General features: G+C 38.9%; 1 long non-coding RNA gene across 1 annotated transcript; it reads left to right on the plus strand.

The window, feature by feature from the left end:
• The first annotated feature begins 30755 nt into the window (after positions 1-30755).
• LOC140636235 (uncharacterized) lies at positions 30756-78559 on the plus strand. Its single transcript, XR_012033533.1, has 5 exons — positions 30756-30892; positions 33889-33970; positions 59623-59774; positions 62358-62411; positions 78287-78559. It is a non-coding gene; the product is annotated as an uncharacterized lncRNA (long non-coding RNA).
• Positions 78560-144179: the final 65620 nt, after the last annotated feature.

Consider the following 144179-nt stretch of genomic DNA (forward strand, 5'->3'; position numbering starts at 1 on the left):
CTATGTGCCAAACCCCACTGTATGCGCTCCATATGTATTAATTCATTTAATGCTTACACAACCCACGAGGTAGATATTATTATTCCCATAGTATGAGAGGAAACTGAGGCATATGAAGACCAGCAATTGGCTGAAGGTCACACAGACTTGTCATAGTAATTGACTGAGACAACATTTGGACCCATGCAATCTGGCTTCAGAATTATACTCTTAAACACTTCCTTATATTGCCTGAAGGAAGCAGTGGCAAGAAGAGTGAACTAAACCAATAATCTATATAATATCAGTACCAAGCCTTTTGGGTCCCTAATCCTTTGGGAAGATTCTAGGCTGCAGAAATATCCCACTAAAACCAGGCATTGGACCAAGGCCAGGTTAGGTTCTGGAGAAGACAAAGTCTTACCACACAAAGTCACAAGCGACTTTGGCAGTAGGAATATGGAAACTGAATCCTTTAATTTTTGAGTGTGAAACCAGGACTCTTCAACAAATAGGGATATTTTAAAAATCTCCAGATAGGGACTTAGGTAATTAGGAGATCTAGACCTGGAGGAAGACATAGTAAGAGGGTCCTTGACCATGGAAAGATAGTTCTATTCCTGGTCTGGCAAAATTGCTGCTGCTTAAATTGCACATGACAATCCAATGTGGAGCTGAAGAGTGAGTGGCAGGAATCCTTAGTGTGGGGCAGGGCTGGGCTTGGAGAGGTGTAGTAATTTTGTAGAGTCCTGGGGGGGAGCACTTCCCCGTACTGTATGCAGCTACAGCTTAGCCTCGGAGGGCCGGGCCGGCCAGACTAGGATTAGTGACTCCTATTTGTGTACAATTCCCTATGACAGAAGCAGTCAACCTGGAAACCTAAGGCTCTCTCCCTCCCTGATCCCCAAGCCTGAAATCTTCCAGCTAGAAGACTTCATTGCTTCATGCTGATAAGGATAAGGGAATGAGAGGCAGGACAGCTAATGGCTGATAGGAGATAATATCAACAGTTGATAACTCAAAGTGAGTTAGTTAGTGTCTAAATTACTTGAGTCTTAAATTAGGCCTGAGGTTTGTTCAGGAACAATTTCCCTTGAGGGTCATGAGGTGGTTGTGGGAGAAACTAAACTAATATATGATCATCAAAGGTTTCTTCCTCCTGGGCACACAACCAGACTAAAGCTCCCCTTCTGTTCCATGTGGCCATGTGACTTGAGTGCTGGCTGATGGGATGTATAGGGGAGTAGGGTACGTCCTTTCCAGACCAGGCCTTCAAATACCACCCTTACAACCCTCATCACTCCCTGCACTCTCTCTTTCCTGATCCGCTGGCCAGAGAGGATCCAACAGATGACCAAGGGATGGCATGGGCACAAGATGGAGGATGCCTGTGTCATTGAATCAACACAGCTGGACTTTGTGAAGGAACGAGATGAATTTCTATTTTGTTAAACCACTCAGATTTCAGTGTTGGCCTGTTGCAGTTGCTGCATCATCTCATTCAGTGCTGGTAATAACAGAAACAGCCAACATGGTTGTAGTGATTCTACATGCTGCATAGACTTTACTCGTATTAACTCAATTAATCCAAACTAAAAAATATATATTAGATAAGTGTTTTTATTACCTATGCTTAAAGAGGGGGCACAGGCAATGTTAACTTGCTCAAGATCACACAACTTGTAGAACACACTGTATTTGAATCTGGGCAGTGTTACTCCAGAGACTGTATTGTGATTTAGCATCTGAAGAGTTCCCTCTGATGCAAAGTTCTTTTATTATTTTTTTTTTTATTATTATTTATTTTTATTTTTATTTTTTTTATTGGTGTTCAATTTACTAACATACAGAATAATACCCAGTGCCCGTCACCCATTCACTCCCACCCCCCGCCCTCCTCCCCTTCTACCACCCCTAGTTCGTTTCCCAGAGTTAGCAGTCTTTACGTTCTGTCTCCCTTTCTGATATTTCCCACACATTTCTTCTCCCTTCCCTTATATTCCCTTTCACTATTATTTATATTCCCCAAATGAATGAGAACATATAATGTTTGTCCTTCTCCGACTGGCTTACTTCACTCAGCATAATACCCTCCAGTTCCATCCACGTTGAAGCAAATGGTGGGTATTTGTCATTTCTAATAGCTGAGTAATATTCCATTGTATACATAAACCACATCTTCTTTATCCATTCATCTTTCGTTGGACACCGAGGCTCCTTCCACAGTTCGGCTATAGTGGCCATTGCTGCTAGAAACATCGGGGTGCAGGTGTCCCGGCGTTTCATTGCATTTGTATCTTTGGGGTAAATCCCCAACAGTGCAATTGCTGGGTCGTAGGGCAGGTATATTTTTAACTGTTTGAGGAACCTCCACACAGTTTTCCAGAGTGGCTGCACCAGTTCACATTCCCACCAACAGTGTAAGAGGGTTCCCTTTTCTCCGCATCCTCTCCAACATTTGTTGTTTCCTGCCTTGTTAATTTTCCCCATTCTCACTGGTGTGAGGTGGTATCTCATTGTAGTTTTGATTTGTATTTCCCTGATGGCAAGTGATGCAGAGCATTTTCTCATATGCATGTTGGCCATGTCTATGTCTTCCTCTGTGAGATTTCTGTTCATGTCTTTTGCCCATTTCATGATTGGATTGTTTGTTTCTTTGGTGTTGAGTTTAATAAGTTCTTTATAGATCTTGGAAACTAGCCCTTTATCTGATATGTCATTTGCAAATATCTTCTCCCATTCTGTAGGTTGTCTTTGAGTTTTGTTGACTGTATCCTTTGCTGTGCAAAAGCTTCTTATCTTGATGAAGTCCCAATTGTTCATTTTTGCTTTTGTTTCTTTTGCCTTTGTGGATGTATCTTGCAAGAAGTTACTATGGCCGAGTTCAAAAAGGGTGTTGCCTGTGTTCTTCTCTAGGATTTTGATGGAATCTTGTCTCACATTTAGATCTTTCATCCATTTTGAGTTTATCTTTGTGTATGGTGCAAGAGAGTGGTCTAGTTTCATTCTTCTGCATGTGGATGTCCAATTTTCCCAGCACCATTTATTGAAGAGACTGTCTTTCTTCCAATGGATAGTCTTTCCTCCTTTATCGAATATTAGTTGCCCATAAAGTTCAGGGTCCACTTCTGGATTCTCTATTCTGTTCCACTGATCTATGTGTCTGTTTTTGTGCCAGTACCACACTGTCTTGATGACCACAGCTTTGTAGTACAACCTGAAATCTGGCATTGTGATGCCCCCAGATATGGTTTTCTTTTTTAAAATTCCCCTGGCTATTCGGGGTCTTTTCTGATTCCACACAAATCTTAAAATAATTTGTTCTAACTCTCTGAAGAAAGTCCATGGTATTTTGATAGGGATTGCATTAAACGTGTATATTGCCCTGGGTAACATTGACATTTTCACAATATTAATTCTGCCAATCCATGAGCATGGAATATTTTTCCATCTCTTTGTGTCTTCCTCAATTTCTTTCAGAAGTGTTCTATAGTTTTGAGGGTATAGATCCTTTACATCTTTGGTGAGGTTTATTCCTAGGTATCTTATGCTTTTGGGTGCAATTGTAAATGGGATTGACTCCTTAATTTCTCTTTCTTCAGTCTCATTGTTAGTGTATAGAAATGCCACTGACTTCTGGGCATTGATTTTGTATCCTGCCACGCTACCGAATTGCTGTATAAGTTCTAGCAATCTTGGGGTGGAGACTTTTGGGTTTTCTATGTAGAGTATCATGTCATCGGCGAAGAGAGAGAGTTTGACTTCTTCTTTGCCAATTTGAATGCCTTTAATGTCTTTTTGTTGTCTGATTGCTGAGGCTAGGACTTCCAGTACTATGTTGAATAGCAGTGGTGAGAGTGGACATCCCTGTCTTGTTCCTGATCTTAGGGGAAAGGCTCCCAGTGCTTCCCCATTGAGAATGATATTTGCTGTGGGCTTTTCATAGATGGCTTTTAAGATGTCGAGGAATGTTCCCTCTATCCCTACACTCTGAAGAGTTTTAATCAGGAATGGATGCTGTATTTTGTCAAATGCTTTCTCTGCATCCAATGAGAGGATCATATGGTTCTTGGTTTTTCTCTTGCTGATATGATGAATCACATTGATTGTTTTACGGGTGTTGAACCAGCCTTGTGTCCCAGGGATAAATCCTACTTGGTCATGGTGAATAATTTTCTTAATGTACTGTTGGATCCTATTGGCCAGTATCTTGTTGAGAATTTTTGCATCCATGTTCATCAGGGATATTGGTCTGTAATTCTCCTTTTTGGCGGGGTCTTTGTCTGGCTTTGGAATTAAGGTGATGCTGGCTTCATAGAACGAATTTGGAAGTACTCCATCTCTTTCTATCTTTCCAAACAGCTTTAGGAGAATAGGTATGATTTCTTCTTTAAACGTTTGATAAAATTCTCCTGGGAAGCCATCTGGCCCTGGACTCTTGTGTCTTGGGAGGTTTTTGATGACTGCTTCAATTTCCTCCCTGGTTATTGGCCTGTTCAGGTTTTCTATTTCTTCCTGTTCCAGTTTTGGTAGTTTGTGGCTTTCCAGGAATGTGTCCATTTCTTCTAGATTGCCTAATTTATTGGCGTATAGCTGTTCATAATATGTTTTTAAAATCGTTTGTATTTCCTTGGTGTTGGTAGTGATCTCTCCTTTCTCATTCATGATTTTATTAATTTGAGTCTTCTCTCTCTTCTTTTTAATAAGGCTGGCTAATGGTTTATCTATCTTATTAATTCTTTCAAAGAACCAACTCCTGGTTCTGTTGATCTGTTCCACAGTTCTTCTGGTCTCGATTTCGTTGAGTTCTGCTCGAATCTTTATTAACTCTCTTCTTCTCTTGGGTGTAGGATCTATTTGCTGTTTTTTCTCTAGCTCCTTTATGTGTAAGGTTAGCTTTTGTATTTGAGTTCTTTCCAGTTTTTGAATGGATGCTTGTATTGCGATGTATTTCCCCCTTAGGACTGCTTTTGCTGCATCCCAAAGATTTTGAACAGTTGTATCTTCATTCTCATTAGTTTCCATGAATCTTTTTAATTCTTCCTTAATTTCCTGGTTGACCCTTTTATCTTTTAGCAGGATGGTCCTTAACCTCCATGTGTTTGAGGTCCTTCCAAACTTCTTGTTGTGATTTAGTTCTAATTTCAAGGCATTATGGTCCGAGAATATGCAGGGGACAATCCCAATCTTTTGGTATCGGTTCAGACCCGATTTGTGACCCAATATGTGGTCTATTCTGGAGAAAGTTCCATGTGCGCTTGAGAAGAATGTGTATTCAGTTGAGTTTGGATGTAAAGTTCTGTAGATATCTGTGAAATCCATCTGGTCCAGTGTATCATTTAAAGCTCTCGTTTCTTTGGAGATGTTTTGCTTAGAAGACCTATCGAGTATAGAAAGAGCTAGATTGAAGTCACCAAGTATAAGTGTATTATTATCTAAGTATTTCTTCACTTTGCTTAATAATTGATTTATATATTTGGCAGCTCCCACATTCGGAGCATATATATTGAGGATTGTTAAGTCCTCTTGTTGAATAGATCCTTTAAGTATGATATAGTGTCCCTCTTCATCTCTCACTACAGTCTTTGGGGTAAATTTTAGTTTATCTGATATAAGGATGGCTACCCCTGCTTTCTTTTGAGGACCATTCGAATGGTAAATGGTTCTCCAACCTTTTATTTTCAGGCTGTAGGTGTCCTTCTGTCTAAAATGAGTCTCTTGTAGACAGCAAATAGATGGGTCCTGCTTTTTTATCCAGTCTGAAACCCTGCGCCTTTTGATGGGGTCATTAAGCCCGTTCACATTCAGAGTTACTATTGAGAGATATGAGTTTAGTGTCATCATGATATCTATTCAGTCTTTGTTTTTGTGGACTGTTCCACTGAACTTCTTCTTAAAGGGGAATTTTAAGAGGCCCCCTTAAAATTTCTTGCAGAGCTGGTTTGGAGGTCACATATTCTTTTAGTTGCTGCCTGTCTTGGAAGCTCTTTATCTCTCCTTCCATTTTGAATGAGAGCCTTGCTGGATAAAGTATTCTTGGCTGCATGTTCTTCTCATTTAGGACCCTGAATATATCCTGCCAGCCCTTTCTGGCCTGCCAGGTCTCTGTGGAGAGGTCTGCTGTTACCCTAATACTCCTCCCCATAAAAGTCAGGGATTTCTTGTCTCTTGCTGCTTTAAGGATCTTCTCCTTATCTTTGGAATTTGCAAGCTTCACAATTAAATGTCAAGGTGTTGAACGGTTTTTATTGATTTTAGGGGGGGATCTCTCTATTTCCTGGGTCTGAATGCCTGTTTCCCTTCCCAGATTAGGAAAGTTTTCAGCTAGAATTTGTTCAAATACATATTCTGGCCCTCTGTCCCTTTCGGCGCCCTCGGGAACCCCAATTAAACGTAGGTTTTTCTTCCTCAGGCTGTCGTTTATTTCCCTTAATCTATCTTCATGGTCTTTTAATTGTTTGTCTCTTTTTTCCTCAGTTTCCCTCTTTGCTATCAACTTGTCTTCTAGGTCACTCACTCGTTCTTCCACCTCGTTAACCCTCGTCGTTAGGACTTCTAGTTTGGATTGCATCTCATTCAATTGATTTTTAATTTCTGCCTGATTAGCTCTAAATTCTGCAGTCATGAAGTCTCTTGAGTCCTTTATACTTTTTTCTAGAGCCACCAGTAGCTGTATAATAGTGCTTCTGAATTGGCTTTCTGACATTGAATTGTAATCCAGATTTTGTAACTCTGTGGGAGAGAGGACTGTTTCTGATTCTTTCTTTTGAGGTGAGGTTTTCCTTCTAGTCATTTTGCTCAGTGCAGAGTGGCCAAAAGCAAGTTGTATTGGGAAAAAGAGAAAAAGAGAGGAGAGAAAGAAGGAAAGAAAAGAGAAAGAGGAAAAAAAAAGAAAAAAAAAGGGAAGAAAAAGAAAAAAAAATGAAAAAAAAAAAAAAGAAAAAGAGAAAGAAAAAGAAAGGAGAAAAAAAGGGGGTGGGGGAAGGAAACAAATCAAAAAGCAAAACAAAACAAAAACAAAAACAAAAACAAACAAACAAAAAAAGAACCACCGGGGAGTATCTTCTGATTCTGTGTACTTTAAGTCCCTTGGCTTCTCCTGGAAGTTGTCCGTCTAGCTGGTGTTCTGGGGGAGGGGCCTGTTGTGCTGATTTTCAGGTGTTAGCAGTTGGGGGAGCTGCTGTGCCCCTGCCTGGTGCAGGGCTCAGTGGGGGTTGTTTACCCCGTGAGGCCGCAGGAGCAACAGCCCCAGTGGCGGGGCAGCTCTGGAAACCTGGATTCAGCTCCGGCAGGAACTCCGTCTGCAGGGCCTGGAGGCTCCGGGGCGGGGCCGCTGATGTGCTCAGCTGGGGCAGGAGCGTCCTCGCTGTCCTGGGCCCTCCCGGCCTCTGCCTGTCCCGGGGGAGGCGGGATCCTGGGCTGTGTCCCGGCGCCCTGTGCTCCGGAGCCTGCGCTGGTGGATTCGCGCTCCCGGGCCACGCAACCCCCTCCGCGGAGCCGCCGCCCGAGCCCCTCCGAGCTGCTCCTGGAACCGCGCAGCCCCCTCCGCACGGAGCCTCTTCCTCTGCCCGAGCCCCTCCGAGCTGCTCCCGCCCCGCAGCCCCCTCCGCGGAGCCGCCGCCCGAGCCCCCCGAGCTGCTCCGGGTCCCGCCGGGTCCCGCCGTGCGCGCTGCAGCCCTTAGGGAGCTCGGCGCACTCTCCCGGGTGCGCAGTTGCTGTTACTGTCCCGGGGAGCCCGAGGGCATCCCCGCCCTCCTGGGTCCTGCTCCACCTCCCTGCGGGCCCCTTTCCGCCCAGGCAGGTCGGTGCAGCTCCTGCTCCTCCTGGACGGGGCTCTCCTGTCCTGGGGACACTCGCCCCGGCCTCAGCCCGGCTCCTCGCGGGGCCCCTCCCCCTTGGAGGCCTTTGTTTCTTTACTTCTTTTTCCCCGTCTTCCTACCTTGATAGAAGCGCGAACTCTTCTCCCTGTAGCATTCCAGCTGGTCTCTCTTTAAATCTCAGGCCGAATTCATAGATTTTCAGGATAATTTGAAGGTTTTCTAGGTAGTTTGGTGGAGACAGGTGATTTGGAGACCCTACTCTTCCGCCATCTTGCTCCTCCCCCCGCAAAGTTCTTTTAGAAGACAAAATATGTTCCCTTTGTTTTTTTTTAAAGATTGATTGATTGATTGATTTATGAGAGACACAGGGGGAGAGAGAGGCAGAGACATAGGCAGAGGGAGAAGCAGGCTCTATGCAGGGAGCCCAATGTGAGACTCGATCCCGGGATTCTGGGATCACACCCTGAGCCGAAGGCAGATGCTCAACCGAGGCATCCCAAATATGTTCCCTTTAATTAAGAGAGGATAGAGGAGGGTGACAGTATGGTTAAAAGAGAAAATGAATTAAGGTCTGAGTTTCTGGAGCTTTGAAAGAACAGGAAATGGGGGGACAGATGGGTTGAGTGAGTGGCGCTCAGTGCCCCAAATGAAGCCTGCTGGAAGAAGGGAAGAGGCTTTTGCACTTATAGGGTCACTGTGGCCCCAGACTGACCCCTCAGGGAGCCTGTCTTGCAGAGAAGAGCAAGCCGCAGAGGAGCAGGAGGCAGGGGCTGGACATTCATATTATCCAGCTGCTCTGAGTCCCTACTTATTCCTTACCTTAAAGATGCTGTAAGTGTGTCAGCATTGGTGTCAGGTGACCTAAGACCCCAGCTCACAAAAACCATTTTTGAAAAAGCCAAGGGAAAAAGAGCGTTTGTCCATCTCCTTTCTTTTCTGGCAACTATCAAGCACATATGGATATCAAGAATCCTGCCTGTATTGGTCCCTGATTCCAAGAGGACAATGTGTGACTATTGCCACTAAGGGATGCTTTGGAAGAACGTCCCAGGGCAATAACCAGTGATTGTAAGTTCAGCTTTTCATGCCATTCCATCGGAGCCTACTTGCTGTGGACCTGAAAGAATCTGACAGAAATTTTGACAAGGAATATCTGGATATTACTGAGTAAGTGTGTTGTGGGAAAGGCTCGTTTCCCTCCACTAACATTAAAAAAAAGAAAGAACACTCATTCTTGTAATGATCTAAATACAGGTTCTGTTAGAATCAAAGATATAAAATATAACTTTCTTCCTTTCCAGGCCTATGTCTTGGAATAAGTTTACTGGATTTGTTTAGGTAGCTCTTAATGGGAGCCTGTCACCTGGGTGCAACTAGCTCAGGAGAGCTTGGGTGGGTGTTGTCAGTTGAGGGCAGTGATGGAAAATAGTGGCTACGAAAGTAACAGGACAGGATTTCCTACTATTAACTTGGTGAGGAAGACACGCACAGTGGATGAAATGGAATGAATAACAAGAAGATGAAGGCAGGGAAGACGCTGAGTGTGAGCTAAGTACTACAGAAAGTTCTCTCTGGTTGTTCAAAATTGATATTTAGGGGGGCTTGTGTGTCAGGAGGCGCTGGGGACAGTGGGTCAGGTGGTTGTGACGAGTCATCTAGAAATCCTCCCCAGATGTAATCAGCGGGTCTGGGAAAGTGCACGAAGTGTACATGGTGAGCACACATCTCCCCCCACTGTGGAGAGTTCCTTGTGCAAGTTATTGTATCAACGCTTTGCATGAGGACCTCTCTCTTTTCCTTTTCCTTACATTGCATGAGACTGGAGTGCTGTGATTGACAGCAAGTTGTATATGTGGACACCCCGTTGTGGGAGGGGACACTGGAGAAGATATACAGTATGCTTTGTGACATTTCAAGGAGGCCTTGGTGTGAGTTACAGCTGGGCGCTCAATGGCTGCCACATTTGTTTACACCATCCCAGTGTCAGAATTCATTGTTTGTAAAGCTCTTTGGGATCATTTGTATACGAAGGATTCCATATAAAACCAAGGTTTACTCCTTTTTGTGTTATGCGTTTGGAGTGTTACACTTAAGTGCTTTTATATGCAGCATGCGGGAAAGTGAGCACTCAACTCTTATTAATGCCAATGGGCACCAGGCTCCCGTCGTCTGCTTGGTGGCAGTGGAAAGGGGCTCACAGGTATGCAAGTAAATGGAAACAAGACAGGGCAAAACTCAGATATTTATTCAGCTGTTGAAAGTTTTATGGGTGACCAGACTACAAATAATGTGAGTTATTTTACTGAGAGTTTGCTGGAGAAATGGAGCTTAGACTATACCCTTCACTTTATTTGTGAGTGGTGTGTGTGTGTGTGTGTGTGTGTGTGTGTGTGTGTGTGTACAGAGAGAGAGAGAGAGAGAGGAATAATAAAATGTCTATTCTCAGCATCTTGTTACCTGGAAATTTCCATTAATTGACATAATTGTGGTTCATTGAAGAAGCGATGCTATTAATCTATATTATAAGCCTGAGACACTGCAGAACCCTTAAATTGGGTCTCATTGAGACTTGATGTTTATTGCTTTTAAATTCTTCGAGGAGAGATAATGTCTGTGACATGTACAGTGACTTCTTAAACAAAATACAGAACTATTCAAAAATATTTCACATTTGGAACATGTTGAATAAAAGAGGTTATACTAAAAGGCACACAAACATATATCTTATGATAAAAGAATTTAACTATCCCATGTTCTTTAAAAACATGCAAACTAATGAATTATTCTTGTATTTATATATATAATATAATGTGATCTATATCACACACACCCTCCCCACACACACAGCTGACCACTGAACAACAGGAATTTGAACTGCACAGTTCCATTTATATGCAGATTTTTCTATAAATATAGTACATACTATAATGTATTTTCTCTTCCTTTGATTTTTTTCTAGCTTACCTTATGATAAAAATATAGTATATAATACTTATATAAGATATGTGTTAGTTAACTATGTTATTGGTAAGTCTTCTGGTCAATTACAGGCTTAGTAGTGAGTTTTTGGGAGAATCCAAGTTATAGTCAAATTTTCTACTTTGTGGGGTGGGAGGCAGGGCCCCTAATCCCCATTGTTCAAGGGTCAACTACATATGACAGTTTTGTGCTTCATTTATTAGACAGCAAATCAAAAGGGTTGAAGCTTGCAAATTGTGGTTGGTCTTTCTTACCTGTAGTCTGATTGTTAAGAAATCCTTTGGTTATAAAATAAAAAGATAATACAGCAGCTAGATGGTGTCAATGAACTGTTGATAAAGATCAAGGGTGATTTAAAGTTTGATATACATGTTGTGATTCCACAAAAGTCTTCCAGGGCACACTGCACCCACTGAGGTGGATACTGAAGTATGCACACAGTGTGAGGTTCCCCTTTCTCAGTGATTTTAAGATAATAGATTCTGATTTTCCCATGATGACCTTGGGAAGTTCTATTTAACTCATATAACCCAAAAGTTCACAGATCTCCTTGCACCTGGTTCAAATGAGGTCACTTATTGATATTATAGTCACAATACTGGTGTGACTTTGGGAAGTCACTTAACCTTTTTAAAGACCTGTTAGCTTATCTGTAAAATGAAGATGATAATAGGAACAAAATTATTTTGATTATGGATCAAACACGCTGATCCATGTATTTAGCAGAGTATCCAGCATATCAGAAGTTAAAAATAAATATTATAATATAGATATTATTTTAGATATTGATTGGTTTACATCCTATTTGTTAAAAATGATTTGAGGGTAAAGAAAAAGCAAAGGAAAAGTAGGGATTATACTAATTTTATTTTTTTCTAATGAAGTTTCTTCAGAACAAAATATCTAAAAAGAAAACAGGGGTCATTGGAAGGGCAAGAGTTGTCCGCATTTCAAAAACTCATTTCAAATACATCTTAAAAAGTTGAATCTTAAAAGGTGAACCATTTAATGCATCTTTAAAGTCAGTCAATTTCTATAATTTGAAGATAGATTCAGTTTCAGAGTTCTTTCTTGCCTGCAACACAGCTAAAATATAGAGTTTTCATTTTTTCTATCCGACTGAATTGCTATCAGATTTTTGTAAACCATTCACTCTGGAAGAATGCTTTGTTCTGGAAAAGGCAAGCGCTGGGAAAAACTCAGCAAGACTGCGTAGCTTATTCTTTGAAAACTAGCACTTGATAAGGGTGTTAACTCGACATGTAATTCCACTTAGTAAAGGGATCATTGAACAGAATGGATGCAATGATTAAACCATAATTATGCACTGTAGCTATAATTATTTTGCAAAGAAAAGGTACATATAACAAATAAAGGAAATATTTAAACATAGGCATAGAGAAGAAGAAAAATCCATTATTTAGGATGAGAAAGGGTAAATCTGTGTGAAAATCAATGGAAATAAAAGCAGGTTGGAAATGTTTGCATTGAAATAATTGGGAGAATAAAAAGCATCAGTTATGATTCCCTGATCACAGCAAAACTCTCTCAGAGGAGATATTTTATAATGCAAAAATTGAGAAAATGGAAGGGATAAATGTTTATTGAATAAATGAATCAATGAATGAATGAATCAGTGAATTGAAGAGGTTAGAGACCTCTGATAAAGTACTGTGGTATCAAGAGAAAATGACCAAATTAAGACATGAAGTGTAGTATAAAACTCATTTTACATTTTACCATATCGAGGGTGTTGAGCTAATTGCTTACATCTTTTCTTTAAGAACCCCAAATAGAGGCAATAGGAAGCAATATTGACACTTGGGGAAAAAATTAGCAATGAAGGCTTTGCAAAAATAGCTGTTAGATTGCAGTGAATAAGGGGAAAAGGTAGTTTTCTAGAAGTGGTGATTGCTGTCATTATCAGGCGTGGCAGACTTAATTGCAAGAGGCTGGGGCAGCCCTACAGAACTTGGGGACCAGTTAGGTACAGGGCTAGCGGGTGAGGGAGAAATAGAAGTGTCAACCATGGGAGTGCAATAAAGAGACTAATTGGGAGTCAGGAAGGCACAATATGGCATGGTGGGGTGTGTCTTTGGGGCTGGGACTCCACATGAGCGGCAGAGTAGAGAAGGATGAGCCCCTAATCAACTCATGGGTGGAAGGATGATCTGATTTGAACAAGGTCATGGTTTTTTAGAATCTTTAATGGTCCATTTCTATCATGACAGCAACCAAGAAATCCCAAATACTTTTCCAAATCTGGGAGAGGGGTGGGTCTCAATAGAGGTACAAAGTACATGTGACATTTCAGTACTTCCTAGTTTCATCACTAGGGCTTTATCCGCACTGAGTTTCATTTTTTTTTTTTTTTTAAACAAGGCATTTTTAAACTGGGACAGAATTTTGGTCTATAGGTGTGAAAGAGTTTTACCAACAGATGATTATCAGCTTCCAGGCACCTCCTGAGTCTTACCGGAGTATGCAGTTCCATTTAAACAGGCATCACTTTGCCTGATACAAGTCATAACCTTGTTCCAAAGGGAGCCATCTAGTCAACGGTGGGGGTCACTTCTGCAGACCCCGTTAATGTTCATAACATGCTGACAGTTACCACATTCAATAAAGCCAACAGGATTTTGTGTCCCTAAAGCAATGACAGAAATGAGTTTACAGATATCTCCACTGCCTTGTGCTCTGCAACCATCATCCTTTAACTCCCTCCGACCGAGACCATACAGCTAACCTCTCGTATCTCATGGTTTAAAAGGTCTGGCCACCCCGGAAAGAGGAAAAGCATCCCTGCTTGCCTGCATCTCCTCTTTTTTTGCTGAGGCTGGAGAGCCCGCAAAATTAGAGTTTCGCTGTGGCTCCTTCTGGTCGTTTTACAATTTGCCAATTTCTTGCAGTGCTTCGGATTGCTACAATCTTATCATTTTCAAAAACTCATCATTACTTGTTCTCTCCGTGTAGATCATTTGTAGTTATGAGGAAAACCTCCCTCTGCTTTTAATCTCACACTGGGGTAGGGTTTCACGTTTTACTTTTCAAGTGCACTTCCACAAAAGAGAAGTAAATAGGCATTCTGATTCTCTCAAGACCAGAATACCATCATAACTTTTTATCTTTGACTGCTCTACGCTCAAGGATGGGTAGAGAGGCGTTTTCTTGCTCTCACATGGAATTACTATTAAATATAAGTGTTAAATTTGGATTGACCAGGGAAAGAGGCAAAGAAGCTAAAAAGAGCTCCTGAATCGACTATGTCATTAATAACTGCTTGGGCTAAGCAGGAATATTTCTGAAAATCTAAAGTTACATTTTCAGAAATCATGTATATCATATATGTATCTCATATATATATGTATACCATGTAATCATACATATATGTCTGTGGGCACATATATGTTATATATATACATTACATATAATATATGTAATACATACATATATACACATAGATATATAATGAGTGTATATATATTATTTTGCAAAGGAAAAAATAGATATTATTCTTGTTAAACTGAAGGCTTCCTGAACAGACAGACATTGTGGATTAACTGTTAGGATTCCGGTAACAACAGTGGTAGAGATTAGGTAAGACAGCCACGAGGGACTTCAGATAGTTGGCACTCCGCTGGAAAAAAACTCACACCAGCAAAAACATAGCATCTAACCTGATGCATTCTTTAGTGGGCTTGCAAAAATTGGATTCTATTTGTGAGGTTATAACTACTGAGAACCTAAGTGATCTTTTCTTTCCTTGACTCGGACCACAAATGTTTGGCCCCACTCAAGAAAATTTGTTTTGGGATAGTCTAGGGGTATTCCGAGAAGTGTGTGTGTGTGTGTGTATGGAGAAAAGGGACGGGGGGAGCTTGAAGTGAGTGGGTTTAGAAGGAGCCACCTTGGTCTGTTATTTGGAATAATAAGGAAGAATGGTCAAGGATGTGAAAACCAATGGAACTGGAGGAAAAATTACTGTTCATCCTAGCAATTTAATATGATAAAGGGTTGGAAAACTGGCCACCATCAGATATAATTTAGACTTTGGGAAGGTAAATTTCTTTTTTTTTTTAAGATTTAATTTATTTATTCATGAGAGAGAGAGGGAGAGAGAGAGAGAGACAGAGACACAGGCAGAGGAAGAAGCAGGCTCCATTCCACGCAGGGAGCCTGATGTGGGACTCGATCCTGGCTCTTCAGGACCACACCCTGGGCTGAAGGCAGCGCTAAACCACTGAGCCACCCGGGCTGCCCGGGAAGGTAAATTTCTTAAAGCTCAGAGAAGATCTTGGTATGACTCTCTGACCAAAGACTACGAAAGGGTAGCAATTTAGGTAAGATGAGAGATTCTGTTAAGGAGAGTCTGATGTGATATTAAAAAATTATTTCAGTTGAATAAAGGGTGGAGGCAAAATAGCTAATGATGTGGCAGTAGTTGTCCAGGACCCCTCAGGTGAGCTCCAAATATGTACTAAAGTTGGAGAGGGGCCACATGACTTACGTAGTAGTGACATGGTCTTACACACTGGAGTGGTGATTTGTGGGAAACACAAAGCAGCCGCACAACACGCTTCAAGAATAATTGTTTATCTTTTTATAAACTTTTGGAGGAAGAATGAACAAAGGCAAAATTCTCTTTGCATCTTCCACTTTGCATCTCCATTCAGAGGAATAAGTTCCAAAGCAGAAAGGGTGGGAGGTGAGAAGTGGGTTTGGGAGACAGCCAATCGCCCTTGTGGATAGCTGGCAATTTGGTGTTTGTTAAATCAAGCACTGGTTGCTTTTGCCTGTACAACTCCTCTATCTTTCTGGTAATAAGTTGCATACATCTTTGTGTCTGTGTTGTTTAGTACATTTCTTTCAAACGGAGGGTTTTCTATTTTTGTTATCAACAGCCATTTTGTTCAAGCACATCCTACGATGGACGTGGTTTTGAAGACTCTGATTTTCCTTCTGTTCTCACTTCTGTTTGGACAGAAAAGTCTGAAGTTTAATCTTCAAGAATCTGAGATAAAAAGAATCTGAGACTGGCCATTGAATTGACTTTTTCATTGTAGATAAGAATTACCCAAGAAGCAAAGGAAACTTAGGAAATCTTGGTATCTTTCAATTTCTCAGTTTGATGGCTTATCAGCTAGGAAGATCTCCATGTCCAGTTAGTACACATGACTGTACAAAACAATGAATGAAACGGTCCAGAAAATCAGAGGTGATTGAACTTTATGTCCCTGCCCAACTGCGACATTATTCAGAATTTATGGTTATGCCAGTCTTTGCACCATCAAAACATTTTCCCAAGTATTTTAGGATCCTCGCATAAATAATGCTGCAGTAAGTATCATCAACATTTAGTAGCTGTTTTTCAAGAATAGCCAAGTGACGTTATTATGGTCTGCCATCAAACCAGGGGAGGTATGGACGAGGTCAAAGCTGATCATTGCAAGGAAAAAGACAATATTTATACAGATGCACAAAGCAGACTTTATGCCAAAGAATCTGTATTTATTTCCACATATTAGCAAGCATACTTGAGTTTTCTGTCTGCTTTTGGTACAGTGCTCCTCATATGTTTCCATCCAATTTTTTTTTTTTGAGAGAAAGAGTGATAGTGTTGGGGTGGAGGAGAGGGACAGGGGAAGAGAGAGAGAGAGAGAGAGAGAAAGAATCTTAAGCAGGCTCCATGCCCAGTGTGGAGCCTGACTCGGGGCTCAGTCTCATGACCCTGACTGAGATCATGACCTGAGCTGAAATCAAGAGTCAGATGCTTCACTGACTGAGCCATCCAGGTGCCCCTCCATCCAAATATTTTTAATGAGAGAAGAGAGTGAATGTGTATCTACTCACAGATACATTTTCTGAGGTCTTGTATGTATTTTTAAAAATGTGTGCGGATTTCAAGTTCAATTTAAAAGGATTATAAGATACTATTTTGCCCTTCTGCATTTCCTAACTGTCTTAGGAAGGCGATCAGTGGTTCTCACGCTGTTGTGTAAATAAGAATCACCTAGAATATTAAAAATGTGAATTCCTGGAGTCTACATTCATCTCCTGCCCCCCCCCCCCCAATCTTGATTAAGTGAGTGTAAGGTAGGCCTGGAAATAAGGGCCTCAGGAGACTGATTCTGTTTTGGTGACCCAGGTAGCACACTAAGAGAAATTTGGCTCTAGAAATAGCCTTGAGGTGACTTGTTACCTCACTTTGAGAAGCACATTTCTAAATGTTCTAGGAGTATGCACCATAGAAATGGATAATCCAGTCTCAGCTTTGTTGCCCATCCCTGTACTTCACTAATCCTGTGGTCAATTCATCTGAGCTCCTTCTAGCTTTCTTACAAGACCCACATATCTTTTTTTTAAAATTTTATTTATTTATGATAGTCACAGAGAGAGAGAGAGAGAGAGGCAGAGACATAGGCAGAGGGAGAAGCAGGCTCCATGCACCGGGAGCCCGACGTGGGGTCCGATCCCGGGTCTCCAGGATCGCGCCCTGGGCCAAAGGCAGGTGCTAAACCGCCGCGCCACCCAGGGATCCCAAGACCCACATATCTTATCTTTAGTAGGTTCACTAGAGGGATTCTCTTGGCCAGTCCATATGCCTGATTGGTACATCTTCAAATTTTGTTGATTTCTCCTGGCTCTCAAATGCTGCTTCCCTACAAAGAGTCCACCATCCTTCTCCACCCACTCAACGTGCCATGACTTATCTCCTGAGCTCTCTTCACTCCGTGTCTTACTATTTTTATATATACTTTATTCCTCCTGAGACTAGGTTCCAGAGAAGGAGTCCATGTCAGATACACCCCTGAGTCTCCACCATGGTCCTTTGAAAGCAGTAGATGCTCAATAAATATTGGATGACTGGGTGACTCGATGAGAAAAGGCTGATATATAGAGTTGAGAAGAACATAGAAACAGAAGAAACAGCAACTGCTCCTTAGCTCTCGTAATATGATGATCAATTAGAATACGTCCCCTTTTTTTGTATGGTTATTTCTCTTAATTACGTGGAAAGAAAATCCAAAAATCATTAGCAGCTATGCAATGAAAAAAATGGATCTTTGGACCCATAGAATGTACAACACAGAGTGAACTCTAATGTAAACTATGGAATTTAGTTAATAGTTATATATCACCTTTGCAACAAGTATACCACACCGATGTAAAATGTTAACAATAGGGAAAACTAAGCAGGAGGAGTTTGAGGTGACATATAAGTCTGTATTTTCTGGTCAGTTTTTCTGTAAACCTGAAACTACTCCCCAGATAAAGTCTGGCAATTTAAAAAATTTTTAAAATTGGTATTTGGTAATGAGAGGAAAAAAAAAAAAGACACTGAGTAAGGTGAAGTGATAAGAAATTAATCAGTAGAATTCACCCAATGTTTGTGGCATTTTTAGAGTAGGAAAACAAGGCCTGGCTTGCTATGGGTTGGGGACACTCCTTCATGGTTCTTTATACATAAGCTTTCTTTCTTTCTTTTTTTTTTTTTTTTAGACATAACATTTCTAAAGAATTTCTAAAGAATTCTTTGAACTCAGCTTTTTTGTTAGTGAAGTAATATTTTCACATTGAGAAACATTTGATAAAACAAAAGTGTCAATAAACAAGCATGAACTTGATAATAAACCCTGCCTAAAAATTCTCCTTGTTACAAATTAGAGTAGAATTGGTAAAGTAGGTGTTTTATAAGGGCAGAGATGGAACAGAGTTGTAGGGAGGATGCATTCTATCAAGGAGTTTAAAGAATACTTGCAGTGGATAAGAAGAATACTATAGCATCAGCCATTTATGGTTTGATATCAAGAGTGATAAGGGACAGAGAGAAAGAGAGAGAGAGAGAGAAAGCGAGTAAGCTTTATAGAGCTGGGCTTACACGTATTGAGCAGTTCATTTCAGAAGAAAAAAATAACAATTTTCAATTTACATACGGTGTAAGTATCTAAATGAGTCAATGTAAGAATATCATATTGCAAACTCCTTCAGAACAATATAGTCAGCACAACCTGCAAATTTGAATTGTTTTACCCTTTATCAGGGTTCTCCATCCTTCGTTTAGTGTTATAACAACCGAGGACCTGTCTCTATTTTGTTGCTAAGCCATTTTCATGTACATTAATATATAAAAAATTACATATACTTCATATGCATTTATCCATAAAGACAAAAGAGGTGTTCGCACCTAGTAAGTGTTTTTATTTGGCCTTCTCTTCCTCGGTTGATGTGAAAAACACCATTTGTAGTTTATGAGGGTGCTTTGTACCTCTAGCAGACAAGGTGGTTTGCTCTCAGAGAAAAGTTCTAGATGCAGTTGGCTCCAGCAAAATCTTTTCGGAAACATGTACCACAGAATAGTGCAGTGCAGTGCAGTGCTTCTCAATCTTTAATGTGTAAGCGAACCATCTGGAGATCTTGTCAAAATGCAGATTCTGAATTGGTAGGTGTGGGGAGGAGTCTGAGAGTCTGCACTGCTAGCAAATCTCCTGTGTAGCTGGGGTGCAGAGGAGCTGCCTCTTAGTCATATGATCCGTTCTTCTTTTCTTTTTTCTTCTACACTTTATCGTAAGCTGTGGACACTCCAGAGAGGAAGGAAGTCTGATATTTTTTTTCACTGATTCTTTTAGATGCCCTAAGGATTAATATGTTTTTTGTCTCTTTCCTTCTGTCTACAAGGCAGGTGGGTATAAGAAGTTTGCATGAACACCTCCAAATACCATACATGGATGGTATAGCATGTGGCGGTTGTAAAAGAAATTGTATGGAGTCAGATAATAAATGCAATCATCAGGGAAAAGGCTTCTTTCCTTTCTCCAAAAGGCAGATTAAGGGCAGCCAAACTGGTGTTTGGCTATTTTACACAGCAAAAGAAGTATTCTTTATAATCAGGTTTTTTTTTTTTTTTTTAAAGGTAAAGTGACGATGACTTGGCAATTAAAAATAGACATTTCCCTGAGTTTAGAGATGATTTCTCAGTGGCCTTTTCCCAGGGAAACTTCTGCCCTCTGCAAATTTTCACACGGTTTCATGACTAAGCTCTATACAGACAATACGGAACACCTCATCCCGGATTTCTTGGGTAAATATATTTAGCATAAACAGACTGATCAATGAACTCACAAAGACTGTCTGCAGCTCCAAATTTTCCTGCCAGATGAATGCTTTAACCTGCAGAAGGCACTTTGCAAAGCCGCTGAAGTCAGGGAAGGGGAGGGGTGGGCAGAGTGAGAATAATGGCAAGGAAGAGACAGCTTCAGCTGAGGGAATTCACTCCAGAGGAGGAAAATGTGTTCTGCTCCCCAACCTTGCAGGTAGCATGTTTGGCTGCCACAGGAGCACATTATTTGTTCTTTTTCCCTGACACTGAACTAAAGAATGCATTGTGGGAAAACCCATCGTGACATATGACACAGTGCAAAGGAAGATCACAGCGTGAGGCAGCATCAAGGGGTTGACATGGCCTTGATGCACTCGGGCACAGCACGGGGTCGCCGGGATGAGTGGCTCTTCCAACGGAAGCCCGGGTGCAATTTGCACAATTCTCCTGAGAGCTCCCGGTGAAGCCCCAAGCCCCTGTAAACTGGGCCAAAGAGGAGAGCAAAGACCCTGCCCCCCGCCTGGAGACACACAAAGGGAGGCATTTCAAAAGGAGCTTAGTTAAAAGGAGGAAAAATTATACACAAATATTAGAGGAAAATTGGAATGGATTAAAAAAAAAAGAATCTAACAGTAAGAAGGAGAGCAAAGGGGATGGGAAGAAGATGGAAAGTACAGGGAAATGGCAGGCAAAGCACATATCAAAGTGATGTGTTAAACTTTCTTCTTTTTCTTCTTCTTTTATTTTTGAGAGAAAGACTCTTGGGAAAGCTACAAGTGAACCTGATTTGTTTTGGTTAAAGAGTCTTCCCTCCCCTCACTCTCTCCTGAGTTTGCAGTGTTGTCTGTGTCCAGATGGAAGTTTGCACGGGGGAAAGAAAGGGAAACCCTTGCAAACCCAGTCAGGCAGGCCTGCTTCCTCTTCTGTTCTCCCAGCAAAAGACCCTCTGCTCCTTCTCCCTTGTTGCTCCTGCTTGTCATAATATGCCACTTTTTGTTCATCAGATTTACATTTCAAAATTTCTGTATTGCTGCCAAACATTAATTATTAATCTTCCCCCAGCCCCTTCTGTAGAAGTGTTTTAAATTTTGATTTTGCTATCCATTCTGAGGAGAATGAGCTTTAATCACGACCCCTTTCTACCGGGTATTTTCGTTTTCTTATCCTATGAAGAATTTACTGTCTTGCTAGATAAGTAGTAGGTACTTAGAAAAACCTCATGGATTTCTTTAATTGATTTTTTTTAATTAATTTTTTTAAAGGCTGGGAGTGGAGCCCATCGCGGGGCCAGAACTCAGGACCCTGCCATCAAGCTGAGCCCAAGAGTCGGAAGCTCAAAGACTGAGCCACCCAGGCACTCTCCTTGTGGATTTTTTTTTTTAAAGCAGCCTAAAAATGCTTGAGATTGAGTATAACCATTGTTTTCCAGAATCTTTGAAAGCTCTTTTGAACATTTCCAGGTTATTTTGCACATGAGGATTTTACTAAGGTCTAATTAGGGTGAAGGTAGTAAAAAATTAACTGATTTTGTTTTAACCAGCTGCTTACTGTTCAAGCTACCACAAACCGTCAGACCAACTATGTGGCCCTTTGATGGGGTCCTCGACCTCTGCTTGTAACCCTAGAGGTTGTCTTCGTGTTGCTTATTACTTTCATTTCACATTTAATCTAAGGAAGCAGACCAAACTTCCATTTCAAGTTATCTTTCAATATGACTTCTTGATAGTTATGATTTTTTTGGTAACCTTTGACTCTAAGATCGGCTTACTAGGCTATAATTGCTATTCTTAATATTTTGGGAGGATTGTTTACCTCTTAGAGTTTTATAAAAGCTATAAAGGTGAAGTATGTATATGTCAGTAAAATATATGTGTGTGTGTATATACACATATAGTTTTCTATAATATTTTTTCTTTTTTTAAGATTTTTAAAAATATATATTTATTTATTTATTCATGAGAGACACACAGAGAGAGGCAGAGACACAGGCAGAGAGGGAAGCAGGCTCCATGCAGGGAGCCCGACGTGGAACTCGATCCCAGGTCTCCAGGATCACGCCCTGAGCTGAAGGCAGGCGCTAAACTGCTGAGCCACCTTGGCTGCCCTATAATATTATTTCAACAGGTCGTTAGGGCCCTGAAAGATTATGCACAAAACCTTTAAGGTTCTTCGGCCTTAGATCAAGAATTCATGATCTGACATTTCCTGAGTTTTACTGCCCAACTTTCTGACCTCTACTCACCATGAATCCCAACGGGAGGCTGGGTTGTATTTAGTATCATATATAAATGGTCCTAACATTATGTCTGTGTCAGTTGCATGGTTTAGTGGTTGTGTAGGATTTTGGTTATCAGTGTTGTTGGTCTCTGGTGTTGCAGCTGGAGTTACTTGGTGCTATATTCTACTTGTGGTCCTCTTGATGTGGCTTTTGCTTTTGAGTGATGTTTTTGATGTTGCAAAATAACGGTTGAAGGATCGTGGCTCATGGAGGAACAGCCATGTGACAGGAGGCAGGTGAGATGGCTTTAGGGTTCTTGGTATGCTATAACTGTGTGACTCTGGGCAAGTTACCTCATTTTTCTGGGCTTTAGTTTCCTAACAATAGTTACCAATTATGGAGTACATGGTTTGTGTTGGCTAAATGGTTTACGTGTATTATGTTTCATACTCACAAGGACCATAAGAGACAACTTTTGTTAGCCTCAGTTGAGAGTTGAGAAAACAGAGGTTTGGAAAGGTGGAAAGGGCAGAGCCTAGATTTGAACCAAAAAGTCCATTGGAAGAGTCCAAGCCTACTGACTTTTGTACTCTCTGCTTTGCACACAGCTTACTGTGTAAAATGAGGCACTGGGAGTAAACCAGTTCAGATGTTGTGCAGTTCTAAAAGAGGCCACTGGGAACCATATTGACTAGTATATATTCTAGTCCTTTTTTTAAAAAAAAATTATTTATTTATTTATTTATTTATTTATTTATTCACTTGAGAGAGAGGGAGCTTGAGCTCAGGAGCGAGCGCACCAGCACGGGTCGGGGAGGGGCTGAGGGACAAGCAGACTCCTCACTGAGCATGGAGCCTGATGCAAGGCTGGATCCTATGACCCTGAGATCCAGACCTGAGCTGAAATCAAGAATTGGCTACTTAACCAATCGAGCCACCTAGGTGCCCCTCTAATCCTTAAAAAAATTTTTTATAAACAGCTTTATTAAAGGTATAACTGGCAAACAATAAACTGCTTATATTAAAGCTGTATCTTTTGTTGAGTTTTAACCTACATATCCATCTGTGAAATTTTCATCACAATCAAGATAAGGAACATATTCACTACTCCCTAAAGTTACCCTTGGTAATCTCTCTTTCCCAAACTTCCCTGCACTTCCTCCATAGGCAATCACTAATCTGTCTTCTGTCACTATAGATTAGTTTCCATTTTCTAGAATTTTTAAAAAATAAATACAAGTCTCTTGTGATTTAGTATTCATTTCCCCAGTGAGTAGTGATGCTCAGCATATTTTTTGTGCTTATTTGCCATTGTGTATTTTCCTTGGTGAAATGTCTGTTTGAATCTTTTGCCTAATTTTTTAATTGAATTGTTTCTTTAATTTTGAAAGATCTTTACATTTCTGGATATAAGTCCTCTATTAGCTCTATGATTTGAAAATATTTTATCCCAGTCTGGGTCTTAGATTCTTTTGTAGAGCAATGTTTTAAACTTTGATGAAATCTATTTATCAATTTATTCTTTTATGGGTCATGTTATAGTTATATCTAAGAACTCTCTAGTTAACCCAACTATAAAAGTTTTCTTCTAGGAGTTTTATCATTTTAGTTTTTATATTTAGGTCAATGATCCATTTTGAGTCAGTTTTTGTGTACGATGTAAGGTATGGATCAGATTTAGTTCTTTTTGCATATGGATATCAAATCTTTCCAACAATATTTGTCGAAGAGTCTATAATTTCTTTACTGAAATACCTTTATACACACTGTCAAAAAAATCAGTGGTATATAAATATGTAATGGTCTATTTCTGGAGTCTCTTATTTCACTAATCTATTTTTGTATTTTTAAACACATTGTCTTAAATATAGGAGCTATAAAACAAATTTTGAGATGAAGTAGTGTTGTCTCAATTGTTAAAAATAATAATAATAAATAAATAAGGAGAAATTATACCAACCTACATAAACTCTTCCAGAATATTGTAGAGGAGCAAATATTTCCCAACTTTTTCTTATTCAAGTTGTTTTGGCTATTTTTTAAGTCCATGGAATTTCCATATGAATTTTATAACCATTTCATCAATTTCTATAAAAATGCATGCTGAGATTTTGATTGGGAATGTATTGAATTCTTAGATCAATTTGGAAAAAATTGACTTAACAGTATTCCAACTCATGAACATGGTCTGTCTCTGCATTTATTTAGCCATTCCTTCCTTACTTTTTCTCAGCAATGTTTCATGTTTCATAATTTTAGTATGTAAAGTGTCACACATCTTTTGTGAAGTTTATCTCTATTTTCAAGCAATTTTTACTATTGTGTTACTGATTTTTAATTTTGATTTCTGATTGTTTAATACTAGTGTATAGAAACAATTGATTTTTCTATATTGATCTTGTATCTACAACCTTGCTAAACCCACTTATTAGTATTTATGTGTGTGTTTTTTTGGAAATTCCATAGCTTATTTAGACATCTCTTATGTAGGCAGTCATGCTGTATATGAATAAAGATGGTTTTATGACTTCCTTTTCAATATCATGTATTTATTTCTTTTTCTTACTTTATTGCACTGGGTGGACTCCACTAAAATTTTGAACACAAATGGTTAAGATCAAAGTTTTTCCTTGTTTCTGGCCTTAGGGGTTAGATCATTAAGTCTTTCATCATGGAGTATGATATTGCTGCAGGCTTTTTAAATATATGCTTTTTATCAGATTAAGAGAGTCTTTCAATAGATTTCTAGTTTGTTCTGAGTTTCTATAAAAAACTATATAGTGAGAGTTTTCAAATACCTCTTCTGTTGTTTTCTAATATTAAAAAACCTTTTCTGTGGGGCGCCTTGGTGGCTCAGTTGGTTGAGCATCCAACCTTTGATTTCCAACCTCAGGTCATGACCTCGGGGTCCTGGGATTGAGCCCCTAGTCTGGCTCCCCCTCAGTGGGGAGTCTGCTTGTCTCCCTCTGCCCTTCCCCACTCTCTAAAATAAATAAGCCCTTAAAAATCTTTATTGTTTTATAATATTAAAATGAAAGCCACTAAAAATAAGACTATTTTAAATAATATTAGTGTTATGTTTTGTTTTTTAATTGCATTAATTGTTGATTTTTAAAAAAATATTTTATTTATTTATTCATGAGAGACAGAGAGAGATAGGCAGAGACATAGGCAGAGGGAGAAGCAGGCTCCCTGCAGGAACTCAATCCCAGGATCCTGGGACCACACCCTGAGCTGAAGGCAGATGCTCAACCACTGAGCCACCCAATAATTTAACAATTGTTGATAGTTAAAGCAACCTGCATCCTAAGGAGAATTCCTTCTTGGTCATGAGGTATACGTTTTTTGTATATTGTTGGATTTGTTAAAATTTTGTTTAGAATTTTCGAATCGATGTTCATAAGGGATATTATTCTGTAGTTTGTTTTTTTATTGTGATATTTTTGGTTTTGTTGTCAGGGTATTAATGCTGGCTTTATAGAATGAGGAAGTATTTGCTGCACTGCTCCTTGTTAATATTCTGGAAGAATTTGTGTAGATTTGGTATAATTTCTCTTTATTTTGCCTATTAGTTTTAAAAATTGAGATATAATTGGCACATAGCGTGGTGTAAGTTTAAAGTGTCCAACGTATTGATTTGAAATATTTATATATTGTCATTTGATTCCCACCATTACATTAACCAATACCTCTATCACATCATGGTGACATTTAGAATACAGTCTCTTGACAACTTTGAAGTATATAAGATGGGATTGTTGACTATTATCACAGTGTTGTGTTTGAGGTCTCCAGAACTTATTCTCCTTCTAAGTGCAAGTTTATATTCTTTGACCAATATTTCCCGAACACCCTTCTCCCCTGACACACACCTAGTCACTATTCTATGCTCTGTTTCTGTGAGTTCAGCTTTTTTAGATTCCCACATTCAAGTGATATCATGTATTATTTTTCTTCCTTTGTATGGCTTATCTCACTTAGCATGATATCCTCAGCGGCCATGCACGTTGTGGCAAATGGCAGAATTTCTTTCTTTTCATGGCTGAATAATATTCCCTTGTATATGTATACACCATATCTTCTTTATCCATGCATCCATTTATGAACACTTCCAAGGTTTCCAGATCTTGGTCAATGTCACCATTTTTGAGTAATTTGCTTATCATACGTTTTGGTGAAATTGTTTTTATGTTTCTTGTGCTTGGGGGTTCTGTGAGTTGCCTTGATCTGTGGGCTTATAATTTTCATCAGTTTCAGAAAAAATTTGGCCATTATTTCTTTAAAATTTTTTTGTGCTCTCTTTCAATTATACTATGTATATAGTGCTCTGCTCATTATTTTTGCCCTCTTCATTTCATTTTGGATAGTTTTAATTATTATTTTTCAAATTCATATATCTTTTCTTCTGTAAGGTCTAATCCAGCTAATACTACTCCCAGTGCATTTTTTATTGAACACATAGTAGTTTTTATTTTCTCTGAGTTCAACTTAAATATTTTCATTTCTAATGTCTTTGTATATTAATCCTAATATCTATCAGATTTATTGATTTATAGGCCATATTTTTCTGTTTCTTGGCATAACTGCTGATTTTTGATTCAGTGTACAATCTTGCAAATTTAAACTTATTTAGTGCTAGATATTTTTCCATTCCCGAAAATAGTCTTATGTATATCTGGGATGCAGTTATATTATGTGGAAGTAGTTTGATCCTTTTGAATTTTGCTTTTTTTCTTTTTCATTTTATTAGATGGGTCTGGAGTAGTGTTCACTGCAGGTCTAATCATTCTCTACTACTGAGGTAAGACCTCTACCAAATATATACTCTCCCAAACACACTGTGAGCTGTAAGGTTTTCCAGGCTGGCTGTGGGAACAGGCATTATTCCTAGCCCTGTATGAGCTTTGGGCACTATTAATTCTAGTTGTTTCACGTCACTCTTTCCTAGACAGCATGTAGTTTGCTCATATACATTCATGGACAAGAACTCAGCTGAATATTCAAGGGGAGCCCCCTGCCCATCTCAGAAGCTCTCACTCTGCTTTGATTCAGAGGTTGTAATTACACAGGAAAGTGGGACTTGAAGGATAGGTATGCTCTCTGAGGGTTGAGAGGGTACTACAGAACATCCAGGCAGGAGAATTCTCAGAAGACAGGAATGTAGAGGCCTAATTGAACCACCTAAATGAAATTCTTGAGGAGGTAGTGAGAAGACTCATTCAGTTTAAACTGAAATTTCTTGTGTGAAAGAATACAGTCCTTTTGGAAAGGTGGGCCAATGCCTCTTTTAAGGACATTTAGTCTAAAGCCATGAAGGTGGAGGTCAAGTTTAACACTTTAACTACTATATCTCAAGGGCCTAAGTGTGCTGAAGAGTGCTAGATAGTGGCTAGACACTGAAACCTGTGTTTCTGTCCCAAGGAGCTCATCTCTCCTAAGGAGTATGGGTGCCATAGGTGGAGCAAAACCCAGATTCAGGAGTTTTTCCTCTATTTCTTAGAGCCTAAGGATCTAATGACCGACTTTGCAAAAGTCCTGATCAAATGAAAGCCATGTTTAGCAAGAATCTGGTGGTTGTGTGTTATGTGTACAAGGCGTGAAAGATCCTGGGAAAACCCACAAGAAGTTTTCACAATTGGATGCGAAAGGCTTAGATGGAGGCAGAGGGATTGAGCAAGGAAGGGACGATATGGAAAAAAATTGTTGGCGTTCAGAAACCAGCTTGTTATGCGAGGTAGGGGCAGGAGGCAGCCCAGGATGACTTGAAGGCTTTGAGGAGGCTTGATTGATAGAAGGCTGGTACCAGGAATAGAAGTAGGGATGACAGAAGAGGAACTTGTTTCAGAGTGAAAATGACAAATTTATTTTTAGGTGTTTGAATTTTGAGGTGACAGTGGGATACCAAAGTAGATATGTACAGCTTTTGGTTGAAAATATAGGACCATAAGGGGAGGTCAGGGCTCTGGATATAGATTTTGGGGAGGGGTCACCTGATAAGATTATAGTTCAGTTCCTTCACCTGCTTATTCGTTTACCAAGTGATTGGCATCAGCAGTTTGCCAGATGCTGAGCCTGGAATTGGGATGCAAAGACACAGAAGTGTGGTCTCTGTCCTTGAAGAGCAGGTAGGGAGATCATGCAATGCAGTTTGCTAAGGGCTAAAAGACTCATGTCTGTGGTAGGATGTCAGCAAGTAGGATGACAGTCAACTCAGAGTAGGGGTGATGGGAGAGCCTCCTGGAGGTGGTGTCACCTGGACTGTGTCTTAGAACAAGTAGAGGTTAATCAGGAAGAGAAAGAGGTAAAGGGTATGAAAGATCAAGGAAACAGCATGTGAAAATATTATATGGGGGGCAAAAGGGAGCATGGACTCTTTGAGATCTGGTTGGCATAATGGATACATGTGAGGGAGAAGAAAAGGTAAACTGGGAGAGGTGGGCAGAGGTTAAGCAAAGGAGGGCCTTGCAAGGCTCTTGGTGACTTTGAGCTGCTTCGTAGAACATCCAAATGGGATGCCCAAAAGCACCGGACTCCATCCTATGGGTTATGGGTTTCTCTGACTAATTTAAGCTTGGATGCAACATGATAAAATTAACAATTTCTGCACCTGGAAAACATTATGTGAGGTGAAACAAGCCAGGTACAGAAAGGAAAAAACCTGCATGACTTTACTTATCTGTGGAATCTGACAAAAAGTCAAATACACAGAAGTAGAGTAGACCAATGACTACAGGGTGGAGAGGTGGGGAAGATGGGGAGATACTGGGTACAAAGTTGCAGTTGTGTAGGATAAATAAATCTAGAGATTTAATGTACAAAATGATAACTATAGTTAATGATACTCTATTGAATAGTGGAAATATGCTAGGACGGTAGATTTCAGGTGCTCTCATGTGAGGAGAAGAGCTGTTAATCAGTTTGACTGTAATAACCATTTCACTATATTTGTGTATCAAATAATCAGGTTGTGTGTCTTAAATATATACAATTCTCATTTTAAAAATGAAAGGACTAGAAAGACTGCTCCGGCAGCAGTGTGATGAATCGAGTGGAAGGAGAAAAGGCTGAAATAAAGGCCTTTGGTGATATTACTATTTTAGTTTTGAAGGGGACATGAAGAGGGCCCATTTTAAGACAGTGTCAGTGGGAACCGGGGACAAAGGGATACTCAAAAAAGATTGAAGAGGTATAATAGGCAGGTTTTCATAACAGATTGGGGAGAAGAGTTTTGAATATGGGGTTTATCAGCCTGCAAGAGATATTTGAGGCATTTGAGAGGAAGCACTGCACCACAGAGTGTAGTGAAGAAAAAAGAAGAGTCTAGGTTGAAACCTCAGATACCCCCAAATCCCGGGATTCCTATGACTTGATGGGTTTTCTGAGGAAGAAGGAATGAAGAAAGGTCTGAAGATAGAAGAAGGAAGCTAGATGAATATCACCGGTTATGGGGACAGAAAGAGGAGGGGGAATTAGCAGAGGAAAGGGGAGAGAGGGGGTGAGGATGGTGTAACGTCAGAAGCTCAGTGAGAGTCTCAGGAGAGAAAGCGTGGTCAGGAGAGCCGTCAGGGGATGTAGGAGCCCTTTCTGGATGTTAGGAGGTCCCGGGTGACCTCAGGCAAAGCTCTTTCAGTAGAATGGTGAGGGAATACGTCAAATTAACTCCAAGTGGAACTGAGGAGATTTTGAGGAAGTGGATTTGGTAAGTGTAGATGACACCAGTTCCTGGAGATGCTAGGCCTCCAGCCTACCTCGTCATCTGAATTATAGCAGAATCTCACATTTTAAATTTAGTTCCGATAGTCTGTGAGAAATAGGCAAAATCTGAAATAGAACCAATTATGAGGACTCCAGTAGAAGATGAGCATAATGGTGTTTCCCGAAGTAGGTGTCTTCTGCAGTATTAAGCACATATGCCGAAACGTTTTTATGGGAAATAATCACAACAAGTAAGAATAAACTTCTTTGGGGAACTGAATATAAGTTTAACTCGGACTTTGCATCAGCAGCCTTATTTTCTGAACTATTGGTGGTCCACTGCTCCTGGTTTTTTTTTAATACTACATTTTAGCTTCTCGTCGCCTTTCCAACAGAGACTTTCCTAAACTGAAGAAAAAAAAAAAAAAAACCCTTCTGTGCTCTTTATCACTTTAGTTTATTTCCTGACTTGTTGGAAAGCCTGTTCCTTCTGTGTGAAGCAGCAGATGGCAGAGTCCCAGACTGGAGAGAGGCAGGTGGGGTGGGTGGCCATGTGGTGTCAAGGCTGTGCCCCCGGTTTGTAGCTGGGGGGACCTGCCAGCCATCCAGACTGTGCCAGCCCGAACACCTGAGGAAAAACTCTCTCTGTCCACCTTTAGGTCCAAGAAGTTTCTGCTCTGACATCTACTGTCATGTAGAAAATTGTTTTTTTTTTTTTCACTCTTCTTTCTTTCTTCCAATCTTATATTCTGAGATTTGCAGTGATATGAATTCACTGATGATATCGATGATAACAAAATTATGTACATGGACCATTTTGTAATTTAAAGTAGTCTCTGATGTTACTTGATCTCATTTGGTCTTCAAATAAAAGATAACCTGTCAAGAAATCACTCCGTGTTGCATAACAAGTGGAAAATACGTTTTTTTAAAGCTATTGTTTTTTTTTTTTTTTTTTTTTATCAAGACAATTCAGTAAGAAATATCTGACCAAGATGCATCATCTGATGCTGGGGCTGGAGATGAGAAAAGATACAGCACAAATTTTTACCCTGCAAACTCATGAGAAATTATTCTGGAAAAGTCAAGGCTTCGTGGCAAAAGGTAAACACACCGTTGACTGCTCTGAAGGCATTTTTTTTTTCCTGAAGGCATTTTTTATACTGTAAAAATATTTAAGAATTTAGACAAGGACAGGGGAAAAAAAGCAAATATTTCAAAACTTAATTTTTCTCACTCTGGTTTTTGGTTTAGAATTTAATTTTTTAGTGGTGGTGACAAGTTTAGATATTCACTCTTTCTCAGTCCTTCTTATAATCGGGACTAAATTTTCATACCTAAAATAAATTGGGATATATGTCTGGCAAGTTCAGACATCTACAGGAGTTGTGGAGCAGCTATTGGAAAGCACATTTGGAACACGATTTAAGTGGAGTGTATGGTTGGGGAACCCAGTTTTTCTTCTTGGACAAAATAAGCATAATGGGAACTGGGGTCTTGCTGGTGCTCTTAGTGAAAGGGCATTCTACTAACGGGGTAGAATGGCTTAAAGGATGGTGCTAAATTAGAAAAATTAGATCAAGGGACACCTGGGTGGCTCAGTGGTTGAACGTCTGCCTTTGGCTCAGGTTGTGATCCTGGGGTCCTGGGATTGAGTTCTGCGTCAGGCTCTCCACATGGAGCCTGCTTCTCCCTCTGTTTGTGTCCCTGCCTCTTTCTCTCTATGTCTCTTATGAATAAATAAATAAAATCCTTAAAAAATATTAGAATCAATGCATTATGACCCTTAAGAAGGAGAAAAGCAGCTGAACCAAAAGGTAAGATGCATTGGTGGATGATGCTTTTTTCTATCATCAAAATATCATCTATCTTTCTTAAAAAATCATCAGATCATTAGCTTGTCACTGTGATAATTTTAACCTCTACCCAACTGCAATGAATCTATGTTAAACAGATGTATTATTTCCTGTTTGTTTGTTTTCTTCTTTTTTGGTATTCCAAGTGTAGTCACAATTTGCTAATAGTTTAATGAGAATACCAAATTCGAATCCAACTTTACTGCTTTTCTGGTATAGATATCTTTGCCATTTTTTCCTCCAGATTTACAAAAATATAAGTGAGTTGTTTTTGACGCAGATTACAAACATACATAATATTCCTGGAATGTGTTTCAGTCTCTAGTTTATGTGCTCTTATAATTAACTAGATATCTTCAAAAGAACGAATTCTAGTTCAGGGCTCAAATTAAGAGCAAGTAACTATAAACAGAGTGCTCGATTCATAAAAATAAACAGCACATATGGGCTTCTGCTGCAGATGTTATACCCTGGAGTGTGCCCTGATTTCCTTCTAGCTAAGTAAGAATAGCAAAATCACATAGATGTGTAGTAATATATGAGTGTCGGTTACATTAGAATGCACTCCATATATAAAAAAGACAAGAGCGTTTGTAAGTAGACTTTTCTAACCACTGAAACTACAAAATGTTGGTCATATTACCTTTGGCTTTATAGAGAGCATCTCCCTCTAACCTGGCTGGCTCCCTTTCTCTCCCACCACTCAGTCCTCAGGGAGTTCTGTGCTTGTGCAGAGCACACACACTTGTATAAGCCTTTTTGGGCAGGAAAGATAAAAAACAAAACAAAACAAAACAAAACAAAAAAAACACAACATTTTATTGAATACCTAATTTGTGTTACTTTCTTTTTGCCTACATTCAATTACTGTTTACATTTTAAGAAACTCCTGGAAGCCCCAATATTTGCACCATTTCTGATATAGGCAGCTTTGCTTTTTCCAGATCTCAGTGACTAATTTGCAAAATTAATTTAATCCATACGATAGCCCTTCCTTCTGCAGACCCCCATTGAATGCCCACTCTGTCTGTGCTTGATGAGTATCATTACCTTTATTGTTCCAGAGGAGCAGAGCCCGAGAGACTGGTTGTTGTGCTTGGCAGCCCAGTGAAGATTTAAATCCAGGTCCGTCTTACACCCAAGCCTAATCTCTTCGCTGAGCACAAACGATGGGATAACCATATATACTGGGCAAGCTGTCCCGGCGGCACCACTGCTGTCCTCTCCTCCCATACTCCACCAGAAAGCAGAGGGTTAAAGGAGATCACGGGGAGTACAGTGATGCAGGGGGTCTGATCACAGACACTCTCTCTAATGTATGAAAGCCTCATAGACCTAATTCTCCATAGAAGTAGTCACACTTTAAAAAAGGAACTCTGTTAGCAATAAATGTGGGAGCTGGGGGGATACCTTTGTCCTTTAAAAGAAGGTTTTTTTTGAAAAAGGTTTCTTTGACCATTAGGGCCACGGGAGGATGGAAATGGACTCCTTCACTGTGGGTGCATGGGTCTAGATTCAGTGAGCACCCCGAGAACATCACAAACAGTCAGAGGCCCCGTAACGCACATCTAGCACTGGCCCTGGTACACACACTCTCAACATTTTTAGATAGTTCAGTTTGGCTGACGATTTGGTAGCTAGAGCCTACTGAATTTATTAAACATTGGACATTTTCCTACTTTAAAAAATTCTTGAAATAATTTACAGGTTAAACTTGGTATGATGTTTCAAAGGGCTAAAATCTACTCTCTGAAGGAAGGAGAAGACTTTAGGGGTTTCAGGCATTGCATAGACTCTGGTTTCTTTCTGTCTTTTTTTTTTTTTTTTTAAGATTTTTATTTATTTATTCATGAGAAACACAGAGCGAGAGGCAGAGACACAGGCAAAGGGAGAAGCAGGCTCCATGCAGGGAACCTGATGAGGGATTCGATCCTGGGACTCCAGAATCATGCCCTTGGCTGGAGGCAGGTGCTAAACCGCTGAGCCACCCAGGGATCCCCCTAGACTCTGGTTTCTAGAAGCAAAGGCAAACAAAGACATTGGTTTATAGAAATCTCGCTTTCTGACAACTCTCAATATGCACATTTATTCACAGAGATAATTAGTATGTGAAAAATATCTTCTTTTTTACAATTAGATTTAAGCAAGAATTTATGGAGTCCTGTGTGTAGAGCACACTACAAAGGTGCTGTTTAGAAATAGAATATTTAATCAGATCCTCCTAAATTTCTTTCCTCCTTGCAGATCTCCTTTTTCAACCTGCTTTGTAAAAGACACCTGGAGGATTCACAACTTGACTTTCTATGAGGGCAGAAGGCGTAACATGGTGAGTGACTTCCAGTTATCAGCTGCCTCAAATGAACATCTTTCATTCCATCCCTGATGATAATGCCTTCAACAAGCAATCTCAAGTGAGGGTGCAAATGAGAGTTTATAAACTCTGGATTGAGAAAACCTGGGGTATCATGAACTCTCCCTATTGCTCTGTTTTCTCAGATTCTTTGACTTACTTTTTGATATTTTGATATATGCTCTTTCTCAGGCTACTGGTTTAGACATTGGCTAAAGAAAATAAGGGTCACACCAGTGAGGCAACTTACTATTTTATAGTAACTGTCCCCTTTGGACTTTTTGTGTCCCTTGTCATAGAGGAGTTCCATAGGGCTCTTTCTTAGTATTCAGTGTGGAACTTGATATACTGTGAATTCTCTGGGGGGTTGAAAGGAGACCTTGGGGAAAACAGGTTTCTTCTGAGTCCAAGTTGGGACTGGGGACTGGTTTTGATGAAAGACAAATGCTTTACTTAGCCTTTTCTGTGTGATAAGCCATCCCCAAACTTAGTAGCTTGAAACAATGATTTATTATTACCTCTCATGGTTCTTTGGACCAACTGCAGTCAGTGTTTCATATAAGAAGAGTTGGACAGAGGCTGGGCCTGAGTCACCTGAAGGCTTTGGATGTCCAAGGTGGCATCTTCACTTACATGCCTGGCACCTCTGCTGGGAGGGCTGGAACAGCTAGGACTGGCTGGGCATGTCTCTCTCACCGTGGAGCTTCTCTATTTGGGTAGCTTGTGGTGATCTGAGGAGTCCGCTTTCTTACCAAGTGGCTGGCCTTTCTCAGAGTAAGAATTCCAAAGGACCCAGATGAAGCAGCATATCATTTTATGACCTGGTCCCTGAAGCCATGTGGCATAACTTCTGCTGCATTCTACTGGCCAAAATGAGCCACAGTGGCCATTCCAGATTCAAGGTGACGGGATTTACAGAGTATACATGGCAGGATGCACAGACCACTAACTGTCCCTGAAGTACCTGTAAAAAGGCAGGCAAAGAAGTCTGGTTCTGTGAAGAGAAAGATTGTTCTTTGTCAGATTTATTATTTTAAAACTGGCCAAAGCAATCATCTAGGGGCATGATCCCAGACATATTTAGAAGCCTGGGCTTATCAACAAGGGGATTGTGCTTCCAAGGTCCTACACCTGGATAAATTCCTGTCCTCACAAACACTATTACTTGGCCTTAGATAATAAAGCAAAGCAGAACACAGAGGACTGAGGGCCATTTCTCCCCAGAGGCCCTTTGTGACATTCACTTCTATCTCGACATAGAGGAGTTTATTTATGAAATCAGCTTGTTGGCACCTTGGATCACCCTTAGTGCTCTGAGTTTGTGGGGTGTCAGACAGCTGGGTCATGTGTGGGGCAGCGAGGAGTGAGGAAGGCCAGGGCCATGCAGTGCTGCCTGAGAGACTGTCTTCTCAACCCCCAATATTCACTAAATCTCATCTTTTCACAAGCCTCCTCCTCTTCCCCCCGCTCTTTCTTTTCTTCCTTTCTTCCTTTTTAAGATTTTATTTATTTATTTGACAGAGAGAGAAAGAGAGAGAGCATGAGCAGAGGAAGGGGTAGGGGCAGGCAGAGGGAAAGGGAGAAGCAGGATCCCCACTGAGCAAGGAACCTGATGCAGGGCTCCATCCAAGGACCTGAGCCGAAGGCAGACACTCAACTGACTGAGCCACCCAGGTGCCCCATCCCCTCCCTGTCTCAAATTCAATTATAATAATAAATTATTATAAGAAGAAAAGCAGACATAGGAACAATAGAGATAGAGGGAACGCAGCCACTCAGCAAGAATTCCAGGTTATAGGAAATGTACTTAAAGAAAGGATAGCCCTATACCTGTTCAGTTTCTGGATACCTTAACCCTGGCGGATTTCATGCCAGGAATGTAATTTCAAAATCAAAGAAGCAGACAATCTGGGATGGTCACAGGAAAGTGGGTAGAATAAAGATCAATTTAATGAATGCATTGTGTATACACTCTCTGAGGGTCATGATTTCAGGAGAGTGAAATAAGGCAAAGAGCAAGGAAGAGAGTGTGGCAGAGAAGATAATAAAGGGAGTAGAGGGGGAGGGAGCATCAGAAAAAAGAAGAGAGAAATCTAGGAAGAAAGAGGCCGCTCTTGGGGAAGAAAATACAATCGCTACCAAACATGTTCCTCTCCATTTAAATGTTGAACATAAAACGATACGTAAAGTTCACAATAGTAATTTTTCTGAGAGACAGAAGGAGAAGAAGATGTCAAAAGAGAGGATTGTGGGATAAATATGCATAGTCACAGTGATATAGGGAGAAGGTCAAGGGCAACTTATTGTCCCATGGTAGCTTAAAAGCAAAAATCTTACGGATCGGCCTCATCTCCCCACTTTTCCAACCAATAGTCTTGCTAATAGGTTTGCAGTAAATGCTCCTGCCCGAAGAGGAATTTATCAGTAAAAGAGATTCGTTTCTGGAAACTCCCTCCGAATGAAGATGTAACCAAGGACATAAGGGGGTAGTGATTCATTGCATGGTTTTGAGTCGCTCCTGGCTCTGCCCCTCAGCAGTTCTGTGACCTGAGGAGTTACTGATCCTCTTTCAGCTTCGGGTTCCTCATCTGTAAGATGGGGGCGAGCTGCAGAACACGCCTCGTAGGGTTGTGGGCAGCATTAGGTGGGATGTGTGTGCAAAGGCTGAGCACCCTGGCTGGCGTCATTATGACTCTCTTGCTCTTGGTGACAACAAAGCGTTTCAGGGGTCTCTCTTTGGGACTGTCTGAAGCCTCTCCCCAAGGATGTACTCTCTTGACTGTAAAATCAAAGCATATTTCTTTGCATGGTACACTGATGTTAGTGAAAAATGGAGAGGCCACAAATGAAAACGTGTTGGCAGAGGTGCGGTATTTCCTCAGATAGACTTGTTAAGCCACACAAAACTCTTCCATTTTGCTGCCTCTCAATTAGTTCTAATTCTTGACTCCGCTGCTCCTGCTTTCGGAGTCAAAGTGTTTTCCGATGGTCCACTGGGCCGCTGGATTAAGCTGTATTTAAGTTACTTATATGCAGAAATAAACTTGTCTTCTTTCCTCTTATCCTTCCGGTACAATGGCACCTTCCTACTAATTACATTATCCTCTGTGATTCTCCAGGGTCCTCCGGATAACAAGGAGAAGCGATGTTATAGGACATACACTTTTCCGCTTTATTGGCCTCTTGTTATCCATGGGCCTAACAGCGAAGCTCAGCAAACAGTCCAGACCCAAATGTGAAAACCCACTGATTGTCAATCGCACAAAGTCTGAATTCGATTAGAGTGCCAATTTCCTGCCCTTTCCCCTGTGCTCAGAGAGAAAGGAACAGCTCTGAAGTCCCTAAGAGATGCTGCTTGATTTAAGCCCTGTGAAATTCTAACCAAAAGGTAATAGAAAAGAGAAACCAAGCTTATCAAATTTTCCTTAGGAGCATCGGTCTGTTTCACCTGTGGTAATTGGCCGAGTTCAGGCCACCACTCTGACAAGCTACAGGAAGTTGCCAGAAAGAACTACCAATAAATAACCCAGTGCCTTGGAAAACCACTTTTATGCTCTCTGGTATGGGTTTAGAGGCCGTCTAAGAAAAGCGTCCAGGGAGGTACACAGGGCTGGCAAATGAACCAGGGGGGACTTTTGGGGTAAGTAATAGTTATTGGTTCATTGCGAGAAGAATTTTGATGTCATGCGGTGGCTAGTTGGATGAGGACACTGTATGTTTGGAGTGCAGGTTGGTTTCTTTTGCAGCAGCAAAAAGTGGAATGGTGGGATGAGAGCCAGGCGGTGTTTGCTTCTCCTTCAGATACAGATAATTTAACCTATTTATTGGAGCATTTCATAGGAAACAAAGGGAGTGGGGGGGGGAAGAACCTCACAGGTGTCCTTTTAATTTAATCAGTGGCGTTTGCTATCGTGACCAAAACTGCCCAGGCTGCAGTGCTTCCTGCTAACACGGCCCTGCAGAGAACCATCGTCTGGAAAGATTTCAGGAATGAGAGCGTTTATGGCATAAATAGGGAGATGAATCTTAAATAGCTTACTCGGGAAATCTGATATGAAAAATAAGAAAAGCCATCAGAGCGTTGCAGGTGGGCTTCAAGGGGCACAGCCCTGTCCGTGGCCTCTTTGCTGGGCCTGATGTGCACACGCACACGACAGTCCACTACGGCTCGATGCGTTCCGGTGAAATTGAAAATCGGGGTTGAGGATAACCGGATTGGTAGAGAGGCCTGGGAGATCAAAGTGTTTCTGTCTTCGGTGGCCAGGATGAACCTGACTGCTCTTGAGGACAGAGCAGAGAGTCGTGTGGGGAAGACACGAGCGGCCACATGTGTGACAGCCTGGCTGGCCCAGCCCGGGGAACCAGGCGGAGATTCGCACTGGTTCTTACCCTTCCATCATAGGCCAAACGTCTCTTTGGGGATCATCACCTCAGTTTTTCTTTTGGCTGTGTCTCATGTACGAGGTGGGCTTCACGTCAAAGAAAGAAATTCCACAAATGGGCTTTTTATTCAATGCTCCAGATGTTTTGCTGCCAGACACGGCTCCTGTCCCTGGGCACGTTGGCAGGCAGGGAGAGACGAAAAGCAGGGCCCAGTCTAGGGCAGACCCTCCCAGGCCTCTGGAAGGGAACATCCAAGGTCTGGACAACTCATTCCAAGTTGTTCTATGCCAGAGGCTGTCGTCTTGAAGGAGGCCTGACTTGAGAGGTGTTCACAAATGGAGCTGTTCCTCTGGCCTCGTGTTAATTGAGGCACAGCCGAGATGCCCCTTTGACAGCGGTTAGTACACGGGCGAGTCATTTCAATCTCAGGGAATATGAGGGGGAAATGATTTCCCTTTATTGCAGAAACATCCCTGGGAGGAGATGGAGGGAATAGAAAAGCAGCAGACATGTTATGAGGAGAGCCAGATCCTCCTGCTGTCCAAGGCTAAATCCTGGCAAGGGCCAGCCTCCGCAACCAGGAGCTCTGGCCGTTGTCAGCTGCAGTGACACTACAGTTCCTTTGAGGGCTGGGAGAACGTGCCCAGGATAACAAAGATACACATGTAAATAAGAAGCCACTGGGGTTTGCAGGGTTTTGACAGTTCACCAGTGTCCATTTGTTGAATTCTGCATTAGCGAAGCAATAAGAACAGTCTCTGACCTTTTGTTATGAGCAAGAGGACCAACTGGGGGCCTGAAATGTACATAATGACAAATTGGCAATAATATTAACAATAAAACTTTTGAGAAATGAGCTTTTTCTCGCCCCCCCCCCCTTTTGTCTCTCCCTGGCCTGTTTCCATCCTTAGCCTGGGCTAAGGATGGGGTTGGAAAAGCATGCATCCCAGTTTTCTCTCCCTTGGGAGCCACGTGGTGTGTGAGCTGCTGATTGGCCATCTTTCTTCTGGTTCTTTCTGCAGTTTGCCTGAGGAGTTGCTATAAATCCCCTGGGAAGGCACTGGGCCCAGTTCTTGGCTTCTGAGCGCTTTCCAATTGAATAGGGATAGCAGTCCTGAATGAGGAGAACTGCGTCAACATTTTAGCATTTTGAACACTGGAATCCAGAGAGCACAGGGGACCATGCCTCGGTTTCTTGAATTATGTCATTCATTTGACACTGAACCCGTAATTTGTACTGTTACTTGTCTGGGGACAGTTTTATTTTTTTATGATTATGAAAAGAATCCAGGCTTTCCGAAAAATCTTAGACCCTACGGAAAAAAAAAAGGAATAAATTGAAAACCACTAGTCATTTTATTACCCAGATGTAGCCATTGCTGATATTTTTGTATTTATTTTTTAAGAGTTAGCTCTGTGTTGCTACACACATATTCATTTTTAAAAAACTCAACAGTACTCTGCTAACTGTTTAGCAAACTCCTTTATTTTTTTCTGTATCAACAAATATAGATCTTAGTTACTTTCTTATGTCCTCATAGTATTCCATAATGTAAATGAAGCATAACTGACTCAAGCTATTTATTGCTGGGGACAATTTGGATTGTTTCTGATTTTTTTTAAAAAAATCTTTGGTCTTATATAAACACGGCTGCAGTGAACATCTATATACATTCTTTGGAAGTTTCCCATCGCCATTTTTGTAGATAGGAACTCTTTATATGTTGCACATTATTTGAAATATGGATACATATTTTTATTTTTTATATATATATTTTTATATTTTTTGTAAATTTATTTTTTATTGGTGTTCAATTTGCCAACATATAGAATAACACCCAGTGCTCATCCCATCAAGTGCCCCCGTCAGTGCCCGTCACCCAGTCACCCCCACCCCTGCCTACGTCCCCTTCCCCCACCCATAGTTCGTTTCTCAGAGTTAGGAGTCTCTCATGTTCTGTCTCCCTTTCTGATATTTCCCACTCATTTTTCTCCTTTCCCCTTTATTCCCTGTCACTATCTTTTATATTCCCCAAATGAATGAGACCATTAATGTTTGTCCTTCTCCGATTGACTTACTTCACTCAGCATAATACCCTCCAGTTCCATCCAAGTCAAAGCAAATGGTGGGTGTTTGTCATTTCTAGTGGCTGAGTAATATTACATTTGGATACATATTTTTAAATATTTTTTCTCAGGTTTTCAAATTACACAGCTTGAGTTTGAATCTTGCCTCTGCTGCTTATTACCTGCATGGTCTTGGGCACATTATTTACTTTATTTGTGTGTCAATTCTCTTACCTGTAATGTGGAGATGACAGTGGTACCTACCTCATGATGGATATCAAATAAGATGATACATGTAAAGAAAGATGCTCGATACAGCAGGTATGTGAATCAGTAAGTATTAGCAATTAGTTTTGCTATTATTTGAGAGTAATTATGGCAAAGAAAATTGCAAATAAGATACATTTGTAACTTCAAGTTCAAATAGCATTTTAGAAATCAGTAAAATCAACCATTTTGGGGGAAACAAGTTGTGCAAATTACCAAGCCCCAAAGTAATGGAAAAACAAGTTTGCTTAATACTATCTGTAAGCTGTAACAGAAAAGAAACCTCTGGTACTTTGAACATTCTTTTTTTTTCTAAAATATTTCATTTATTTATTCATGAGAGACACACAGAGAGAGGCAGAGACACAGGCAGAGGGAGAAGCAGGCTCCTCATGGGGAGCCCTATGCGGGACTAGATCCTAGGACCCCAGATCACGCCCTGAGCCAAAGGCAGATGCTCAACCACTGAGCCACCCAGGTGCCTCTACTTTGAACATTCTAAGCACAAAAACAAAATATGGTTTGTACTCACTTGGAAGAAAAAAAAATCTCAGTATTGTCTTCCAAGAAGAAGTGTCTAGGCTTCCTATAAGAAAATCTGGGACACCAAAACATGCCCCATATTAGGATGCAAAGTCATACGTGGAGGTGTCTGTATGATCCAACTTGGTGCAAGATAACTGGTCACACTTGGGGTCTGCCCAGGATGGTCAGGATTGCCTCAAGGGCGGTACTCCGAAGTAGGAGTGGCATGGTGTCAAAGGAAGAACGGAGGAGGTGGGCTTGATTTGGAATAAATATGTAAATCAAGCAGGCATAGTTGAGCATTTCTGGGGTCCTGTATACTTGTGATGCTCCCTGCTTATTTCTTGCTCAGTCGGCCAAAAACTCTGAGCAGGAAGAGGGTGAAGGCGAATGACTCTCCTCATTGTTCAGTTGTGCTCCTTTCTTTTGCATCACTCGAAGTGCTGTGCCAGTTCAATTCTAGAGTGGGGATAGTCAAGGATTTTCATTATTGTCATCACTAGTATATTCATCGTCGCCATAAATATTATTAGTAAGGGTTTCTGTCTTTGGTGCCATGCTTGGAAACATCTTCCTCATCCTGAGATCGAAAAAAAAAAAAAAACTCATCTGTGTTTTCTTTCTGATATTTCTGTAATTGCATTATTTACCTTAGATTTCCAAAGCTGATCATTTTTACACATGTGTTCTATTTCCCTGAGTTCCTTTCTAAGCAGTTGTAGGTCAGGAAAAATGTCCTTGTTGCTCTGAGACTGGCTTTGCACAGAGCCAATATTGAGGGAACAATATTGCATCTGCTGATAATGAGGGTGATGTGACACATTGATTACAAAAGGCGATTTTTCCTTTGTTTTATGTTTGGTAAAGTTATGGTTTGAGTTTTCAGACATGCTCACTATGGTTGAGGAAGCCTGGATAGGACCCTTTCGGGAAGTGGTCAGTGTCCTCCACACTTGAGGGGGTGGGCTCAGGAGGATGCTCTGAGGAGGGGCCTGTCAGGTCATGAATAGACATCATGACTCTAAACCACATGACAGGCAGGAGTCACTAATTCATTGCCTCCTTCTAAGCATAGGAAGTGTGTGTGTTCGTGTGTGTGTGTGTGTGTGTGTGTATTGTGGATGACCCATCACTTTTACCACTTCTTATTTTTTTATTTTTTCTTTTACCACTTCTTAGAGCACTCAGGGACTAATAAATGAGAACTACCGCGGGTAGTTGCTGGCTTCCTGTGAACTCTGAGGACTCCACTGCCCCTTGTCCTTTCCCTAGCTTGTCTGCTCTGCAGGGAGAGTAGAAGACTCAGAGGGAAGCTGGCTCCAAAGGCAGATGAATGCTCTGGCCTCATTCTGATCCTTGTCTTACCTCACAGCGCCATGGGCGGAGAGAGAAAAAAAGAGAACTCAGAGAACCATCAGAGCAAGATGGAGTTCCCAGACTCTCTTTTCCCCCTTTGTTCCTCTTATCACTGCCTGAAACAATGATTTATTTCTCTGCTTATATGTTTAAATGTGTCTCCTTCTACTAGGTTGTGAGTTATGTGGGAGCAAGAGCCTCATCTATGTTGTTCACTATTTTTCCCCAACAAGAAAAGTAATATTTGGCACATAGTAGGTATTCCATAAAGGCACATTTTAATTAATAAGTGGACAAATTCATGTTGAATTATTTTTGACAGCATTAAATATGTTCACTTAGCTAAAGTCTTTAAAAATCCTAGAAATCATCAAGGACAGGTAGTATTGATATGCCCATTCATACCCACACAGCATCTGGTCACATGCATAGAATATTCTGGGGGCCCAAGACTTAAGAGGCACTACTTGAAACACTACTTCCAGGGAAGTACAATTCATGGGACAGATATAGGAGAAATATTTGTAGGTGATTCATTGAAGTTATAAACACACTGTTTATGCTAATCTGATCATTACTCAAGTTGGGATCTACTTTGACGGATCTAAATGTCACATAGTAGCAATTACAGGAACTCTTGTCCCACACACAACACCCTCGCTGGTTCAGAAGGCTCAGGTCCATGGGGAAGTGAGGGCTCTTCATTTCTTTTCTTGGTGATGTCTTCCTGATTATTTATCTTTGCAGGTTCTATGAAGTTCTAGAGGTCTGTTGGAGCTTCAGCTCCTGGGGGGTGGGGATGGGGGTGGAGCGATGAGGGGAAGGGGAGGAAGAAAAGATTGACATTTGTTTATGTAAGAGACATTTATTAAGTGCTTCTCAGTGCCAGAGACCGTGCTGGCCCAATGTGGGAACCCAGGAGAACTGAGGTGTCTAGCTAGAGAAGGAAAGCTGAAGGAGGGAGGTGGCACCAGCTTTCAAACATCAGGTGAGGTAGAGGAGGTGGTGGTGAGTGGCTTTCTTCATTTCAGCTAAGAATAAGGCAAAAGCCCCAACAGCAACCCAACGACATTTGGATTAGAAGTGACTGTAAATGGGACTGAGGTAAGAAGTACAGGGGCCATATTTTCTAAACTAGAAATCGAGACACATGGTCTGACACACGATCGGACAGATGGATGGAATATTTTGGCTTATGACTGTCCCAGAAAAATCTCTTACAGATGGCTTAGGTGTAATACACAGCCATCGACATGCTATGACTTGAGGGGCATGGAGAAAATGCCATGCCCTTCTTCAAAATATCTTTTCCAGCACCGCACATTCCACTATTAGAGATTTATTTCTGTGTCCCGTGGAGGCTGTTAGATATTCCATCTTGTATGTAAGATCGTCAACACTTTGTCAAGTTATCGATTTGGGGTGTTCAGGTTTGAAAGTAGAGGTGTGCAGGAACAGGAAACCTGTTGGAAAGAGCAGTGGTAGGAGGCAAGAGAAACATTCTTATGTCGTCTAGAACTGGCTTCCTCCACAAGAGTTGTTAGACGGTGTTGCAAATACCCAGAGAACTTGCGACTTTCTTCCATGGAGATTTGAAAGAAGAGATGGCTGGCCACAGGGCAGACCCAAAGCCCAAAACCAGCAGCGCTCAGCTCCCAGTTGAGCAGTGGATCTGATGCGTAAAGATGGACCTATCCGATTCTGTGACCCCTGAAAGCACATTCACCCTGTTGTCATCTCCACAGAGCAAACTCTTGCCTTTAAACTGGAAGAATCTGGGGGGAGGGGTCAAATTTTTGTGTGAGCTCATGACACAATTTCACATTCTTATTTATGCCTCAAGCCTGCAATGATTAAATTTAAAAACTATCATCTCTTCCAGAAAAAGAGAATGAAGAAAAATGACCTCAAAAGATGTCAAGTTTGGAAATAATTACTTCATAAATACACTGGGGTGGAGAGTAGCTGAATAATCAGAATGTTCCTGTCCTGCCCCATTCACACATTGGCCACAAGCTGCTCACTATGGACATGGCGTCTCAGCAGACATTTCACAACGAGACATTTCTTAATGAGCTTTGCATGATTGTCTGTCTGTCTGCCACTTTGTTATAATACAAAGGTAAACAAATGAAAGAGTCAAAGATATACTGTGCAGAAAAGCTACTGGTGTAGGCTCCTCCATTGGAAAAGAAGCTGCTTGAAGGAAGGGTTCAGGTTTGATTTCTTCTGAACTGCAAAAAGAAATTTTAGTATGATTTTAATATGGTAGGCTGTTATCGGGTTCACCAACGAAAGGCTCAATAAGGCAGAAAACATTTTTTTAAAAAAAAATTTTATTTATTTGAGAGAGAGAGAAAGAGTGAGAGAGAGCACAAGCAGGGGAAGAGGGAGAAGCAGGCCCCTTGCTGAGCAGGGACCCCCATGTGGGGCTCGATCCCAAGGACCACGGAATCATGACCTGAGCTAAAGGCAGATGCTTAACCGACTGAGCCACCCAAGGTGACCCAAGGCAGACCTTTTTAATCAGGGGGGTTTCCTAACACATTTCATGACTCCACTGAGATTTTTTTCATTGGTATAACTCATGAAAGAAAAATCTCAAAGATGGGCCAGAAGAGGTCATACTGAAAAACAAAAGGAGGAGGCCTCGCACTGTTCTCGCCGCCTGTATAATTTCTTCTGCAGCCATCAACGACTGTTGAGCATACAGCAGTTTTCCAGTCCCGTGAATGTGTGAAAGCTCACTCAACTTCTGTTGGAGAAATAAAATCAGACCCTTGCTTTCTTCACCTAGACTGGGAGCAACCGGCAGACAGAGAATGTGTCCATTTTCTCCATTTCCTGGTACCTGCCAGCCCGCTGCCCTGGCATCCGGTGGGTGCTCAATCTTTGTGAAATAAACAGAGGAAAAAAACTTCGCTAGTGGTGATAGCATGGATTAAGAACCCTTTGTTTAACTGCCTTGTGAAAAAATTTGACCGAATCACTATCCCTATCACACATGCTTATCAAGTTTGGCACCTCTGAAAAGCAGATTGTGATTTCATTTTAGGGGATGCTAGTGGGGGAGGAACTACAGAGACGTGACAATGTAGAGCATCCCAGTGCCTGGGCAGCTTTCTTACTCCTAGCAGGGGCTTAATAAATAGGCTTTGAGTGAACACATACATGTGTTTACCTATAAGTGTGTGTGTGTGTGCACACGCACGCGCATGTATATGTCTCTCCTTAGCTAGGATGTTTAACATAACCTCTGAAACTTCAAGCTTGATAAGCACAAAGACGGTGTTATTATTCTAAGTGCTCAATAGTGGGCTTTCAGAAACTAGTAATGCATATTTTTAAAATTATGTTTCTTTGGTTAGACATGCTTTAGTTTAGCTGGCTTCTGTGATAGAGGTGAGCTCTTGTGAGCTCCTTTGGGGGCAGAAGAGGTCTGGAGTGCTGGGAACTATGAGCAAGAAGTCTTTCAACAGGCACAGCAGTGTTGGGGAGCAGGTGTTCAAGGGGGCATGTGACAGCTAGGTGAAACAGCACGTCTTCGGTGGGGAGGCCTGAAAGGCATGTATTCCGACTGGGGTTTCTAGCTCCTCTATGTCAGAGGGAGGCCAAAAGGTCATTTCTCTTATTTTCCTAATACAGAAAAGAAGCTACTGTGTAAATCAAGGTCTTCAGGTGATAACTATATAGTAGGTAGTAAGGGATTCAGAACAATTTCACAGCATTTAAGTTGATGTGCAGGGGAGAGGTCTGATCCTTGCTGTGGTCCGTTCTTTATGGGTGAAAAAGCTTGTTCTATCGCCAACGTGTGAGTTAGAGAGCAATGCAAACAAGGGTGTGTGGGGGGTGATCTTTCTGGTGGTAGGTTAATCCTTTCCCACATAAACAAAGGAGTTTGATAGAAGATATAAATACCCTCCTAGTTTGAGAGAAACCAAAACAGAGTAGTACTACATGAAGCATCTAACTGAAGAAAATTAGAGGTAAAATGAGGAAAGAAGAAAGAGATAAGAGTGAGACTCATTGAAGTGTGTTAGTCAGGATACTCCAGGGAAACAAACAATGGGATGTCCATCTGTCTATCTGTCTAGAAACTTATGTTAAGTTTTATTCTGAGGAATTGGCTCACCCGATTATGGAGTCTAGCAAGTCCAAATTCTGCAAGGTGGGTCAGTGGGCTGCAGACCCACAGAAAAGTTGATATCTTAATTTGAATCTGAAGACAATCAGTTGGCAGAATTCCCTTCCTCATGGGAGGTCAGTCAGTCCCTGAGGACTAGTCTATTTAGACCCTCAACTGTTTGGATGAAGTCCATCTACATTATGGAGGGTAAGCTTTCTTTAAAGTCTACTGATTTAAATGTTAATCTCATCTTTAAAAAACTTCACAGAAAGATCTAGAATAATGTTTGACCAAATAATGGTCACTTTAGTCTAGCCAAGCAGACACACAAAATTAACCATCACAGAGTGCATCTATATACGGCTCAAAAGGGTTTTTTTTTTTTTTTTTTGACTGCACATAGTATGCATTTGTGAGCCTCCTGAAACACACGTGGGAAAAGATATTTTCACCTCTCCAGGAGAGGGAACTAGAGATGTTCTGCAACTCTGCAAGCAAGTAAACCAGCCCAAGACCCAAGACAGCTGAGGTATGGGCCAGTGTAGACCTAAGCAGTCCCAAATAAAACTTACATTTGTATTTAGCTGGTTAATGATATTGTGATATATCACACTTTTAGAGGTACTTTCTTTCTTTTTAAAAGAGTTTATTCATTCATTTGACAGAGGAGAGAAAGCACAAGCAGATGGAGCAGCAGGCAGGGGGAGAGGGAAAAGCAGGCTCCCTGCTCTGTAAAGTAGGACTTGATCCAGGACCCCGGGATCATGACCTGAGCTGAAGGCAGATGCTTAACCGACTGAGCCACCCAGGCGTCCCTTTTAGTTACTTTAGTTGCCTATTTGTAGTTCAGATTTTCAGTAAGCTTTGCTTGTAATGTTGTCTAAAATGTGCATTAAATTTCACAGAATCCTCATTATATTTTTGTACCTTCAGCTTAAGAGACTCAGAACGAATGGGCTATAACTAAGTTAAGTCGGGGGGGAGGGGGGCGGGAATCCCAACAACCCATGTGGTCCTAAACTCTGGTCAGAATTTCCCTTCTTCCTTTCTTTCTTGGTTCATGCCAAATCCAGTTAAAGACACCCATTTCCCAGCCTCCCTAGTGGTTATGAAGGCCATTTAACATGCTTTGTCCAATGAGACATAAGTGGAAGCCGTCTTCTTTGGCTGATATAGATGCCACTTTGTCACTTCCTTCTTTTCTCTACCTGATAATGCAGATATGATGGCTAAAGCTTTGGCAATCATTTTGTGACCATGAGCAAATGGACAAGAAATCCAGAGGTCTCAGTAGCACTGATCTGTGCACCACTGAACCAATACTAGAAACTATTTTATCAGAACAACTTCTACTTGAGTAAATATAAGCTTCTATTTTGTCTAATCTACTCTTTAATTAGATTTTCTCCTAGTGAAAGTCGACTGCAAACCAGTTAATGTGAGAGTTAATCTTAACAATATTAAATAGGATTTTTCAAAAGTTGTTAGGCATATTATTGACTACCCAGGTAAAGCTTCACTGTAAATATCTATTACTGATGTCAGTAAATTATGCCATAAGATCCAAAACATCCCCGCCCCTCCCCACTTCTCCCCATGCCCTGCAACTTGAAATCCTTGCCAAAATCCAGTGAGTTCCCCTCCTTACCTTTTGCCTCTTCCAAATCCCACCCACCTTAATTTTTATTCAAATCACCCAGATGCAATGATCTCTCAACCATTAATCTCTAATATTGCATGCCAGATGGAAAAAAAGATTGATAGTTTTCTGCTTTCACAAAAACAAACTTAGGTATTTCTATAGCATTTGAAGTAACTTTCTAAAAACAAAATTCTATGCTTTCCTTTTGAGGAGATACCAAGTCTAAAGCAGTACTACTGTTGCTCCCTGGTCTGCAATGGGACAAAACCAACATTGATAGCAAGCACTGAGAAATGTTTGTAAGGATTAAATATGACTGAAAATTCATATATATACATATATATATATTTGTATCTTAACAGAAGTCATGGTCCATGATAAATTGGAACCTGAGAAAAGATTTCTTCTTTCCTTCTTCCCTTCTTTCTTTTAAAACCACAGACAATTTGAGAAACACTGACGTAATGGGTAAATATCAGGTAGCATAAAAAGTCACTATAGAATTTATAATTATTTTCAAAATTAACCTTTTTAAAAAGTTAGAGTTCTCATTGTATGAGAAACAAACTGACTGAGGGTTTGGAAAGTGAGGATTTGTCAGTTATTTAGTTCACACACTTGCATGCGTGCACACATGCACACGTGCACTCCTTCTGTGGGTAGGAACCAAAATGAATACTCACTAGAACAATAGCTTCTTATTTTTCTTAACTAAATGTGATTGCCCCTTTGCTTATATAAATTAATACTTCAATACGCAGAATGGTAATGAATTATTCTCAGAAGTAGGACATAATAGTATCTACAACACATCAAGAGAAATTTAGAAATAGGGCTATCTAAGATAATGAGAGGCAATTGGGAATCTGGGGAAGAGGGGAATTTGACATATGGAAGTAATTATTATGAATTTTAAATTATTTACTAAGTATAGCAACATCGAGATGCTTTTGTTAACCAACTTAGACTTTTTTTTTTTTAAAAGAGAATACCAAAATGTGGAACAACTGCAGATATTTTGTATCCTAAAAAAAAACCCAAAAAACAAAAAACAAAAAAAAACCACGTCAATCCTGTAATGCTTTTGAGAAAATCTAGGACTGATCTGGATGGATGCATAGCAGTATGTTTTGCTGTGATACAATCATTGTTCCGAGAAAAACTGTGAACCATGTCAGCTGGATGATATAGGGTATTTTGGCTTGTAACTTTTTGCCTAACACTTTGTTTTCTTTAAAAAGAAAAATATCTGTGTGCTGCTTACAAAGACTTCGGGGTACTGCTTGCCATTTTAGCTACTAACACAAACAACCTTGACAATCATAATCTATTTTTTGATCCTTTTTCGCCTCAGACAAGTAAGCAGTCATCAATTATAGGCCCTCACATGAAATACAAATTTAGCGCCATGGAAATGAAAACTAAAGCAATTTGTACCTTTACTATTCCAAGGGGAATCATTCTTGGTCTATTTACTATGAAATATTTCCTCTATCTTATACTCTTCTAAGTTATATCAATGTCATCGACCATAACTTGAATCATAATGAGTAGATGATACCCTTGCATGACTAGAATCATGTCATCATTATTAGATGACCTAGTTAGCATATGTGGTTAAAAGTGCCATTGCCTTTTTATTTATTGACTTCTTTCAGAATGCCATAGGTTATATCAGGACTGGGCTTCTGATGTGTTCTTATGAAATGGTGTTTTGTTTATTTTTTTTTAACCCATATCCACTAACTACGTACACTGAGCCATCCACACTATTTTAAAATATTTCTTTACAAACCATATTTTTTCCCCTATGACTTTTATTAGCAATGCCCCTGAAAAAAATGTAAAACATGGGCAAAGAAATGTGATAGCCTGGTTTCTAAAGCATTGGTAGACTTTAGGAGAGACCTCAAATCAGGAAAGAAATCATGTCAGTGAGAGAAACAAACCTTTCTTCCTGAACTTAAGGGGCCCGGATATATGCATAGTATGTTTGTCATCCTGAGGTCTGTGTACGTTTGTGAGGGAAGGATTGGGTGGTTAGTACTCCCTGAGGATGGGTCTGGATAACACCATATCCAAGGTCAGAAATCTTGGCACGATATCTGGTGTTATGCTGACAAAGGAGAATGCATAAAGGAAGAAAGAAGCATTTGCTTAGGGAGGATGCTACAATGCAACCTTACCTGGACTCTTCTACTAGTGAAATCTATAATGGTTCTTTATCATTAATTCCTGTTGTTGCAATTCCTCTACCCCTAATCTTTTCCTAAGCCATTGGTCTCTTCTCTTTGGGGGTGGGGGGATCAAAGTCCCCCCAGACAGGTCATTCTCAGTTTTTGGAAGATCTCACTCTTTTATGTCCTTTGACTTCTTCTCTGGCTTTGGTTATTTTTCAAATTCCACTCAAGTCTCACCTTCTGTTTCCCAAGCGTTCTGTGGAACTTGTTCTCAGTGTTTGTGGGTCTGTTTACTTACTTACTTGCTAAGTCCACCTGCACTGCTTCCCAGGACTTAAAGAAATTAGGGCAGATTTTCAAAAAATTAGGCAGCGTGCCTAATGAATAATTGAATGTTTGAATAAGCTTTGACCTCTTGTAGATGGTTATTAAAGAATTTGGGTTTGTAAGGAAAACTTTGAGGTTTTCTATATATAATAGGACAACATCAGTGATTCTACAACATACTTATTTTCTGACTTGCTTAATGACCATTCTAGAATAGTTGTGTGATACCTAATTAGAGATACAGTTGGGAATCTTACCAAATAAAATAATAATAATAAGTTAACTAGAAACTGGTCAGATTAGCTGAGCCATCCTTGTATGGCCTGAGTTTTCTTTATAGACCCAAACTGTGAGTAGAAAAAAAAGGGCATTTGGATGGGTAGTATTTCTAAAGGTAAGGAGGTACATACTAGAAGTTAAGTTAAATGAATCCACGTTTTCTTTTATTATATAACTTGAAGAAAAAACTTTACCCTCTGAACCATATTCTTACCATAATGCTCATCAGTTTATGATTAAGTCTTACCATAACATGCCACATAAGATGTCTGAGTTTTTTCAGACTAAAAACTCAGTTTACTGAAACATGATTTATCCTAGATCGACAATAACCTGGTTGTTCTAATTAATTCCCCCTCCCTTCCTATTTTCCTCAGTTGCTTCTTCTTTCTTCAAAGTATTAGTATTTGTGAATGGGGATGTGATGCTTATCCAAAATCGAAATCAGATCCACAACCAAGGAAATAATAGAACCCTGATTCCTAACTGTAGGCCCTCTGGCTCGTGTGTTTTATTGCGAAGTTTGTTATATATGTTAGTCTTTGGACTAAATTTGTCGTTTCGATCTTGAGCATGTGGCATAGTGAATTGCAAAGGTCTCTAAGACAATTCTTGCTGTCCTGTGCAGAAGGACTTGCATTTCTGAATAGAACATACACCAGAAATAAAGGTCTGGATTGCAGCTTTGATATCAAAGCAATATGTTTCAGTTGACTAAGCAGGGCACTAACAATTTGGATAAAAGCATGCAATATAACAATTAATGAACTATAAAAAACCCCTCATTGAGCATTAACCCTTTGGAGCGCATAGGTATGTATGTACATTGTAAACATTTATTTAGGTAATAATATGAAAGCTTTCAGGGCTACATTCTGTTATTATTAGAGTTTATGATTAGCTGTTTATGTAGCTGGAAAGCAAGACATCTAATTCTAAAGTCCATTGCTCTGATCACAAAAGGTTCTTTAAAGAGAAATTTGGAACTGAGTTGGAAACAGGAATAGAGGATAAAAGTCACTCTATCAAACAATACATGCTTAATAAATAGCTTTATTATGTGTAAGCCTATATTAAGGTATGGTAGAAATATTGAAAAGAGTCCAAGTCATGGCCCCATGCCTCAGAAATTACAATAATAGAAGATAAGACTAGTAGTTGTGAAGCAATTTAAGAGTTAATGGTTTGACTTCGAAAGCGCTGAGCTCAGAGTAGGGAGGGAAAGCATAATAGACTGGGATAGTTGGAGGAGGCTTTATGGGACAGATGGTTCTTGATCTAGACTTTAAAGAGAAGGCTGCATTGGGATCAAGGGAGACAAAACTGAGCAGAGGCCTGGTCAAAGGAATGAATATGATGTGTTCACAGGCATAGGGGAGACCAACTGGGCTGGAGCTAAAGAATCAAAGCAAATGAACACAGAGAAACCTGATTCAGTGCCCTGACATGGAACTAGCTAGAAGAGTTGTGGATTGAATGACAAACTATGATTCCTGCTACTGCCAATCGGAAGAAGGCTAAAAATGAGCTTCTATGACAAAGCAGATGGAGAGCCACTGGAGTCATAGAAGTGGAGCCGGGACTCCAGACTTCAAGAGTTGAAGAGAACGTCAGGTTTGCAGAGGGAAAGACACATCCTTTGGGCACAGAGGGCTGGCTCTAGACGAAATAGTGAAATATGGATGTTTATCGTTGGGATCTCTCCTTTATCACTCTCTGTGCTTCTCCTACAGTCTGGTGTCCTGCTCCGGCTTCTCTTTGGCTTTGCCTTATTTCAGACCAGCAGGAGTTTCACTTTCCTTAGCCTCACATCCTGAAAGAATCTCTGTGGTGCTTCCAACTCTTTAGAGTACACAAAAGAGGGATAGCATCCTATGCCTAGTGACCTTGGTAACAATATCTCTTCCCCTTTTTTGGTAAACATTTTAATATTCTTTGGTTAAATAAGTCTTTCGGTGTCTCTAACATCAATTCGTGTTGCTCCCTACTTAGTCTTTGTATAGCACTCATGCTTCCTAAACTCGGTTTCACCTAGTTCAAAACAATTGCCAAGCCCTTATTAAATGATATAAAAAAATTTTTTGATGTTGGCTGTCTAATTCAGTTATTTAAATCATGGTTTTGAGGCATATTTTCCCTGTATAGGCTATTTAACCTAGCAGAGATAAAATTGTTGTTCTATGGACCTAGATTTTATCCTTGGCCTTAGAAAAACAAACAAACAAAACAAGAGCCTTGTAAAGGGATTCTGGGTGGTGTAAAGGGATTCTGGGTGGTCTACTGCGCCAGCCCCCACCACTCCTAGGCGTGAGCATCATGGTGACATTTCGGGGATGACAGAATGGAGTGGTGGCCAGTAACATCAAATGTGTATGCATAAAACTGCTTTTCTTTTTGGAACTAGACTTTAAGCTTTTCATCACAGAACATGATCCACAATCCCCAAACTTGCTCCATGAGTTCTGCATCGGTTGTTTAAAAAAGTGGCACAGCAGGTCAGTAGTCTGAATGGTGACGACCAGATTTCAGACCTGAACTTTCCTCTAAGATGTAACTTTTGGGAAAGAAAATGAGAGAAACAAGCATAAGAAATCGGGTTTTGAGAGTGTGAGGTTATAAGAGGAAAATAGCAACTGAATTCAGTTTTACAACTCCACATAGTTAAATTTCTCAGTTGAACTTTGGTAGTAATGATGAAAAAATGTTAGCGCACAGTCTAAACATCATGCAGCTGTGAGTTGCCCAGTGCCAAACTCTGGCATGGTGGTACCATGTTCATCATCGTCTCCTCGTGTGCTTTCTGAACACAGTGTCCTGCAAGACTGGTACCCAGTGAAGACTGGTTTATTGAATATATGAATGACTGAAAAGTGAAATTTTTATTCTAGTTGATGATTTGGCATTTACAAGTATTTAACATTTGACATAAAGAAAATTGGAAAACAAGGCAAATCAAATACAAATCTAAATGCTAGTCATTAGCGACCTCTTTCCTTTGATGTCACCAGAGTTAAAGGATATTTCCTATGATTAACTAGAATTAGGTTGTTTTCTATTTTTCAAAGTTGGAAAGTCTATATAAAACTATATTTAATGCTTTAAAATTAATAGACTAATGTATTAGCCTATTTTAGATAGTCCATGTGAAACTACATGAGTCCATGTGAAATACAATATTGCTGAAGTATCGCATGCTATATTAGAAAAGCATATAATTTAGAAGATTTTGGAGATATGGTTTCATTTTAATTGATCTTTTCCGATACATGTTACTATGTGTTTCTGTACTACGTACAGAAGATTGGTCAGTTACTTTTAACTTAGATAAAGCCTGGTCATTTCTGGAAGACACTTATCGCAGAAATTTAGTCAATTGGCTCTCTTAAGGATTATTGTCAACTCATGCTACATGTCATTGTTGACATAGGAGGTAGGCACGAAAATGGCAACTCTCATTTATCATTTTAAGGCTCCTCACTAGACATTCTATTGCAATTCGTTAAAATTCCATCCCCTTAAACATTATATATAAATGCTATACAGGAAAAATCATTAAAACATTGAATTTTGAGTTGTTACTTTATGATAAAACATCTCCAGATGTCACATCTTCTGTCATGACCTAAGGTGCCTTCTGAGTATTTTTCTTTGGTGAGACAGCTTTCTGTAACTCATGGGATAAAGCATCACTTCATACCATCTTGTGTTCTCCTCAGTGTAGGTAGGACCAACCCCAGCACATCAGGAGCAATCTTTAAGTAACGTGGTTTAAATATGAATTTCAGAAAATGGCAGGCAAAATCATGTATGTAACATTTAGTCTCCTATTTCATATTAGTTCTTTTTGAAATCCAAACTGACATTTCTTTTTAGATAGGCAGAGGAAGCACTATTCTTACCTAATACAATAAAGATCCATTTCCTTTTTGAAATTCCTGTCATAGTAGATTGTTATAATAATGGCCTATAATGAATCATGCCACCCTGTGTCCCTGTTGCTCTGCAATGTAATGCTGCTTCTCCTACTGTTGAGATGTAGAGTCTATTTCTCCACACTGTTGAATCTGGGCTGCCCTTGACTGGATTTGATGGATACAATGTAGCAGAAGTTACAATTGCAAGGGTTCTAGAGATATTTTGAAAATTCAGCCTCACCTCCTCAGGACCCTGAGACCGTCAGGCTGTGTAGAACCCCTGGAATGAAAGATCAGAAGGTGACAGAGTTCTGGTTAGCATAACCCTTAGACATGGGGGTGAGGCCACTTTGGGATACCCAACTCAGATCAGCTTTAACTACACTCATGAGCCCAGCCAAAACAGAAGAACCATCCAATCCACCCACAGAATGATGAGAAATGATATACTGTTGTGGTGTTAAGCTACTAGGTGTTGGAGTTAGAGAGATGCCTGAAACATCAATGAAATACTACATTTGTCACATCAGAAAAACCCTAACTCTGTAACAGCCTAAATAACATTTTACACTATTTTTTCCAATCAAGTCATGCTGATCTTTGCCAAAATCCTCTAGTTGGCTGGAAACTTTCAACATTTCATGAAGGATGGTTGAAGTTTAATTTGCTGCAGAGACCATTCCAGGACTCTGTATTTTTTTTTTTTTTTTGGGCCTTTGGCTGCACAGTGGAATGTGCTACAATGGAATGGTCTTTCACATCCAAGGTAACCCAAATTACTTCACAAAAGAATGTACTAGAGTGCAGTGTCTATGCAGGCCATAAAAGGACAATTATGTAATAGCTCATACACCACTTAGGATTTTAGAACTTGTCTTACTGAAAGGAAGCACGAAGAAAAGAGAAAATAATAAATGAAAACTGAATCACAAATATAGAGAGGAAGTAATATATTAATTACAATAGTACCCAAACTTCTCATGCAATCTTTATACTTTTGCAGTTCCTTTTCAATTGTCATCAGTGAAATCCTAGTTAAATGAATCATTATTCAGCTCTGGAAGTGTCCCACATAATTACATGCATTCCTTAGTTCCATGTAGCAGGAAATAATAAGGAATAGCACTCCTTATATTATTATCTTGAATTAGTTCATACTACATTTCTTTAATTTCTTTAATTTACATTACAATGAAATTTACCTACATTCAAAGTACCTTCTGATACAGTCCACATATCTTGGTGCCATAGAAAATAGAGCCATCTGTGTCATGCATACACAGAACTCATATCACAACAAAATCACAAAAACATCATTAGTGTGTTATATATTTCCCGTTATCACCCTTTTAAGTAAATTCTATAAAAAATGTAGAAAAGCAGAAGCTTATATATGCCTTACAGCAGAATTGAAGTGGAGAAGGATCCTAGTACCCAGGGCTCTAGATTTTTACTAGGCACTGAAGAAGGTCAGAAATTGTTTTGTCACCTTTGGCACAAAGCATTTGGTCTACATCAGACAAAGGAATTTGGGGTCAACCTCAAATTTTATTTTTTAGAGCTCACATCTTGCCTCCTCCCCCTTCTGCTTAAATAATACTCATTGTAAACATGTATAAATTCCTTAGTGTCATTTTTCCATTTACTGTGCCTATTCATGGAAGTTACAGGCTGCCAGAAAGTTTTGCAGTCAAGCTCCAACTGGGAAGTTGAAGGAAATCTCTGCACCACAAAGCCCAGCGACTCTATGGATAGCCTATGTTCTGCATTAGGCAAATCTGAGAACCCCCAAATGCCTCACTAGTCCTTAAGGAACTGTATTCCATGGTCCTTAGAGAATCTTTTCATCCTACTCTTCCTCACTAAATGTTTCCCCAAAGTTTGCCACAGCTTGATGTCCTTGAAAGGACTCCTGGTGAGCAGAGGGGAGAGACCTAAGCACTACAACAGTAAGTGTGGTAAGGGAAATAAGAGAGACACAGATAAAGTGCTAAGGGTACAGGAAAAGGGAGATTCAGAGGCTCCTGGGTGGCTCAGTTGGTTAAAGACCTGCCTTTGCCTCAGGTCTTGGTCTTGGGGTCCTGGGATGGAGCCCCACATCAAGCTCTCTGCTCAGCAGGGAGTTAGCCTCTACCCTCTCCTTCTGCCCCTCCTCCTGCTCCTGCTCTTTCTCTCTCTCTCTCAAATAAATAAAATCTTTGGGAAAAAAAAGAAAAAGAAAAAGGGAGAAGCATAGAAATATCAATGTCAAAACACCAGTACAAGTCAATGGTGAGGAGAACTGTCCAAGTTGCTGGGAAGACACATGCTCAAGCACAGAGTTAGCCAGGAGCATGAGTTGTTTAGAAAATAGTGAGAAGCTTCGTGGGAGGGACTTGTGAGGCTTCAGATTCTCGGGGACAGTGACTGGTAGGAGACAGGGTGTGTGGGTAGATCAGGGCCAGCCTGTGAAGGAACTTTCATGCTATAATGAGAAAGAAAAAACTTGGTTTTGAACCCAACTTGTTAATGGCTGTGCAACGACAACTTGACCCCTGAGTATTGAGCTGGCTGTAGTTCTTTCTAGGAGACTCTGCTTCATTATGCATCAGGCTCAGGCAATAAACAGGCAATTAGTTGACATAAAATTATTTATTGTTCAATTATGTGAAATCATGGTGGTAAGTATTCAAGAATTTGGCTTTCAAAAAACTGGAACTTGAATAGTTAGAATGATATATAACATATAGAAGCAAATTAAAAGGTTGTAACTAATAGATCTGGCACTATTATTAATTAAGGGTAATTAAAGAATTAGGGTCACTCTATTGAAATGAAGGATTGAAATGACTGTCTGGATAATTGACACCCAGAACCCTCGTTGACCTGAATTACCTGAGGTTTTTGGCTTTAATTATGTGATTAGTTGCCTCCAATTCCCCATTTTGCTTTGCCAGCATGCTACAACATTGTGACTAACTAGGCCACCAAACGGAAATGAAGTCCTCAGCAGAGATGATCAGAAACAATTTCAATGGGCTCCTGACAAGCAAGGGAATAGTAGTTATGGGGTGAACTCCAAAAGAAAATAGCACTTTATTCTCATTGCTGTCAACCTGAGATAAAATTACTTTTTATTTTAAGGAAAATCGACTCTCTTAATTGTGCTTAAATTGCTGCAAAATTTTAAATTATTCCATATCACATGAGGACAGCTCCCTTTCCCCTCAGTTCTATTCCCTAATATCGTTTTGCACATGGGAACTTCTACTTATGACCATTTCATTTCCACTGTCACCTCTGGAGATGCACTTCTTGTTCTTGTGAAGATTCTGTAGAGGGCAGTGATGATGAGACTCTTACTCCGATGCTTGTACACAAAGGGAGCCACTTAAAGCAAATATCAAATGGTGACAATTTATGGCACAGACAGATTTAAAAAAATAACCATATACCTGAATTATTTTAAAAGATTTTGTTTATTTATTCAGAGAGATACAGAGAGAGGCAGAGACATAGGCAGAGGGAGAAGCAAGCTCCCTGTGGGGAGGGGAGCCTGATGTGGGACTCGATTCCAGTTGAACCCTGGGATTACAACCTGAGCCAAAGGGAGATGCTCAGCCACAGGGCCACCCAGGTGCCCCATATACGTGTGCTTCTAATAACTGGCTCTTGCTTCTAAAGTAGAAACCAAAATAAAATCTAGTCTCTACTTTTTTCTCCTTGGCATAGCAGAGTTAGGAATCGAATCGATATCATTTCAGTATGAGATAGGGGAGACAGCATGTGGACATCAGCAGAGTAATTAAAAAACCAATGAATTTACTTGGTAAGATGTAATTTAACCATAGTCAGTGACTGCTTCCAAGAAATCTATTTACACCCAAGTATCCTCAGGCATGTATGGGAGAGTGTAAAATGATTGAGTTTTAGTTATCCTTGTAGTAGCAAATTTCAATTATAATTTCTACTGTAAAAAAATTGTTATAGTAACGGTACCTTGAAGTTCCCCCAAGCTTACAGGCACCAGAGACTTAAGAGAAAGAACATTTCTGTTTTGCTAAGAACCTGTATTTTCTAAAAACCTCACTTGATAGGTTTTTTCCCCCCCACTGGTTACAGATTCCTTGATCCAAGTCATAATTCTTGCTGTTCCGGGAGCTTAGATGGGGTACCTTCTTAGAAACAATTTGTAGAAAACAACAACAAAACTTTGCTTTTGAAGGTTTTTGATAAAGTGTAGAGATTCTCCAGGGAGCTTTTCACCCACAATTTAACACATAATGAGACCTTGCTACTTGTTTCGTACTTTTATGACACACTTCAGAAAGACCAAGGTATGCACAGCAGCACAGGAGTCAGAAAATAGGTTTCAGCTCTAGCGCCGATCCCAGTAGACTGCTTGTGGGGCGTCGTGTTGAGCCGGTCACCAGGAAAACACGACACCATTCATTAACAATATCTGCTGTGCGTGCAGGAGCCGGCCAGGCGGCCACTCTCGGTGCTTGGCTCATTAGGACAGGCTTCTAGGGAAGCATTTCAAAGGGAGGCCACGGATTCACATCACTTTGTCTTTCTCCCAGCCTTCAAGAGTCGTCGTGTTCCTCTACTTTACCTACAACACCTGCAACAATGAACGTGAAGACCTGTGGCGAACCCTGCTCTGATTACTTCAGGGGCCCTGAGTAGGAAGCAATATCTTTGCTGGTGATTTGCCATTAATGTCCAGGCCCTAGTAAGGATTATCTGCAATGTTATAATCAATCCTTTTATTTGAAGATGTCTATATTGTTGTGGCAGAAACGTTCAGCATAGGTTTGCATGAAAACATTTTCTCATGTATAGCAGATTTTTTTTTTAAAGATTTTTATTTATTTATTCATGAGAGACACAGAGAAAGACAGAGACACAGGCAAAGGAAGAAGCAGGCTCCATGCAGGGAACCCAAAGTGGGACTCAATCCCGGGACTCCAGGATCACACCCTGGGCCGAAGGCAGGCGCTAAACCACTGAGCCACCCAGGGATCCCTCATGTGTAGCTGATTGTCACCACATTTCCTATTCTCATCCTCTTGATGTGGTTTACACACAAAAAGCCTTATTTTCTTTCATGATGAAATCATTAGTACCCTTGGAAAATTTTAATTATTAGTGTGCTTTACCATCCCCCCCAACTGAAAAATAGAAAATGAACATTTACCATCCTACATTAGAGGCCCAGAGACAAGGGTCAGAGAATATGCTCTGTAGGCACTTGATAGCGAGCAAGTTTTAGACTATTTTCTGAGAAATACTAGAGTTGTGCCCTAGCAGGGCCATTTCCAGTGCTGTCGACTTTCTAGCACTAGGGCAGCGGTGCAACTTCTTGCTCAAAAGATACCGAACACATCTTGTGGAACTGCACTGTCTGATGTGACAACCACTAGCTGAATGTGGTCATTTAAATCAGAAAATTAATTAAAATAAAAAAAAATTAAAATCCAGTTCCTCAGTTATAACTGCCACATTTCAGGTGCTCAGTAGCCACAGGTGGCTATGGCTACCCGTATGAGACAGTGCAGCACAACAGATATTGAACATTTCCATCATCGTAGAAAATTCTATCATGAGACCTGTTCTAGAGGCTCCCTTGTTGGCAAAAGATCGTCATGAGTTAATCCCCACACTGCTCCCTTCACATAGTGTGAACATCCACATGATATATAGCTGGAAAGCAGATTTTCCTAGTATATTCAGTTTGCAGGCTTACCTTTCTCCATTCATTTTACAGATTATCATATTTACTTACAGAAATTGCCACAATAGCCTTCCTATTTTAAGCCAGGCTTTGATTGCCCTTTTGTCTCACATTGTTATCTGTGTCTTATCTTACCAGTGAGACTGTGAGTTAATGAAGGCAGAGGCTGTGTCATTCTTTTTTCCCCTTTTTCATCATTAGTGCCAAACAGACATTTGTTGAATCAGACTGCTTTTCTGACTCAAGATTCTATGTTCTAGACTGGGATACTCAAGCAATAGTAATTTTTTTCCCTCAAATAATTATATTTTGGGGATAAATAATTATATACTGAATATAGTGGCTTAAATTTTATATATATAAAATTTTTACTTTTAATTGAAACACCGGTGACATATAATATTGTATGTTTCTGTTTATAGCATAGAGATTTAACGATTATATACATTATAAAATGTTCACCACATAAGTGTAGTTACTATCTGTCACCATATAAAATTATTGCAATATATTAAATATATTTTTTGAAGATAATGTTTTAGGGCATATTGTTAAAAAGCCTCATTAGTATCAAAGGGAATAAAAAGGGTCAAAGAATTGCTTTTGGAATTCTCTATGTTTCTGAAGGATAATGAATGCACACATTGTTATACACCTTTTGGACAGTAAATAAATCTGGGGAAAAGAGTGCAGTAAGATCATCACCTACATTGTACTCGTGCCTTAAATTGAACGATTTAACACTCTGAAGCCGGCTAAAAAAAGAAAAAAAGAATAGAGGCAATTCTTTGAAGTGGTTGTATGTGCATAAGCTTCTCCTCCCCTTGAGCAAAAGAGAAGAAAGAAGGTTACGTTTATTAGGGATTGGAAAATATTTGTACTGTGGGACAATTGCTTGTTTGCAGCATTAAGGAAAAGTTATAACAGGTGTTTTTATTTGCAGTTTTTAATGGAATCGGGGTTCCTTCTGACTTTTATAGTCCATTGTGCAGTTGAGCTGGTCCTGCACCCCAGGAGCACGGCCGGTGTAAATGAGAAGCCCGGGTCCTTGCCTGGCTGCCCGCACGGCGGGTCTCTTTGCTGCTGCTGGAGCACATGTTCGACATCTCCCTTGTCTAGAGACTTCTGTGAGGTCTACAGATTAGCAGCGGCCAGAAAGTCAAAGGCTGAAAGGATGGTTGACTGACTCAGTGAATAAAGCTCTGGACATTACATTACCTCTGGCTTGGAGCATACGGAATCACTCCTGCAGCTCTCAGAGGGGCGGAGAAAGCGCCTTCCGCAGCCTTGGCTCGGCCAGTCCGTGTGTGCTGAACCAAAAAGCAGACTGAACAAAGACATCTAAATTTACAGCTTGGGTTAAAGAGCTGAGAGGCTAATCCAGCACAGAAAAAGCGACATTCAAATTGCAGCTCTTTGTGTTTTTCAATGTGTGCTAATCCCACTGTGCAAAAAAAAATATTATGCACATATTTTTAATTGAGGGAGACTAAGAAAAAATATATAAATATGCATATATAATGTGCATATTAAATCTATATTATGAGTACTTCTAATATATGTATGTATTTCATTCCTCAGACCCAATCGTGGCTGGTCTCTGAGATACACTGATTTCTGAAAGAAGTGATATACGTAAGTAATACAGTACTGCTTTTTAAAATAGACGCTTTGCACATGCCTTGTAAATAAAAATCCACACTTGTTTTAAGAAAGCACTTTAATATGCTAGGGACAATGAATTTTTAGTATCTAATTTGACCTCTTGATAGCACGTCTGGTAAATCTGAAGTTAACTAACAGGTTTCCTCCACACTTCGTATTTTCAGTCTTTGGTTGACAGTGCTATTTAAAACAAAAATAAAAAAGGCTACTTAGTTAGAGGTTGCTAAATGAACCTAGATGATGATGGAGACTAGCCATTTGAGTTCTGAAATCAAAGAAGTCCATTTAATTAAAGAGAGAGCAATATGCAGTCGTGATAATCAGGAAGTATGGATCCAGACTGCCTGGATGCCAAACCTGGTCTTTGGTTTGCTAGGTTAGGGATATTAGTCAAGTTACTGAACCTCCCTGTGCCTCAGTTTCCTGTAAAGTGGGGATAATAATAGTACCTATCTGACAATTGTTGAGAGTGTTAATGAATTAATACAGTGAAAACGTTAGAATAGTATTTATCACAAAGTAAACACCATCCAAGTGTTGGCTATTATAATGGTTATGGAAGTATAATTTTTAAAGTAGACATTTTGTTATGAAAACTAGGCATCACTGTAAATGAGGGGGTGACTATTATTCCCAAACTTGCCCAAATTAAGTTTGCAGTCATCGAGATAAGCACATCAGAGTTTTTCTGAAGATTCTTCAGCAAGGAGAAACAAGCCTATAAAAATTATGGTAAAAATATGTATTTTTGATGTAGTCCCACTTGTTGATTTTTGCTTTTATTGCACGTACTTTTGGTATTATACACAAAACTCACGGACTATTACATCACAGAAACCTGTTAGAATGACTATTAAGAAAAAAGAAAGAAGTGTTGATGAGCATGTGGAGAAAAGAGAACCCTTATGTGCTGTGGAGAGTATTGTAAATTGGTGTAGCTAGTGTGAGGAACAGTATAGAAGTTCCTCAAAAAATTGAAAATAGAATTACCATGTGATCTAGCAATTCCACTTCTGGCTACATATTGAAGGGAAACAAAATCACCATCCTGAAAAGATATCTGCCATCTCATGTTTACTACAGTATTATTAACAATAGCCAAGATATGGAAACAACGTAAGTGTCCATCGATTGATGAATAGACAGAGAAGATGTGGTATATATGTACAATGGGATATTATTAAGCTATGAGAAAGAAGGAAATCTTGTCCTTTGTGACAAAATGGGCAGATGTTGAAGACATTATGCTGAGTGAGGTAAGTCAGACAGAGAAAGACAAATACCCCATGATACCCCATGATATCACTTGTATGTAGAATCTAAAAAACCTAAACTCATAGAAACAGAGGTAGAATGGTAGTCACCAGGGGCTGAGAGGGTATTTTGGGGGGAAATTGGGGATATCTTGGTCAAAGGGGACAAAACTGATGTTGAAAGATACATTCTGGAGATCTAATGGACAGCATTTTGATTATAGTCAAGAATACTATATTATCTACTTCAAAGTTGCTAGGAAACTAGATCTTAAATGTTCTTACCACAAACAAGAAATGATAATTATGGGAAATGAAAGAGGTGTTAACCTCTAATAATCATACTACAATATATAAATGTATCAGAACAATACATCACATACCATAAACTTACACCATGTTGTATGTCAAATATATCTCAATAAAAATAAGTATTTTAATATATAGAAAGTTATAATGTATTTTCCCAAACTCTCCAATTTCCAGATAATATGTAATTATTCTCAGTTTGTAAATACCTTTTTAGCAAGTCTTGAGTATCATTTTAGGTTTTATGTAATAATTTTTATTTTTTTATGTAATACTTTTTAAAACCTATCATTTCAAAGTTATGAAATGTTATTCAAAATGTCTTTTTCTCTTAAATATGAAACTTCCATCTGACATTCACATTTTTTAGGTAACATTTCATATGACTTGTTATTTAATAGAAAACTTATATCTGTATATTATAGAACTCCTGGAAAAATAAAGCAAATCTCAAAGAATCACATGAGAAACATTCATAGATGACTATTTTTCAAATTTCAGTGTGTTTACTTCCAGTCCTTTACTCTGTGCCTATAGGTGCATCTATATAAGTGTAATATCTGTAAAATGAAGACAGGATCATACCACACCGATTTTTAGTGATATATGGTAGAGTGCAAGACAGTGATGCCCAGAGGTTATGAATGGATGGTTGAGGACATTCTACCAGAGGTCAAATCCTCTATCTACCATTTACTAGTGGTCTGAACCCAAGCAAATCCCTATCTTACCTCAATCTCATTTTTCTCATCTATAAATACAGGGATGAAATTGTAGAGATTCCTTAATATGCTTCAAAGGAGCTTTTAAAAGATTTGTTAACAATATTGTTAAATAATTTTTTATCTTTTTTAATGGTTATACTACAACTTATGTAAACATTTGTTTCAGTTGGTTTACTTTTGACTCTAGGTAAAGCAGAAAAGCCAATTAAAAGTAGCCTTAATAATAAAGATACTTCTTATTTCACATACCAAGGGGACTTGTGGACTTCTTTCAAAATGGATTAATCCAACAACTCAACAACAGCATCAAAGTTCTTTCCATTTCCCTGCTCTTAGATTCTTTCTCAGCATATGGGCTTATTGGGCTAAGCTGGATGCTTTCATGGTTCCAAGACATTGGCATGGTTCCAAGCATTGCATGTAGATACATCAATGCCAACTAGAAGAAAACAGAAAATCTCTGACTAATGGTTTATATAAGAGCCAGGGAAACTGCCAGAGGAATACTTGCTCTCATGTTTCATTGGCCAGAAACTTGTCACATGCTCATTTAAAAATCACTCAATAGAAATAGCATCATTCTGACAGGCTTCACAAATCTTGACTAGAGAGAGCTCATCCTCACAGAAGCTCCTGGCTGCTACTGAATCAAACTGGGGTTCTACTTTGTACATTAGAAGGATAGGATGACTGCTCAATAAACAACCAAGAATATCCAATGCATTGTTAGCACATTTTTGATCATTTTTGTTAGTTGTACTTTTTAACTATAAATATTACCATAATCAACAACCCTGAACACATGTATTTGTGCATATCTTTAATTTTTAAAGGATTCAAATGTCCATAAATGGAATTCTTGGGTAAAAGATTCTTTAAGTCTTTTAATGTATGCTTTAATGTAATGTATGTAACAAGAGAATATTGTAGCATGTGTTCTTGAGTTTATCCATCCTTTTATACCCCAGCTAATATAAGGTGTTAGTATTAATTAGATCTCTACCAGGTGGAAATTGGTATCATTTATTTTGATTAGTATTTCCTTGATTACTTGCCCCCTTGCTAAACTTTTATTCTAATCAGCAGATTATTAGACAATTAAATTGGTGACAATAAAAGAGACTCGAGGGGATCCCTGGGTGGCGCAGCGGTTTGGCGCCTGCCTTTGGCCCAGGGCGCGATCCTGGAGACCCGGGATCGAATCCCACATCGGGCTCTCGGTGCATGGAGCCTGCTTCTCCCTCTGCCTGTGTCTCTGCCTCTCTCTCTCTCTCTCTGTGTGACTATCATAAATAAATAAAAATTAAAAAAAAAAAAAAAAAAAAGAGACTCGAGGTTGGGTTTCCAGAAATAATTCTCAAGACACGCTGTAGAACTGGTCACCAAAGGCAAGCCACTGACCTGATATGTCAAAGTGGGAAGATGCTGCACTTAGAGTTAGTTCTAGAACCTTGTCACTTCTACTCTGTTACTAGTGATTTACTAGTGAATGCCTCAAGCCTGTTTTCTCTACTAGTTCTGAATTCAAGAACCCATAGCAAAATCTGGATGACATCTAGAATTCTAGCTGACTTGGGTTCCAGGAAAGTAAGTTACAGCTTTTCAGCTTTTGAAGTATACAAAAGCAGTCAGGAAAGAGGTTGGATTAGATGTGGATGAGCCAACTTTGGTTTCTGCCACACTTGGCAGTTCTACTTTTAGGAATTAATTTTACAGAAATAATTATGAATGCACCCAAAAACATAACTAAAGAGATATTTATCACAGTGTTATCTGTAACAGTGGAAGATTGGAAATCATTTATATGACCAAAAATAGAGGATTGATGTTAGTTCTGGAATATCGTGGAACCATTAAAAATAAGCCTCTAGGAGGAAATCTAGGTGACCTTGAGTTTGGCAATAAGTTTTCAGATAGAATACCAAAGGCACATTCCATGGAAGAAAAAAATCGATGAGTTGGATTTCATTAACACTAAAAACCTCTGTCGTGTGAAAGGCAATGTTAAGAGAATGAGAAGGCAAGACATAGACTGGGAGGCAATATTTGTAAAACACATATCTGATAAAGGACTTGTATCCAAATTATACAAAGAACTATTAAAACTTAACAATATGAGAACAAACAACCCAATTAAAAACTACACAAAGAATTTGAACATGCAGTCTCATCAAATAAGATATACAGCTGGCAAATAAGCATATGAAAAGATGCTCCACATCATATGTTATCAGGAAAATACAAATTAAAACAACAATGAAATCCAACCACATTCCTTTTAGAATGCTTAAAATCCAAAACACTGACAATTCCAAGTGCTGATGAGGATGTAAAGCTACAGGAACTCTCATTTATTGCTGGTAGGACTACAGAATGATACAGCAACTATGGAAGACAGTTTGGCAGTTTCCTACAAAGCTAAACATGGTCTTATCATAGGGTATTGCAATCGTACTTCTAGGTATTTACCCAAATGAATTGAAAACTTGCATCCACACAAAAAGTTATATACAAATGTTCGTAGCAGCTTTATTTAATAATTGCCAAAAATTGGAATTAACCAAGATGTGTTTAAAGAGGGGAATAAATAAACAGTGGTACATCCATACAATGGAGTATTATTCAGTGATAAAAAGAAACAAACTATCAACCCATGAGAAGATGTGGAGTAAGTTTAAATACCTATTGTTACGTGGAAGAAACCACTCTGAAAAGCCTAAATACTTTTAACTACCTGACATTCTGGAAAAGGCAAAACCAGGGATCCCTGGGTGGTGCAGCAGTTTGGCGCTTGCCTTTGGCCCCGGGCGTGATCCTGGAGACCCAGGATCGAGTCCCACATCAGGCTCCCTGCATGGAGCCTGCTTCTCCCTCTGCCTATGTCTCTGCCTCTCTCTCTCTCTCTCTCTCTGTGACTATCATAAATAAATAAAAAATTAAAAAAAAATTAAAAAAAGGCAAAACTATAGGTATAGTGAAGAAAGCATTTAGGGGAGAGAAGAGAAGGTTAAATAGGTGGAACACAGGAGACTTTAAGGACAGTGATACTATTCTGTATAAGACTGTAATAGTGGATACATAACATTATGCATTTGTCAAAATCCATAGAACACAAAGAATGAACCTTAGGGTAAACTACAGACTTAAGTTGATAATATATCAATATTGGCCCATCAATTATTGAAATGTACCACATTAATGCAAGATAATGATAGGGGAAACTAAATATATGGAGGAACTGGGGGTATATGAGAACTCTGTTCTTTCTGCCCAATTTCTCTCTAGATCTAAAACTTCCCTTAAAAATTCAGTTAATTTTTTAAAATATGCTATAAAACATTATTTAATGACATGGAAAAGTACCCATAATGTGTTAAGTGAATAAAGCAGATCACAAAATTCTATGATCCTATTTTTATTTAAAATACATGTACATGTGCATTCACACACATGTATTTACCCATGGACGAAGATTTGAACACACAAACCAAAAGGTCAGTCAGCAGTCATTGTCTCTGAGGTGTGGCATGAAGTGTAATTTTTTGTTTATTTTTTAATATGAATTTCCAAATATTTTACAACAGAGCTTGTATTACTTTTCTGAAAAGAAAAAAAGCAGTTTTTTAAAAAAGCTTCTACCAAGGTATCTACTACTGATAATTATTTTTAATTGGTAAATTCTGTAGATAAGTTCCAAAAATGGTGTAGACTTGTTTGTTTTTTTGTTTTTTTTTTTTTTTTTAGAAACAAACATTTATCTAAAAATATTCATGACAAATTCTTTTCCCCTGGAAATAATTATTTTATAATGCCTACTAGTTGTTTTTGCAGAGATGTTAGATGTTAGGCTGCAATTTGAAACTGACAAAGTCTGAAATTGAAGTCATCATCTTCCTGTCTATACCCTTTCTTCTGGCATTCCTTACATCTGAAAATTGCAGTGCTGCCCTCTACAATCTTCTACAAAATCACAGGCACTTTTAAAACTTCTCTTTCAGCTTCCACATCAAAATTCTCTCTTGCTTCCCCAATTCATCCATCATGCTATACTACGCTTATTTTTATCAAAATGTCCTTCAAAACCCACCACCAATTACATTGTTTAAAGAATAAGACTCAAACTTTAATTGAATGTTCAAAGTTTTCCCTGGTCTGGCCCTATTTATCTCTCTAGGTGTAGCTTCCAGGTTGGTCATGTTCCCACCCAGTGTGCCCTACACAAGGTGACTTACAGTGTCTGCCACATTCTGTATATTGTTGTTTCTGCAACTTCATTCCATATTTCAAATGTAGAATCTGTTTCTTCTAACTCATTTTCCTAACCTCAATATCTTTGGCTATTCGAATCTTATTTTTCCTTCAAATCTTTAGTTTCTTAAAACTTTTCCTGTTTTTTTAATCCCCATCAGAGTCCATCCATTTCCTTTGTGCTCCCCTAGAACTATGCTGAGCCTCCCTTATAGCACTTTTTATAATCTCCATTATGTAATGTGAGTGATGCCTATGTCCATTTTCCTCGATGGACCAAAATATTCTTTAAGATAGGGACCAACCTTTTGTATCACCTAAAACACACAAAGTGCAGATCTTTGCACAATAAATGGCTGTTAAATTGAATTGATTTAAATTACATTAGAAGTCATTTGAAAGTGCTAGCAAAATACCATTAATGGTGTCTGTGTAAGATGCTTTGAATTAAGTGTGAGGACAAATACATTAATGCTAACTTGCTCTCAAGCAAACACCACCAGCTCTGCCGTGAAGATTATCAAACATCAGCTTCTCTATCCGGGACCTGTGATTAGAATGCCTGATTCTGTAAGTTCAGAACAAGTTCACTTTTTTTTTTTTTTATTTGAACCAAGATCAGAAGACTGCATCATAAGATCAATGCAAGAAAAAGTGTAATAGATGCACAATTTGAGAAGAAGTAATCTAAAATCATTTTATGTATATGAATATCTTTGTGTGACTACAAAGAAATGATGGTGAAGGAAGCAGAGGAAATGATGTTTTCACCCCTCCCTCCAAAACCAAATTAACAAACACTTGATGACTCAGATTTTCCTTTTGTTGAGAATCAAATAATCTTTCTCTAAAAGTGGTTATTTGATCACTCTTACATATGGAAACATGGAAAATGTGGTTTGACATCCCTTCAAGAAACTGTTAGTACTTCAAGGTCCTCTGAATTTGTGAAAGATTTTAATAATAATTGATTTTTAATTTATTGGTAATAGGACAAACATCAAATAACATTGCTTATAGTGGATTTTTAAGAATCCATTATTAATTTCTATTATAGAAACATCCATTCATATGGAACCCAAGATGCTGTCCGTGGTCCTGATGCTCACATAACCCTTACTACAGCAGTAGAATTCCAGATGTAAAAGAACCTAGGGGAAGCCTTTATTGTGCAGTATTTTCTTATAATCATTTAATTTTCCACTTGATTCGAGAAGGAATATTTTGCTTAATTTCTTATTTATTCATTTGCATGCAAAGTTGTGGCCTATATAGACTATAAACCACTGACCCCTCTTACACCAACTGTTTAATGTCATATATATTGCAGTCTAGTTTTTATAGCTCAAAAATAAGCTTTGTGTAACAGTAAAACAATGAAACAAATCATTAACTCCTCAGAAGATCATAATAGCCTGGTAAATATGTGGTGTGTGTGTAATGTTCATTTTTTTGTCCAGTTTCTGCATTTATATGGATTCTGTTACTCTGTTGTGTACAGGGAGTCAAAGGAATCAACAAAGAGCCTTTACCCACAATATACTTATAAAATGTATTTAAAAACTTCTTTTTTGAAAAAATCAAAACAAATTTCATTTGAGATATTTTAAAACTGAAGTATTCCAATCTATAGTTATAAATAAGTGATGCATTTCTTATAGTGCTGTTGCTTAGACCAATTATTTTTACTGTTATTATATCATAAATCCTGATAAAATTCCTCAATACAATGAAAATGATACATCAAGTAAATGAAATAATTTTAAATCCAGAAATAAAACTCAGGGCTTAATTTGCTCCTGTGACCAGATATTCAGGGTGAGGTTGGACTGGACAGGTGATATGGTACAGTAAGCACTAAAATTTAGAGGCATGATAGCATCAGCTATAAGAGTGCTATGTTAAGTTTGAATTCTTTCCATTTATCATCTCGTGTCACACCTGAAATACTATCCAAATTCAGTGTATATTTTGTATGTGTAGTAATCTAACTTTATAGGGAATAGTCTAGTGATCCTCGTTTACTATCAAGATGTAATGCTGGTGATTAAATTACAGATGACACACCACATCAATTCTTATTAGAAATGTGCAGGCAGTAAAATGTTTACATTTCAGTAGATGATTTGAGCCATCTCTCTTACCCATTTTTCATTATATTAAACTTGGTGATTATCACTGGGTACTTCAAACTACACTTGCCCAAGTTACACATTTGGTATTGTATTAAAGCAAGTTTTTAAAATATATATATATATTTGCATGCTAGTACTTCTGTAGGTGGTTGTAAATATTAAATGAGAAGACGTATATCAGAAGGATTTGTACATTTTAAAGTCCTATAAAAATAAGATGGTGTATTATATTTATGCAACAAATATTTATTTAGCATCCATTATGTACCAGGCATTCCTGTAGGTACTGGAAATAAATTAGTTGAAAAAAAAAATCCCTGCCTTCATGAGGCTTATATTCTATTGAGGGGAGACACATTATAAGGAAGTAAATTTTATAGCATTTCATAATGATAAATCCTTTAGAGAAAAATAAGGAAGAGAAAGGGGATAGAGAGTAATGGGGGTGGATATGAAAAACTGAAATGTACACTAGAATAGTAAGGAAAGGCTTGTGAGAAGGCAACTTTGAACAAAGACTTGAAAGGGCTGGGGAAGGGATTTTTGGAATAAGATGGTGCCAAGCAGAAGGCACAGCAAATTATAAGTCAGGAGTTCATGCAGTATGTTTGAGGGACATCAGATAGACTACTGTGACTGGAGCAGTGTGATTGAGGGCAAGAGTAGTAAGATAACATAAGAGAAGCTAACGCGATGTAGGAAGAGGACAATGCAGAGGATTGCAGACCATTTAGATTTTGGATTGACAAGTGACTGGCTTTAGCCAATGAAACGTGAGCAGCAATGACATTGTTACTCTGTCTGACTTATGTGTCTCACCTTCCTTTTCTTTTCCTCTGAGCTGTGCCAGATGATGTTATAGGTGGTTCCTATAATAACCTAGTCCTGGGATATCTAAGATGAAGTGATAAGAAGTTGAGTGTTCATCTCACCTATAATAAGCAGGTCCTATGAATAAGAGATAAGCCTTTGTTGTTCTAAGGTACTGAGATTTGGGGGTTGTTTGTTACTATAGCACAATGGGGCTCCTTCTCATTTATATAGGAAATCATTGGAGGTTTTTGAGCAGAGGAATTACATAATTTGACTTCTGTGTCAAGTGAGTTATTCTAGCTTCTGTAATATGAAGAGTCCATTAAGGGCAAGAGCAGATTCAAAAGATGAGAAGGGGGCTATTGCATTATATAAGCAAGGGATGATTGCAGCTCAGACCAATAGCAATGGAAGCAGCAAAACATGATAGGATTATAGATAGATTCTGGAAGAAAGCAAATAGAATGTTCTGATGTATTTGATATGGGGTGTGAAAGCAAGAGATTTAAGAATGACTTCAGTTTTGGGTTTGGACAACTGGAAAGATGGAGCTGGTATTTACTGAAATGGGAATGACTAGGGAAGAAATAAGTTTTGAGTGATAGAATCACAAGTTTTATTTTGTACATGTTAGGTTTGAAATATGTATTAGCCATTTAACTGAAGATGTGAAGTAGATAGTTCTCTATATAAGTCTGGAGCCCAAGAGAGATATCCAGGCTGATGATATAAATTTAACAATGATCGGTAGAGATGGTATTTATTTATTTAAAAATCGTTTTCCACCTAACTTCATTATCTAGATCCTGTAAGAGCTGGTTTCTAATGGCTGCCTTTTATTTCTCTCTCTCTCTCTTTTAAATGATGTGCTACTTTCTTTTGACATTTCTAGCAATATTTGGTTGGATGCTAGATATTGTACATTTTTTGAAAACACATACATTAGGGTAGCTGCAGATATTGTCATATCCTCCAGAGAGGATTACCTTCACCCTTCCTTAGGCTAATAGCATGGTGACTGGGCAGGCTGTTTGACAGCTCAAGTAAGACTCAATCTATCTTTAGCCCACCCCTTACTCCCCACTGGCAGGTCTCAAACTCTAATCTTTGCCTTGTGAGGCTGCTGAAAGCTCTGCTATGCTCTTTAAAAGTTTTCTGCTTAAGTATTGGGTCTCTTGCCCCATTCAGCACTAGAATTTGAAAAATATCTTGAACATCAAAGACACCCAAGTGACTGGAGCAGTGCCTGTGCATGAAGTTCCTCAAGTCTCTGCCAAATCTTCACTAATTTCCCTTTCCCCTAGAAATGGCCCCCTATGCATACAAAGGCTTAATTCTAAGCCTCTTATTTGTTCAGAATTGACAAGTGGGCCAAAGTAAATGGCTAAGGAAGTCAGTTCACTTCTAGGAAGTTCTTACCTCTTCCAAGTTTTAGCACCTTCAGTTCTTATTGTCTCAGCAGTAATCTGTGAGTGTTAAACAGATGATTATCGATTTCTTTTCTTTGGTTTCATAGTTGTTCTTGTGGAATTCTAGTCTTCTGCTACTTATTCCATGCCATCCAGAAGTAAGAGTTCAGATAATATTTAAAGTCAGGAGACTGGTTGAGATATCAAAAGGAATGAATGAAATAGAGAAAAGGAGTGAGTACCACAGTCTGGATCATCCTCAAATTGAGAGATATCCACAAAGACAAGAAATTAAGTCACTTTCTATATGATATTGAATTATATTTAAGAATATCATATCTTACAATTTGATTGTCTATTCTCAACTTTGCTATATTTTCAGTATCGGTGCATTTTTTCCCCTAAACAATTAGGGGATTAACAGTCAAATATGGGACCTCAGATGGCACAAATTCCTTTGGGGTTCTTCTAATGATTCCCTTTATCCTCAAGATGAACTGAAAAGGGGCATTTTTTTTAAAACAGTTTTACTCATAGGTTAAAACCAAAAAAAAAAAAAACTTTCAATATGTGTGAAATTTAAATATGAATAAAATTGTAGAAGCTCTTAAAAATCAATACATTCAATCTCTAATGATTATTCTATAGATTAATGTCTTGGTAGGAATGGGGTAAGTTAAATGGAGATAATTCAAAAAGAGTTTACTGAAGAGACAGGCTTTTTTTTTTTTTTTTAAAGATTTTATTTATTTATCCATGAGACACACAGAGACATGCACAGAGGAAGAAGCAAGCTCCTCACAGGGAGCCTGTTGCTGGACTCGATCCCCAGACCAGGATCACATCCTGAGCTGAAGGCGGATACTCAACCACTGAACCACCCAGTTGTGCCAATGAAGAGAGAGTTTATAAAGAAACACAGTTTATAATCGGTAGCAGCTAGGACTAAATATTCAAGGACTAGAATGTCCTAGGACTAGAAACACTAGGCTTCATTCTCACCCCTAAGCCTGAGGGGGGAAAATAATTTACTAGAACCCAGGGCAAAGAGGGACAGGTGCCGACAGAAAGCCCACAGTACCCCATAGGGAAGCTATTTCAATCAACCCTCCCTATCTTTTGCCTGTGATTTCCAATGGGAAGCCAGAAGACAATGTACCCCATGAATTCATTCTTACAGATCATCTTGTAACATAACACTGATCTCTCTCTCTCTCTCTCTCCCTCTACTCTCTCTCTCCTTTCTCAGAATTGACATATGGCTCCAGAGTGAACACAGCTATAGTACTTCCAGACCATGAAAAATATAGCATTGCTTATCCTTAGCATTACTCACGCGACTTTATAAGTCCATTTAGTAGAACTCTGATACCAGAGCTGATAAAACTGTAAAGATACAAATTGGACTTAACATACTTAATGAACCTGTCCTGAATACAAAGTATCAATTGTTTCCTCTCGTAAGCATTCTTCATATATTTTTAAAAAATGTATCCTGATATATAGCACACACACAAAAAAACAATTTGGGAGTAGTTGACTGAAAATACATAATATTAGGGATGCCTGGGTGGCTCAGCAGTTGAGTATCTGCCTTTGGCTCAGGGTGGGACCCCGGAGTCCTGGGATTGAGTCCCACGTCAGGCTTCCTACATAGAGCCTGCTTCTCCCTCTGCCTGTGTCTCTGCCTCTCTTTCTCTGTGTCGCTCATGAATAAATAAATCAAAATCTTTAAAAAAGTAAAATATATAATATTGGAAAATTAGATGACATGGAAGGTTGGGAACCAACTTGTTTTAATCTGGTCTGCGTCTATAAAAACTAAATCTAGAACCTTTGAGGCTGAATGGTTTTCCTTCACTTTTGCTATTGAAACCTAAATTTTTAGAACCCTGGTTGCATGTTTTAATCTCAACTCACTCTTCAATTATAATTGCTACTATAATTTAATTTCATTGTAAATGTCAATAGTGAAGTTACAATGCCAACGGACATAGAAATTGAGCTAGATATCTCTAGTAGCTAGATGCTACTAGAATACATACGTAAGTTACATTACATACACACATACAATACATACTTTAATGCATAATTGATTTTGCAAATAATCCAAAAACTAGACTCAAAAGCTGCTTCGAGTTCTCATGATGACTCTGTTTCTGGGATTCTGACGTGAGAAGAGAGGTGAATTCATAGCCCTTGACAAACCTGTTCCCCTTCCTGTGTGTTTTTTATTTTATCAATGATGTCATAATTCTCCAGTAACCCAGAAACAAAACACTAAAATGGTGTAGTCATACATCTATTTAATCAATAATCATTTATCAAGCATATACCATCCTGGAGATAAAGCTTAGTCTAGATGATATGATGGTAAAGTTAACAGTGTCATAAGCCCAATAATAGATCTTTGCTCAGTGAGCTGTTGAAGTCCTGGAAAGACACCAAAAGATTCTCTATGCCTACGTGTGTGTGGAGGAGTGTACTTCAGGGAAGTTTTACTTCCCTTTTCTAAATAAGAATCACATTTATTTCATCTCTGAGATATCTCTTGGAAATCATTTTCTCTTTTTCATTATGGCTGCAATGACCCTAGGTAGGAACTTATTACCTTCTCTTCAGCCCATTGTTGTTGTCTCTTACTTAGGCTTTTAACCTCTAATTTCTCCTGGTTATAAAACATCCTCCCAATTATCAGTGCATTATTTTTCCTGGGGCACAGAGTCCACACCTCTTCTAATACTTGACATCCTTACCTTCCCTTTGTTCTAAGCTACATTCCTAAGGGTTTACCTTGTTCTCTCCTGGAATGCCCTTCCTTGCTTAGCCCCCCTTTCTATCTTTGAAATGTTGCCATTCCTTAAAGTCTAGCTGGAAGTGAATACTCTCTTCTAAACTCCCATAAATTTTTCTATTGTTTGATAGTACTTATTACAGTTTGCTTTGTTTTATGTTTTATTCCTCTTGTTAGATTATAAGCTTTTTGAGGGCCTCAATTTTTTTTTTTTAAGATTTTTTTTATTTACTCCTGAGAGACAGAGAGAGTGAGAGACAGAGGGCCTCCTGCGGAGAGCTTGATGTGGGACTTGATCCTGGAACTCCTGGATCACACCCTGGGCTGAAGGCAGGCACCAAACTGCTGAGCCACCCAGGGATCCCCAAGGGCCTCAATCTTATCTTATTTATTTTTCTGTGTCCATCCGTGCAACTGGTATGATGTCTTTATATAGGAGGGAGAAGCACTCAAGTTTCTCAAAATTGAAACATGCCACAAATATTAGCACAGACTAGAGAAAACATCTAATTCGATCTGATATGAATAAGTTTTGGTGTTAGGGGGAGTGACATAGGAAAGGCATTCAACTTGTCTTTCAGTGGATACATTCGGTGATTAAAGAGTCATTTCACTGAAAGTAGAGAAGTTAGAACTTTCATCTACGTCAAAATCGCATTGAAAACATTTAACAGCCTCCTATGTTCCTATGAATTCTATCATAAACATGCCCTCTTGCAGCCTCGACATGTTGTGTTGAAATCAGAGTATCGAAATGAAGCAGTTCCTTTAAAAAAAATGTATAGTTTCGTCATGTTATTTTCATGGTAAAAAAAAAATTCACGTGGAGCATACTTTACATTTGGAAACATAAACTCCCTGACTTAAAAACAATCCATTCCTTCCCCAATGTAGAGCTGTCAGCAAGAAGGAGAGATTCGGTAAACTGCATGTCACTATCAGCCATTGATAGCCAGTGATTTGTTCCGAATCCAAAGGCTAAACCAAACCTCATGCTGCTGTATGTCAGATGCAATTGGTCCACAGTCAAAGTTTTACGGCTCAGACAGGGCACACTTTATCCTTCAGGCTGCTACTTAAGATAGCCACGACCCTGAGGAGAACCAGTCAACAAAACAGACAGACAAGAGGATGTGATTTGTATGCATCCCTGAGCCAGCTCACATCACCCCTGACCTGCAGGTCAGGCTGCAAATGACAGCAGGGTGCATGCACCTGATGGGATAGAATATTCTCATTATAAAGCCTGGGAAGAGGGGGCAACTCCTCGGTGTTTACCCACAGACCAGATGCAATCTACCTAGGAAATGAGCAAAAAAATACTGATTTAGATCAACAAGAAGATGTGACCGACATGTAAGTACCTTATAAAATTTTAAATCAATCATTTATCCTAATAAACTCGGGTGAACACAAAATGATTATACAGAGGGGAGTTTATCAAAGGGGAAAACACAGTGGGTTTAATCACGGATAAGCCGTCCGAAGAAAGCTAACCTGAAACGAATAACCTTTATTGAACTGCAACAGGGCAACTTTATCAGATACACTTGGCCACGATCATTTGTTCTAGAATAGATTTCAGTTAAGCAGGAGTCTGAAACGGTAGCTCAAACTTGCAGACCGGTAGTTTCTTTCGAATGATTGGACGTGGTGAACGCTTTTACGCCTTTGAAAGAAATCTGGATTTCCAAAGCAATTTTTTTTTTCAAAATAATTTGTATTAAAATGAGAACTTCCGTGGAGGAGGTAGACCAAATTGCTATGCGTGGTAATTCTTAGGAACGGGGAAGAGAACTCTGTCTTGGATTATTGGAAGTAACTTTGCCTGAGGCTAGTAGAATAGAGGAGATGACCTCTGGAGGTCCCCATGAGAGCTCTGATTTTGAACAGCAGTATCTGAAATACAGTAGAGATTCATCACAAAACTAATCGGACGGACCACGAGTGGAATTTCACTGTCCAAATTGCAATAGTCACATGCACAAAATCCCTCATTACAGTTGGTCTGTAAAGTGGGTATTGATCTTGTTTCTGAAATATTTGAGTAATAAAGGAGCTTTTATATGCCTGCATATACATCCATATGTATGTGTGTGTATACATATAAATGTACATATATATTTTATCATAAACAATGTTTTCACTTCTATCCGCAGGATATTGCGATGATGGATGAAATCATACAGGCAGGATCCCTCAGGAAGCCTGAATGTAGCACCAGTCAACAATGTTCAAGGGCATCTGGGTGGCTCAGTCGGTTAAGCATCTGGCTTTGGCTCAGGTCGCAATCCTGGGGGCCTGGGATGGAGTCCCACATCTGACTCCCTGCTCAGCGCCGGCGGGGTTGGGGGGGGGTCTGCTTTTCTGTCTGCCCCACAGCCCCTGCTTGTGTGCACACTCTCTGTCTCTGTCAAATAAATAAATAAAATCTTAAAAAACGAAAGAAAACAATGTCCAGTTCACGTCTCTTTAGCAACATGTGGTAGAAGGGTTGAGTAATTCAACTTTCCATCAATGAGCATTATCTTCCTCTAAGACCGTAAATTTGAAATCTCACAGACAACAGCTTATCTATCTTTGTGTCCTCAACATGCAGAGCAATGCTTGCTGGCTCTGAAAAAGGCCTAGGCTTGAAGGTGTGCCAGTGATGAAGCACTGAAGCCTACTGCTGTTGCTTACTAATGCAAGGCAGGTCAAATTCCCTTTCTTCCCTTTAATGTGCATATTGTCCCCTGGATTTCTTTTTCCAATAGGCTCACCCTTCATCTTTACATGAACCACACTTTTGTTTTAGTGTTTTTGGAGATATTGGGCTTTAGAAGGTTCATGGGAGTAAAGGTGAGGGCGTTCAAGTGGCTGCATGTATGCTAATCCTGTGACTTTGGACAAACTACTTGAAGTGCCTGAGCCCCATTTTTTTTTTTTTTAATTTGAAACATAAGAATAGTTGGGCTGATCTCATGAGATTGTAATGCTTTAAAAATGAGAAAATATGTGAAATATTTGTAAAATATAAAATACCTCTAAACGTGAATCATCATGTTATTTTTTCTTCTTCCTTGGGAGAGAATCCAAACATTAAGGCGTTATAGTCAAGTAAGAAAATTTAATTTAGTAATATAGAAGACTTTGATATTAAATAGGTTTTACTATATGTTCTGCATATTGTCTCATGATGTGATGTTAAATAACGAGAGATAGAATAAAGAAAGGATCCGGTGTTCTTTGGCACGATGTGGCTAAATATAGCAGATAAAAATACAAATAGTTAATTTTAATTTTAACAGAGAATTGCATTTTAATTTCAGATAATGCATATATTTTTTAATATTTTATTTATTTATTCATGAGACACAGAGAGAGAGAGAGAGAGAAAGGCAGAGACACAGGCAGAGGGAGAAGCAGGCCCCACACAGGGAGCCCAACGTGGGACTTGATCCCGGGACTCCAGGATCACACCCTGGGCCAAAGGCAGGCATTTAACCATTGAGTCACCCTGGGATCCCCAACCCTAAGCATATTTTTTAAATGTAAAGATGTCCTATGTAATATTAAAATTTGACTGGATGTCTTGTATTTTATCTGGCAAACCTACTTGGCGTCAAAAAACAATTTAAAATCTTGATTAATTGTAACCCAGCTTTTTTCTAAAACTGTCCTCTTGATTCCCATATTAAGTGAATCTTACTATGTTATCTTCATTTTAATTGTCTGATGTACAGATTCTTTTATAATAAGCAATCTCAAAATGTTTGGCGGGAAATCAAAAGAATATGACCAAGAGACGAAGAAATTGCCAAGTGAGCTATCAATGTTTGACCATCCCTTCCCCCTATCAATTGCTTATTTGATAAATATCCGTAGGGCACAAGGTAGATGATAGACACTGTGTTAGGCATTAGCACACTCTTATCCACACTCACCATTTTATACTGTCCTTTGTGCTGCTGGGGTTGGAAGTCTACAAACAGATTGTTCCCAGTTCCTCTGAGGTAGCTTGCTATTAGATTCTTGCCAGTGGGATTGCACTTCCTCACTGAATGGTTGAAGGGAAGAGAAAGGCTCTTTTTCCTTTCCATGACTTTCTAGCAGGAGCAGTTGTTGGTTACTGGGAGTGATTAAGAATGGCTATGAGCTTCAACAGCAACAGCATTAATTTCAGCTGCCTCTGTAGGAGTTCAGATTCTTTTTTTTTTTTTTAACATTTTATTTATTCATGAGAGACACAGAGAGTGAGGCAGAGACACAGGCAGAGGAAGAAGCAGGCTCCCTGTGGGGAGCCCATTGTTGGACTTGATCCCGGGACCCCTGGATCACCACCTGAGCCAAAGGCAGAGGTTCAACCACTGAGCCACCCAAGTGCCCAGGAGTTCAGATTCTTGATTTCTTGTCCTGTGGCAGCAATGTGATGCCAACAGCAGTGCCAGTTGCAGAAGCCATGCCTGCAACTTAGCAGTGATGTGGGCCAATGGCCATCATCTCAGAGATGGTAGCAGCTCCCTAATGTTTAAGTAAAAACTTTCTCATGCCTTGTTCTTCTTTAGTTACTTCTCATATTCTTCTTGTTCTCCCAGTTCTTCTAATTTGTTTGTGATCCACACCCTGTATTAAAATCCTGATGTTTGGGATCCCTGGGTGGCGCAGCGGTTTGGCGCCTGCCTTTGGCCCAGGGCGCGATCCCGGAGACCCGGGATCGAATCCCACATCGGGTTCCCGGTGCATGGAGCCTGCTTCTCCCTCTGCCTGTGTCTCTGCTTCTCTCTCTGTCTCTGTGTGTGACTATCATAAATAAATAAAAAATTAAAAAAAAAATAAAATCCTGATGTTTGAAATACCTAGACTGGTTTCTGTTTTATTGATTGGACATTGACTGATACAAGAATTTATTGGTGGAAAAATTTGAGAACTGCTACTTTGCAATATCACTGCCAGCTTAGGCCATTTGAATCTTGTGATACAAACTTAATGGAAAAATCTGATTGGTCATAGCTCTTTTAACTTACAGAGAACTTTCAGTGGGAATTTTGGGGAGCAGTCTACAATTAATGGTAATCTAAATAAAAATTCTGATCCATATCAGAGGAGTCTCCACTTACATGACAAGCAGGAAGGTAAACATTTAAGGTGAAATTTTGTGTCCTCAGTCACACATAAATAACAGTAATACATGTAATATGAGAGGGAAAAATAGGCCTGTAAATATCATTAATATAAAATAAAAGAGATCCTATTAGAAGGAGAATTTATTTGTGGATGATCTGTATTTTACATGATTATTTTGTTGAACTGAGTTTGTCTGGTTTACTTCTCAGTTCCCAGATGGATCGAAGCCTTAACTAAGAGAGAGTTTTCAAAATACATTTTTATTTAATCCATTACAGTATTTCATTATCTTAGCATCAAGACATTATATCTTATTTCTAATTAAATTTCTCTTCTTGAAATTTCAGTCTATTTGCTCTTTATCTTTTCTTTATTTGAAAAGAAGAATATATCTGTATTCTTCCTTAATACTCTGCATATTCCTGAAGATAATTAGTCATTAGCCTTCTTCCTGAGTGTTCTCTTTTTTTCTAGGTAAAGAAATCTCAATTCCATTGACCTTTAGGTGTGATTGTTTCTATCACGTTATGGAGTTATTCTTTGAGTATAATTGATGTAACTCTGCCCATCTTTTTTTTTATTTTTTAAGATCTTATTTATTTATTTATTTATTTATGAGAGACCTAGAGAGAGAGAGGCAGAGATCACAGGCAGGGGGAGAAGTAGGCTCCCTACAAGCAAGCCCAATGTGGGACTCCATCCAGGGACTCCGGGATCATGTCCTAGCCAAAGGCAGACGCTCAACTGCTGAGCCACCCAGGCGTCCCTCTACCCATCTTTTAACTGCCAAAATCACAGCTAAATTCCCTCTAATCCTGTTAAGAGTGCCATCTAAGAAGTTATTTCAAGGAAAAATATTTGTTTTGCTTTTATGGGAACACAAAACTTTGTGTGGAGAATATCTCACCAAAATATGGATGGAATTAGAGTTTACATAGGACTACTGGTCTGACTTTCTAAATGTGTAACATTGTGGGTCAGATGTTTTTAAATGATATTAGTTCTTTTATAGGGGAGCATTCTAAACTAAGCCTATAAAACCAAGTAAGTTAAGTGTTCTTATTAAGAAAACTTTGTAAAAAATCTGGCTTGAAATATAGCCTGAACTGAAACAGATGATAAAGGATTGGTCACTGGTTTTGTCATTTTCTCCTTACATCACTATAAACCTAAAATATCGAAAATATTAAGATCCAGCAAATAAACTCACTAAGGAAAAAAAAACAAAACGCCATATGTTCATTCCTGTATTTGACTATATTGTAGTTCCTGGCTCAGAGTCATGTACAGGGTCAGGTACTTAATGCAGGGAATATAAGTAATTATTAAATAATGGCAATAATAGTGTAATTTTAAAATACTAGTTTATTTAAACATGACAATAATAGTACATTTGAAACCTATTTGACAATTTTAAAATGCTCTATGAAGAATACCTGAGTGGGGAGAAAAACTAATTTTTATTATGGCAAAGTTCTCATCCATGCTTACATTGTAATAAAATCTTATGATAGCTAATATGCTACATGGATTGTATCATAAAAAAATTACTAGAAGAATTTGCGGATCTTGATTTTTTAAAGATTAATTTATTACATATTTTATATATGTACACTAGAATAAATATAAAGAAAACAAATTTTAGTTTAAAATATACTAAAAATCAAAAATTAAAAATTCATTTATCCATGCATAGAAATAACTTATCAACTTTTTAAGCCAATGGGCTTCTCTTTAAATACCTTTAGTTAAGAAATTTCTGTAAAATGTGGTGTTCATCCATTGCGAAGAAGATAATGTATTTGATTGGTAAGGTATATTTAGAGTATTGAATTTTAAAGTTTGTAATATTTACATAACTGCAGAGGTGTTAAAGTGATTTTTCTAGTTCTTGGTGAAGTACCAGTATTAATATTTTTAGATCAACATTAGGAAGATTTTTATATTACAGAATAACTTAATCTTACTGACCTGCTACCATTTACTTAATCTTCCGAGCTGAGTAATTAAGAGTCACTGAATGATTATCTGCTAGAACCTGGTTTTAAGAATTGTAATATTGAACCCAAAGTAAAAGATACCAATTAGAAATTGTGGAAGTTAAAGTACTCAACATTATGTTGAACTGGGGTTTCTTTTTTTCCATCTTCTCTCCCTCCCTCCTGCCTTCTGTCTTTCCACCAGGATGGAAAATTGTAATATTATGAATTCAACCCATTTATTCTCATGTGGTACAAAATCATATATGGTTGTAATAATGGGTGGGGAAAGAAACTTAGGCTTTGGAATCATATTTGCCTTGCAATTCTACTTTTATGGAACCTGAGCGAGTTACTTTAAGAGTCTCAATTTTCTCATCTGCAAAACACACAAATTAGCACCATTTCAGATTTTATGGTAAGGATGAGATAATGTGTACAAAATGCTCAACACCATACGAGGCACAAAGTTTCTGCTATTTATTATTATCTTAATTGTGCCTTGGGTGTGTAGACAAGTAAGATAAAGTGCTTTTCTCCTTTCACTTCTTTTACATAGAATGAGATTGTTGGATGATCTTGAAATTTCCTCCCGGCTGCAAAATCTGGGGATTTATAGCACCTTCCTTCTTAATGATGTTTGTGTCATAGGGATATCTGCATGGATAGCTGGTCTTTCTTAGCTAACTTGCAAATGGATATGTTAAACGAAAGATACATGATTCAACGATTGAGCAGATGATGTAGGTTTTGGACCTTTTCACCACTCAAATTGGAATAACAAATCTGCAATTCTAGTGAATTAGTACTTTTACAATGTGAACTAACAAAGATTTTGGAGTAATCCAAATAATGCAAATAAAACCTTCCCGAGGAATGCCAGCTTCTCTAGGAATAATGTAAAGAATGAGTCAAGTAAAATTTGTTTAGTGGCATGTTGAGTGACAGTACTAGAAATTAATCAATAACAGTTAATGTGTTTTGAACTTCTACTGTATATACAGCCTTATATCTTCAAGAACTTGGGGTTGCCATACTATTATATCCAGGAGGACCAACCAGCTCCTCTGGTCCGTGAAGTGTCTGTCCCTAACAGGCTTGTCATCAGAGGATCCCACAAATATCTTCAGAAGAAAGTCTATGTCCTAGTCTTTTTTTGTACTACTCACATCTGGCCTAATTACCTGGAGACAATAGGAACTCCGACTGATATGTATTGACACAACAACAACAACAAGAGTGAGTAAAATTTTGTCTGGAAGATTCCAATAGTCTAGGAGAAATTCTGAGAAGTCATCATTTTAAGACACGTGGGAGGCCTGAGAGGACAAAGTTGTCTCTTTATTCAGTACACCTTTTAAAATGGGAACAGTGTATTTTGTACATTCCTGCACCATGAAAACTAACGGAATGGTTTTTTTGGCAAAGTTAATGAAGTCTTTTGTTTGAGAGATGACTTTGAAACTTTCAACAAGGCCTTTCCCTGCCCACCAGAAGTTATAATATTGGGGAAAATATGGAGGCTCTAGTTTCTGCTATAAATTAATATTGTGCTGGCCAATCTGAATTTTCAAGCTCTGTAGATTGAATGGATATTCTTTTTAAAAAGGTCAGAATTTATTTAAATAATGAGCAATGTTGAAGGTTATTACTTTTTGATTGTCTTAAGAGAATATCCTTTGCTTTTCACCAGTCGTATCTTAAAAATTCATAGATAAAGCAATTGTGGTCACTCATATGGGGCTCAACACAGTTATTTTTTTTCTTTGATGACCCATTGTAATAATTGAACAGCATCAGAGAGCCCTTCTTCAAATGATAGCCTTCTCTTTTTCCTCGTCTTCACGGAACAAAACTATATAGCATCCAACTTGGTGCTTAGAAAGACACTGAAAACCCTCCGGATTTCTACCCAAGATATGAAGCAAGACTCCACAATTGAGACAAATAAAAGCAAGATTAGGGTTACTTTCTGGGACACCAAAAGTTGCAGGGATGGTTTTTAGTCTTTGTAAAAATGTGCTTTTGGGTTTAGGGTTTCCTCACTTCCTTTCACTCACTCCAAATGAGTGAATACATATGTAAATAAAACATCTACAAGAATTCTTATGTAAATAAAAAAAATATAGCATTCAGAGGAAGAAAAGAGCAGTGATAAAGGAGAGCCAGTGCTGTGGGGCTTTGTGAACAAGGGAGGGAAGGATTTCTTTGTGCCACAACAAAATGTAACCCTGCCCATGAAAGGAAGGAGACAGAAGGCTAGTTTTTGCTAAAAGCCCTGCCGCATGTAACTGACCCAGCGGAGGAAATCCTGCTTCTATCTCTAGGGCTCGTTAGCTGTTCAACATGGATCTTACATGTTTGCAGGATACCTGTGTCCGTTGTCCTTTTAAAGCAGGAGGGAAACTGATACCATTCAGTAGATTTATATTTGAAGCTACTATTGTTTAAGGAGAAAGTAAAGACAAGTAAACAAACAAATTATGCTTTTAATTAAAGTTTTGGGGTCTTGGTCCTAATGCTGCTGGTTGCTAACCAGAGGAGAATGTAGTTTCTCCTCTCCTACCCTCTCAGATTAGTGTCCTAAGTGTACAAATCCAAGTTCCCTGTGGAGATGGGCATTTTCAGTGTGAACAAAACCGGCACCACTTGGGCAAAATAGCAATCATCCCTTGAGGTTGGCAGGCTCTCACGAAAATGTTTTTATGGATGTTGGCTTATTTTATGACAGTCTGCATCCTGGCAAAAGCCATAATGGGTTACAGAAGGGACTCAAGGTTCTGTGACATATTCACAAACAATTAAGTCAATAATCTGCAAATTATGGATATTGATGCTTTTCAGTTTCTGAGCAGTAAAGATCATCATCTTGTATGCTTTGGTCAAAAATCTCAGCTAGAACACAAATTGCAGAGATATTGCTTCCTTCTCATGTTACTGACCTGCCATTTGCTACAAAGCCATTGTTAGGGGCAAAATATGTGAATGAGACACTTCTGAAAAGTGGACTCAATGTTATGCACTTGGTTGAAAACACAAGTCAAATGTTGTGTATTAGTAATTTCCCTTCTCCTCTCCAGTAATACGTTATTAGGTTTTTATGACCTAAAAGTTAAACAAATTTGGATAATATTATAGACTTGGAAAAAAAAAAGTAACTTTATAGAAGTAGATCACCATGGTAATTACTTGATGCTTCACTTGTTTGCAAAGTGACGGTACTAATTTTTTTTTAGTTACAGTTTGGAATAAAAACATACAAACCTATTTTTACATGGCTTCAGATTGGTTTAAAAATCAGCATTCCATTTAAACGTGAGGTGAAAAATCTATAGTTTGTCACACATTATTAAAATGTCCTGAAGATTTCAATAAGCTAGAAAGAGCCCCTTTAAACAAGTTGAAAACAGCAATCAAGAAAAAATTTTTAAAAATTCCCACAAAGGGAAAAACACACAAACGAGTAAGAATCAGTTACGATGTAACCCCCCCCAAATTAGCAAAGCTTCAAAGAGGCTGTTAAGAGTAGCTGGAGCCCAAAGGTAATTGTCACCAGAGCTTTCTGGTGTGGGAGAAAAATCCTACAGTAACTTTCAGGAGGAATCTCACTGACCCCTCTGACAACTTGGATGCCTTCTCAGTATAAGTCAGTTAATAAAAAAGGCATCTTGCTTTCTGAAAATCACACCTGCAGCCATCCATCCCTGGGAATCATTCAATTCACTGGTGAATACAATCCACATACATCAAAAGTTTCCATTTTTTTCCCCCAGTTCTTTTAACACCAAGATCCCTCCTCTCTCCCCAGGCCTCTTGCAGCTATCCAGGGAATCTTTCACTTTTTGTCCTTTCCCGACCCTTCTGGACCACATTTTCTCTTCTTATTCAGGCCATCTGCTCTCCAGGAAGGTAAAACTTCTGCTAAGAAAGCAATCCGCATCCCTAGCAATCGGTAGCTTTTGTGAACTACTCTGACAGCCACTGCCTATGAGGACACACATGGTGCAAATCACGATTCAAATGATGATAGTAGTTTAAAAATAGTTTGTAATTGATACATTTCTGGCCCCAGCCTCCCCCTTTATCCTGCCAGTGGTACAATCTTCTTGCTCCTGACAGAAGTCTTTCTAAAGATCTGCTCAAGCCTCACTAAGCAGCTGTGAGTTAGGTCATTTTCCCAGGAGTTTTACATGTGGAAAACTGGGCATTAGTAAGGCCTCAGAAAGGACACCATCTGGCCCTAGTGAAAAAAAGGATCATGACACTTCCTGTGGTACCAACAGACCCTGATGAACCAGAAAGGAATTCAGCCCCGGACTGTGATCCAATAGAGACCGGCCCCACAATCACCTCCGTGACAGCCAACTCCATTCATCTCAGCGGTTATCTCATAGCACAATGCACTTTTGTGCCATGCTGTTTACTGAAGGCGGAGCAAAGTCCATTTGGATTTTTGTGTTTAGTCTCAGTGCCTGTCCTCTTTCCTGGAACACATACCACATCAGGAGACAGGGAGCTGCACAAAGAACCGTGCTTTCCGTTCCCATTCACACTTCTCAACCTCCCTCCCACTGTACATGCGCCCTAAGAATAAAATGCTGGGCTCCGTGGAGGCTCAAAAAGACCTTTCCCTGACATGAAGTGCCACCCCTCCCACTTGCAATGAAAATGATTTTAAACTATTCGGATCAACAAGTTTTTTGGGGATTTTGTGGGTGTATGTGTGTATGTGTGTGTTGTGGAGGAGGAAAAAATTGAAACTTAAACACACAGGTCAGGATAGCTATCTCACGTGAACACTTGCTCTAATGTTCTGATTCCATTGATTCCATCAGGTGTTGGAGTGTTGAAAGGTCCTGCTAAAACCACAGCATCAGCCTCAACAAACAAACCAGGGTTTCTTTTTCAAAAAGAGAAGTGTCTGACTACAGTGCTGTGAGAGTGGATGCCAATGACACCTTTCATGGTCTTAGCGTTTATTACAGTCTACTGAGGCTTTTTATGTTTCCTACTTAGGAATTTGGAAATTGGGAAAGTCGAATTAATAACAACAGATCCTTAATTCTTAATTTTTCTCTTTGGCTGAGTGTATTATAAAAACAGACAACAAGCAAAGAAGACACTTAATTAACTCATGATCAACAACTATATATATATACATATATATATGCATATGCACACACACATATATGTATATATACATATGCAAATATATATGTGTGTGTGTGTGTGTTTTACACATAAAATATGAGTTGCAGTAGAAGATCGGAAACCCTGAAATTGGTCATCCCAGAAATGTACCGTGGCCATTCAGGATCAATGGGAGAGCTTTTATACCATCTCACAGCACAAGGAAGAAGACCTGGGTGTGATGGGAAGGGGCTTTCTTAAATCTGAGGGATCCCCCCTCAATTCTAATCAGATTCTACTTCATTATCCACCTTTCATCTTTAAAAAATATCTTTGCAGTCCTAAGACGCTAAACTTCATTTTGCCAGCCACTGAGGGCTTCATCTGTACATAAACCCGAATCCTCCCCCACTGTTGGATCCTTCAATAAAAAGCCATATTGTCACACAAACGGACCTTAGGCTTAGCAAAAATGATTAAGGCCTATCATTTTTCCTATTCTCTGAAGTTCAGCTTGGGGAGGTATATAGAGAGGCTGACTTTCTTCCACATAAATCTTCTACTGCCCAAATTTTGAAGAACTTAAAAAGCCAACACAGAATGAGTAAGATTTAATGAAGGAAAACATTTCTCTGACTCTAATTCCCCGATGAAAATTATGGGGCGCTCTAGTGGGAAGACATAGCTGATAACTTACTGACGTGTGTGTCCAAGGCCTAATATAGGTGTTCACCTTTAACATGGAATGGACACCACTGGCATGATTCCTAAAGTGCCCATTGAGAGAAGTAACTACAATCCTTATCTGAATGGACTGTAAAGCCCGGGGTTTATGGATAAGGCTCCCCATGAAGTAATGAAAATGCCTGCAAGTCGCTGCTTGCTTAGGAATGAAGACAGAGATAAAGAGAGAAAGAGAGAGAGAGAGAGAAAGAGTATGTTTCTATCTTGAAAGATCCAAAAACAGAATATGAAACAGCCAGCATTCCACTGCCGAAGTGTTTGTGCAATATGCACACAGTTATTTATCCTATTATGAGTCACAGTCTTTCATCGGATCTTTCCCATGGCTTAAATAAGAAAAGTACCAAAAAAACTTTGAGGCAAGGGCCCGCAGTTAGGGCCACAGCCTTTGGGGCCTGCAGGCTGGCTGCAGAGAGTAGGGGACACAGAGCCATCCGGAATGAGGCCTGGGGAGGGCACAGGATAGGGATATTTGGAAAACCACCTCTGAAGTAGCAGGGGCGATTCCTGTAACAGAAGGAAGAGGGGAGGAAAAAGGAGGAGTAACCCTAGCAGGAGGAGGAAGCCCAGATCTGGCCCACGCTGCCTAACAAAAAAGCCACTTTCGCATCAGAGAGGGGCTGAAATATCCAGGCTTTATCAGGCACATAAGTATTCAGTAATTTGGGACACAGACTCATTCTTACCTTAAAGATCGTTAATACTCCTTGTAGGAGTCATAAAGGATTGTTTTTGTTTGTTTGTTTGTTTGCCTTTTTTTTTTTTTTTTTTTAGAAAAGAACAACTGAAAACCTGGTAGATCTTAAAATAATTAACTTTACCTATGTTGTTCTGACGCTTTTCTTGGCATTGATTTTGCAACATTGACGTATTTGCTTTGTATTAAATGATTTTAAAGGATTAAAATGTTAATTAAAAATATAAAGTGCCACCTCAGTTGCTGGGAAGGCCAATGTGAACATTGTTTTAAGCTGGAGGCCTGTACTCTCCTTGCCCCCCACCCCCGGCCCCAGGCCCCCCACCTCTGAAAGAAGCTCTATTTTGAGGCAACAGTTCCCTAGGAAGAAAACAACAGAGCAGAAACAATTTGCTCCTTTAAGGATTTGAGAATGCTTATGTTGGAACCTCACAAAAGCGGCGTTATGTCCTTGAACATTCTAAAGATCATTGTTAATAGGATCAATTTTTGTGTGTTATTCAACTGGATCCTTCCTAGCCTGTAAGAACGGCATTTTAGTAGCGGGACATGGTGGCGATGGGGGTGGGGGCGGAGGGTAAAGGAAAGCCCAGCAAATTCCATGTGATCAGTTCAGCTGCAATAATCTCTTTTCTCCTTCTTGACGAAGCCACACATGAGAGCACTCTGGTGTCTTTCATCATTATTTGTCACCCTTTTGTGCGGAGCAACTTATATCCACAGCCATTCCAGCAATTAAAATGAAAAAGAACCAAACAGTATTCTCATTGACTATGCTGAGGCCAGTGCCACCAAGTGCCATCCAACCTATTGAATGTCGGGTATCTAATGCCATTAGAGCTCTGTAAAGATTCTGTGGAAAAAAAAAAAAACAAATAAATTGTTACATGCAGAATGTAGAGAATGATTTAAAAAGATAAAATCTCTTAGTGTATTGGCGGTAGCTAGATGGCCTGTAACGGGCGCTCTCTCTCTCTCAGTGATAATGTGAAAAAAACTAAGTAACTGGCAGGGATTAAGACTCACATGGAAAGCTTGAGAACTTCAAATTCTGGTAGTCAAGTCATCATCCAGTGAAACAAATTCAATGAGAAAAAGGCCATCTTGCTTCTGTTCAAATACCTTCCGAAAACAACTATGAGCATTTGATTAGCTTGATTTCCTTGATTTAAGCACATTGTACTTCTCTGAAACCATAATGTGTCACCACATTTCCAGGAAAGCTACATCTTAATGTCTTTTTCCCAAAAAGGGCAAACTGAAAAAAAGTAAAGATAAGCCAACTTGTCCAAGACCACAGACGGAGTCAGGATTGAAGGATGGTGATCACGAGAGTCTGGTGCTAATTTCAGGTTGTGGAATCCAGAATGTGCAGACCCAGCAAGTCGCTTTCCTCATTCCAGGAGCCACTCTTTTTTTTTTTTTTTTTTTTTTAAGATTTTATTTATTTATTCATGAGAATACACAGAGAGGAGAGAGAGAGAGAGAGAGAGAGAGAGAGAGGGAGGCAGAGACACAGGCAGAGGGAGAAGCAGGCTCCATGCAGGGAGCCTGACATGGGACTCGATCCTGGGTCTCCAGGGGCCACTCTTTTTAATGTGATATTCATCTGAAAGTTTCAGGGTCATTACAAAAGACCATCAATCTTGAATCTATGTATTTGTTCTTCCGTTCAGGGTGTAGCTTTTTAGAAAATATCATTTAAAAAGTTCTCTGAAATACCAAGAGTACACTTTCCCAGGCATTGTAATACAAACTGCCTATAGATCTTTGTCCTATAATTTAGCTGGAAAAAAATATTTGTGTCTGAAACGATAATTAGAATTTTTTTAAATTTATTTATTTATGACAGATATAGAAGAGAGAGAGAGAGAGAGGCAGAGACACAGGCAGAGGGAGAAGCAGGCTCCATGCCGGGAGCCCGACGTGGGACTCGATCCCGGGACTCCAGGATCAGGCCCTGGGGCCAAAGGCAGGCGCCAAACCGCTGAGCCACCCAGGATCCCCTGATAATTAGAATTTAAAGTAACATGCTACTGAAATTCTGGGGAGGCGTCAAGGACTTGAGATGATTATAAAGAACCTTCTGGAGAATATCCTGAGAAACGGGGCCTGCTTGAGGAAAAGCAGCAAAGGAATGTCTGAAAATGACAAAGGTGATGAAAACATGGTAAGCATTTTCTATGAAAATACACCCAGGTGGGCAGAGCCATCCAGAAAGTGCTTCATGTTCCTATTGTAGTATTGGTGCTGACCAAAACTGTTTGTTTGATGCAGAAGGGCCGGAGCTGGAATTCTCAAATAGTGATTTTGCTTTTATGCCAGAAACAGTGGAACCACTGCAGTGTTGTCAGCAGTGATGGGGGTTTGGCTTTGGTTGACTTAGACCTGATCATGGAAAATGGTCGAGTGACTGAAGCTGGCAAGGCAAGAGAAGGGCATGTAACCCAGCTCAGGCTTGGAGGTGGGGAGGTGAGAACTGTCAATTAACTCAACATGTGAGAGAAATGCCAGGAAGGCTGTCTCCCCCAAAAAGCCTCCGTCAATGACTTTTATGATCACATAGCCTAGTGTGAGGGGCTACAATGTAGGGTGGCTGGAAACTGTCCAGGTTGTGGCCCAGAAAAGCACTTCTGTGTTACACTCTTATGATGCATGATGAGTTTAAAGAAAACAGAGAAAGAGTCTGTCTTCTCTTCTCCAAAACTGTGATTTGATGACAGTATCTGTACAACTCCCTTGGGAATGGAAAATTCTAGAACTGAGAAAAAAAAAAAGAAAATTCTAGAACTGGAAGAGTAACTTCTTATATTTAACATTCTTTCCTATAATCTCAAAAAAAAAAAAAAAAAAAGCCATGCAGAGATTCACTGTGGCTTTTACAGGCTTCTTTAAAATAAATACATAATGTTTTATAAATGACAACAATTTCAGGTGAAGCCTTCTTGAAGTTCCCCCAAATGTCTTTATTTCTAACAACAACAATAACAGAAAAGAATTTTAATAAGTTAAATAGCCAGCTTGTGTTGGTCCAGGTAGTTGTGCTGCTGGATAATAACCGAGTTTGTCCCTTTAAAATGACCATATTTCCTTGATGCAATTTTTGGCAAAATATGTGACTTTGAGATTATCCGTAGGGAGTGGCTGGCAATTTGGCTTTAAATTTCCTAAACTTTCTTGAATGCTTAATTGTTTGCTAAGATGTCAGCTGCAAGATTAGTGGAGCTGGAAAAAAAAAAAAAAGCGTGCATTCACATTGGCCCTATGTCTATTTTCAGTGTGAAGGGAACTGGCTGGAGAGTGTTGCAAACACTTGAAGCTATGCGTTCTGCATTACAATGAAGTGGTGCTGTATTACACAATACCACGGAGGTTGTTTTTTTTTTTTTCTTTTTTTTTTAAAGGGCATCATATCCCAAACCTTTTGAATGCAAAGCAAGAGCAACAGATGACAAATACTAGGATGTGCTAAACACCTAAACACCAGGAGAATTACATTAAAATGGACTTTTTCCAGACTAAAACCTCCAATTGCTTGGTAAATAAATAATTGGTAAATAATTAGCTTGAAAACTCTACAAGGATTCTTTAAAAAAAATATTGGAAGGAGGCTGAGTCAGAATTAAAAAAACAGCAACAACTTATCTTTATGTCAAGAACATAGTGTCTGGCAATATATTTACATATCAAGTGTGTATAGGTATGGTGATATTTAAGAATGTGTCATTTGACTTAGTCTTCCACCTATCTGCGAGGAAGAAAAATGTCACAAAGTACATTCACAGTTGGAATTCCTTTTCTGGTTCTGCTAATTATTGTAAATACAGACCCTTTAGTTTTGTTGTACTACAGAGACTCCTAAAAATGATGCTATTATCTGCTTTCTCAATAATTCTCTTTTTCCAAGACCAATAAATGTCACTTTTAAAGGACAAAGAAATGAAATTTAGCAAAATCACCTGGCATTTTAGGGACAAATAATACTTACATCTATGATGGAGTTTTAATTTTCTGATCATATTTAACGCTGGCTAAATGAACAGATAGAGGACTTAAACCGGGTTTTGGATTCCAGTTCTTTACCCACAATTCCAAATCAAGCACAAACATATGTCTGCTATCTGACATATGGTAGAGAAGGGACATAGAGCTATTCAAATTTATATAGAGCAGATTTCAATATTCATGGAGTTAGGACAGCAGTTTCCCACGGTATCTTTTCTGTTTAGATCCTATGATCCCTTCAATTTGAAATCTTTTCTTCTGGTCTTCCAGAACACCTTTGGCCTATGAGACGTTTGGTGATTACTATGTTTTGCTGTGTTAGCTACTTTATTTTGGTAGTTAGTGCTAGGGTGGGGTCTGTCTTTTATACCACCTAGCACAGAACCTGACACATAGTAGGCGCTCAAGAAGTGTTTGTAGGGTAAAGGAATAAGAGCAGAAAGGATATGCGCACAAGTTTGGTCTTCTTGATGAAGCTGCCAATTCCCAGAGGGAAGAAGGCATGCTATGCTTCTGTTGCCCTTTCCCTGGTGCCTAGTACCCAGCTATGACAGGGGTAGTGACAGAGGAGGTTTGATGGTGATGATGACTACTATGGAGAAGGGCATCAGAAAGAAGGGAGAAAACCCAAGAGGGGAGAAAGACAGGAGGGAGAGAAACAAAAAGAAGGGATAATTTAGAGCAGAGAACCAAACTCAGTTCCACCTGCCCCCCTGGAATTACGTCAAACTGCTCCCTTGTTTTAGCTAAAGGGAAGACAGAAGGGAGAACAGAGAAAGTCAGAAAGCAAAAGTATAAATCGTGGCTGCAATTGCGAGCAGCATTTCAAATTTACCAAACATTTGCTCACACAATACATACAAAATTTTTCTACAGAGTTACTAGTTAGTGAGTTTCGACTATTATCTTGGATGGTAACATTATTAGGAAATTGGAGTTTAGTGGAAATGTGGAGAATTTTTTTAAAGTAATCCCTAAAACTTGGGAAATCATAATTATTTTTTTTTCTAATGAATACACTTAACAAGCTACAGACTCTCAAATGTGATACATTTGGCAAAGAATAGGCCCTGTCATGAAACCTGAAAGAGGTCTGTGCCATTATTAATCTGCTACCCAGGCAACACTTTTTGGGCCTTAATGAATAGCCTCTAATTGGCTGAGATTGGCCCACATACCCAGGAGCTGTTCACCAAATATATTTTCTTTTCAAGATTTCCGCCTCTTTCCTACATCTGCAATATAGGAAAATTATCTTTTTTACATTATAGTATATATTCACCAAATGCTACCATAACTTATGTGAATGCTTACTTCATTAAGATTTCTTAAAATATACTCTGGCTTTATAAATATTAAACCCAAAATATAAGTGAAAATAATAATTCCTGGATTAAAAATAACTGTTCAATAATAAAAAGCCCCTGTATTTGTATTCAAAATGTAGATCACTGATTCTTGCAGCTCAGATAACATAATTAATCTGAAAAAAATATATATACACAATACTTCTGATTTTGTTAGAAAACCAAGATGTGAGAAAAACCTGTTTTTATGTGTTTAATAATTGACCAAAGGGTTATGGAAGGGACTCTTTGATCCATCTACCAGTGATATTAGAAACACCCCATGGGCAAGGACTGTGGTTTCCCCAGTTCCCTGTTTCAGGATCAGGGCTGCAATGTCGAGTGCACTTCTAAGGACTGCCCCAAGGGTGAGCTGGGTAAGTAAACAGGGTGGGCAGCAGAGGAGCAGAGGGTTTGGGAGAATGCCTTGACTTCCAGCCTCACCCCCATTCTGTAGGAGTCCACTAAGGAAGCACTCATCAGATCAGCAATTCCTCCTCCCCTCTCTTCCTAAACACTTTGTAGGATTTCTTGAATAACTACAATTATTTTGTTAGATTTTCATTTACTGCCTTTTGCATGAATTTATATAAAATGTTGGAAGTTTTTAAAAAATAATCGGATAGGAAATTAAGGGTATTTTTGATAACATCTACAAGAATTTAAGTAGGGACCTTTGGTAAAAGAAATCTGACTCCCATTATAAACTGTTCCATTTCCCTCCCAGGGGAATACAAATTATCCACTTGGCTAGAGTGACTTTTCCATGACCACAGCCTTCTCTGTTGTGGGAAGGCTTTCCCTACCTCAGAGTCAAGGTTTTATTATCAACTCAGAACCCCAAACCTGGGGTGGCCTGTTGGAGGACATCACTGGTTCTGAGACACAGAGGGTGCTGCTTCAGAAAAGAGAGAGAGAGAGAGAGAGAGAGAGAGAGATGAGCAGAAACAAAGACCTTTTTAAGGGAGTAGAATATGAGGGACAGAAAGAAAAATCAAGAGGATAAAGGAAAGGAAGGCAGGAGAAAGGGAGCAGTAGGTGAGTGATGTGAAGAGAGAAAAGCACCAGAATAAAGGATGGGTCAGTGGCAGTCTGACATTGTAAATGATTTTGCATACAGATGAGTTGCATTATGATCATCCTGGCCAGAAAAGGGAAAAGTCCAAAGAGGTTTTCTGGAATAGGGCAAGGTGACATTAATATATGAATAAAGTAAAAATTGTATAAATGAGGAATCCCTTCAATTTGATTATGATTAATTATCCAGTAAACTCGAGTTCATGTGATACAGTGCCTGTCTGGAAGTAGTTTTAATGCTCCTGAAGAAGCTGGTAGCTGGGTTCTTATTCTTGGAGTACCACTGTTACAAAGTCTCAGAATTCTAGTAGGGCATGATTCTGCAACTACAGAATGCCCCACACCATTGCTGTAAAACTTAGCAACCCTACCTTCATCTTTGCAAAATCGTGTTTTTGGTGCATCTGGGAGGGAAGTGATATAACTAGACTTCTGTCTGTGTGTGCGTGAGCACGGGGTGGAGGTGGAATGGGATGAGCAGTGGGGGATAGATCATGGTGTGGGGGGAGGGAGGAGCATTACAGAGTGATTTGTAGGAATCAGAAGTCCACAGAGAAAGAAGATTCTTGTAGGAAAACTTGGTGTCATAACTTCACTTCGTGACAGGACTGGTAAAGGTGCTCAGTAGCTATGCACCTGGCAGCCTACTACCGGCTTGTCTGTTATTTTTCTTGCTCCTTAAAATGTCACATCACTTACGCTATTTTTTAATTCTTTGTCAGTGGACAGATAATTGGCAGAGAAAACCAAGAACAGAAATTTTCTCAGAACATTCTGGTTATGATTTACAAGCTTCTGATTTCTTCCTGTCATGGGGAAAAGTACCTGAGAGCAGGAGCTGGGCAACACTGAGCTGTATCAGAATTCCTTTCTTTGTATTGAAAGCCACAGTATTCAATCATCTCCAAGAATGTTTAAGACCAAAAATTGACATGAAATTTAAGGTTGTTCCCATCTAAATACGATATTTGGAATGTTACCACTAGAGCAATCAAAATTGACAAATTCTAAATCAATTAAAGTCTCCTGCTCTGGGATTTTATTATAGACCCACAATTGCATTTATTATCATTGTCTTTGTTATCTTATAATTAAAAAAGTAACTCATACTGATTGCAACATGTCTAACAGTACAAAGGTATATAAGGAAACAGTTATCATTCTCTGCTCCGATCGTTGCCATCTCAACGAGACCAACCTTATAAATGCTTGATGTGCATCTTTCCAGACTTCATCATGCTCGTACCAGCAGGTATTAACACATTTATGTGTGTGTATGTGTGTATACACTGGTGCCATACTTCTGAAACCTGGTTTCACTTTGACCTAATAGTAACATATCATGAACACTCCCCTTGGTTAGGTACACACTGAAATCACTCTTTTTACAACAGCTGAGTAATAATATCCCACCTCATGGAATCTATCCAATCATTCCTCAGTTGATTGGCATTTTCCCCAAGTGTTGTGGGAAAACTCTTGAAATACTTTATACTATTTGTTACTCCATATCAGATGCCTTTAAGTCACCTGGAAGTAGAATTGATGTGAAACATAGCTGGAGATCAGGTAAGCCTCCACAGTTGCTCCTCTGGATGCACCAGGAGTGGGAAATTGGTTTTGAAGTCACTAAGAGTTGAGCAAGACCCCACGTAAAGAGACCCTACGCAAACCTAAAATATATAAGCTTGCATTATTCAAATAGGATTTCATAGAGTCAGGAAACCAGTGAACAAAAACTATTAGGTAACCATGAACTTGTATATTTTTAATGCCTTCTTCCAAGAGAGACCAAGTACTTTGCAGTCATCCTAACTGCTGTGAGTTAGAAATGAAGCTACTTGTATATCAGTGAGAGTGAAGGAGTGAAGACTTAGAAACCAAGTTTTCTAATGCTGAAAGTAGAAAAGGTATACACTGGTTGAAAAACACTGGGAGAAGAACATTTAAATTCTGAATAGAGGCAAAGAACGAGCAGAACGATGGTAATCCACATTCACAAAGGAGTCTGCTTTATAAAAGGACTTCAGTTCCTGGAGCAATCTATACAGTGAGTGGCCCAGGACCAGGGCTTCCTGACAGCAGTGTCTGTGGCCCCAGGAGGGACTCCAGACTAACCCCCTGTACGACTCAGCCCCACAATCAACCAAACACACTTAAAAGTGAACAAATGGTAACACTGACTCATCACTCCCTTGGCATATCCAATAGTTCCTGTAAATAGAAAGCTCTGGAAGTGCATTTAAAATATAATTGATTTAGAAAAAAAAAAATAGGACCAAGTGAGATACATGCTTATTCTACATCATGGACCTGCTAGAGAAAGATTTCTCTGAAAAAGGGAAGTTCCAGATGTGGCAAATTATACAGAGTAGTAAATTTCATAGTAGACAGTATTTGGTTGAATCGTCTCTGTGTCTATGCATCTATGCAGGCCAACTAGAATTTAAGTCTTGATCTTAGGTTGGATGGATAATCTTACTGCAGGCCGATTTTCCCAATTCTTAATAAATGGGAATGGTGGCAACTGCCACCCCCTTCTCTATGTAGTGATGAAGAAATGAGGTCATCAGTGTTGTATTTGGGGATGAGGTTGAGATTAACTGAGCTGTCTAAAAGAAGAGGATGCCTTGGGTAAGTCCACATTCTGTAGCTCTGCAGGGCTTGGGATAGAGGAAGGAAGAGAAAAAGACATCTAATCTGGAGCTCTTTGGGTTCCTCACCCAGGTGGCTCTGCCTTCCTCCCCCAGGTCAGAGGATTCTTAGGCCTGGATGGGGGCAGGAATGCATGTTGGAAAGGAGCAGAAAACTGGGTTCACCTCCACTTGCTGTTGTGCCCTTCATTTTCTTCTCTGTAATTAGAAACTTGGACATTCCAAGTCTCCTTCTAGCCTGTCTGATGGTGTTGAACTCTGTGGTCTGCTATTTTGGTGCCTTTCACTTTGTCCCATAGTTCTTCCATGAAGGAAGCACAGCACAGATGTCTCCTGCTTTCTCCCTGCCCTCCCCCCCCCCCCCATTCAGTGTAGGTGCTTGGTAGATTTTCAGTATATTCTTAGCAATCAGTAGTGGCTTCCCCCCGCCCTTTCCTGTTGGCCTCTCCTTCTACTGGAAACACTGATATTTCTACGTGTGACCCATTCATAATGGAAAGAAGCACTTTTGTTAAATCATCCAGGTATTTTGCCTGTACTGTTTATCTAGTAAACATTTCATCTTCTCCATGAAACCCTCACTCTGGCTGTTTATCATTTCATGCTTGTTCCTGGAGCATTCCTGTGTCCTTGGGTCTGCTTTCTGAATCCTCTCATCTGGGTCAGTCAATGGTTACCAAGGTAGGTCCACGGATTTGAACCAGTCTATCCTGAAATTTTCTGAAGGGAAATGAGGTGCACGTGCACACACACACACACACACACACACAATGATAATTTATTTCTCATAATGCCAAATCCAACCAGTTTAAAGAGCTGTCCTCTGAGGTTTTTGAAAAACACTTTTAGTTTTAAAATATATCACTCTAAATAAAGTGATGGTTATTCTAATGGGTATTATTTTTGGTTTTTATGACATTCCTTGGAAAGATTAAGAGTTGGCAACATTTTGTAAGTCTCCCTTAAAAAAACTGTTCCATGAAGTCTTGATATCTGGAATCATCTAATTCTAATCATCACAGCTTTTACAGTGCAACTCAGAGGCTAGCTCCTCTGGCAGGAGATGGCTAACCCTGGAAAACCACTTTCTATTCTGAAATCCTCCTACACTTGCCACCTTTATTACTCGCACATTCACTCAGAGCATATTTCAAGAACTTACTAGAAGGTCTCAAGCTGAACACTGTGGATGTAGTGGTGAAGAGAATAGGTGCGATCCCTGCCCTTGTAGAACTTAAAGTTTCCCAGGGGGAATAAATGTACATATTGGGAAAAATGAATGTTCCATGAAAAAACGTAACAGGTGAGGCTGTTTTCATATTGAAGAACAGAGTGGCTGTGGAGATATAAAGGGTCAGAATGAATTACCCAGAGAGGCACAGGGCATTGCCTTAAAGGAGTGGCAGTTTATATAACCAGTTAATATAATGTTTGGGAGACAGGAAAGGCTTTGAAGTGAGCCATGCTTCATTGGGACTGAGGAGGAGTTGTGAAATTAAATAAATTTATAGGATGGGATATATTTCATATTATTTAAAAGAAACCCAAGTAATGAGTAGGTAATACGAAGAAAGGGGTGGTAGAAAGGACAAGGGGTGTGATGGACATGTTCCAGACGTGGGAAGAGTTGGTGCAAAGGCCTGGAGAGGAGATCGTGGAGTGTAGAATAAACATCTCTGATTATGACAATCTGTTGCCTGTTGGTACTTCCCAGGTCAATCCACTGTATCACACTCTATGCAGATTTAGTAGTAAATGAGATGCACGCAACAGGTTTCATTACACGAAGCAAGGGAGAGTTAACTAGCTGTTGGGAACAGTACAGTATGAGCAGCCTCCTCCAGTAGGGGCTATGTAATTGCTGCCAATCGTGTAAGATTGGCATTACTTGCTTTGACGAATCTTTGCATTCGACTTGCTGCCAAATCATGTAAGAACTGTGTTTCCTGGTTGGTTGGCACTAATGGACTTGATGAACAGCCTCTCTAATGCTCGGTACTCCGCACTGCCTCGCATACAGCCTTTGGAACATCAGGTACGTTGCTTGTACCCTATGCGTTGTAAAGTGTTAATTCTGCAGTGGTGACAGGGAAAGGTAATGTACTGAAGCTCCACAACCTCCGAAGTAGCCCACATTATTTGTCGTGGGCTCCCCATAGGGTTCCTTTCAAAGAGGGAAAGCTATAGCGAATAAATGAAAACCACCAGAGAGAGAGCAAGGCAATAGACACGGAGACTAGAGAATGGAGATCCCAATTAAAAATTAAAGGCATTCAAAAAAAAAATTAAAGGCATTCAAAGGCAGAAACAAACAACTGGAATACCAAGCTGTTTTCATTATGGTAGATTTATAATATGCTTCAGTGGCTGGGAGAATAGATTAGATGATTCTCTTATTTTTCAAAATTTCCTTTGGTTATTCTTTCATCAAGCCATAGTAATTCTTAAAATTGGATGCTTTAATTTCTTCACAGCAGCCCTTTAAATATTTCTAGAGTTCTTTTTTTTTATTTTCAAAACTGTTCTTCACAAAGACCTTCATAAGAACCTATATATATATATATATATATATATATATATATAGTATATTGTCTATCTCTCCATACACACACACATATAAGTGTGTGTATGTATGTATATGTGTGTGTATATATTTATATACATATACTTAATATATATGTATATATGTCTACTTAGTATACAAAAGATATTTACTTAGACTCATAAAATTAACAGACTTAACAGTCATCAAACATGCATCGTACAAATAGGTTAACATTTTGGTTATTTCTTGTACTGAAAAAAAGTAAAGTAGGACTTTAAAAATCAGTGAAATGCACTGACATGGAAAACACTCTTGATGTTTTTAACACTTGTATTTAAAAGCACAAGAAACATAATTCTTACAGAGAAACAGACCAGATCAAGAAGAGATATCTAGCTGAAAAAATCTGAGAAATATTTTGACAGAGGGTACACATGACCTGCAATTGTCACACTTCACACTCTCTTTTTGTGGTAGGTAACTTCTATTAGATAGAATAATTCAAGGTATAAGCTAGTTCCTTCGAAATTGAGCTCCATTTTTGGTGAGAAACAACACCTCTTTCTCCATCTCTATGCAATTTACACACTCCAATCTCCAGGAAGAAGTCAATTTAAACTGGCAACTTTGGTGTTATAATAAACTCTACAGATATATTCAGCGAATTGGAACCTCAAATATATCCCTAAAATTTCAGAGTGGGTCACAGATTTTTCGTCTTCCTTTTTTCGGTTAATACAGCAACATAATTCATTAGACAGACTTCAGCTATTTGATTACCAGTGATGTGATTTCAGCCTTATTTTATCTGTCTACCAGGGTAGGATCTTTGTGCATTAATTATAACTAATACTTTAAAATTGTGCTCTACTCAACAAGTTGTGCAAAAGGGGTTTCCTTCTGATCCAGCATCTTCTCAAATATATTTTTTGACAGGGCAAAGTCTTCTTTCTTGGCATTCTAAGTCCTGGAGCGGAGGTTTGGCAACAGCTCTGTCCTGGGTAGTCTCTTTCAGGCATCGAAAACTAGCAGCTGCAAGTTGCAGATGAAAAGCGTGGTATTTACATGTGGACAGGTTGCCTGGCCTCTTGGTGCCCTTTCACCTGACATTTGCACCCACCAGGAGCAATCAGTGTGAGTAGTTTTATCTTCATATCAGAACATATTTATATGTTAGTGTGTATATGTTCATGTGTCCATTGGTACACATGATTGATCAAATATCATGCTGAATGATTTCAAGGGTAGTGTATTAATTGAAACTACATGGGTACTTGGTGGAGCCTATTCCCGACAGGGTCAGATCATGATGGCTAAAAAAGCTTGTTTTTTTATTTTTATTTTTATTTTTGGCTTGACTTTGCATAGTGCATTCATTCTCTTTTTAATTGGATCACTAGGGGGTTATTAACATAGCTCTGGTTGAGGAAATAGAAATCTAGTAGCCTAAAAAAGTCAAGACACTTACTAAATTACCTAATTCATGGTAACATTTGTCTGTTTCTGTTTACTGACCATGTGGTTTATATGTTGGTGCCTAGGGGTGAGTGGGGTGGTCATTAGGCATCACAGAAGGTTTCAAAAATTGCTAGCCAGGGTACTTGGACAAATGATGTAGTTTCTCTACCTCTGAGACTATTTCCAGAGTACCTAATGTCTCTGTATTCTTCGTAGAGACGTAGCTGCTCTAACAAATCAGATATTGCCCAGAAAGTTGTCTTGGCACACAGCTTAAGACAAGTTAGGGTAAGAATTTTGGCTTAGCAGAGTCACTGATTTTTATCCCATCCATTTAACCAAACCTTTTCCTTTCATTGAGAAAGCTAATTAATTATTTTTTTAATAATAATAATAATGAAGAAATAGCCTATGTGTCTGCCTCCCCATAACAAACCTGAGAAAAAGGAGGTGAATCCAGTGCAGCCACCTCTTTCCTCTTGCTTTTCCTTTCCCCACAATTATTAGACTGCCATGGGCCTCTGCTGAGGGGAGGAGAGGAGGTGAGAGCATGCCCACCTGAGACCAAAGTCACATAGATTACTCAAGTCTAGCAGAAAGGTCCAAAGTGAACTTTGGTGATCTGAGTCAGGTTCCTTTTCACTTGTGTGAAGGGAAAATATGTCCTTCATTTTTCCTGTGGTTTGGGAGTCTTTAGGTTAAGACATGCACAAGAATACACAGTCATAAATAGACATAGAAACACAGACATGTCATGTAGTTATAGAGCGCATGAATTGTGGCTAGTTAGAATTGAAATGTGCCATAGATGTAAAAAATGCGTGCAAGATTTTGAACACTGCCATTTAAAAATATCTCATTAATAATTTTTAAATTATGATTATGCATTAAAATAATATTTTGTAGAGACTGGGTTTAAATAAAATACATTATTTAAATTAATTTTATTTTTTTTCTCTTTTTAATGTAGCTTATAGAAAATTGAAGATTATATATATGGCTTGCATTCTATTTCTATTGGGCAGTGCTGGTCTAGAGATTTCTTATAGAGAAATATTTTCCTAATAGCAGTATTATTGGGAATAGTGTCTTTTGTTTACCTTTATATAAAGTAGTTTTAGTGACCCTTCCTCATTCTCCTGCTTTCAATTCTTGGTCTACAATGTACTTCAGAATAAGCTTTAGAGCTTTAAATTTACAATTTTATCTTTACTTTAGGTCAGATGAAAATTTTATGTCAGAGATCTTCATCTCTCAAGAAGACAGTAAATATGTAATTCATTTTCCCTTCCCTCCAGCAAATCTCTCAGTGTTGGGTGGTATGGGGATAGGGTGAGCTCTTAGAGTTTTTTTGAAAGTATCACTAGTTATTCTGTGGCAGCTCCTCCTGATTTATCTCAAATCCTTCCATACACATTCAAAAGGTATTGCTACCTCCATTTTAGTGATGAGAACCCTGAGGATGGTACAGGGTAACTGTCCAGAGCCAAAGGCCAGGGAGGGCTGGAAGAGTGATGGAAGTGCCAGTTTCAGTTCTTCCCTGTTAGCATCTTAAAGTCAGAGGATCCACATTACACATTTAACCTTATGCTCATAACTTAAAGATCAATTAATTACTATTAATTTGCATGCATATTGTGCATCCTATAAATGATGCATTTAGCATGTTGGCCAGTAGAGAGAAACCTGAAACCTCAAACCATCAAAATAAGTATACAAAATAGAAAAGTGTTCTTTGGGTTCAAAGGCAAGAAATATGAAAAAAAGTTCATACAAATTTTGAGACAACAATGATTTTATAAACAATGAAATTAATTAAAAATCTTCAAAGAAAAAAATACTGTCACGTTGATTAGGCTGCTTTTGAAGTTATCCTTTCTTAACTTTTGAAATTATTGAATTAGTTGCATCTTCCCTAAGACTCTAGATAAGGCTTTTATCCAAATTTGTGCTTGCTCTATTTTCTAATATGTAAAAGGTCTAATTTATGCTTATGCACTGCATGAATACTTGGTAAACCTTGGTGAACATCTGCCTTATTCCAAGCTTTGAGCTATATGCTAGGAAGACAAATAGGAATATGATATGGTCCCTGCCATATCATATTGATATATATATCACCGAACACCATGATTTGGTGTTCGGTGATGTAGGATAAATGGATGTGAGACATACACAAGCAGATGCACTCTGGAAGCCATAGGAGGGGTGCATGGTAGGCAAAATTCAATGGTGGCTTCTAAGATTCCCACCTTCTGGCACATGCCCCTTATGATCCCCTCATTTTGAATGTGTGCAGAACCTATGAATAGGAAGGGATAGCTCTATCATAATTAGGCTACATATCAGTTCACTTTGAATTAATCAAAAAAGGAGATTATCTGGGTGTGCCTTACCTAATCAGGTGAGCCCTTTCTGAAGTCAGAGATATTGGAAGTGTGAGAGAACCTTTGGAGGAGACCACATGGCAAGAGCCCAAGGGCAACTTCTAGAAGCTGATAGCCATCACTGGTGGCCAGATAATGGGGACCAGAGTTCTACAACTGCAAGGAAATGATTTCCGTCAACAAGCTGAGGGAGCTTGGAAATGGATCTCACCTTACTTGAGACTCCAAATGAGGACACAGCTGAATGCACCTTGATAGCAGCTTTGTGGAGCCCCTGAGCAGAGGATACTGCTGTAACGAACTTGGACTTCTGGCCTAGAGAACTATGTCCTGATACATGAGTGTGGTTTTAAGCTGTGAAATCTGTGGTGATTTGTTATGTAGCAGCAGCAAACCAAAGCACGCCCCAATGACAACCTATACCAGGGGGATTGGGTTCAGGAAAGACTTCACAGGAAGAAAGAATAGCTGAGCTGTGTCTTGTTGGATGAGTAGGAGTGAGGCAATGAAGAAGCCAGTTGAGAAATAAAGGATGTAGATGCAGAGCAAGACTTCAGAGCAGAGAATCTCAGCCTTGACTGCGCATGGGAATTCCCTGGGGAGTTAAACATAACTAATACTTGTGTCTCCTTCCTTGGGATGCTAACATAATCTGTCTGGGTTGCAACCTGGGCATCAAGATTTAAAAAACCTACCCAACTACAGCCAGGACTACATGTTAGATGAGTGAAAAGGAATGGGACTGCAAGTAGTGCAGGGTGGCTGTGTCAAAAGGATGGGTGGAATAGAAAGCTAAGTTTAAAAAAAAAAAAAAGAAGTAGAGACCAGATAGTAACTTTTTTTTTTTTTTTTTTAAAAAGCAAAATCTAACTGAAGCAATTGATGAAGCCTTTGGATAGAAACTTGTTTGGTTCGAAAATCATGACTGCGTGGTGTGCTAGAGAATGGGAGAGTGAGAACTCTGAGGGTAGGGAATGTTTGTGGTTTTCACAGTTAACTTTCAAGCCTATTTCATGGCATTTAACACAGGAGGTGCTCAATAAATGTTTGTTGAATAAAATTATTGGGACTACTCAGGAGAGAAGCTGGAAGTATTGCCCATAGGCTGGAAAAGCTACCTATTTATTTTGGAATCTGGCTGATTGTACTCATAACATTCTCTCTTTCAAGGCACAGCACTTTCCCCACAGATGAATCATATTCCTATTGCTTGCCTCATTGCTATCATCAGGAATAGGAGATGATGCTTCATTTTTATTACTACAAGCCTGATATGGCTAATATGAACCCAAAAGGAAAGAAAAGTAGATTTTGGGTTGCTTTAATAATGTTGATGTTAATTAACATGTTAATACTGTATAATGTTCAGCTCAAAAGAGTGCTACAGTAAGATAGGTAGATGAGCACAGGATGTGTAGGGGCTATTTGGGAAAGGATATTTGAAACACATTATGCCCAGAGTCATTGAATGACCAGTTAGTTGAATAAATGCCATTTTTTCCCATTTATTAAATGCTTCCTCTGTGCCCAGTACTGGGCAATGTGCTCTGCATTCATTAGGATACAACATTTCATTTAATCTTTACCAAGCCATTGAAGTAGAGGTTAATATCTCTCCATTCTACATATGGAGATTAAAAACTGAGGTCACATAATTTCTAAGTAATGGAGCCAGGATTTGAAATGAAATCCATCTGGCCTTTAACCATGATGTTAAAAGTAATTCCATTTGGGGAAGGATACTGCTAAAGACTTCTAAATTCTTCTAATGTCCCAGAACACATTTGATCTTTAGATATACCACAGTGAAGAATTTTCTTTCTAGGAAATGGACTAACTGATTCATTGATTGCTGTTGAGTGCAAAAGAATGATGTAAAATTAGTTTGAAAATCAATGAGTTAATACTTGTCGATATCTTGGGTTGCATTAAAATATTCCAGTGTTTTATTTTTTACTTCAGAAACAGAAACATTCAAAATGTGAATCGTTGAAAGTAAATTGTTTTCAACACAGATGATATCGTCCCTAATATCATATATATTATAAATGCATATATGACTTTGTACATACAAAGGATTATCAGATACATCCACCAAATAGCATTGCTTTCTACATAATGAGCAATGCTTTCCAGAAGTATTTTCTCTGATATTTAGACTGTTACATTTTGATCTTTCATTGTACAAAAATGGGTAAAAATAGACTAAAAAATGTTTTTGTCTGAGCATGTCTCTTCAATGTAAATCCTCAAAGTTCTTGGATCCTGCCTTTTTATCCATTGGACTTTTTTTTTTAAATTATTTATTTATGATAGTCACAGAGAGAGAGAGAGAGAGGCAGAGACATAGGCAGAGGGAGAAGCAGTCTCCATGCACCGGAAGCCTGATGTGGGATTCGATCCCGGGTCTCCAGGATCGCGCCCTGGGCCAAAGGCAGGCGCCAAACCGCTGCGCCACCCAGGGATCCCCTATCCATTGGACTTTTAACTTATGGAGCATTGCATGTGGTCATGTCTGGATTCATTGCCGAAAATTTTGGCTCCTTTTATGTATTAATAACATCTCTGGTACATCTGAAATAATTGTGTATCCTAGAGTAATAATATATAATTATTATTTCCATCTCACTTTTTCAATCTATATACACTCTTATTTTTAGTTTGGATTTGGCCACAAACATTCTTCTATTTAATTCACTACAAAACTATAAAGTTTCATCCTAAAAAGTCACATGTGAATTGTGTAGAGGTGACGGATAGAATATGATATTAATAGGTTATTGACTTGTTAGGTCTTAAAGAGCCAAAGGGAACATCCCTTGCAGCCCCTGAAATGCACTGGAGGTTTGTTTCATTGATTGGTCTGCTTAACCCATCATCTCCAGGCATTTAAACAATGATATACGCTTGACAAACCTAATATTTCATTTTCTATCTGGGGACCATGGAACAGAAATTAAAGGAAAGAAAGACAAATGGACAGATATACAAGCAGAAAATGATGATAAATGTGAGAGAGAAGGAAGAGACAAATACAACATAGACCAAAATTTGGATCAGTAAATTCTGGAATTGGTGAATGCACAACCTAATAGCAAATGTAATTCCCAGGAGGTGGTGAGGGGACAAAATGTAACATTTCTATTTTAAGCAGAATTCAGATGTAGCTACACAGCAGCCAGCAGACCAAATAAGATATCCGATAAGTGGTGGCTATCTTTTTTGGATGTAGATGCATGTGTGTGTAAGAGAGACAGAGAGAGAGAGGGTGGTTAGAGAAACCATTTTTTGTTTTGTTTTTTGGAATATTTTTTTGAAGAACAAATATAGGCACTTTATTTTACCTAATCTTTGCTTTATAAACCTTGAAGGAGGTGCCATGGCATGAGAAATGCTTTCCTTTTCTTCTATCACCAACTGGAAAAGTGGGTACTTTACAACAGCCTGTCCCAGGGCCCTTGAGTCTCTCTCTGGTGTGATAGGGAACAGAACAAAATATATATAATCATATATTTCTCAAAGACTAGTTATTCTATGAGACCTGATCTGATTAAGATTTCATCCTTAATACGTAGTGCCCCTGGAAGCACAACAGTCACTCCCTGCTCTCTGTCAGGAACACAGGATGAGGAGGATCTATCAGGATAACGGACAGAACATTTGAGTAGCTCTCTTCTTCTGGAAAAGGCTGGATACTGGGAAGGTAAAAGTCTCAGGATTGAGTGAGCCACATCTTCAGTCACACTGTTTAATACATGGATGTTCCCGTGATAAATGACTTTTTAGCTTTTAAAGTATGTGTCCTCTGAAAAAAAGTCTAGGTATTATCCGCTTCTGTTAACAACTACAAAGCGGCAGTGTTTAAATACTGAAGGTATACCAACTGTTTCTGAGCTCTTTTAAGACCTTCAGAGATATTCTGTGGACAAATAATTATTTCCTGTTTCTGTATATATTAGGTGTTGGGGTGTGGGGGAGCATGGAGAAGGAGAAATGGTAAGAGGAATTATCACAAAAAAGTTCTTGCCTCAAGAAGTAGAAAACTGAACAGAACAAGTTAAGTAGGAATAGCACAGTGTGCATAAGCTTTTAATGCTGTGTGATGGGGGGAATCCCTGGGTGGCTCAGAGGTTTAGTGCCTGCCTTCAGCCCAGGGCGTGGTCCTGGAGTCCTGGAATCAAGTCCCATGTCGGGCTCCCTGCATGGAGCCTGCTTCTCCCTCTGCCTGTGTCTCTGCCTCTCTCTCTCTCTCTGTCTCTCATGAATAAATAAATATAATAATTAAAAAAATAATAATAATGCTGTGTGATGTAGGAAGCAGGCACCATAAAAATATTGTGGAAATAGGGGAACTTGAACAGATCCTAAGTGATGGAATCACTGGGCAGGAAGAGAAAGTGATTCTAGTTGGAAGAAATGCATGCAAAGGCAGAGACTTTGAGATGTGTGTGAACTCTGGCAGCGTTATCCCCTGAAAGGCAGTGAGGTAGCTCAGGCTGGCTCTGGGTTCAAGTCTCTGCTCTACCAGCTGTCCAACCCTAGGGAGACATAGTCATCACAGGGTGACAGTGAGAAATACCTCCCCAATAAACATTAGCTACTATTGTTGTTAGAAATAAATCACTTTTAGGGTGGAGAAATAAAATGTGGTATAGAATGGTTGTTGCTGATGTCAGAATTTTTCATTTGTAAAGCATAGGAGGAAGCACATACAAAAGGCCTAAATCATTAGACTTGTAAGCTACCTCTTTGCTCCCTACCCACCTCTCCTCTAAATTCTTTTTTTCCCTCTTGTTTTAATTCTTCTATTTTTAAAAAGATTTTATTTATTTATTCATGAGAGACACACAGAGGGAGGCAGAGACATAGGAAGAGGGAGGAGAAGCAGGCTCCATGCAGTGAGCCTGATGCGGGACTCCATCCCGGGACCCCAGGATCATGCCCTGAGCCAAATGCAGACGCTCAACCGCTGAGCCCCCCAGGCATCCCTCTTGTCTTAATCCTTATGCTACTTTTTTTTTTTATCATCTCCCAATTCACTTGATGGGGATTATGTAAGTATATACATGCTTTAAGTCATGAGTAGAAGTTTTCTATTAAGATAGATAAATCATAATATTTTATCTACTTCATTGTTCTAAATTTTCATAATATAGCATGTGTAATCCATGTACAAAAGTCACTAAAATGATTTTTAGCTTAATGATGAAGTCAAACAAACATATTTGACTTCATTTTCTTGCAAAAAATAAGTTGAGATTTACAAGCTCTTACTCAACTTCATTCGTTTATCCAAAATATTTACTAAGTTCTGTGCCAGCTATTGAATATTTGAACATTTGAACACAGAAGTTCAATTATAAGATGTACTTTTATCTTGAATCCAAAATAACAAGAAAGGAGAATTATGTCTTTTGATAAATGTTTAAGCAGAGGGTTTGAGATAATAAAGTTATCTTTCAAGATTTTAAGATGGAGAAATTAGTCGCTTCTTATTAGAACTCTATCAGACAAATATATTATATATTTTGCTTCAATTTCCAAAATTCCAGTAGAATATTAGGTCAGTTCTCATCAAACAACAACAGCGTCAAGTAATGATAATAATATTGAAATACAAACTTTGACATCTGGAATTAAGTAGTAAAATCATTGGTACTGAAGATAGAAATAGGGAGGGTATTAAGCTATGAGCTTCACCTGGCATCTTTCATTAGAGTCTCAATAAAATTCTTTGTTGGAATTTGCAACACTGCTTGTGGTTCATCTTATTACTTTTACAGAGGACAAACAGCCATGTAATTAGAGTGTATTTGCAGTATTACACGCTTATTTGTAGCCTGGAGATTAGATACCAATTGGATGTTATCATTTAATGGCAAGTATAATTACCACATAGCTTGTTCTCTGAATCTAAGAGTTTACATTTCAATGCTGCTACAACTATACAATTATTTTTCAGTTAGCTTATATCTGTATTATTATTTAATAATTTTATCCATACTGGATGTCCTACAATCATTTTTAAGTCACTGTTAAAAAAATGAATCAGCTGTACATAAGAAGCATACAATAAATATTTTACATTATGATGCTTTCTCTTTTTACACTAATTTCCAATGCAAGTTATCACAGCCGTATATCTGGTTTCTTGGGAATAAGCACCCAGAGTTGTGCCTTCAAGGATTTGAAGCTTACTATAATAACAGTAATACTGCCATATGTTTGTATAGCAACAATTATTTCCAAAGTGCCTTCATGAAGATTAGGCTTCACATTATCCTAAGGGGCTAGGGAGGAGGGGGGATTAGGAACCTCTTTTAACCAGAAGGCAATCTGGGATACAGAGAGTTACACCAAGAACTCCGGGAGCAAAGTGAACTTCTTAGTCATAAATAGTGTCCTTTCCACCTCACTATATATGGCATGATCATAATTTGAAAGTAATCCTCAAAGCATTAGTTCTTTCATTTATTCACATCCCCCCATCCATCCATCCATTCATTGATACTATGAATGCCAAGAAGTAGGCAATGGGGCTCACCTAGGGCAAAGCTGGCTTTGCTTGGGAAGCTGAGAACTGAAGCTAGTCATCCAGTGGTCAGACAGAGGCAGAGGTTTCAGAAGAACAGACGTTGTGAGGGACTAGGAACACACGTCTGGAATCAACAAAAGGAAGCCAGTGTGGTACTTGTTGTAAACCACCAATATTTCTGGACCAGCGGTGGATTGGGTAATGTTTAACAATCAGCTTTCCAGGGGATCAAAGCCCCAGTTTGTAGCATTTTCTGATTTTCATGGTGTGAATTATCCCACCAGGGCTGATTCCAAACTATCAACATGATGTCCCTCATTGTGGAATTGGGCAGAGACATACAGTAGCAAATCATTATACAGTTTTCTCTCATACAGTATGTAAATAACCTCAAAAGCATAGATTCTAGGAACACGTGACATTATCAGTTAGTGATGAATTTTGAGTATTGAATATCTCTCTTTTTAAATTAGAAGTTCATGTAATTTTGTTTTGAATAATGTCTTTAACCTTGGCTTGTAAAATACCTGAAAATTTAACAGTTCTCTCCAGCGGGTGCTAATTAGTCTAGCATACCATTTCTCTGGACCAGGCCTTCCACTCTTTCCATAATCTAGGGGGATCCAGATGCTTGGGCTGTTTTCCCAACTGGGATTCCCATAACAAATACCAAAAGCAGGGTGGCCTCAATGACAGAAACTCACTGTCTCGTGGTTCTAGGAGCTAGATATCTGAGAACAAGGTGTCAGCAGAGTTGACTTCTTCTGAGCCAACCAAGGCTAAGAATCTGTTCCATGTTTCTGTCCTGGCTTCTGGTGGTTTGCTGGCTGTCTTTGGTATTCCTTCGCTTGCACATGCGTCGCTCTGATCTCTGCATTCACATTCACATAATGTTCTCCATGTGTGCATGGCTCTCTCTGTTTATATTTCTCCTTCATATAAGGACACAGTAATATTGGATCAGGGCCCACCCTAATGACTTCCTCTTAACCAAGGACATCTGCAATGTCCTAGCTTCCAAAGAAGGTCACATTCTGAGGTGCTAAGTGTTAGGACTTTGATATATCAATTTTGTGGGGGAAACACAGTCAACTCATAATAAGCCCTGACTTTGAACAGTTTCCTTTCTTTTTTTTTAATGTTTTATTTATTTATTTGATAAAGAGAGAGTGCGAGAGAGTACAAACATGGGGAGGAACAGAGATAGGGAAAAGCAGACTCCTCACTGAGCAGTGAGTCCGATGGGGGGGGGGTGCTTGATCCCAGAACCCCGGGATCATGACCTGAGCTGAAGGCAGAAGCTTAACTGACTGAGTTACTCAGGCTTCCTGAGCAGTTTCCTTTCTTTTTTTCTTAGCACATTACTCTTTCCTTCATGAAATAGATGGCTTGTATATATTGATTCTTTGGGCCTGGAGGTCCTTAACTCTTCTTCCATCTAAACTCCTACTCACCCTTCAGGACCCAACTCAAATTGCACTTCCTCTTTAAATCTTTCCCTGAGCCTTTTCCTGTCCTCCCAACCCTCAAACCATGGGGGCAGACTTGAGCCTGTCTGCCCATGTGGTATAGACTGCTACAGACTTCTGTCAGGGGCAGTGTGGCCCTAATGGTTAAGTGTACAAGCTATTCTGAAGTCAGAGCTGGATTTGAGTAAGTGTTTCACTCATTTGCTGGATGAGCCATATAACCTCTATGGGTTCTGCTTCCCCATCTACAAAGATGGATAATAAAATTAACTTGCAAGTTTGTTTTGAGGATTAAATGAGAGAATGCATGTAAATATGGTAGCATAATACTTCCTACAAAGTAAATGCTCAGTAAATGCTAGCTGTTGTGGCACATTGCTGATGACCCTTGCATTCTTCAAGGTACACGTGCTGTCTCTATGCCTTGATGTGTGCTTTGTTCACCACTGGGCACTGAATTTTTAGTAGCCAGGGGCTGTGCCATGTTCATCTTTATCTACTCAAAGGCACATGGCTATTAATAAATGTTGGTTAAATGCAACTATATTTTTAATGATAATATTTTATTTTTGTTACTGATAATAAATGTCTCATCTTCTGACTTGTAGTTATCTATCCTTTATATTCCAGTCTGACAAGGCTGTATATCTTTTAAAGCCCACCAGAGAGTTAAAATATTTCAGTTATATTTATTTTTTAGAAGATTTTATTTTTCATCTATTTGAGAGCAAGAGAACGAGAGAGAGAGCACAAAGAGAGGAAGAGGGAGAGGGAGAGGGACAAGCAGTCTCCCCACTGACCAGGGAGCCTGAAGTGGGGCTTGATTCCAGGACTCTGAGATCATGCTGCGAGCTGAAGGCAGATGCTTAACCTACTGAGCTACCCAGGTGCCCCCAACAATATTTTATTATTATATCAGCATAAAGTCCAAAATATGACATGATTTCCTGCCATTTTTAAATTAAACTTACTTTGAGATAACTGTAGATTCACATGAAGTTGTAAGAAGTAACACAGAGATCCTGTGTGTGTGTGTGTGTGTGTGTGTGTGTGTGTGTGTATGTGTTTATTCTTTATTCACTTTCCCCATATGGTAATATCTTGCAAAACTAATAATATCACAACCATGATACTGACATTGATGTAGAAAGATACGGTTAAGATTTAGTTCCCTCACCCAAACAAACCTTCATGTAGCCCTACTAGCTATACCCATTTTTCTGCCACCAAATTATTTTATAGAATGTCTATGCCATTTTACATTCCTACCAGCCATGTATGAGATCCAGTTTCCTCGCATCCTTGTCAACACTTGCTATTGCCAGTGTTTTTGTTTTAGCTGCCTTTAGATATAGGTAGAGATATCTCAGGGGGTTTTAATTTGTATTTTCATAATGGCTAATATTGTTGAAATCTTTTCATGTGCTTATTTGTTATCTTTGTACTCTCTTCAGTGAAATATCTCATATTCTCTGCTAATTTTCTAATTGGATTATTTGTTTTATTACTGTTGAGTTGAGAGGTCTTTATATAATGCAGCTACCTGTCCTTTCTTGGGTATGTGGTTTACAAATAGGGTCCCCAGTTGTAGTTTGTCTTTTGTCTTCTTAGCAGAGTCTCTGAACAAAAGTTCCTAATTTTGGTGAAGTCCAATTCACCAGTTTTTCCTCTTATGAATTTTGCTTTTTTAAAAATCAAGTCTAATAACTTTTTGCCTAGTCCTATATTCTGAAGATTTTCCTCTTATTGTTCATAGAAATGTTATAGCTTTATATTTTACATTTAATCCATCATCCATTTTGAGTTAATTTTTATATAAAATGTGAGATTTAGTTTGAGTTTCTTTTTTTTTTTTTTGCTTATAGCTGCTCAATTACTTCACCAACATCTGTTGAAAAGGCTATCTTTCCTCTATTAAATCTTTGTCAAAAATCAATTATGCATACTTTGGGGGTCTGTTTCTGGGTTTTCTGTTGATCTATGTGTCTATCCCTCTACCAATACCACTGTCTTGATTACTATAGCTATGTAATGAATCTTGAAACTAGGTATATGGATTCTTACTACTTTATTCTTTTTAAAATTTCTTTACCTACTCTAGTTCCTTTGTTCTTCCATGTAAATTTTTAGAATAATCGTGCCTATTTCTAAAAAAACTCTTCCTGGATTCTGATAGGAAGCGAATTAAATTTGTATACAATTTGGCATTTTTACTCTATTATATCTTCTAAGCCATGAATGTGATATGTGTCTTCATTTATTTAAATTTTCTTTGATGTCCTTCATCAGCATGTGGTAGTTTTTAGTACACAAGTCCTGTATGTGTTTGGTTAGGTATACCTAAGCATCTCATTATTTGTGTGATTGAAAATGGCATTATATTTTAAATTTTGGTGTCCATGTTATAGTGTATGGAAATATAATTGATTTTTACATGTTTATTTTATATCTTGCACCCTTGTTGAACTCATTTATTAATTCTGGGAGCTTTTTGTTTTGTTATTTAATAGATTCCTTGGGGTTTCCTCCAGGCAATCGTGTAATCTACAAGAAGGGAGGGCTGTATTTCTTCTTTTATTGAAGCATGTGCCTTTTATATAATTTTTCTATTTTGTTGGACTGCCTAGAATTTCTTGACCGTATTTCCGGACTCGTCACATGGCTTTCACTAATACCATGAGCAGAGTCTCATTATGACCTGGTGAAGGTGCAAGTCTAGGTTCCTTACTAGGCCTTCCCTCGTGAGGATGGGAGTAGAGTCATAATTTTCTCTTTGGTGTTGGGCTGGAGCAGAGTAGTTATTGTCTGAATCCTTTCTGTCTTGCTAGGCTGACCCTTTCCTGGGCCTTTGGATAGAAAGATCAAGTATTTTTTTGTGGTTTCTTTTCTGTCTGCACTTGTTGATATTTCCAGATTGCTGAATTCTTTAGCACCCAGCCTGGGACATGAGGCAAATTGAAAACCCAGGGAGCTACTGACATGTTCCTGAGGCTTCTAGCAGTTCTGTCTTATGTTTGTTTACATAATTTCTAGACTTTTTAATTGTACTTAGTGGGAGGAATAGAGAAAAGTATGTCCACTCCCTCTTTTGGAAGCAGTAGTCCAACCTCATAGCTTTAAAGAGAATGTACTATGGATACATTTTCAAAGGTTTAAAAAATGTTTCCTCAATTTTTGTTAGTAATTCTTAATCCTTTTGACAAGTGTGATAGTTTCAGAATTTTTAATTTTAATTAAAAAAGAGAAAAAGCAGTTACTGAGATTACCAATGCCAGAATAGTAAGAAGGGCTTCTAAAGTTCTAAGTTTCTCTAGTGTAAAATACGATCTAATTCAGTGGGTAAAGGGTTGGATAATAGCATATGGTGTTTTGTCAACTAAAAAACCATTCATAATGTACTTATAAAATCCATTGTTTTGGTGGAAGTATATGAAAACCATTGTGGGAATGATAGTGTGGCTTTCATCTTCACATTTCAAATAGAGCTTCTTTAGATATACGGAAGCAAAACATTTGAGGCATGGGACAATTAGGTTTGAAGTCTGAGTTCTGCCAATGAGCTTTGCAACCTCAGGAAAGTTTTAAAATCTTTCCTCATCTGTAAATCGGACTGGGGTGGTTGTGAAGGTTAATTGAGATAATATACATACAAGTCCTCACAATTTGCAGCACGTAACAGCTACTCTAAAAATAGTAGATCCCTGTCTTTAACAGGATTAAGGATTATTAAAAAGAGTCCAAAATGGAATTGTTTGTGCTAAGCCCCACATCACCATACCAAGATTAAATTTGAGTTTGCTTGTTGCAGAAATGGAATCTTAAACCAGTCAGAAATTACCTGATCAGCGGTACTTAGGTAATCTTCCTGATAAACTCCTGCCATCCCCTGAAGGAAAGTAACCTTGCAATAACCAACCCACTTTTTTTTGCATAGTATACCTTTCTTATTCCCATTTTCCTTCTGCCAATAAAAGTCTTTCATTTTGTATAGCGTTTTGAAGGTCCTCTCTATCTGCTAGATTGGAAGCTGCCCAATTCAAATTGGTTTTTGCTCAAAAAAAAAAAAAAACCTCTTAAAAATTTTAACATGCCTCTGTTTATCTTTTAATGGGTTCATATTAATTCAGATGAATTACATCTCCTAGTCCTAGGCAACTGTCTTTGTTATCTGTCATTTCAGAATACAATGTGCATGGAGGAAATACCAAAGAAAAATTGCTTTAAAATCTTGGAAACAGTGTAGCCTATACAGAAAAACAACAAGTCTGAGACTTACCATTTAAAAGTAATTTCATTGAATATCTACTCTGAGGAAATGAAAAGGAAGGCAAACTTCTCTTGTTAGGTATCTATTAAGTAGGCCACACAGAAAACTTTAGAACAAACAACAATAATTCTATTCCAGCTTCCTTTTAAAACAATGATAAAAATTCTTTACATTTGTATACTGCTTTACAGTTGACAAAGAGCTTTCATATACATTATCTCGTTTCAAAGAGACTCCAAGGCGCCTTTCCTGCCCTGATTGATGTTTATGAATGTACTACTTTCCCCTGGGCTGCAGTCATCAATAGTCAATGAGAAGAAAGGCTGGCTTTTTTGGAAATGCTTTGCTGCCAGGTAACTGCATTAACTCTGCGATTGTTGAATAGAGCCATGTATTAACCGTGCCACAGGATATCATCCATATCAACTAATGAATATTTGAATCCTTGTTCCTTGTGGAGCAGTGTTTGAGACCCATTCCTCTCTGCTTATCCAGTGCCCTCCCTCAGGATCCATATTCTCAATGAAGTTCTGTCTGAGGGCTCTAAGCCATTTCAGAAAAACCTACACTGAAGATACTTAAGTGCTGAAGAAAAAATGTAAAAAGTACATAAACAACTGCTGTATGAAACAAGGATTATACTATTCTGAGGACAGAAAGTGATGCTATTTGTTGAGGTCAAGGGAGGCACGTTTTGCCTGCATAGAAAGGACTTTCCATAATAGAAGTGATGGTGTGTTAGTGAGGGCTCTGTCCGTGGAAGTATTTAACACAAGTGTGGGATGGAAAGATAGGAATCTTTCAGAAGGGTACTCTGTTTGGGAATCTGGGGCAGAGGATTTCAAAGGTCTCTTCTGATTCCAGGTTCTCGGCTTCTGAGATAACTCCTTGTTCTCTGATTGTTTCATTCTGTAAGGAACTACTCTTTATTAAATTCTCTGAATTTCTCTTGATGCCAGGCAGTGTTCACTGCCTGTTGACTGAGAACTGAAGGGAAACAAAACAAAAAACGCATATGCTTTCTAAGAATGTTAGTAGGAGCAGAGGAACAATTAAAATTGGTGAGTCGACATCTCTGAACCAGTGACATTCTCAGTTGTGCTTTGTTTTATGGTCATATGGGATTTCTTCGATCTTATTCACCATCTTTAATCTCCATAAATAATTATGCTTGCTACATTTTTCACACCAAAATTCTTAAAGTTTCAGCCTGAGTCCTAATTTTTAGCAGGATGCTTTGGGCCAGCTGCTTCCTCATCACCAGTGTGGTCAGCCAATCCCCCATCCGAGGGTAGGGTGTTCTCTCTGCCACCGAGTCACATCCACATCTTAGGATCTGTCACTTAGAATGGCCCAACTGCAGGAATTCATTTCAAAATTGCTCATATCTGTTTTTTTGTTGGGCAGCAACCCAACCCCAAACAGCTGAAGGCTGAAAAACCCCATCAAATCACTACTGGGAAGTGCTATCTATAACTGACCTTGATTATAACTAGATACTTATTATGTCTGTGATACAACCTAATTATTCTGAAACAAAGTAGGTAATGGCATTAGGGGATAAAGGGAGTATTTTAAATATTTGAAAATGAAACAACATAGACATATTTCTTTTTTTAGGGATAGCTATCATAATATATCTATATGTTTATCTTCCCTACCATTCAGCTCACTTCAATAAACATTTATCCTAGTTTATCTCACTTGTAATCAATTGTCCAATGTCCACTTTTCCTGCTAGGCTGAAAATTCCTTGAAGTCAAGTCAGGTTTTATCATTGACCAGCATACTCATGACACTAATATAAGGCCTATGTGTGTGTGTGTGTATGCATTCACGCACACTTGAATGAATGAATAAGTGAAAAAGTGAAACTAGGCATGACATGGTTTAAAGAATATGGGTTCTAGAATCAGACAGCAAATCTAAGCCCTACCATATTTTAGTCTATGAATTGCTTAACTTTTAAGTCTAAGTTCCTCAATTGAAAAAATTGGATAATATTATTTATCCATGTCAACATTGTTGTGAGAATTTGAGATGAGGCCTTTAAAGTATTTGGGGAAAGGCTTAATAAATGATAGTTAACTCCTAGTGTGTAAAAAATGTTCTGTGCTAATTATTAAAAATATAAGATGAAACTATTGAGAAGGATGGAAAATCATGAGCAGATCACTTTATTCAAAATGGTAAAATAAATTTTAGAGATGAGCTTAATAGTGTGAAGCACAAGGCAGGGCCACGCGGTGAGCAGAGCTGCCATAATTGCACAACTTCAGAAATTGCATGCACATGATAGTCTGTATGAATAGAGGGCACTGCATAGCTGCCATTCACAGAAGCTTATGGGTTGAACGATGTGATATTGCTTATATTCAACCACTGTGACATACAGAAATAAAAATGGGCATGTGCCCTTTGGAACTGAGTCACATGGAGACCCTGCATGGGGAAGAGGAAAGAATCAGAGATTTCCTAGAAGCAATCGTATCCCAGATGAGTGATAGAATAGGAGGTGGAGTCATCATAGTGAAGAAGTAAGGAAGACATACTAAGATGCAGATGTTGAGCAATAGAGGCTTGACAAAGCATCCTGAGGCACAGGAAATTCAATGTTTCTAAGGGTGGGCATTGAGGCAAGGTGAGAAGGATGTAAAATTGGAGAGGTAGGCAATGTTGCGTTATTAAATACTACAAATGCTTTAGTCTGAAGCAAAATTACCAAGTGGCTATGAGGAAACACCTTAATTCTAGAATCCCAACTCTGTTGGTAACTAAATTAGATATTCCTCCCACCATGGCCTTCTTCAATCCTTTGGTCTAAATCAGTCCCATCCTGCAGTCTCCTTCAGGGTGGAGATTCTTTTCTTTCATCACTGGATACATTTTGAAATTATAGAGTATATTTATTTGTTCACTTACTAAATTAAAAACTACAGGAGAGCATGGACCTTGTCCATTTGGAACTAAGTAGGTAGGGGTTCAATAAATGGTTGAAGCAATGAGTGGATAACAAATATGAATTTTTCTAAGTCTGCTGTCTCCATACCAATTTCTCCCTGTGAGAAATATTTTAGGAAAGTCCATTTGAAGGAGCCTACAGGAGAGCCATCTCTAGCACTTGTCCCAATTACCTAATTCACACAAAAGGGGGTCCTTTTAGCTCAAGTACCAGATGTGTGAGGAGTTGGCCTCCTTTCCTCCCGACTCCTGGGTGCTCTGACCCAAGCTTGTGCGATGCCAGGTGACAAGTTAGGGCTGGCTGCATGCCAAAGCAGAGAGATGCACAGAGAAGTGTTGCATATTTTTCTTAACACACTAACTCAAGACCTCTTAGCTGGAGATGAAGAGGTTCAAGTGTTGGGGGGTAATAAATGAAGAAAGTATCTTCTTAAATTTTTACTGAACCTAGGGCTGTTTGTCGTAGAGCACCATCTGAGAGACTTGTTAGCTATAAGAATGCAGCGTGCAATTCATTTTGGCAGCCATTTGGATATTGTAAGGACTTGAATGGGATCTTGTACTACATCCTTAGCTACCAAAGGGAGTGATGGTGGCCCTGCTGTTTGGCTCTGGCCTACCAATATCAAGTATCTCCTTGCCTCACCACAGTGACTAGTTTTTCACTTGAAAACCATAAGACAAATGCAGAACATTTCCCTCTTATATCCAATTTTGAAAATTGTGTTCCATTTACTTCAAGGGGAAAAATGAAATAGACTTGATAGAAATACAAAATATGACTATCCCTGCTCCTAAATGCCCACCTCACTGTGGGCAGAACCTTGATCTCCGAATCTCTTTTTCAGCATCCATAAAACGTCAACTCGCATAACATATCAAGTACATTTTCCTTCCCCTAAATGCAGAAATCCACTTGCAGTGAAAACATTTAATATTTGATATTAAATATGTGATGAAGTGAAAGATAAGCCACTTAATTGTGGAGAGAGACTATTCATTCAGATAAACACCCTTCTGGAAGTTTGGTGTAGGTGATTTCCTCAGAGTACATTAGGTCTAATCCTTGAACGTTCACAATGTCTCCTTTTCTCCTCCAAAGACAAATCCACTCATTGTCTTGGGTATTTGAAACAAAACATTTATGCTAATCTTAAAATGAGCAAAATTTCCATATTGAGCAAAGGGAGAAGAACCTTATATTGGAAATCTTTGATAGTCCTTAGATATCTGCTTATAAGAGGTACCCCATAAATGTTTAAGGGGCTTCTTCTTTAGAATTTCAGTGCAATTATCTTTGGCTTTCATGGAGTTAGGTTAAATTTGAAGCAATATAAAGATAAAATAGTGAAAAACCAAGTACATTCTGGAACGAAATATCCTGAACTGATTTAAAACAATGCTAGGGATCCCTGGGTGGCGCAGCGGTTTAGCGCCTGCCTTTGGCCCAGGGTGCGATCCTGGAGACCGGGGATCAAATCCCATGTCGGGCTCTCGGTGCATGGAGCCTGCTTCTCCCTCTGCCTGTGTCTCTGCCTCTCTCTCTCTCTCTCTCTCTGTGACTATCATAAATAAATAAAAATTAAAAAAAAAACAATGCTAATTTGTGCCTATGAGTTCATGAGTGGGGAGCAAGCACATCATTATCAAGGATCAACTAAACCAAAAATCCGGGTGGACGATCCTGCTGAAGCAAACAGTGACCCTAAAAGGGGCCAGAGACTATTGTGAGATTTAAATACTGGGGTGGGGGTGGGGAGGAGTTGCTCTATCAGGCAGTCATTAACAGAAAGTATACTTTAATTACTTGTAGGAATTACTGTGGCTCCTTACATGGGAAGTCGAACAAGTGATAGTGATTTGGGCACACATACCCCAACATCAAAAAAAAAAAAAAAAGTCCACTGAGAGAAACCTATAAAAATCAGGCACGTTTCTCTAGGAATTCCCAGATTACATCCTCATCCAGATCTGGAATGATCCTGTCCCTGCCCTAAAGACCGCATGAGAAAAGAGTCAAACATCCAGTATCAGGGCTTATTTGCAGAAGAATAAGAACACAGATACAGCTCCTTAGGAAGTTAACCAGTTAGCCCACACACTACTTGGCTTGCAACTAATTGCAAGGTGTGCTTCAACACCACGTGTGGACGTTTTTACTGTATTCATTTATTCTGAAAAGCTGCTGGTTTAAGGTCTAATTCTACCTGTGGGGAAGGGGAGAAGCCAAAACTTAAAAGACTTTGGCTTCCTGCAGAAGGATGTTCCGGATTCTGCAATTTCTGCTTTGTGAGGGGTGGAAAAAAGTGGCCCGGAGATTTTCCCCCTTGTGCTCTCTGAACTCATCTCGGCGGTTCTACAGAGGTAGGACCCTTCCTTCCTCCGCAATAGTTATAACCCTTGGGGAGAAAAGAAAGAAGCCAGTGCTGATATGAATGCAGGCGGGATTGTGAAGGGCACTTGGGGAGGGCAGAGCAATTAACTCCCTTCCTCAACTGTAGAGAACCTGGTTTCTCTTGATCTCACAGTAGACCTTAGCCAATGGCCAGGATTCTTTACAGTGAGCAAAAGAGAGAGTGCCACTACAAATACCAAAGAGCAGACCTGCCCTGGTCCGGCGTTCCTAGCGAGAGAACTTTCATAATGAGGCCTGCGGATAAAGGACTGAGATCCTTTACAGCGGAGGGAAGTGCAAATAGGGTGCGTCTGAGCCGATCTCTTGGAGCCACTTCACCTCTGAACAGGTTCGGAGCTTTCAAGCCCCTTGATGTTTTAAAAAGGCACTGATTTCAGCATGAGATGTTTGCTGCACTGTGCTCAGCTGGAATGAAACGAAGGGGAGGAAAAGTAGCTTCTTTCTTGCATTCAGAAAGCAGAGGCCAATTGAATGGATTCTACTCAAACTGATTGCGTTTGTAGTTTTTGAAAAAAAAAAAAAAGAAAAAGAAAAAGAAAAAGCTAAGAAGTTTAAATCCTATTCACTGAGTTCACAAAAACAAAACCCGATCACAGAAGGACTCTAAGAAGTGCACACATCCTTACAAGAGATGGACAATTTAAAACAAGCTTCATTAAATAAGCCCCTTTCAAACTGGCTTCTTAGTATAATTCAGCAGCTCATACTTCTCTGTCTCATTTTAAGGGCTTTCTTTACTGTAGGCTAGTTTAAATCAAATGTTCTGCACAATTTCATAAGTTTACGAGGGTTTATTGATTCACGGAGTTAAAAACCAAAGTCGTCTTCTATTTTCTCCTTAAAGAATGGAATATATTTCTGTGCCATCCCTCCACTTGTCAATTACTATGTGCTATATAACATGGAAGCTGGCAAAAATGTTGAAAAGCGAAATCTGGTTATTTTTTATTTGTTTGCTCATCCTGCTCATCTGACATCTCCACTTGGTCAAAATGCACAGAACACCACAGGGGCTCTTAGTTGCCTCTCTTTCACTTAATTATCCCCTGCTTATGCAAAACGTTACACATTTATCCATTCACTTAATTCATGTAATGCTTTAAAGCTTATTCAGCTAGCCAGTCTCCTTATATCTGTCTACTTTCTCATTCTTGGCCTTGGTCTGAAGGCCTCCAGAGGTCAGGAAATTGGATATTACCTCACTTTGTACAGGACCTAGCAGAGCACCATCCACGGCCCTTTGCTTAACAAATGCTTTCAGACAATGATGACATGCTGAGTGGATGGCATTTCACTGGAAGGAGGAAACTTGTAAAGAATGGGTCAAATGTGTCTTATATTGCACGTTGGAATTTATATTTAAGGTAAGATGCTGGCTACTTACCAGGCTACTGAGGTCTAAGGACAGGACTGCATTTAGTTAAGTGATCTGAAGGTGTCATTAGACTGCTTAATTAATTTACAGAGAAGAGTTTCCAGTTTTATTTTATTTTTTAATCTCTACAAAGTAAACTAGACACAGGGGACACCTGGGTGGCTCAGTGGTTGAGCATCTGCCTTCAGTTCAGAGCATGATCCTGGTCCAGGGATCGAGTGCCACATGGGGCTCCCTGAAAGGAGCCTGCTTCTCCTTCTGCCTATGTCTCTGCCTCTCTTTGTATCTCTCATGAATAAATAAATAAAATATAAAAAAAAAACTGGACACAGAATGGCACGTTATAATATTTGTCGGTATATTAGAGGTTTATATTTTATGAATTACATTTAAACAAATGTTTGTGATCAATAGTTTATGATGTATGAGTGTGCAGTGGTGAGTTCTCATTTGTGTATCCATTGTACAGATTTTTTTTTTCTTTTCTTTTTTTTTCAAAATGGGTTCCAGGAAACTGAGTGAAGTTGGAAACATCTCATGCTGGAATCACCCAGCAAGGTAAGATTAGAGGTGAGATCAGAGCTCACATTCCATGAACACTAAGCCACCAGTTGAATTATTGAGTAGCAGCCATGATACTTGATTGCTTTTATTTTCTAGCCCCAACATCTTTAAATTCCATTTAGATCAAGCTAATATCTAAGCATTTTCTTAGCACTGGGAGTGGGTCAGCGTGAAGGTAATAACATAGCTCTCCATAAACAGTGGTGCGTGTGCTGTGTAAGCGGATATGTCCCCTGTAAGATGCTTCAGGAAATGACTGTAGTCGTAACAAGTGACTGGTGAAACTAAGATCTGTTGCAATACTTAACACTACCTAGAGAGGAGCAATATAGGAATATAAGAAGCACGTACCGGTCCCTACATGAGCCAACTTGAGTTTCTTTTTCAAAATATTTGAAAATTGATTACTAATATAAGCTGTTGCTGATTCTCCTTTTCTTCTTACTCCTCCTCCTTCTTTATATTATTATAATTAAGTGATCAAATCTCAAACCTGCATTTGGAAGAAACCTTAGACATCTGCACCTTTGGATCAACCTTACCAAAATACTGTCGACAGCTCTTGTTTGTCTCCAGCAGGTAGAATTTAATTGTGATCCCCTCAAGGAAAATGATGACATTGGTTTTATGGGCACCTGTTTTTCTAGTCTTTTTTTTTTTTTTTGAGTGATTATTCCAACTCTCCAACACTTTAATTGCCTTAGTTAATTTGTACTTTTTGTACTTGTCATTTAACAAGAGTAAAATCTCTTATGCTAAATATTGTACCTCAACTGGGTGCTTAAATGTGTCATTTTTTTTTCCTCTGGTGACAGAAAAATGACTTCACTTTTTTAGACATTAGTAAGTAACACTGAGTTGTGTCTCAGGGGAGAAGATGGGAAGAGGCAGTGGAAATTAAACTACCTGACTGGCCTTGAAGGTAAGTTAGTTACTTTTTAGGCAAAGCAGGTGTTCACTGGTTGACCGGGGATATATCAACTGGGACTCTTTAAGACTTCTATCTACCCTGGTGACTCCTTGCTCCTTTGGGAAGGAGGAATCTTAGGTTTCTTCTACTGAGCTGTTGAAGAGTATGATTTGGCAGCTCTGTGAACAATGAGTTTCTTTGAGCTTGCCTAGGAAGTTAGGTAAGTAGCCACTCTATGTCATGGGATCCCTTGATGAGCACAAGATGAAGAGGTAGCAGTGGTCTTAGGAAGAAGACAGTGGGGAAATTCCTATGTCAAATTGTCTTTTAAGCCAACCAGATCAGATTTTTCTGATCAAATAATGCTGAATATATGAGAAGTTCTGAGCATAATGGTCAAACTAGATGTAGGAAAAGTCCTTTAACCTCAATGGCATTTGCCCAGGAAGTCTGAAAGAATTGAAAAGGACTTTAATCTAGAAAAATGAAAACTGACACTTGATTAGAGATGATAAAATCCTATAAGAAAGATTACCACGATTATAATACAATAAAAGAAAAAGAAAAATTTTCTTTCAATATTCTCTGTGCCTAGTGAGTGACTATGTACTGTGAGGCATTAAATTTATCTTCATGTGCTCCTTGAGATTTTGGTGTAGGGCTGACTCAAGTTATCTGATTTATCTCACTGGATGGCTTCCCACGTAAAATAAGCTTCACATCGAGCCTCTTTTTCATCTGTCTTTTAAAAATTATTATTATTTTTGTATTTTTAGCAACAGAACATGTGCACCAGTTAAAAAAAATCAAATATATTTCTGGGCTTAGATGACAGATTTAAACTTTTTCACAGAATTTTTTTCCCTGATACCTAAGAAAAAGCACAACTACATCATAAAAATCTCTTGCCTGAATTATTGCAATAGCTTTCTAATTGGTCTCCTTGCTTTTATCCTTGTCCTCCTATACCCTGCTCTCAACAAAATAGCCAAAGTAATGTTTTTAAAACGTTAGATCCTGCCATTTGTTGGTTAAAACCACGAAACTCAGAATAAAAGCCTTTCAGTGGCCTACAAAACTGTGAATATTTAGCCTACTGTTACCTCTGTGATCTCAGCACATACTACACTTTGCTTCCCTCTTTCTACTCCAGCCACACTGGCTTCCTTACAGTTTACTGTTCCTCATATGCACCTGGTGTGCTCCTACCTTTGCATTGGCTGTTCCCTCTGGCTCTAAGAGTTCCCCTGGAGATCTGCAAACTCATTCCATCTATTGATCACTCAAATATCACCTCATGAGGCCTTCCACAACTGCCTTGTTTAAAACTGAAATTTGACCTTACCACACTCCCACTCCCTGTCCCCAATCTTTTTGACAGGCTCTAGTTCTCCCTCCTTTTTCCCAAAGCACTTGTCAATTCTATGATACTATGGTACCCTGTAGTTTGCTTCTTTATCATGTTTCCTGTTTACCTCTTTTCCCCCACCTAGTACTACCCTCAACCAGCTCCACAGGGTTTTTTTGGTTTGGTTTGTTCAAAGATATATCCAAGAGCCTACTGCCTGGCATATAGATTTTTAAATAAATATTATTGAATGAATGAATATAATCCATAGTAATTTCTCTTTCATAAAAAAATGAACATTTGGATTGCATATTTCAGGAATTTTGATACGGGACACTCAACATGGATACATATCCTAGTTAAGGTATTGAACTTCAAGGATTAAAAAAAAATTCTTTTTAGATGTACGGGTAGATAAAGCAAATCACTATGACTTACAAAGGATCTCAGACTTATTCATAAAAACATTTAATGCCAGATGATGATGGAGTTATTTCTACAAAGTTTTAAGGAACGAAAGAAAACTAAGACATCAATAGAGAAAAAGACAAAGGCAGACATTCTTAAACATGAAAGAACTCAAGGAATATGGCACTCTTGAATCCTTCATGAAAAAAATGCTTGAAAATGAATTCTAACTAATTAAGAGATAAATCAAAATAAAGAACATGGGAATTGAGAAGCTGTGATAAAAAAGGACTGATGGTGTTTGAATCTATTTAAATATAGAATTAAAGACTAAACAACTGAGAGAATTATTGCTATGGAACAAAATGCGAATGTTATTAATCAGAACAATGTAAAATTAGTATAAAGATAATTGGAAAGTGTAGTGAGGGAGATATTCTCATATTTCTAAGCAAGAGTCTACTGATAGTGTAATATTGACATAATATAATAAAGACATTAATGACTCCAACTCTTATTGTTTTTCAGAACCAACCCCCCCAACCCCTGCCCTTTCAAGCTTAGTGGGTTCTAAATCTTATGGCAAGAAATCATTTATTTGAAAATTAAGAATTCCTTTAGTTTTGCTTCAGTTTCTATTATTAAGTTACAATTAAATCTAGTACTTTGTTATTAAAAATATCTATAGATGATCCCATTTTAACAAAAAGTAATGTTATCTATCGATCACCTAGTTATCACAGCCATCATTAACTTTTATAGCCATAAAGCAAGATTCAGAATTGTGTTTACCTAACATTAGTGGCAGTAATTTTTGGATAGTTGGAATCAGGAAGTAGCTTTTTATTATTATTTTTATTTATTTCTTGGTATATTTCTGCATTGTATAATCACTTTTTAATGAGCATCACCATTTTTTAAATGAAACAATTGGGGAAAAATTTTAAATTCACTACCTCATGTTTACTCCCCCGACCCCCAAGAAAAAAACCTGGAAGGAAATAGGCTAACATATTAATGGTAATTAATATTATGTGGCATGGATAACTGAATAATACTGATAATTGTTTTTTCTATCTTTATACCTTTTGTGTTTTTTAAATTAAAAAACAAAAAGCAGAGGTTTTTGTTAAATATATATACATATATTTAAACTTGTGCTTGGTTTTAGACATAATTTATTTATTTCCCAATTTTGCAATGGAGATTTGACCTTCTCTATATCTTCTCTCCCCCTACTCCTCCCATAATGTTCTCTTTTACATTCCTCTAATATATTTATGTAGTAATTTTTTTGTTAAAATTCATTATTTATATTATAATGACTACATAAATGTAATGTTTGGCTACTGGAGTGCTATGATTCTTTTTTTTTTTTTCTTTCTCCCTCACATGATCTTTTTTATTTACTGGAGTTAATAATTGACTTATCTTAAAATTTTAATTTTCCATGTCCCTAATCCATTTTCCTCCATGTTCTAATTGAGTAATCAAATGCCTAACAATAGTTCTTCCAAAATTCTCAGATTATCTATCAATTACATCTCAGTCTTTTCCCCCTTTTATTACCTGTTTGATTATTTTCTTTTTAATTGGAGGCCTCTATTCCTCAGTCCTCCAACTTCTTGCTCCAAACTAGACTATTATTTTCTAAAAATTTCCTTCATTGTTCTGTATTATATCCCTTTTTCTGGCTTCTGTATTGCTCTTTCCTGAAGGACTCTTAGATTTCATAGAGCACTTGCTTCCCGAGAAATGAAACTTTTGAGAGCTTGCCTCAAATAATTTCGTTTTCATTCCAGAATTTCATGCCCAAACTACTAAGCAAGTATGAAGGCAGACTAAGGTAATTTCAAGTAGGCAAATTCTCAAAAGAGCACCATGGCAATGTTCCAATGTCTTCTAGCTTCCAATGGTGATCCTGAAAGTTAGATGTAAGTCAGATGACTGATCTTTTATAAATAACCAGTTCTTTCTCTCTAAAAAAATTTAGAGTCTTCTTTTTATTCTCATTCTTTTGAAATTTTGGGATGATATGCCATGGTGTGGGTTCTCTATGATTCAGAGAACTAGGTACTGAGTGGGCCCCTTTAATCAAGGTGTCTATGTTTTTCTATTTAGGGAAATTTCCTTGTGTTTTTCCTCTATTTCATCTTTTCTCTCTTTCTGGAACTCCTAGGTTTCAATGTTGGACTTCCCAGAGTTGATTATCTACAATTTTTGTCTTTATCTTTCCTCTTCCATTGCACTTTTTTCTTTGGGTGTACATTTTACTCTCTGCAGGATTTTCTCAATGTTATTTTCCATCCATCCAACTGAATTTTTAATTTCTTCCATATATTTAATTTTCAGATCACATTCATATTCTTTGAAATTTCCTATAATAATGTTCTATTCTTAGTTCATTAATACATATTTATTCCTTTTTGCTTGTGTGTATCAATTATTGATTTAAAGTGCACTTTCTTCTTCCTGTATCATCTCTGATTCTTCCAAATTCCTCTTTTTCTATATCTGTGTTTTGGCCCTTTTATTTTATTTTGAAGACTTCCTCAATATTTGATGATTCTTGGCTTCCTTAAATATTTAAACTTGTGGCTCAAAAAGTTGATAAGAGGTGCTAGCTGTGTAAGTGAACTTGCTTTTTTAAATGTAGAATGGCTAGCTGGTGAGTATTTGTCTTTGCTGTAGAAGCTCCAAATAGAAGTATCTGTACGCCTCTTTCTCAGTCTCCTCATTCTCAGGCTTCTCTGGAGAAAATTGTTTTAATCTTTCATCACACTGTTATATACATCTGATTGCTGACAGAAGAGCAGAATGGAAGGGGGCTGGAGACTTGAACTCTGGGGATGCATACTTTCATACACTCTTTGAGTTTATTATGTGATGTTTCATCCCTACCTTCCACTATACTTGGTATTTCTGAGTCCAAGCTATCTGAGGTGCAGTTTCTCTAGATAATGTACTTCCAGGCTCCTGTAGAGTAGGAAAAAAAGTTTGGCTGCTCAGTAACCCTGAGGTCTAGATGTTCTTCATATAGATTTCTACCTATCCCCTTATCCTCACTTTTCCTCAGGATCTGGTCCTTCTAAACCCTCATATTTTCTGGGTTAGGTGGGAAAAAAATCTTCTCATAGAAGATGAGAATCTCATAGACATTTTCCCTCTTTAGTTCAAGATTTGCCTCCCCCCCACTCAGCTATGTCATTCTTTGCTCTTCCATCTGCTTTCCGTCTTCCGAAATGTGTTGACATCTAGTCACTTCCTGTTATCTCCTTTCTGTCATCTTTTTCACCCATGTGTTTAGTGTTTATTCCTATTCTGTCCTTTCAGTAATGCTTCAGAAGGGAGTTCAAACCATTGTATACACCCAGAAGGTACCTATATGTATTAATTTAAAAATGATTCACTCACCTTCTATTAAATTTAAGGAGCCTTAAAATTGTATCACAGTTATAATAAGATGAAGAAAAAAAGATTAATGCATCAACGATTAGATCAAAGAAGTAAAAAAGAAGAAAAGCAAAACTTGAAGCTGTGGCAGTTGACCAAACAACTTGCTTCCAGGGTGGTAGTAACCAGAGCAGAGAGGAAAAAAAGACATCACCATTTGCACATTTTTCATTGTTGAAAGGAAGGAAGGATACTTTGTCATGAGGGGTAAAACACTTCCTGCCCTGAACTTTCTGAGTAATTTGTTTATCTAATCCATTCATCATTTTACTGGTACAATGATCGTTCACTCGCACAGATCTACTTATATTATTCTTTTGCTTAAAACCTTTCCATGGCTCCCACTGCCTTGGACATGAAGTTCAAGCAGCATATGTTACCTGTATTTTCTCATGCCTATCACTCCAGCCTCATCCACTCCAACTTCACTGGACACACTCTATGTACAATCATATTAGACTCTTGTCACTGAATGAGACATGCTTACCTCCTACTCCTATTCTGGGCTTTTGAATGCATCTGACAAAATTGACATCTTCACATTTAAGGCTCTGTCAAGCTTCCCCTTCTCTGGGAATCTCCCTTAGTTCCCACTTCTCCCACGTTTACCTCTATGTTGCTCCTCATGTTTCCCTGGCACCTTATGCATACTTTATCAGAGCACTTATTATACTTATCAAAACTCTTGGTTTACTCCTCTCCTTCTCTCTCCCCTGAATCCATAAACTGATAAGTACAGGGATTATGTTTATTCATCTTAAAGTTTACATTGTCTGCCACATTTCCCCCTGGCATATGGTAGGCATTTAATAAATATATTTGAATAAATGAACAAGAGATAGGATCTAAGTATGTAGTTGTCTTTAGTCTTTCTATATGAATAAAGTGTGGAAGATCTTCAGGGTTGAATAGGTCACATGTCACAGAGAAATTGTCACAAATATCAGCTGCCTCAGACAGAATTTGGAGAGAAAAAAAAAAAAAAAGGAAAGCAGAAAATTGCAGCCTGAGGTTGCCAGTGGGAACCTGAAAAGAAGGTATCCTGCATTGTTGGCTGAAAGCAGAGCCATATGCTCAAGATGCCAGCTGATGTTTTACTGTGGGAATCTAGGGCCTTCCTAGATTCTGTGACTGATTGAGGGCCATGTCACTCATGTCTGCATAATTGCATTTTGTTCTTTGCATCCTCCCGAATCTTTGAATTGCCAGGCTCTCTGCTCTTCCTGCCACCTACTGTACCCACCCCTGCTAGGGCAGCAGTGGCTGACTGTCCTGCTGCTAGTTCTCAAATTCTCTAACTCTTTCCTTTCAATGAACAATTATTTGCATTTGTCATATTTGCTTCAGCTTTTTTTTCTAAAGATATAAAATACTTCAGATGTGTCAGAAGCTCCATTTGTAGCCGTCTCAAATCCCATCTCTCTTTCTTCCTCTACTCACTCAGGGGTCCATTCAGAACAATTGTAATACTTTTACAGATTGACAAGGTATCAGAGAATCAGATCAAGGAAAAGTTTCTGTTCAGTAGCATAAGATGAAGAGAACTAGGTAACTATCACCAAACCACTAGTTAAGATAGAGCAGATTTATGAGAATGAGTTTGTACCTTAGGCCTGTCATATTTTTTCACCTTTATGTTAGTTAATTGCAGAGTAACATAAATTAACTTTGGAACACAAGCAAAAATGGGAACTTTATTTATGAATTTCTTGGATTTCTTTACCTCAAGCCAAACAACTAAATTGCTACTTAGCATAAATTATTTATGGGCCCTGGCTCAATACCATCCAGCACCAGCCCCTGGAGGTATGGGAGATATAAAAGATTTAAAGCATCACTGCGACAGTGTTCGGGCCGCCATGGAGCCGTGTTTCTTTCCAGAAGGGTCCACTTTATTTTGTTGTAAATAAATAGAGGCTGGATTTCCAGGGAGGGAAGTTAGCTTCCAGCAGGACGGTGGTGGTGTTTTGCATATGTTAATTACACAACCCTTTTATGACAGATAGACACAGTGTTTGCAGAGATATTTCTCAAAAGACCCATAGACCAAATGGATCTTTTCATTTCTTGGCGTGGAGTCATTTCTCTCATTTGATCTCACTTCAAAATGTGAAGTTTTCAAAGCTTGCCACCTGTAGGGGAGAAAAAAGTTTTCTATACCCTTCTAGATTCTTTTGGCTGGTCTATTAATTAAACGGACATAAGACAGATTAATAGGAGAAAAACAAATTTATTTTGTACATATGGGAGCCCTATAAAGACGCGAGAGGCTCGAAGTCAGGTAAGTGAGGCTTATATGCCATCCGGAGCCAAGGTGAGGAGGGGAGGGGTTTCAAGAATGACAATTCATAGAAAGATGGTAGGAAGAAATGTTTCGTAAATAAATAAATGCCATACCATGCAGAGACAATGGGACATGGAGAGAATTTGAACAACAGGCCCTGTGAAACTCCCTGCAGCATACCACACCTAGCCCATGCTCTTTTTAAGTTATCTCTGCTAATAGCTGCTAATAACTCTCTTCCGGAACCCCCCCCCCCCCCCCATCTAAATTCTTCGAGGTAGTTAAAGGGAAGTAAAGTTCTTCCTCAGTCTTTGGGACCTTTATTGTCTTCAGTTCAAAATAATCCACATGTCAAAGTAGTACATTTCGGGGAGGCTCATTCTGAACCCCTTCCTATCCAATTAGTTTACAAAGATTTTTTTAGCAATAAAATTCTAGCAGGAACAAATGTACATCTTCTGCAGTCCTGATTCTGTTTCCTTTAAAATTCAAGCTTGATAATGGTGTGCTGACACTTGTGACAAGCCCATTGTCACTTCCCAGGTTGTCTTTCCATAGCTCTAACCTCAGCATGTCACCCTTTGCTCCAAAGTACCCTTACATACCTTGTTTCTCAGACACAGTCTGTTTCTAAGACAAGGTCATTACCTTCTTTTTCTTTGGGTCAGACATATTTCATTTAGTTCATACACTGTTTAAATTAAGATCAGCAAGCTTCATAAAACAGTAGATTTCTGGCTTTTCATTTGATTTCCAAAATTAGAAAGCTGAGCAATTTTAGGCTGTCTTTTCCATTGGGCAGCTATTGGCTTAAGCTGAGTAGTCCTTGCCTCTTCTCCATTCCCTAGTTTGTCACAGTCCCCACCACTCCCTAGTATCTACACCCTGCCTACTTTAGCCAGCTAGGTGTTAGTTTATTCCCTTGTTTGTGAAGCCATTTGTATTTTTGATCCCTAATTTAGGTCCATGCCTTGGCTGATACATTGATAACTTTTCTGTTTCCTTGAGTAAGATTATATATTATAAATTACTAAACCCAAAAGAAAAGAAGATCTTGATAGGCTATAGCAGTGGGCTCATAGGTGTCACTACGATTTTTGAGGATGCAAAATCTTAAAATGCAGATTAGACAGATTTACTCATATTTCTTTTGGAAATCATGGTGTGTGTAATCACATTCTTTAAACAACAGAAAATGCCTCAGTGATATTCACTTTCCTAAATACCTGATATACTCTTTGAAATGTCACTTTAGCTTGATCATTTGTCCAGCCCAAGCCCAGTCAGGCTATGCTGTCTTTCAGGCATTTCAAGCCCAGGCAGGTCTTGCACCCTTGCTGCTTGCTGTGTATTGACTCATCCTCCTGGGATCGCAGATCTGATAGCATTTCCATTAACCTATGAAGCATTGCCACTAGGGTTCTTTTCTTAGGCCTTGAATTCAGGTGCATCACTATTCTCCTTTAATATCTTCAGTGGTTTCCTGTTAAATTGCAGGTCAGAATTTGATCCTAAGTGTTACCCACAAAGACTGTGACTAGCTTAACCTGGAAAGCTTCACTGTATCCTCCTGCCCACCCTTCTATTTTAAGGGGATTTTAAAAACAGGGTAGAGGGGAATGAGTGGGAACTTAGGAAACAGACCCAAATTCCAAATCTGATCCTAAATATATTAGACCTGCCTTGGCCTCAGCTTTTTTAAATCTGTAAAATGGGGTAACAGCAGCTATCTTGCAGAATGCTTAGGAATATAATTGCTAATATGTATTTTAAAGGCACTTAGTGAATTACTCTTACAGGTCTGCATTATATACTATAAATCCTCTTGCTCCATTCCCTGACTCAGCTTGCCATACTTTATCTTGGTGATAAAGAGAGAAAGTCCTTTCTTTGTCTCTTCATCTATCTTTCTGCCACTACCTATGATGAAGGATTATCCCCTTAAAATGCCTTGACTTCACATCCTGTCCCAGCCCCAGAAGCTGTCACATACCAGAAGAAATAGAGCTGAGTTCTAGCAAAGCCTAGGTCAAGGCCAAAGGAGAGACCATTCTCCTTCTAAGAATACAGAGGGGCTCCTCCCTATAAGGGCTGAGAAAGCTTGGTTCCCCCCTCTTCCTTATCTCTTACCCCCATGGAATGGAGAATAGGACTGTGCATGAGCGATCATCCCAAAACTGGCTGTGTTGAATATTTTTATGACCAAATAGTGTGTGTAGATATTATAATAGATAATCTGAATGTGTTATACACATCCTACATAAAACATAAAGGGTTGCTGCCTCTGTCTCACATGCATTTAAAAAGCTCATTTTAATATTTAATGCTTCTAACAGTCATGTAAATCTCAATAGGTAAGCGGGATATACCATATAACAGACTCAGAGTTAAAACAAATGTTGCCAATATAATCTGGAATTTGTCTCCCTCCCCAATCCACCCTCCTCTCATCACTCTAGCTTCTAGAGAGCACAAGCATAGTGCACCTGATTCCCCCTTTGTAGTTCAGTGATCCACTATGGGAATGCAAGTTATGGAAAGATACAAGGAATATCCACACTCATAACCCAGTATTCATAAATGCCTTTTTTTAAAAAAAACTCTACCTTTTGTATTTCTTTGTCTTTCAATATTTGTTGTGAATTTTCAAAAAATGTCTTCTAAATTATAATGTATTAGACAGTCTATCTAATGACTTCTGGGACGAAGGTATATCAGTTTGTAGTGGCACCTCAGGCTGCTATCTACAGCAGCTGATGTGCTGGGCAATTCTTTGGCAAACTTGCTAAATTCACTAACTGGCACAACTCTGGGCTAGGCTATTCATTTGAGTACTGGATGATTTCATAGCAAAATAAATAGAATCCCTTTTAGCACAGATTAGGTTACTCAGATAATTCATTTAAGCTTTAAATGTCAGAAAACACGGGGATCTTTTTTTTTCTGTATTAATTATGATGACTGTTATGCACTGAATGTTTATGTTCCCACAAAATCTGTATATTGAAGCACTAACCCCTCAGTATAATGGTATTAGGAGGTGGGGCTTTTTGGTTTAGATGAGGTTATGGGGGTGAAGCCCCCATGCTGGAATTAATTTCCTATCTATAAGAAGAGGAAGATACTTAGAATTCTCTCTTTCTCCTCCTCTTCCTCCTCCCTCTCTCTTTCTCTCTTCCATATGAATTTACTGCAACCCAGGAAGAGAACTCTCACCAGAACCCAACCAGGCTAACACCTTGTTCTTGGGCTTCCCAGCCTGTAGAACTCTGAGGGATGTCTGAAACCATCCAATCTATGCTATTTTGTCATAGCAGCTTGAGCTGATTAAAACAGAGTATATCAGTAACTTGTGCATGTGAGTGCATATGTGTGTAGATTCTGGCCTGATGGGTGACTGGCTACTTTCTTGGTCTACTTTCTACTGTGTAAGATACTGTAGTTTCTGGAACAAACTCTTCTCTTTGCTGAATTGTAGAGTAGAATTGGGAAAGGGAAGGTAGCAGAATACCTTAAAAAAAAAAAAGCAATACTTTTCCTTTCATTTAATGGAAAAGTAACCCTTAGAGACAGTCAGGAGTGCCTGAATTTAGGAATGCTTGAATTTTTCAAGCTCACAGTATAGAATGGGGCCTGAGTTTCTTTCAGTTTCCTTTAAAAGATCACCTTTCCTTTGCTTAGAATCATGTTGAGGCTGCTATAATTGGTCCGAGCTCAGTTTTAGTGGGAGACTGTGGGCAGGCAGGTGAAGAAAGAACATGGTCAAGTGAAGTTTTTAAAAATGCACGTTTTTCTGCCACAAAAGCAATTCCGAAAGCCCCGCCTCCTCCTCTCCCCATCCCCCAACAAACTCTACTCAAAATGTGTGAACTTTGCATTTAAACTTTGTATGTGCCTAGTGTGCAGTATGGAAAGCTCTCCTGGGTAATTTGGGGAAATATATGTATTAAAATGAAGTTATGAAAAATTGAAAATTGCTTTTGAACATCCATGGTAGTAAAACCCATATATAGCTCTTTCCTGACTATTTTAATATGGAATTTTTGCATGAGAGTTAAGTAGCCATGCCTTTTAGCTTTCAAGAAGAGAGAAATCATGTCTTCTGTATATGGTTATTTTATGTTTATACATAGGTGCCAGCTCCTTATAATTTGTGTTTTGACTTCTAGTCTCATTTTTTTTTAATTTAAAGAGAAAAAAAAAACCATTAAATTCCTTTTAAAGGATATTGGTATTTTTAAAAAACATATAATATATTAAACTAGTTGTTATTCTCAATTTCACATGAAATCAATTCTATGTAATTATTACAGAATTTGAATTTTGAGGGAGTGGGAGGTGGGAGCTAGGAAACACACCTTTTCCTGGCACAGTTTCTTCTTAGGCATGGCAGGGGATATGCCTCCCTATTACTCAACCTGCTTTCTTTGTTTTGATCAAACTTACTCTTGCATGCTACCTTCACATTGAAGATCCTCAAAAGGGAATCCCTCCTTGCCCTTCTCGGACATACTTTTCCTTTTCCACACAGGGACACACATGGGCCTGAGGACTCCCATCAGAGGGCAGACATTAGATAGGGAGACTTGGGAGACCTGCCCTCCTGGTGAGCTCTTCTGAGAAGGCACCTTGTCTCCATCTCTGCGCATTTATGCATGTCCTTCTTTTTCCTTCCAGAGTTTAATAAAAAAACAAAACAGTGGGGAAAATCAGAAAAAGTACCAGTTTTAATAGCAGTGTTAACCATCTATTATTATGTACTTTCAGCTTCAGACTTTTTTTAAATTATCTTTTTATATGAAATCACCAAGATAAATGGACAAGCTTATAGATAGATATGGGCTTTCATAATTACTTTGACTCCTTCTTCCTGAAATGGGATGGAAAGTAGGAGTAACAAGATACCAGCAACAGTGGAATAGGCCCTCAGAAGCCTAATCTCACCCTCTGAGTGGAGAGCAGAAGGGGGAGAAGAAGCAGGAACAGGGATGGGTGAAGATGGTTTCTCTGGATTTGGGAAGGTGGAAGAGGTGGAAGAAGAAGGGAAACTATGAGAAAGAGACAATGTGGTATAGGAGGAAGAGCACTGGATTAAGTCAAAAGACTGGAGTCTCAGAGTTTGCTCTCCTATTTACTGGTGGAATAATCTGAGGTCACTTTCCCTCCCAAACATCAGGGTCTGCTCAACTAAGGCTGTTGGAAACTTTGGGGCCTTGTAATCTTCCAGTCTTCTCGCTGCCTTTTGGCCATCCATTCACTACCACAAATGGGCTCTTTCTGGAGGGCCATGCTTCTTCTCTAGCTGAGGCTGCTCACGTTCCCAGGTTATTACACCTTTACATTTGGGCAAAAACTGTCCAGTCCTTTGAGGTTTTATGTCTTCCCTCTGAGCAGCCTCTAATATCTCCTCGTTGATGACATCTACAAAACTCCTGGCCATGATTCTTCATTCACTGGTAACTATAGAGCCTTATTTACTCTCATCTACTTCAGTTCTGACATGATCCTGGCACCTTAGTGCTGTGTGGACATGCTGGAAAACTAGACTCTGTTTATTCACTTCCTCATTAATTCAGCTACTTGTGTCTCTATACTGTTCCTGACTTTCCCAGGAACTGTTCTACTTCTGACCCTCAAGTTCAGTGCTCTAGTCACAATCAGCTCTCCTTGCATTTCTTCCAATCTACTTTCCCAAAACCCTCAGATCACACTGATAATTATCTGTAATGAGGCTGAGACCCAGCAGAAGAGAAATGGGATTTTCCTCTCGATCCTGAAGTGAGAAAGGTTGGCAGTTTTCATGAAATCCGGGAAGACTGAGTATTCGTAAATATGAGTGGACACTGTGGGGTGGGAAAGGGGAGTAGAGCTGCATCTTATTTATCAAATGAGTTCTCAGTAAGAGTTCAGACAATGATTCTGAGGCAGGACTCCAGTTTGGAGTTGTCTAGAAGTGTCTAAAGAAGAAAATACATTTTGATCTAACTGTATAAGAAATTTATTTCTGATAAGTTAGAATGTATCACTATAATTTATCCAGATTCATCCTTTGTGGTGTTCCATTTGCACAGAGGTGATAAACTCAGGAAGAGCTCATGGAAATGTGCTTAGGAAGAGCACATGACTTATATACTCTTCTTCCTCCATCCATTCACTCATTAATTCGACAGATGTTTACCAAATACCTGCAATACATCTGGTACTCACTGGCCATCTCTCTGTCCAGATGTAAATTTTCTGATAAATTCTTGACTTACCCTATAAACGATTTTATTGCTCACAAATTAAGGAAATAACAGGGGAAACCACTACTCTGGATGTAATTCTTAGCAATAAGGAAGCTTTCTTTATGGAAAGAGCTGTAGAATAAAATGGACTTGTCATCTTAGAGTCTAGAAAGTGGTGAGAGGAATGATGAGACATGTGCCTTCAATATTTGAAAAGTGAAGTTCAATACCTGTTCAATACCTTCAGGGATGAGGATCCTGATAGATAAAACCCCAGGAGGGATGGAGAGGTCCAGGTGAGAAGTGGTCTGATGGTAAATGGCAAGTGGCCTTGATTAGTGTGAAAAAAAGGAGCATCCTGTGGCTCATGAAGAACAAGTGAGATGTTATGTTGAGATGGGAACACATTCAAAGGTGAACACACAGAAACACAGCCTTGTTAGAGAAAAGCCTCTTGGAGGAAGTTTCTAAAATACTCTAATATACATAGTAAAAAGAATAAGAAAAGACTTAGTCTACTACTTGGGAGTGGTGGTACCAGCCTAACAAATAATAGAGTAAAAGAGAAACTGCTTAAGCAGGCTTTTGCCTTTTTATTCTCTGCAGGGTAACTAAACTTTGAAGTGAAGAGAATGGAGTCATAGTGGTTTAGGACAAAGTGGAGCCACGGGAGCAAGAAGGTGGGGGAAATCACTCAAAAGCTCTGATGAGTTCTTCTCCAGACCAAGAGGAATGAAACCATAGAACTCAAGACAGCGTTTGAATGGAAATCTCAAGAAAGCATTGGAAAAGGCGGGTCGGGGGGTGTGCCAGGACACTCAAGATGAGTCAATAGAATTCTGGTTTTTAAAATTGGGAAGAGGTTTGATTGCAGAAATTACAGATCACCAAAGCTTTACAGCAATCTTGGCAAAATCCTATAAAAGATTTTTAAAGAAAAGGTTTCTGAGCACCTGGAAGAATAAGTAGCAGGTACATGATCTAATGATTAATTCAGTAGGCTAAAGTCTCCACAAGGTTTTATTAGGTTTCGACTATCAGATTTGATTTCAGTATTTTTGACTCATAAATCTGGAATTCTACACATGTGAAGAATCCTGATTTCATCAAGACGTTTGACAACATTTCTTATGATATGCTTGAGAAGGGATGAAAAAATATGGAGTAGACAATAGGATTCTGAAAATGTGAATAAAGAATGGATTGAGAATTAACCCGAACCTGTGGCTGCAATGTAATGCTACAGGATTCTATCTTTGATCGTATCTTGTTAAAACATCACATTTCTATAGAACTGATGGCTTACAAAACACCCAAAAATCTATTATCTTAATACTAGTTTGAGTAATGTCAGTTTATTAAGACTATATTATTTGTCAGATGCATAGCTAGAAAACCCATTTTAATTCTTGGAACCAACTTACAAAGCTGATATTAATATTTCCATTTGTAGATGAGGAAGCTCAGGTGAAGGGAGATTTAGCAATGTATCAATATTATAAAGCTAATGAACAGTAGAGTTAGAATCCAAAACTAATTCTGTCTGTAAATCAGATTGTGTCACCTCTGCTCCCAACCCCTCAGTGGCTTCTCATTAGTCTTAGTTGAAACCGGAAGGGCTTCCCTGGTCCATGGGGCCCTCACTGCCTCTCCTGCACATTTCCACCATCCCCTACCTTGCCCACTATGCTCCCACCATATCAGTCCTCATATGACTTTTTTTTAATTGTGCTAAAATATACATAATGCTAAAAAGATAAACTGACCCTGTCTGATTCCAGAACTCAAAATGCCTTTGTGGAATCACTGGGAATTCCCAGCCTCACTTTTCAGACAAAGAAAAGGAGACCCAGGAATTATAAAATTTGCCAATAGTTGCAGAGCTGGTAAAATCAAAGTCAGAACTTGCATCTAGCATTTTTGATTCCACATCCAGTGCTTTTCATAAAGACATGAGCAATAGCCTGAAACAAACAAAAACAAGTTAACAGTAATTGGGCTAAAATTAATATTTTTTACTTAAAATTCAGTTGGACAAATACATAAACATCAACATCTGATTTACCATAGTTTCTGTAAAGAAAACCAAGGCAAGAATTCTCAACAAGTGGTCCCTTGACTAGTAGCATCGATATTACTTGGCAAGTTGCCTGAAATACAAAATCTTGTGCACTACTCCAAACCAATTGAATCAAAAACTTGGAAAGTAGGGTCAGGGAGAGGCCTGGGAGACCTTGTTTTAAGAAGCTCTCTAAGTGAGCCACCAAGCTAAAGAATTTAGTTGAAAAGTAGTCATCAAAAGTAAAAGTGAGAACACCAATACATGGCTCAACTTGTGTTCAAGGAATAACAATTCCAATGTTTACTTGTAGAAGGGACTGGGGATGTCTACAGCCTCTTCAGAATGACTACTAGTTTTCATGTGAGAAAGGAATGCGCTTATTCTCATGTCACAAAGCTTAGCAAGTGATTAAATTTTTGAGCTTAAAGCATTCCCAGGAATCATCTGGTTACTTATTATTTCAAATGTGCTCTATGGACCTGCAACATCAGCGTCACTTGGGAGTTATTAGAAATATAGAGTCTCGGACCCCATCTCAGAGTGATTTATATACTCATTAAAGTTTGGAAGCACTGCTCTGGCTGAACTCCGTTGTGTTGTGTGAAAGGAACCTTAAGTCATTTGCCAAGAGTCACAGAGCTGACCAGATATAGTCTGAAATTCATAAAGGAGGGATTATAACAATTAATTTAGAGAAAAATCTCCGAGCGCCTGGAGATTAAGTGTCCAACTCTTGATCTCGGCTCAGGTTTTGATCTCAGGGTTGTGAGTTCAAGCCCTGCATTGGTCTCCATGCTAGGCGTGGAGCCTGCTTAAAAAAAATCTCTTGTTCCAGTTTGCCTACATTTTCCCTTATCTTGGAGAGTTGTGAGTTCATCATCCATAGTCATCAAAGTTACTGAATGGGTGCTTTATTATCAGGGGTTGGTAAGATAAGGAGTCCTGAACTGATTAGAATGTTGGACTAGAATTGTTTCTATTTTTAAATACTCTATCTTGCCAATCATTGCATTTAGGATTTGGGAGGAGGATGTAATGGAGAATCAAAATCACTTTTAAATTTATTATTATTATTACTAATGGTAAGTGAGTTAAAGACGTGGGGTCTTAGGTAGTGGCTGAAGGAGAACCTAGTTCTTCCAGGAAAGCCATCTTTTTGGCTCGTATTTCAATTCCCTCCCCAGAGACTTGCTGGAGGAACTCTGTGACTGTTTTGCCCAGTTCCATACATTAAAATAGTCCTCTATGTATACTCCAGTAGGAAGCAAGTCCTGATGACATACTGGAATTGTTAACAGCCTTGGTCTGGTCCTTTATGGGTTTCCCAGCTTGACAACCTTTTTTTTTAATTTTTAAAATTCAATTAACATATAATGTATCATTGGTTTCAGAAGTAGAGGTCAGTTATTCATCAGTCTCATATAAGACCCAGCGCTTGTCACATCCTGTGCCTTCCTTAATGTCCATCACCCAGTTACCCCATCCCCTCATCCCCTCCCCTCCAGCAACCCTTTTTGTTTCCTGTGATTAAAAGTCTCTTATGGTTTATATCCCTCTCTGATTTTGTCCAGCCTGACATTCTTTTTTCTAATCTCTTCCTGGAATTTTCAGTCCTTAATCTCTGGCTCATTCCCTTACTCTGAACTTAAAATTTCTTCCTAAAGATCTCACAATTAATTTTCTTGTTTCTATAAACCCTTGTCTTTCCTCCCTATCTCTGATCTACATTTTCTCTTTGGACCACATATGCTTCCAGATGCTCTGAGAAATGCCATGGCGGAGATCAGTTGAACTCTGAAGGTTACATAGCTATGGTCCTCAAGGGTCCTTCCATATCTCTGACAGAAACATCATGACAACTATTTAGAGTCTTCTAAAAGTAGTGCATACAAAATGCATACCATCAAGTGTAGGACAATTTGAGATTAAGAGAAACAAGATTATTAGTAGAATGCCAAGGGTGAGAGCGACATATGAAAAGTCTGATTCATGGAAGGTCAGATTGACACAGAAGACCACACTTGAAGGTAAAGTTTACAGTTAGTTTACTAAGGAATTCTTGGGCATCCCAAGACAGTTTCCTTGTCTACCAACAAGTGGATTTGTTGGTTTTTAAGGTCCCTGTTAAACTCACCAGACAAGTTTATAAATTGATACATGAAAATGATTAGGAATTTGTAGATTCATGTACTTTCCCCGGTTTGTTTTGACTAAATCCATCAGTGGCTTGATGAACTTATTGCTTGTGGTTATTTAGGGAGTCTAAGGTTATAAGTTCATCCACAATCATATCTTCAGGGAACTTTGTGCACCATGATTTTTTGTTTGTTTATTTCTTACTGTGGGTCTAGTTATTCATATATAATTATATGGATTAGAGGTACAAACTATAGTCCAGAGGCCAAATTTGACAGGAGCAGCCTGTTTTTGATAAAATTTTTTATTTTTCATTTGAAAGGTTGTATAAAAAAAGAAAAACAAAGAAAAATATGTGACACAGACGATATGTGACCCTTTACAGAAAAAATTACTGACCTCTTATATAGAATTTGTTCACCACAAAGCTGTTTTTTATGAGACTAGAACCAAGAAAGAGCTTTGTTTCACTTCATATTTGATACAGTCTACTGCCACTCTGTTTATTT

Source organism: Canis lupus, chromosome 7 (assembly GCF_048164855.1).
Source record: "Canis lupus baileyi chromosome 7, mCanLup2.hap1, whole genome shotgun sequence".
NCBI lineage: Eukaryota > Metazoa > Chordata > Mammalia > Carnivora > Canidae > Canis > Canis lupus.